At 31.9% G+C, this 144,179-nt stretch overlaps 4 protein-coding genes across 23 annotated transcripts; 2 read left to right on the top strand and 2 right to left on the bottom strand.

Moving 5' to 3' along the window:
* Positions 1 to 7,723: 7,723 nt before the first annotated feature.
* LOC143071745 (uncharacterized) lies at positions 7,724 to 34,141 on the bottom strand. Of its 9 annotated transcripts, none has more exons than XM_076246282.1 (3): positions 34,052 to 34,141; positions 21,636 to 21,742; positions 7,724 to 9,155 (listed from the first exon to the last, which is right to left on the bottom strand). In XM_076246282.1, exons 2-3 carry the CDS (start codon positions 21,663 to 21,665, stop codon positions 7,830 to 7,832), a joined length of 1,356 nt encoding a protein of 451 aa, XP_076102397.1. In that variant the 5' UTR covers positions 21,666 to 21,742; positions 34,052 to 34,141; the 3' UTR covers positions 7,724 to 7,829. The 9 variants fall into 9 exon arrangements, with proteins under 9 accessions (XP_076102397.1, XP_076102401.1, XP_076102400.1 ...); XM_076246286.1 differs by lacking the exon at positions 34,052 to 34,141 and adding an exon at positions 33,349 to 33,369; XM_076246285.1 differs by lacking the exon at positions 34,052 to 34,141 and adding an exon at positions 33,301 to 33,320.
* Positions 30,933 to 45,777, top strand: LOC143071747 (5-formyltetrahydrofolate cyclo-ligase-like). Its single transcript, XM_076246287.1, has 5 exons — positions 30,933 to 31,130; positions 40,549 to 40,665; positions 42,772 to 42,887; positions 44,462 to 44,714; positions 45,533 to 45,777. The coding sequence occupies exons 3-5, from the start codon at positions 42,777 to 42,779 to the stop codon at positions 45,751 to 45,753; spliced, it is 585 nt and encodes a 194-aa protein (XP_076102402.1). The 5' UTR covers positions 30,933 to 31,130; positions 40,549 to 40,665; positions 42,772 to 42,776; the 3' UTR covers positions 45,754 to 45,777.
* A 20,566-nt stretch (positions 45,778 to 66,343) lies between these two features.
* Positions 66,344 to 123,630, bottom strand: LOC143071744 (uncharacterized). 9 transcript variants are annotated; one of them, XM_076246268.1, is made up of 8 exons: positions 123,518 to 123,630; positions 119,410 to 119,540; positions 104,833 to 104,910; positions 98,199 to 98,242; positions 96,911 to 97,046; positions 76,980 to 78,392; positions 74,468 to 74,557; positions 66,344 to 70,997 (listed from the first exon to the last, which is right to left on the bottom strand). In XM_076246268.1, exons 5-8 carry the CDS (start codon positions 96,992 to 96,994, stop codon positions 70,809 to 70,811), a joined length of 1,776 nt encoding a protein of 591 aa, XP_076102383.1. In that variant the 5' UTR covers positions 96,995 to 97,046; positions 98,199 to 98,242; positions 104,833 to 104,910; positions 119,410 to 119,540; positions 123,518 to 123,630; the 3' UTR covers positions 66,344 to 70,808. The 9 variants fall into 9 exon arrangements, with proteins under 9 accessions (XP_076102383.1, XP_076102385.1, XP_076102386.1 ...); XM_076246270.1 differs by lacking the exon at positions 123,518 to 123,630 and having other exon boundaries at positions 104,847 to 104,910; positions 119,410 to 119,696; XM_076246271.1 differs by lacking the exons at positions 119,410 to 119,540; positions 123,518 to 123,630 and adding an exon at positions 119,300 to 119,373.
* Positions 123,631 to 125,404: 1,774 nt separating this feature from the next.
* LOC143071741 (enhancer of mRNA-decapping protein 3-like) lies at positions 125,405 to 140,394 on the top strand. 4 transcript variants are annotated; one of them, XR_012976964.1, is made up of 8 exons: positions 125,962 to 126,099; positions 127,274 to 127,443; positions 127,876 to 128,498; positions 128,758 to 129,081; positions 129,284 to 129,437; positions 129,879 to 130,096; positions 130,599 to 139,308; positions 139,448 to 140,394. XR_012976964.1 is itself a non-coding variant. In XM_076246263.1 (7 exons), exons 2-7 carry the CDS (start codon positions 127,280 to 127,282, stop codon positions 130,928 to 130,930), a joined length of 1,815 nt encoding a protein of 604 aa, XP_076102378.1. In that variant the 5' UTR covers positions 125,405 to 125,508; positions 127,274 to 127,279; the 3' UTR covers positions 130,931 to 140,394. The 4 variants fall into 4 exon arrangements, 3 of the variants coding, with proteins under 3 accessions (XP_076102378.1, XP_076102379.1, XP_076102377.1); XM_076246263.1 differs by lacking the exon at positions 125,962 to 126,099 and adding an exon at positions 125,405 to 125,508 and having other exon boundaries at positions 130,599 to 140,394; XM_076246264.1 differs by lacking the exon at positions 139,448 to 140,394 and having other exon boundaries at positions 125,950 to 126,099; positions 129,879 to 130,158; positions 130,599 to 130,752.
* The last annotated feature ends 3,785 nt before the right edge of the window (positions 140,395 to 144,179 follow it).

Genomic DNA, 144,179 nt, shown 5'->3' with positions numbered 1-144,179 from the left:
ATTTATATTGCATATTTTCAAGTGAACGATAAAACGAAGAGTTCTTTTGAGATTTTGGTGTTTAAGTAACATACAGGAACATAAAATTGAGAATGGAAATTGGGAATGTGCCAAAGAGACAACAACCCGACCATAGAAAAAAACAACAGCAGAAGGTCACCAACAGGTCTTCAATGTAGCGAGAAATTCCCGCACCCGGAGGCGTCCTTCAGTTGGCCCCTAAACAAATATATACTAGTTCAGTGATAATGAACGCCATACTAATTTCCAAATTGTACACAAGAAACTAAAATTAAAATAATACAAGACTAACAAAGGCCAGAGGCTCCTGACTTGGGACAGGCGCAAAAATGCGGCGGGGTTAAACATGCTTGTGAGATCTCAACCCTCCCCCTATACCTCTAGCCAATGTAGAAAAGTAAACGCATAACAATACGCCCATTAAAATTCAGTCCAAGAGATGTCCGAGTCTGATGTCAGAAGATATGACCAAAGAAAATAAACAAAATGACAATAATACATAAATAATAACAGACTACTAGCAGTTAACTGACATGCCAGCTCCAGACTTCAATTAAACTGACTGAAAGATTATGATTTCATCATATGAACATCAGGCACAATCCTTTCCGTTAGGGGTTTAGAATCATACCATCATAACATATATGAGAAGAACATAACCCGTGTCATGCCAACAACTGTTTTTTGAATAAATGTGTTTAGTTCTGATGCAAAGACCCTATAAGTGAATCAATATTAACGCCAAAATATGCAATCTTTAATGACCTGACAACAGTATCGTAACTATATCCCTTCTTAATAAGTCTATTCAAAGGTTTTGTTAGTTTTTAAGGTGAATACTGACACCTTTGTGCTTTATAAAGAATATTTCCATAAAAAATTGGATGTGAAATACAATATAAGAAGTCTGCATGTTGAGCTATATTTACGAATGATGTCCTGATACCGATGATAAAATTTAGTGCAAGGATAAAATAAATGATTATCCTTTTTTAAAAAGCCTGGCATGTTGCTTTAATAATTTCAATAGGAACATGAAAGGATTTATTAAACATCCTTCAATTCATCACTGCATTTGTCGTAAATAAATTTGTTTCAACATATATTTTTGATTTGGACATTTTTTTTTTTAAATTTATTAAAAATAAAGAAATATGCGTGAGATTTTGAGTGATTGTGGACTTTCAATTTCTGTAAAAAAAAAAACACACGAGTATAATCTGAGCACCGTTATAACGGTGTATATATAGAATAAGGATTTCAGATAATGAGCAATGCAAAAAAATTTAGGTCTATATCTCTAAACAGTTTCAGCGTTTTAGTTATATACTTTATGTCAAATAGAGAAATGGGGAAAACCCCAATCCATGTATAAGTAATTTGACATATCAAATTTCCTTTTTTGTTTTATCAAATTGATAAATTGTTATATCAAATAATTATAATCTGTTATATCAAATTGATAATCTGTTACATCAAATACATAATTTGTTATATCAAATTAATAATTTGTTTTATCCAATTTATAATTTATTTATCAAAATAGTAATTTGTTATATCAAATTAACAATTTGTTATATCAATTTGTAAAAAGTAAATTGGCATGGCCCTAAAGGCTTCCGTATTATCACCAACTCAGCTTTTGCACTAACATCATTTATACCACACCCATCATTCATATTATCCGTATATATATATTTAAACATTATTACGAAACAAAGGTTCTAACTCCCTTAACGAAAGTTAACCTTAATATGTAATTTTGACTATTTTAACACAACAGTCATACAAGTTGCAGACTAAGGTAGCTATAAAATGAGTGTAATCGCACCATTTTTATTCGAAAAATGTCTCAAACTTCTTTTTTACATATTTTTTTTTTATGATTAAGATTATAATAATAGGTTGACGATTGTACCACTACTATGATTTTTTAACCTATTATGTCTGTTTGGTTTTTTTCACACATAGTTGTCAATGTAAACGAATTGTATGCGACTTTTATACAAGTGAGAGGTTTAGCTAGCTATATTAGTTATCAAAGGTACCAGGATTATAATTTAGTACGCCATACGCGCGATTCGTCTACATAAGACTCATCAGTGACGATCATATCAGAATATGTATAAAGTCAAACTAGTACAAAGTTGAAGGGCATTGAGGATCCAAAATTCCAAAAAGTTGTGCCAAATACGGTAAACCAGGTTTAATTAAAATAGATATAGGAAGATGTGGTGTGAGTGCCAATGAGACAACTCTCCATACAAATAACAATTTAAAAAGTAAACCATTATAGGTTAAAGTACGGCCTTCAACACGGAGCTTTGGCTCACACCGAACAACAAGCTATAAAGGGCCCCAAAATTACTAGTGTAAAACCATTCAAACGGGAAAACCAACGGTCTAATCTATATAAACAAAACGAGAAACGAGAAACACGTATATATTACATAAACAAACGACAACTACTGTACATCAGATTCCTGACTAAGGACAGGTGCAAACATTTGCAGCGGGATTAAACGTTTTAATGGATCCAAACCTTCTCCCTTTTTCTGAAACAATAGCATAACATCACAACAAAGAAAAACATACGATAAAATATCAATTGGCAGACTTAACTCAATCAAAAAACGTATGATTAATTAGCCCATTTTCTACATAAGAAAATGCCTATACCAAGCAAGTAGGAATACGACAGTTTGTTATCCATTCGTTTGATTTGTTTGAGCTTTTTATTTTGCTATTTGATTAGGAAATCCGTTTTGGATTTTTCTCGGAGTTCTACACATTCTGCCCGGAATATGGCAGCTGTTTTTCATTTGTTCTGTTGAGTGATATAAAATAGATAGCATTTGATTTTGTCAGTTTTTATGGACAAGACATTATTTAATTAGCCTTTGAGTTCAGTATTTTTGTTATACCTTTATACATTCTTGGCTTTCCATGTTTTTTCTGGGTTGCTCGTTCAAGGTTAAGGTTAACACAGATAAGCGAGTCCTTTTCTAAAAAAAATCAGTTTGCTATTACTCGGTCGATACTGCAGGTGGGTTCCGAGAGTAGTCATTGCTTCGGTAACAAAACTTTCTTGAATTCGTTGTACTTAATTGTCGAGACGAAATGAGAGTCTGTTATACACAATTATGAGCCTCGTATCTTTCTTTAATGCATTTGTTTGATAAGTAAAGATTTCAACTCCCTCGGGAAAAATGACAGGCCTTTAAGCTTTCTCGTGCTCATATTCTTTGATATCATTTGCGTAACTAAAACATTTTGGGTTTTAGCGTTTTAATGAGTGCAAATTCAGAAAAGCGCTGACGAACAAAATATAAAAATATAAAAAGATTTTTCTTTTCTTTTCTTTTTAACGTATCAATTAATCTGCAAGCTTGGTTACGATCGTTTAATAAATTTTTTTTTTTATGTTTTGTATGTGAGCATGCAGTTCAACAGCTATGTATTATCGATGTTTATTTGTCTTCTTACTGAGAGCATTACCCACAATCAATTTATGATCCCTCAATATTATTGTCCTATTTTTTTGTAGTCCAAACTTTTAGATTAGTTAAATCCAGAAATTAAATATGTCCAGAAATTAACCACGAATACCCATTCTATTTTTATGTTAGAACGAACTGACCAAAATGTGTCTGTTCTTCGCATTTTTTATCTTTAAGACCCAGAGTTTTGAAGCACTTTGTATAAAGAAAGACAACCCAAATTTGAAATAAAAAGTTTTGTATTTGTGGTCTTGTAATAGAACCTAGTCTTTTTTAAACGGCAACAAGTTTTTGCATTTTTCTTAAAAGTATGTCATCAATCATTATAGATAAAGCACTAATGAACATTGTTTAAAAAAAAATGGGCCTTTTAAACAACAAAAATACAATTCGGCTTTATTAACGTCCTAAGACCCCGAGTCTGTAAAAAGTAAAATAACAAAATACCAAACTCCGAGAAAATTCATTACGGATCGTTCCTAAACAAACGACAAAACAAAAGCTTAATCACATCAAACGAATGGATATTAACTGTCATATTCCCGACTTCGTACAGCCATAAAGGCTGCTAATAATATCATTATTATTTGACGTAAATTTTACTTAGAGTTTCTACAAAAGGAAATCATCAATTTACCAACTTTCTAACTGATTCCATTTTCGGAAAATGACATGTGTAACAAACATAAAATCTAATGTTGATCAGAATTAAATACAAATAAAAAAATATATATGTTCAAACTCTTTCAGGTCATTTTTTTTTTATTTTTTAATAACAACAAACAAAATAACTACGTCAGTTAGACCTGCTTTGATACGATTACTTTTGTTAATTATCATTTTTTAGATATTGTCGTTCCCTTGTCACCATCTTATGGTGTATATCTGTGAATACAACATTGTATTTGATTTTAACGAAAGAAATCTACGCATTACCGGAGAAAAAAACTATAACACTTAATTTTTTTGTCGGTACAAGGACATCATTCGTAAATGTCGACGTTCACCTCAAAACCAGACCAGACTTATTGGAAGGGTATATTATACTGCTGTTTGTTCATTTACGATGACATAATTTGGTTAAATATTGATTCACTAATAGATTCTTTGCATCGAAAATAATAACATTTATTCTAAAACCAGTAGGTGGCACGATACGGGTTATGAGCGTCTCATATATTTTATGATGGTATGATACTAGAAAACTTATAAGAGGGAATGTGCTTGATTTTCATATTATGAAGACATAATCAGTTTAATTGAGATATGGAGCTGGCATGTCAGTAACTGCTAGCAGTCCCTTGTTAATTATGTTTCATTTTCATTTTGCTGAGTTTCTTTTGTTACATTTTCCTACATTGGACTCTAAACTCCTTTTAATCTGAGCTGTGCGGTGCGTATTGATGTGTGTTTGTTTATTCTACATTGTTTAAAGGTATAGGGAGAGGATTGAGATCTCACAAAACATTTTAATTCATTTAAATGTTTCGGAGTTTAGTTTGACGTCCAATTTCACTAACTTTGGCTGTTATCTGCTCTTTTTTCTGGTTGTTGTCTCAATGAAACATTTCATATTTCCATACTTAATTTTACTTTCTGATGTGGAAAATGTTGGACAGAATCTGGCCTCATAGCCAACTAAACCGCTGACGTGTATGGTAATTGCTCAAAACTCCATTATATTGACAACAACGTGTGAAAAAAAAAACAAAGTCAAAATAAGAAAAAAAATGTCATATATAGGGGTGTAGCAGCCAACATTGTGCTATAATCCAAATCACTCTAAAAACAAACACATAAGTATGCCAACATAAAAATACAAAAGGCATATAGACGTAGTGTATAAGCCAAAACTATAGACACGAATACAAAAATTACCATAGAAAGAAAACACAACGACAGGATGTATAGGTACCGAGCCACGTTACAAAATGGACTAACCAGTAAAAGGAATAATTTACATATAAAAGAACACTATGACACATATTTAAGATTATAACCAACGTCAGTACCTATAACCTAAACTTCAAGTCCACGGTGCATTACCTGCGAAGCCGATACGGAATATTTATCAACAAGGTCTCGGCATCCATCGTAATCCATTGTTTGGCGTCGATTGCTGTCCTACATACTTGTTTCTAGTTTCGTTTATTGTTTCAGTATAAATCAGGCCATTATTTTCGAATTTTGAATAGTTCACGTTTTGGTATTCCATGAACATTGAAGCTACAGTATTGGTGGTTTTTTCCGTTGTTGTATGATAACCTGTAGTCAGTGGTTAACATGATTGCCATTATGTCTTTTGTGGAAAGTTGTAAAATCCGTATTCAAATCCATTGTTTAGCTAGCTTTAAAAAAAACAGCATAATTCTTAAGAAAATGTCTGTATCGAGTCAGGAATATGACAGTTGTGTTATTTGGTATGTTTCAGTATTGTGTGAATGTATGTATTTGTCGGTTATAAAAGCTCAAAGAGCTGATGTTATTGTTTTGTGACCTGCCGACTTTGATTACAGCGTTTTGATTTGATCTGATTCGAGTCAATGAATATTGAGCGGTAGTGATACTGTATTACAGGATCGTACAGTAAATGGATATGAATGCGAACTTTCTGAAAAGTGAATATCTGTAAGTGAATTGGCCATATAATAAACATTCAATTTACTCAAGTCAGAAATTCAATTTATCATCCAACATTAAATACAGAGTTGTAGGCATCAATACAGACAATCTTTGTCGTTCTCGGTGGTTCTAAAAACATAAGTGATTTTCTCCAATGATTGAAGTGAGTTATCTATTCTCTCAATGAACAATTCGTGACAACTGAATATTGCTTGATATCAAAAAATGGAAAACAACACGTTTAATAGTTTATTGCGTCCGAAGCGCTTTTCTTCATTAACCTTCATCTGGAACGCTCAACTCTCATAATTCAATTTCAATAATAATAATAAACTCAAATGCGCGTTAAAATTATTACTATTTTTAAATGAAGAACATCCAGTTTATATCAAGCGATACCAAATTTTTAATCGTTTTGAATAGAATTAATAGAGAATGGAAACCGGGAATGTGTCAAAGAGACAATAATCCGACCAAAGAGCAGATAACAGCCAAAGTCAGTGAAATTGGAAGTCAAACTAAACTCTGAAACATAGAAATGAATTAGATCATATACCTCTAGCCAATGTAGACGACACAGTGTTACTAATAGATCTTCAACGCAGATAGAAAATCCCGCATCCCGAGCCGGGCTTCAGCTGGCCCCTGAACAATAATGTTTACAAGATGAAACCTTTAGATAGAATTTGATTCGTCTTGGCGCTTGTATTATAACGAATCGTGTACAATGTAAGAAAAAGTGACATTGGAAAACAATAAGTGTTAGTTATACCTCAAGAAAATATCAATTGAAACCATTTCTAAATATAAACGATGACATTCCGAATGATAACCGGATAATTTTATGAAATCATGGAGGAGTATTCGGATAACAGGGAGTTCATGAGGGAGATATATATATATTAGTCTCTCCTTACATTCGAGTATGATATAAAAATAAGAGAATCTAGTATGATTACAAATGAGACAACTTTCCACCAGAGACCAAACGATGCAAAAAAGCCAGCAACCGATAGTCTTCGAAATTAAGCCGTCAGACATGGGCAAAACCTCGCACAGTAAGCCACTAAGACATGGACACAACAATTGTAAAACAATTCAAACGAGAAAAACAAACGGTCTGATCTATGTACAAAACAAAAATATGCAGAAAATAAAATAAGATGACGCTTGCTTTTGTAAAGATGCTGAAACCACTGCATCTGTACTACCCTTCGGTATCCTGGAGTTTCTCCGTTCTGCTCGGCGTTGTTCTACATCATTGACTCCACTTTTTGTGGCAAGAACATCAACCATATCAAAAAGTTTATTTGTGTTGTGGGAGTGTTTCAGCTTTATAATATCAGAAAAGGACACAATTTGAAAATAAAGAATTGATGAACGTTAAAAATGTTTGTTTTTTTTAAATCGAAAAACAAATGTGAGATATAGCTACAAAAATATACCATCAAATATTAGGCACTCGACAAATACACAGAGCATGGCGACTTCAAACAACAAATAGCAGTGTTTGCCTTTAATTTTTATTCCTGTTATTTCTTTTTATCATTATCATAATGATAAATTACTTTTATTCCAGATATCTTTGAAGAGTTTATTTATTATACACAAATGTAAAAAAAGATGTGTAATTTTAATGACTGCTGAATATAATGATTATATGAAATGAATCATAATAATGATTGATCAGTCTATATTGTGAACAATTTTCAATAATCCGAAAGCTTCTGTCCAAGACACAGAGTTGTTCCGCGAATGATTTGGCGAAGACTTGGAACTGTTAATTGATGGGAGAAGTTTTGAAGATGTAGATCGAGTTGATAAATTCGTATATCTACGCCCTTCTTCAGCAATACCATTCTTAATCATTTCCTCCTTTCGGAATTTCTTTATTTCGTCGTTAAAACCAGAGATACTTTTGTTCCGCTTAAATTTCTTTGACGGAGATGTGCCATTTACCGATGAATTTTTGTCACTTCTATCTGTTAGTTCTGTTTCTAAAGATGTCACATTATTTTCCGTATCAACATTGTTATCGTAAAAATCAAACTTTTCTTCATTGTTTGATGCATGATCGCCATAACCGTATTTCATTGGGTATATAATTGACGCTTGCTTTCGTAAAGATGCTGAAACCACTGCATCTGTACTACCTTTCGGAATCCTGGAGTTTCTCCGTTCTGCTCGGCGTTTTTCTACACTTTCATTGACTCCACTTTTTGTGGCAAGAACATGAACCATATCAAAAAGTTTATTTGTGTTGTGGGAATGTTTCAGCTTTATAATATCAGAAAAGGACACAATTTGTTTTCTAGGCTTCAGTGGTCTAAGTGTCAGTGATAACAAAGGACTTAAATAATTCTCAATAGATTGTGTTGTATCTGATGTTGATGATGGAATAGTTTCGGATGTTGAAGATGAATTAGTTTCGGATGTTGATGGCTTATTCTGAAGTTCTCCATTTTCATTTGTTTCGTGTTCATTTTCGTCTTCAGTAATTGCTGGAAGTACTTCAAATGGATTTAAAGACTGTTCATTTTGCTCGTCTATTTTGCTACTCTTTTTATTTTTAGTTTTATTATTGTCTTCAAAAGTTTCGTTATTATTTTCGTCATTTAGAATACTCGCATTCTCATCATGTTTGTGTTTTAACGTATTTTCAGCTGGATGTTCCATACTGATTCCATTTTCTAAATTCAATAAAGCATGAATCTGTTCCCATTGTGCGATATGTTCACGTTCTCTTTCTTCTCTTTCTAATATCACTTTTTCTCGTTTTTCTTTAACTAGTTTGTGTTGTTTCTTCTTCTTTGAATAACGGACCATAGATTTTCGTAGCATCCTTTGTTCTCGTGATATATTATTAATTGAGATTATCATATCTTTCCTGTACACGTTTGTTTGACGTTTACATTCCACTTCACTGCTAGCCACTCTTGTTACAGTCACTTTGCTTATTTCACTCTGTATTCCGGCTGCGCGAGCATAGGAGGAATTGGCCATAGCCATCTCCTGAAATAGATAAAAAAAAGATATTTGTATTAAGCACAATAATGTTCTTTTTCACTATGTTTTTGTACCAGGCTATTTTTACAAAAGAGAGGGGAAAGATACTAAAGGGACATTCAAAGTCATAAGTCGAAAAATAAACTGACAAAGCCATGGTTAAAAAAGAGAAAATACCAACAGATACTTTACACAAAACACAACATAGAAAACTAAAGACTGTCAAAGATCAACACAAACCCGACCAAAATCTGGGGTAGATCTCAGGTGCTCCGGAAGGGTAAGCAGATCCTACTACACATGTGGTAACCGTCGTTTTGTTTATTTTAGTGTATACACAGTGATAAGTATAATTCGGTAGGTCACATTCGGGGGAAAAGGGAAGGGAATGTAGTAACGACAATTAGAACATATCCGTTGTCAACCAACTCGTGATGTCGTCCGTAAAATTTACGAAGGGATGATTTCAACATCAACACTTGGAAATTAAATAGACGAGTACCAAAATATGCTAACATGATTTACCTACCTAATACAATGTTGTACAACATGTACAGTATTATAATGATTTGAATCGTGTTGTATCAACCATTTTACTTTTGTTTTACTTGTAATGACATCGTGAATAAATTCTGATTGTATAGGTTAAAGAATTAAAATTCCATTGAAAAAAATTTCCACAGACCAAACTTATTTTCAACTTATAAGTTTCACTCCATAAAGAAGAAAACAAGGAGTATATAACCGAACATGAATTAAGATTAGCTGAATTTACATTTTTTAAACGTTAAGAATAGTAAGTATAGATGCAAATATAAAACAAATATTTAAGACGTCATATCAAACAAAAATATGATATATTGATTAATAACTCTGATGTATATAAGATCTTTTAATATTGTACAAATATGAATTATAGATAAATGAAAAATTCTATAATAACAATGATTCGTTAGGGCGACAGAATAAGATATAACAATTTGTCATTTGATGTGTCAAAAAATTCACAGCATTTCGGTTAAAATGTATGGCTTGTGGTACTTTTCCTCACATATACTGTCACTTAGGGTAGAGAGTTCAAAATGGTTAAGCCTTAAACACATATATAATAACAATATAATCTAAATGTAGATGCCTTTTAAACACGTATATTTTGTCAATATCTCTTTGGCCTACTTTTTCTACAAATGTCTTTCAATTACTGGGAGAAATTATGTTTAGTCGTGCTTTCCGTGTCAGCGATTTTTTTCATAGAAAAAACTTCTAACTGGAGCTTTCAATATAAATTCATATATTTTAGTCATATCTAAAAACTTGGACACCATTGATGACGGTTAATTTTTCTATTTCTTTTTCTATGAGAGTCGTCATTCAAGAATGAAGGTTATCGACTATTAGTAGAAAACCATCCTAGTAATGCATTGTTTATATCTAAACATCAGAAACACAATGTCACAAGAGCATACGCGAAAAAAAGACAATTGGTTTTAGATAGTGCCAGATATGTTCTTATCAACGTACTGAAGCAATTTCTTGTAAAAACAATGTCGTTTCAAAATTTCCGATTTATTGATTTTAAATTGATATTTTTTCCCTTCGATAACAATCGATTGCGGAATGAAATTTACCTTGATAACAGCTTTGTAAATTCCATTTTCATACAATCCGTTACAACTACTGTCATTCGAATCATATGCTTTGAATTTTGTCATCATGAATGGGATGGGACTGGTGCAGAACTGACTCAAACCGAAGTCTGTTCATTCTTTTATGGACCAGTTTTAAATTCATTAATATATGTTTTACAGTTATCAACATTTAAATTGTTTTATATTTTCCACGGATATTGGATAGACAATAAAATCAAACGAATTGTACACTAGAAATACGATTGAAGCTATTTGACTGACTTTTATTACGACATTTTTTGTATTGCACTGCTAAATATCACAAGATAAGATAATTAATATATTCAGTAATTGACCTTTTCTGTTCTTAGTATGGTTATTGGCATTAAACTATTGAGCTGAGGGGATGGTATTACTAAAATATTAACATTATAGAAACAATTGAAAACACCCATTGTGGTCTCATAAAGTTTATCCAGCTTTTTTAATGAGTTTAATTTAGTAAATTAAAGGAAACCTATACGTAAGAATGAACACGAGATGTTGCCTCTGTATCAGTCGGCAGACGATCAATAACCCGGATGATGACTTTGGTGACATTTAGAATGACTTATTTGTTTACAAAGGCCAATAAATTACTCATTGATTATCGTGTTTCAGTGATGACAAAGTTGCATCAAGTTACTTTATAGTTCTGCATCATTTACTGATAAAACAACATTGTTGTTCTAGCAAAAATAATTGATGAACTTATTCTAAGGAGACAAATACCTGACATTATCTAATGATATCTAAGAGTTAAAGACTCAAATGTAATTATAGATTTCTGCTGGTCTAAAAGACGCATTGAAATTGTAGAAGCCATTTTCTAAACCAACTTAAAACTTTTGAAACTGACCTAGAATGATCAAACGAGAGTTAACGGGGGATAAGTCATTATTATACTTTCAAGTTTTTGAGTGCTTCATGTCCTTAATTCTTCCTCTTTCAATGTCAACGAGTGGGATAAAGTATGGTACAGAAACATCCTTATATAGTATGCCCGATGACACAGTTATCGTCCTTTGATTTTCGTACAATATAAGTAAATGTGGTGACAAATATCCCTCCAAGTCACTATGTATATAAAGTTAACACTTTAATTTAGGTCAAAGAGAGGCCTTCAACACAGAGCACTGGCTCACACTGAACAGAAAGCTATAAAGTGACCCACTGAATTAACTAGTGTACAACAATTCAAACAGGAAAACCAACGATCTAATTAAACTTAGCCATTCCATCTAAATCTCCGCACCGAAGTGTTGCGATCGGGAAACACAACAGGGGTCCAGAGTTACGGTTTTATCTATATAAAAAAAACGGAAACCTAAGAATCACACAGACAAACGACAACCACTGAAAATGAGTATGATCCCAGAGTTTGGACATTATATAATGTTCACACAAATTTTCCAAAAGAATTTCTTTATATTTTATGCTTAAATTTTCAAGTAGGGGGATGAAATTACATGATTAATTAAAACATTCTGTTTATGGTGTTTATATATCTCAACTTGTACGATTCGCTCGTGTATGTAACAACGTATAAGATTTTAGCGAGAGAAATTTATGTATTACTGAAAAATTATTACACCAGGGTTTTCGATATCACAATCTAGTCAAAACATTTACTAAATTGTATCATCGGTATAAGGAAATTCGTAAATACAACTCAACATGAAGACATCTTATATGTTCAGGTATTGCACATCCAATCTTTTATGGTAATATTCTTTACAAAGCACAAAAATGTCAGTATTCATTTCAAAAGCTTACAACAACCTTTAAACAGACTTATTAAGAAGGGATATAGCTACGATAGTGTTGTCAGATCATTAAAGAATGCATATTTTAGCTTTAATATTGATTCACTTATAGGGTCTTTGCATCGGAACTAAACACATTTATTTTTTAAAAAAAACAGTTGTTGGCATGACACGGGTTATGTTCTTCTCATATATTTTATGATAGTATGATACTAAACTCCTAACGGGAGGGATTGTGCCTGATATTCATATGATGAAGACATAATCTTTCAATCAGTTTAATTGAGGTCTGGAGCTGGCATGTCAGTTAACTGCTAGTAGTCTGTTGTTATTTATGTATTATTGTCATTTTGTTTATTTTCTTTTGTTACATCTTCTGACATCGGACTCGGACTTCTCTAGAACTGAATTTTAATGTGCGTATTGTTATGCATTTACTTTTCTACATTGGCTAGAGGTATGGGGGGGGGGGGGGTTGAGATCTCATAAACATGTTTCACCCCGCCGCAATTTTTGCGCCTGCCCCAAGTCAGGAGCCTCTGGCCCTTGTTAGTCTTGTATAATTTTTAATTTTAGTTTCTTGTGTATAATTCGGAGTTTAGTATGGCCATTATCACTGAACTAGTATACATATTTTTAAGGGGCCAGCTGAAGGACGCCTCCGGGTGCGGGAGTTTCTCGCTACATTGAAGACTCATTGGTGGCCTTCGGCTATTGTCTGCTCTATGGTCGGGTTGTTGTTGCTTTGACGTATTCCCTATTTCCTTTCTCAATTTTATGCGTTGATTTTTTTTATGAAAAGTAGTGAATTTGGTCTAGTTACACAAAAACGTTAGAAAAAAATAGCATTTCTAAAACAGTCAAACTGAATTAAAGACCCCCTTAACATAGAATTGTCCATATTTTGAACTAAAGGTCAATCATAAGTTAATTTTATGTACCATGAAAAGGCAATGTGAGATATACAGACTACGATTTAAATAGTTCTACCATACAAACAAACACACCAAAGTTCTGTAAATGTTAATATAAACTGTGATGTAATACAAACGTTAGTGTCAAAGGGACCAACGAGACTTTAAATGTCTTTATACAAAAACTTTGATTAAGCTATATCTTATGTAAATTAATAGTCAGATTTTATTACATACAAATATTTAGAGAGGAAACTCTATTTACACCTGCATGAAATATGTAAGAAAGTTTTTGACCGATATTTTTCTTTTTATTTGTATCGGTTCACATACTACAAGTGATCAATCATGTTATAATGGCAATGACTGCTGACAATTTTCATTTCTTTTGTGCGGCTTTACGCTTTTTAATATGAAGTCATCATTTCATTAAATCAGAACTTTGATATTCTGTATCGTCTATTGATTTTAATTCGTTCAGGTTGTTTAATGCTTTAAAATGGTTTTTGTGCATTATTCTATTTTAGTTTTTATAAGTCATCAGTGTAACTATCCTGTGTTTTTTTTTATGGCGTAGGAAACCCCTTGAATTTTCTTATCGTCGCTTTTCTTTTGACCTTGTATTTTTTTTCATTACCAACGGGTTTTGATCCACTTCCCTTTTTTTATCATCAACTATTACATTTTGACATTATTAAATTTCTTCAAATACATCTGACCGAGGAGAATAAAATCTCGTTAACAAAATACACCGAACGGACTACAGTAACCATACTTGATCCAATGTAAAAAAAAAATGATACAGTGACACCAATGACTATACAGGGACAACAGTGTACTCAATGATAACAATAAAATACAACCCAACAACACTTGACCCAAGAACTAAAGACAAACTACATTACAATTAAGACTACTGTAAAATTAAGACCGCTTAACTAAAAACCGCAAACACACTATGAAGAAACTACTTAACCAACAGACTACAGAAATGTTATTGTCCAAAAACGGTTGAGAAGACATAGGTGGCTTAATTTTTGAAAGAATTAGGAGAGTTTAAAATTGTATATGCAATAAACTTTTCGGTGTTAAGATGGTCAGTTCTGTTGGAAGTCAAACTAAATTTAAAAAAAAAATCATTTTACGGTTTACAAAATTTGATATTATTGCTCGAATATTTATCGTCTTAAAATATGGAATCGGTGAAAAGTTTATTCTCATGTGTTGTTAACTTTTTTGGTAGAACTAGTATCATATCATACAAATAAATATTCTCATAGTAAAATAAATACGTTACAAAAACAGACTAAAGCAAATATACGTCGCATTACAAGTGAACGTCAAAAACGTCAAATTATCGATGCTGTGACATTTTGGTAGACCACCATGCGACCGCTTCATTTTGTTGATTTTTAGATTTCTATTTACTTTATATACATCAACATGTTCCTTTTGCAAAGGAATTTGGCTTTATAGAGATGTTTTTCGAAACACTTATGTTGTTTTTACTCTTTTTTGAAGATAAGTAACTACTTGTCCTTAATAATTCTAAGAAAAGTTAAAACGCTTTCATTGTGACATTTTGGTAGACACCCTTTCAATGCATCGATATTCGATACTAATCGATACAAATATTATTTAAAGCATCGAATATTTTCTTTTTTATTTGGAATTTATCATGCTGGCTTTATTCTCCGATCTAAAATGCAAAACACATTATTTTTCGTTGCTTTCTATAACCATCACCGGAATTACTAACGTAAAACGTTGGTTAAATTTGTTTGTGACGGTAGACCTTTAAGGTTCATATGCTCAATATTTTTTTGTTTAATGCTATAAATGAGATAACTGTCCGAATAAATGTCGTTCAGATGTAATAAAATATGATGCATGTTATATTTTCTGACAAAATGAAAAGTTTTGCACATTTTTAATCAATGTTGATAATTTCTTTATAGAACAAGTTTTTTAAACGTTGTTGTGACAGTGTACTTAAGGCTAGGTTTTTGGAAATGATGTCGAAGTTTTCACGGGATTCGCTCATTTACATTAGATTTCTTTGCTTTCATAGAATTTTCCAAACTTGTTTTACAAAAGGATATGCGCTATCGTCAATTTGAGAATATAATATTCTCGCTATAAATGCATTCTAAACTGTTAAGCCGTAAGGGAGTGATATTTCTTCTTGGTGTCTACAATCAAAAATGACTTCTTTCAATGCCTACTCGGTCCAAAAATTGCGTTATTTACGTTTTAGACACATGTCACCCCAAAGCCCTAACGCTCCTCTTCCCAATGGTGTAGCAATATTATATTTTACATACCTACAAGTACCCGAAAAAAGAAGGAATACTCGAAGAACAACATTATGATGTTTCTTGTTAGGATTAGGTAAACAGATTGACAAAACTGAATAAAAACCGATAAACTATCTGTAACTTAATTTTTGTAGAGCTTTAAATGTTTTTTACACATAATAACACTTGTCCTTCATATATTTTTTCTTGTTTAAGGACATTTTTAAGTGTCTGGTACGTGAAATCTGAAAACGTCACCAACATTGTGCGTAACGTCTAAGTGTTCGATTATCGTTAAAATATTTATAGAAAATCATATAAAATTGATTTTGTATGAAATTTTTTCAAATTGATTTACTGTTTTAAGATTTAGAAAAAAACAATACCTTGTTATATTCCGTTCTAATATATCGTGAAAATTGTTCATCCTCAGTCCGCAGTTCTAATGGCTTAAGTCTCATTTCAAAAACTATTCTTCTTTGAATACCTTACACTAAACTGATTTAATTTATTCTTGTTTGTAACGCGATTTCAAATCACACAATTCTGCTATTTGTTCACAATGTGTGAACTACGAAATGCAAACAAACTTTTCCTATGTGATTTAATTTAAATTCCACAATTATCTGAACAAATCCGATCGTCGAGTCGCAGGAAATAGATTTTCAGACAAGGATGAAAGATTAATCTTTGAAACAACCATTCAAGATGTCTACATAGCAACTGCATCCGTTCCAATAATGATAAAGCCAACAGACATAATCTTATAGACTTCCACGTGAATAGGTAGCAACAAGGAGCAAGTATAACAAACACTATATTCAAATGAATGGCTGTCAACTGAAGTTTATTAATTGAAAGTATGCACGAAAGATAAAAGTTTGATGTTCTGTACACTTTTCGAGCAAGCAAACATATATTTGACAGAGTCAAGAGATATTAATATTAATATGTTTACATACAATCATTGTGAAGGTAATCATAAACTACTGACTGACAAAAGAATAGTTGGGTATGTCTTTTTAGCTATTTATTACAGGATCTTTATGTTTACATAATTGTAAAACTGCGTCAAAAAGTCCAAATGATCATAAAGGTTTTTTAAATCCTCAAGTATTGAAATTTAGAATACCACTGTAAAATGGGCTTAAGTCTTTTTCACTGTACTCAAATATCTTTTCCCTTTGCGTAGATAAAAGCAAATTAGATTTCAACTAACCGAAGAATGTAAAATGAATGATAACTTTTGATGAGGTAGTTCAATTAACTACATAACATTGTTTTCGCAGCCTTATGTGAATGCACAATACATGTACTGCATGGACAAACTACACCTTGAAATAGATACCCAACAAAGCTAGGACAGTTTCAATCATGTGCTTTTTGTCAGACCTTCTTGATAGTGGCTTGCTAATTACACGGAATCTAATAACCAAAGATTCTTAACTATGACTTTAAATGTTGTTTTTTTTTTCTTTCGGAGGCATTTATGAATTGCCCCTATAGTGAAAGGATTCCTTTATGGCTTGTTAACCCTTATGGAATTCAAGTTCATCAAGGCTACCGACGGTGAATAATTCTGTCTGCTGAATTCGTTTTATTCTTTCGTAATCCATGGACTCGTCACCGAGTAGTACTAATGTACTTATCACTGCAATTGTTCTTGTGATGTACAAAAAAAGTAAAATCACAAAAATACTGAATTCCGTGGAAAATTCAAAACGGAAAGTCCCTAATCAAATGGTAAAATCAAAAGCTCGAAAATTACACGAATGGATAACAACTGTCATATTCCTGATTTGGAACAGGCTTTTTCTCATGTAGAAAATGGTTGATTGAACCAGGTTTTATAGCTAGCTGAACCTCTCACTTGAATGACAGTCGCGTGGATTTAACATAATTCATTAAATGGGACTAAAGATAGTATAATTCGTGAAAATTGCATAAAAAAGAGCTTTGAATTTAAATCAACTTTAAAAAAAAAACATGCAAAGCAATAAGCATTTCACCAAACAACTTCTATATTATCACTTGTTTTTAAACATTTTGATTCAAAAGAACACCCAAGGTAAATATTTAGAAATATTTGATGTTTGAAACATACAAACACTTTAACATTCATATATCTATGTACATTTCATTTAATAATTCAGAGACTTGTTTGTCCCGTCAAACGTTCTGTCTTTATCAAATATTTTAATTGCCATGACACAAACAGGGACCATTTTATGTTTTTCAATAATTCAATGTACTGAACATTGTCTATTTGAAAAACATCATATGTGCAAATGTAGCTATTTGAGTTAAACTGAGCAGCAATCATTCGTGAAATAATTCCTTATATTCCGCCTACTAAAATGCTCTGAAGTTCTTTTGAGCTGCTGGAATAGTGCATTAAACGGTTATCAAAATTTTGCTTTTAATTGTTAACAATATCTTGCGTAAAACGGTTCTTTAAAACGAATTGAACATCGTGTTTTAGTTAAAATAAGATGACGCTTTAAACTGTCCTTATCATAGAACTTTACTTTTCAAAATGTCTAAAACTACTCTCTGTGTATTGTTTTATTGCTGGGGACAAAGTGCTCCAAATACTCAATATAACGCTTTTTATTACTCTCAGTCCAGCCTAGAGTCATTAATTATAAATATTAAAAAAATCATGCTCATTGATGAAGGTCGTACATTAACCTTTAGTTGTTTCCTTCTACGTCAGTTGGTTTCTGTGTGAGAGTTTTCTCATTGGCAATCATACCAAATCTTTCTCATTTTTACAAATAAAAACAAAAGATCACTCAAACTGTCCTCTTTTAAAGTTATGTCCTATTGAGATCTCCTTTATGTGTAAGTTTAAGAGTTTTTATTTCCATTAATTTATAGTGTCTTATATTTGCAATTTACAGAAATCTAAATTTTTATCCTTAAATGTGGTTTCGTTAAATCACTTACCGGATAAAAAGTCAGAATTGCTGGGGGTTTCATGTTCCTTATAGCTAAAAATTTATTATAAACTATATTCAAATGTGGACACACTTTTGTCTTTCGTTAAAGAATCTTACAAACAAATATGTATACTGTGACCAGCTTGTATATATAATACATGAAAATACTTCTTTAGTCGAATGAAAAATTAATAAGTAGATAGAAACTTATACTGCTGTTGTTATGGTAACGCAAAAACAAATAGTAAGAAAATATAAGTCTGATATGTCTTGAAATAAAATAGATTTTTTTTAAAATATGGAATAGTCATGATGGTTTATAATTTTAATTCTATTGCAATTTGTACGAAAAAGTTTGGTTTTTTTTAATTTTGTTTCGTGTCAAAGGAAATTTTCCACAGTCGTGCACTTATAACATTTTGTGTGTGTGTGGAAAACGTTTAATATTTAGGACATCTAGCATTCTGAACGTGAATTTCGATTTTTATACATCAGCCATTAAACTTATGTCGTGGATGAACCTGTTTTCACTATAAAATAACCTTATACAAGAAAATCAAATAAAAAATCAATTACAAGCATAGCTGTTATTTAAAATGTATCGAGTTGCCCTTTTGTTGTCGTGAACAAGACTGCTGAATGGACTCCCGCTATTTTTCTATATTAGGACATCCACACGCTGTGCTGAATGGATCCGTTACCGTAATGCACTTTGATTTCTTTAATAAAAAAATCAAAAGCACTGCAAACAACAGTTATTTATAATCAAATTAAAGATGATTCCATTAGAAATTTTATATTACTTATTAAGCACTAGACAATGACATTCTTCGAATGAAAGACATCTTTAAGAAAGAATAAACAAATCACGGTAAAACGGTCTTGCTTTCCGGTTTCAGTCATTCGTGTCTTAACATTCACAGTTGGAAATACATTTACAAAATACATTTACAAATAAGGTCTACAAGTTTTTTGAAGTAGTAGAAAAAAAGATCCATAACAAATGTATTCGTTCCAACGATTCATTATCCTTAAGTTCAGATATTATCTATAATATTAAACGAGAAGACCTCATTTTGTGTGTCGCTTCTCTTCCTTCCACAATAAATTAATCATCATGTCTCTGTGTCCTATAGGTAACATTTGGTCATCCATTCTTATGACTATTCAGATTGAGTTATTTTGGGAGAAAAACGACAAAAAAAGGAGTCCGGATATGATTCCGTCATCAGACTGAATTTTTGTCACAGATAAGACTTCCGGTTTGAAACGTGCACAAATACAACCAATCGTATGATAGATAACAAAAATGAAAAATAAATAAGCCATTCAGAGCATTTTTCATATCGTGGTGTTTAGATCGCAAGAATCACAACTATTATACCTCCTTAGAAAGGACAATTATTTTTCGCGTTTCATATCATGGTGTTTAGATCGCAAGAACCACAATTATTATACCTCCTTAGATAGGAGAATTATTTTCGGCGTTTATCTACATGTAAACTACGATTATACTACTTTAATATGTAGACTCTCTGTATTCTGCCAGGGACTTTCTATGTTAGTATAGAAAGTCCCTGATTCTGTCTACTGTTTTCTTTGAAATGTTTACTTTTTTAGGGGTCATACCACTTGCATATATATTAATAAGTAAAACATGCTCAACTTCATCTAAAACTACCTCGACCAAAAACTTTAACCTGAAGCGGGACGGACGGACGGACGGTACGACGGACGGACGGACGGACGGACGACCGACCGAACGAACGCACGCACAGATGCACGGACTAGAAACATATTGCCCATAAATGGGGCATAAAAATTTATGGTTGAAAGGGAAAATAGTGATTTGGCAAAAACGAAAGTAAGGTAGAGATTAGAGGGAGGCAGGACCTTTTTAGGGGCGTCGGGATCGGGTGTTTTTAAGCTCGGGATTTGGGGATTGATCCTTACGGAATCCAGGAATATGTTTTTCGATTTCGGGATTTCGGAATATGAATTTCTTCAAATTCTGCATCTCGGGATTTCATGATTTTAAGCCCGGGATTTCGAGATCAGGACCCCTCCGACCACCCCTCAAATTAGCCTAAGTCGGTCTTAGTCATTTATACATGATTCATAACCTACCATTGGTATGTTAATAAGGCTCCCAAAAGAAAAGGCACTGATGGATTGTCCTAGAAGCATATTTTATTAGACTAATAATGGTCTATATATAAGCAGTTACATTTATTTCATGTTTGAAACGGTGCAAATTTTTAATTTTATTTGACTTTTACCAAAAACGCATTGTAGCAAAGGAGAAGAATAATTGTGGTCTGAGGCCAGAAACACGAAAATATTTGAATTTAACAGAAAGGAAACAAATATCGGACTTTTGGAAAAAGAGAGAGGGCTTTTGATACCTTTTGTGAAATTCTTCATACATAATATCTTTTACAAAAAATCATCCTACAACACTTCACAAGCTGTATATGACCGCGATTTCGCGGGTGTGTTCTAGTTCAAATTGTGTTAATTGATAATGATCGTTTAACACGTACAGGTTTCCTTTATATTAAGGGTTGTATAAATGTTGAACACAAATATAATTCGACATACCAAATGCTTTGAAAATAAGGTCAGTTTTGGTGTTGGGTGAAACTTTTTAGGGGTAACAGTTGATAGGGGGCGGGGGGATGGGGCAGGGATTTTCGGAGAAACAAAGTTTGCTTTTGAGAATTGAAACGATGGCAAGGCGTACAGTATCATACAACTAGGGATGTTACTCGATTCTGACAATATTACATTATTTAATAACCCTGGTTGTAAATTCCTGTAAAATTATATTCAATTATAGAATTCCATAAAGTAATTTTTTGAACATTTACAACTAATATTTGATTAGATAATATGCATACCTTATTGATCATTTGTTTAAAGTAGCTCATTGTAATGGACGGATGGTCGCCTCAGAGATCATCAAGTAGTATCTGAATATTGCACAATAGCAAAACTATTCCATTTCCTGCAGAAAAAGATAAAATTAAATATCAAATAAAATTTTGAATATTTTGTTCAGGATATGAACCATTAAATATATATTCATACTAATTGTATCTTTTCAGTGTACTTGGGAGCTGTAATGACAATCAGCAAAAGAAAAGGTTTCATATTAAAAACCAATTTATTTAAGGAAAATAGATATCACGACAAAATGCATTTAAAACGTTGGTGGGAGATATTGAACAAGACATTTAATATTATTGACAATAGGCTGACCTGTGTTTATTTAGAATTATCGAGTTTTCACAATGTTTTACAGAGATTGTTTTTCTCTAGAACACTATCATTGTTCTTTAATATATCAGAAATTGGTGTATGCTATGTTTCAACTATATAGAAAGTAAAGAATTACTGTCACAACTGGATCAAGATAAAGAAAGTCCGGGAGATTTCATTCATCCAATTTCCACAATCCTTCAAAAATATTTTACGTAGAGCATAAAATCATTTATTTAAATACACCCAACAAGATAAACAAAAATTCAAGTAGTTTATTAAAGAAGCCATATTAAGAGGTTATCTAAACACCTCCAGCTTCTTATAACAGATGTCCAGTTTAACTCATAAGTGGTTTATCTCACAAACGGTTTATGAGCTGTGTTTTTGACAAGTACAAGTTGTGTCCAATTTCAGTGTACAAGCTTTAAATGTGAAAAATCCGCAGCAAGACATATAACATGACAGATTTGCTTCACTAACAGGATGCCAATCTAGGTACAAATCACATATAGACAACATACTAAAATGTACTTATAATGGCAAGGTACTCAAATTATTTATCATATATCTAGACAGCTTTGTTGGGTTGGAAAGTTAGGTACATGTTATTGGTACACACATGAATTCAAGGTTGGAAGAAATTAAGTGAGACTGCAATTTCAGTTTCAGAACTCTTTTTGATTGAGTTAAGCCATTCCAATTTATATTTTATAGTGTGTTTTTCTATGTTGTTATAATACATTATTGTTTCAGATAAAGCTGAGGGTTTGGTACTATTAAAACGTTTAATCCCGCTGCAAATGTTTTTACCTGTCCGAAGTCAGGAATCTGATGTTCAGTAGTTGTCGTTTGTCGTTTTTTTTTATACAGATTGGACCGTTGGTTTTTCAGTTTGAAAGGTTTAACACTAGTATTTTTGGGGCCCTTTATAGTTTGTTGTTCGGTGTGAGCCAAGGCTCCGTGTTAAAGAACGAACCTTGACCTATAATGGTTAACTTTATAAATTGTGACTTGGATGGAGAGTTGTCTCATTGGCACTCGTACCACTTCTTCCTATATCTATAATTTTACTCATCATCATGATTTGTACTCGGTGAACTTGTTTCTTTTCCGCGTTTGAACAACTTTCCTACAGTAAGGTGAAACACGTTTGTACTAAAATCTATAAAAACTGCAGTATTAAAAATTTCTCTGAATTGGTGCTAACCAGGCGATATAAAAAAAAATAGAGTGTTGTACAAAATGAAATTGAGAATAGAAATGGGGAATATGTCAGAGAGACACCAACCCGACAAAGAGCAGACAACATCCAAAGGTCACCAATGTGTCTTAGCGCAGGGAGAATTCCCGCACCCGGAGGTCCTAGCTTAAGCATTTAACTATGATGAGTTAAGACTTGTGTAACTACTAAATAGCAGAACTAATCGAAATTTATAATCTTTTGAATTTTCTTCCCAGTAGCTAATCAATCAGGAGTTGTTGACTCGGGAACTTGGTTGGTGGTCGGTTATGAATATATGATATATATAAAGCATTGGTTTTATCTTATTACATTTAAGATATTCTATTAAGAAATAATAATCCATTTACAATAATATATACTTGGTGATTATAGAAACGCAACACTCAATTTATTTTCTATTTACTAAATGAGAAAACTTGTGACCCTGCCTAGAACAGAACTAAATCGATGCTACATTTTGTCCAGTTCTTCTGGTCTTTATTTTCACTATTATGGAGTCGTAATTGTTTTTCCATGGTTTACTATATTAAAGTCTCCGAATTTTCTGAAAATCTATATATTAAACAATACAAAGCACGAATTGACGACGTAAAAGAGAAAGAGCAAACTAGCTTAAAATTATATTAAAAGTTATTTCATGATACACTTTATATAAAAAAAAAAGCATACTATTATGTAAGTGTTGTTACTTAGCTTCAACAGGATTATATATTTTTACATATAACTCGTCTAAACATCAGCCCAACAATGTTAGATCTATGAATTTAATTCGCAATTTTTTGGTTCTTCCCTCGCCGGAATTCGAACCCATGCTACTGAGATATTGTGACACCAAATCGCCTGCACTGTAACCGAAGTGCTAGACCACACGACCACCTGGGCTTCATAAAAATGAAGCTTTTGGTGGCCGGGTGTTACCTTTCCACGTCAGTTTTAATCTAGCGTCGTACTACAGTACATGATGTATAAGGCATGAAGATGTTATTTTTACAGATCAGCTAAATTACCTATAGTAAAGGATCATACAAATTAATGTAAGATACGAGTCTAAATTGAAAACTACGTTCAAACCTATGATTGCGTTGGATAAAAACCACAATTTTTATACGTGTGCATGTAAAACAAATTTCGTTGTAGAAGGGTCTAAAAACAGCACAAACAACATTTTCCAAAAGACCAAAAAAGTGAAAAAAAAGTATATTTAAACAAAACGCATTTGACTAACAGGTCGAACAACTGATGTTCTTTAACCCTGCTGACTGCCATTGGAGATTGCCAAATAAAATTGATCACAAGATGTAACAAAATGGATCTTAATATAAATTTAATACTAAACAGAAAAAAAAATTAACTTGTGGCCACGATGTTATGCCACAAACATACGGTGTCAATATTTTTTAGTACACCAGATCCGGATTTCCAAAATAAATGTCTTCAGTGATGTTAGGGATCGAAACGGTATTTGGAAGGCCATATAAAAAGTACCCTCATTTTTAGAAAAAGTACCCTCATTTTTAGATAGACTCTTGAATTTTAAGAGTCGATATAGGATGAACGGATCATATAAACCGGAGGGAAAATATGATACAAGCCCAAACGAAAAAATGTAAACGAGTCTAAATTGAAAACTAAGTTCAAACCTATGATTGCGTTGGATAAAAACCGCAATTTTTATACGTGGGCATGTAAAACAAATTTCGTTGTATATATTAACTGTTGTTATACTGTTCCCAGGTTTCATCTAAATATACATCAATACAGTCAGTCACACAGAAATACCCATCCGCGCTATTGAAGCTTTCATAATGATAGTGTTTAGCTGAACTTGGGTACCGCTGAAAAAAGTCCAAACAAGTTAAGACTTGGAAATTTAATGTGAATATTAATGTAGATCCGAGATATGAAAATAAGAAGATGCGGCATAATTTCCACTGAGACGACTCTCTACTAAGGACTAAATGACATAAAAATAAACAGCTACAGGTCACCATATGGTCATCAACAACAGACAAAGCCCGTACCGCATGTATTCAGCTATACAACCCAAATGAAAAACAATTCTAACGAGAAAACTAACGACCTGATTTATGTACAGATAAAGAACGAAAAACAAATACGATAGACAGCCACAAACGACAACCACATGCTACTGACTTGTGACAGGCAGATATAGAATGTGGCGGGGTTAAACTAGTTTGAAGACACCAACCGTCCCCATCCCAATGAGCTAATAACCCAAAGACAGTATTACCATATTTATTATTTGTTCACCTTACAGAAAATATTTGACTCCAAAATTACTGACGTTGTATTTCAATGTATGCTGAATTTACATTAGTACCTATATTTTTTTTTCAGTAAAACTCACTCTTTCGTTCAATATCTTATAATGATATTACACGTTACATTTACAATGGATAATGAAATTTAACAAATGTAAGCTTGTGTGAAAAATTGAAATAAATATTTCCTTTTATATTAACGTAGATGTCAGAAATATAATTATATAGTAAATCCAATACAATTCCTACCTACTATTATATGTTATAACTCACTAATTGACTTCTGATTCCTTCATCACAAAAGTAATTTTTCTATCACCTTTCAATTGATTTCCATTTAAAAATCACAGTACCTTCTCGTTCATGTACCTTCTTAATCCTTTATCATATTTTTCTAGTTTTTTTTCTTACATTTCTATTTATTTTCGCTACTTAAAAATTTCGCGTTCAGGTGTTGAGTTATTGTACAACCAGTAATTAAAGATGATTACTAAAACATTAAACTCTCCAACGGACATTTAATAGCACCATGGTCTTCCATTTAAATTCCAATTGGGCCTTGCATATTATTAACCAATTTCGGAGCAATTTATAAATATGATAGCAATGTTAATTTCCAATCTTCAAAGATAGAAAAACAAAGATTTTTAACGCTATTAATTTTGAACTTTTATCACCAAGTGTATACTAATCAAACCCATTAATTTTGAGAAAAACTTTCAGATTACCTTAAGTAGACAATTTCGTGATCTGACGTAGTAAGTATTATGGTGATATATTATGATTTAATAATACTAGATGTCTAACTAATGGAACAAGAGGTCAATAGTTGGAAAATTCAAAAGAAGTTCAAACTATTAGTTTAATATAAACGTACATGTATGACCAAGGGTTAAGTATACAATATTCTTTAATATAGTTCAAGCATGTAAAAAGTTCCAAAATTTCAAGCAAGTGAAAAATTGACTTCTCTTTCTGTAAATTCATTTTACCGTCGTCAAAATAGGGTAATCAGACACATTTTAATTTTTCTAACCTTTTGTTTGACCTGCAAGGAAAATTAAAACTGGGAAGCCCTTTATTAAATGGCAAAAGCAACCCTCAAACACTTCAAACGAATGGCAATGATCTGTAATATCTGATACAGGTATTTCCATATTTAGAATATGCTGGACCATTTGCTATACTGCATGGGATAGACAGGGGCTGGCAATTACTTGACCCCGGAAGTTTAAGAAGTAATCATGTTGTTCTTCGCATTCTTGCTCGAGTAAATTTCACAATTGAGCTTAGGGTGTAACTCTGTTAGGGAGTTGCATAGCAAAAACAAGCTATATACAGTTAAGAAGGTGTGGTATTCGTGTCAATGAGCCTTTTGCATGCTACTACTGAAGAATGAGAAGGTAACGATAGGAAAATTGAAATTAACGTCTTTATCATAGATCTAATTGTCAGTTGTTTACATAAGGAGAAGAAAAAAAAAATTCATATATGAAACTGAATTTCTTGTCCCTGTGTTATTCTTAATTTCTAACTCTCAGGGAAGTTTGAGATGAAAGGAATACAAAAATTTGGAATGAATCTTAACAATCAATATATCAGAGAAAAACGTTTTTGTAACATTAGCTCTATATTTGAAAATCTGAGTTCAGAACGAGTATTAATCAATACAGTGTTCATGGTAAAAATAAAGTTAAATGTTACCCCCTTTCAGGAGAAAACACACAGGAAAATGATCGTATATAGAATTGTCTTTATCTTTATAAGTGATAATGTGCTCCACAACTTTTTAATTCCATTTAAGATAATATTTTTAATATGATATTGTTTTTATACAATTTACATATCTCTGTGCAAATAAAATAAAAATTACGTTCTACTAATTATAATAGATGGTGTGCTATATATTTTTTTCATAACTTTTCTAATATTAATTTTATGAAATCAAACACATTGCTTATGTTTATGTTTTATACTAGTATATATTAATATTTAAGACTGAAAAAACTGTTCATTACAAAATATCTTAAGATAGACCTACCTTTTCAGTGATTGTACTATATCATAGCTTCCGAGATGTTTGTGAATTTTCTACAGATGAATTATGATCCCTTTAAGTTATAGTATATTAGTATTCATTGTCACACGTAGAAATATGTTCATTTATTCTTAAAAAATCCTACTATTTCTTTCACAATTGAAGATGCAAAAAAAAACCTGTTTTTTTTTCAATAGCCTTTATCTCATAGAGAAGAATTAATGTGGATTTTAAAACCTATGTTTGTGCCTGTTTTCACACATTTTGTATTTTTTTTGAATTACAGAGGCAAAGATTCAATTAAAGCCATAAGTTCTATTTAAAGACCTCGAATGTGAAAATATTTTTTAAGCTATAATATTCATTCATTTAAAGTGTGAATTACTGTAATTGTACTTTTTGCCTTGAATTAATGAATGTATGTAAATGAAATTACATAACTATCCTAAGCTTTTCAAACAGAACAATTAAAACTGAATATTTAAGCAAATATTTAAATTATACGAAAGGACACACCCTTTAACTACAAATGTACACGTTCATCATTAAGATCAATTTACAAAAAAACTTTAAGAAAGCCTCATTAGTCTGTAGATTTTGTTGAACGATATATTACTGTTCTTGTAAAAATCCTTGACATTTGCATCAAAGAGTCTATATCACGATCCTCTCACTGTGCCCAACACAAGGCTATGGACTGGACGAAGCTGCGTACTTATACATCTCTCATAGCCAAACGTGCAAACCTTTCTTGGCATGCATGGGTTTTAAACAAGAATGGGAGAAATGCAGATAAAAATATTAGAAGATGCGACATAAAAGCCAACGAGATTATTTTATTTGTATTTCCCAGTCAATCTTTTGTGGTTCATAAAAGAGATTCTGAAGAATTTGTAGACTATTTACAACTTAGTTGTATGCGTTGGTATCATGTTTCATCAATGTTCATTATTTATAAACAATTTGTTTCTCTTGAAAATTTGACAATTCAATCTATAAAAAAAAATGAATATTAATTTTGTTTAATCTAGAATTGATATTAAAAATAAACAATTAAGGAAGATCCAAGTTTGTGTATCCTACCTCTTGTCTTTCGAAAGCTGTGTGGTTGTGACGAAATATTGTCTCTTACTTATTCCTATCGTATTGGTGCTTATCATGATATAACAATATTTATATTAAGTCTTAATAAAAGTAAGTAGTCCCTACCTATTATTAAACAATATATAATACTAACAAAATTTACATTGGTTAGAAAGTCGACTAGATTTTAAACCGACAAAGTATTTGCTTTAATAAATATTTGAAGGACTTTTCTTATGTAAAATAATATTTTGAACTAAAGTTAACCTGTCTATCTGAACTCCATTAAAATTCTCGATGGTGTATAAATATTCGGAGAAAAATATATCATATATCTAAAAACAATAAAGAAAACCAATAATATATCATGCTGTGATGCTGTGGGTCATGAACGTCGACGAAACAAAGAGAATTCAGTTTTTTTAAAAACATAAAGCAACCGAAACTTAATAATGATATTTAGGAGAATACATATTCCATAGGGCGAAAAAGCGGAATCGTGAAGTCGAAAACGCGAAACAGATTTGGAAACGCGAAATCAGTTTCGCGTTTTTGCGTTTTCGACTTCTCGTTTTCGACTTTTCGCACGCTCGCGATTTCGCGTTTTTGCCTTTTTGCGTTTTTACGATATGCATGTTATTATAACATAACATTTTAAATATAACTGGAGACAAGACTTCAAAGTATAAGTCATTCAAATGATTGTCATATAAATTTCATATCTGTGACGTATTTTAAATTTTTTCATAAACTAGAAAATTAGTCGTTTTTGACTTCGCGTTTTCCCGTTTTCGAGTTCGTGATTTCGCGTTTTCGCGTTTTCGTCCTATAGAATATGAAAGTCGAAAACGCGAAATGGCCTTAACCGGCCACCATAGAATATGGAACTACTACAGTTATCTACTGGTCCCATAGTGAATTTTATTTTCAAAAAACACACGTCTTATTCGCACGCAGATCCGTATCTTAGGTTTTGAACAATGAAAGAGGAGTAACTTTACTCGTGAAACATCAATTGCCGATGATATCCAGTTTGTAGCCAGTACTGGCATTCCTTAAGGTGTGACCGAGGCTTTAACTATGTATTCTGTCTGTAATTTTCAATAGATATACCATGTGATTTGAGTGCCAATGAGTCAACTCTCCAGACAAGCCACAATTTATAAAAGTAAACCATTCTATGTCAAATTACGGTCTCCATCACGGAGACTCGGCTCACACCGCACAGCAAGCTATAAACATGATAAAGGGCCCCAAAAATTACTCGTGTAAAACCATTCAAACGGGAAAAACAACGGTCTCATCTATATATATATATAAAAAACGATACATTATACATTTCAGCACGAATCTATAATTACGTTTTATTTTCTTAGCATTTAAAGATTCTTATGTGATTAAAATACTTTCTTGTCTTGTAGGATATGCGTCTTATTTGTATTTAATTCTATCAAACAGTGAAAAGATATATATACACAATTTTAAGATCGAAACATGCAATGGCATATTCTACAAAATCATCTTTTAAACTTTTCTGCAAAAATGAATTAAATTTTAAGACATTTAATTTTTGCCATAAAATGATGAATGTGTCCAAAATCTAGATTGTCCAAAATGAAATGTCCATGATTCCTGAGTCATTCATTACGCGAAACATTAATACCTTACAGAAATAATTTGATTGACGGAAGAATCAAGGACATTTGACATAACTGACCGTTAACTTCAATCATTGTTTTTTAAATATTGTCTCGGGAATTAAAATCCTATTACGTGCATTCATTGTGAGTCAGAAACCTCAGACAGTTCAACCTAATATGGAATGTTCTTAAAAAGAAGGCATAAGTACATACCAAAAAGTCCAAACATAATTTTATTAATGTTCAATGACTTAAAAGACGTCATAGTAGCTTTAAAAAAAATCGCAAGATTAGTCTTTAGAGTATCACATTTATTGGAAAAGCTCTTTTTAACTCTTGTCTCTTTAAAATAAATGCTGTAATAGTATGGTTGACAGCTTTATTCTATACCGCAATTAGCGTTTTAATAAAATGTTTTCAACTATTAAAGGCTCAAATATTACGTGATTTTAATAACATTATTTATGTTTACTGTTCATAGTACGTCAACAAACGACATGCCTTACAGTAAGCTAAAACATAGAACAACTATAAACAAAAAGACTGCAGACTGATCAAACAGTTGCTGAAAGCTAGTTCAAAGCCCAACTTATAAATAAAATTTGTTCCACAGACTAATATATCGATCAGTGAACCGCAAACGGATTTATGATTAATTATTTATTGAAATTACCTCAAATGTGTATAGTTGAAAGCGGAGTGATTAGATAATACTTATAATTGTGCTTACAAACCCTGCCTGTAGTCTCGCCTCGTTCATATAAAAAAGCAAAAAGTGGCACACAGTTGGTTCCCATAAGAAAAGTCGACACTGTGTTGATCAAGTCTACCAAGTTTTATAAAACGTATGTATGAAATCTTCCATATAGTACAGAAATGCATATTGAAGTGTAGGACGGTAAGATTGTAGGAAACCTCGTTTGAAATTGAAAAGGTGATTCAAAACAGAACGTTGATTGTTCTCTTTATAGTATTCTGTAAATACTTATTCTTTGTCAATAGAATAGAGTATGTACATTTTTCTTTTTTATATTATACTAGAACACACCCGTGATATCGCGGGTCCGTGACTGAATTAAAGTATATAACTATGGGCAAGTCTTATCTTAGTATTAGTACTGTCATCTGATAAAGTCATGCCGATTATAAGATACACAATTTTCTCTGCTTTCAAATCTTTCTGTTTGAACCCGTCGAACTGGAACTTATCAATTATTGGTAATATTAATTATTTGGAAAACAAAAGGTGCTGGAATGGAGTATTTTTTAATCAACAGCATTGTCCTATATTAGTTATAAATAAAGTTGAATTCTTTGATTCGCTGTTTTACGTCATGCCCGCTAACAAATTGAAACTTATTTTTAGTCCAGATTTTTAGTATTCGTATTGTTATCTTAGAAAGTCTTACGGATTAAAATACTACAATAGGTAACAATTTGACAATTTAGTAGTGTCAACCCTGTGATTATGACCCGTGTATATAGCATATTAATCCTGAATACACCGTTTGGTGGTGCGCCTGTCAGATGCGGAACGTACAGATAAGGTAATAGGTAACAGGTGATTATACTATTGGTATCGGTATCGGACTCGACCCGGAACTTCCTAATTATTGGCAATATTAATTACGTGGAAAACAAAAGGGCCTGGAGTGGTGTAATTTTTAATCTACACCTTTGTACTATATTAGTTGTATATAAAGTTGAATTCTTTGATTCGTCGTTTTTACGTGATGACGGCTGACAAATTGAACCTCGTAATTTTAGTATTATAGATTGTTCAATATTTTTTTTCTATAAAAAGTGAAAAATCTTAAAACAAGATTTGTTACAAATAATTTATGTTCAGGCAGATCAGACATCATAAACCTGACCCTTGCCCTTAAATCAATCCAAGATAACCCTATACCTGGCCCTAAAATCTATCAAGGAACTATATCCTGATATTTACCTGGCCATAGTACATATACGTATCACCAAGAAACCAGATTGTCCAAATAAAAATGAGGCATTACATTAAATATGAAACTCAATACCCTAAATATAAGAACGATACTTTTATTTTGAAACGTAATTCCCTTATAACTCTGGAACTTTCATAACCTATAGAACTTTGACACTTGCAATCTCGTTAAAACCGGTAAAGAGCAGTTTTCATTCAATCATTTCAACCTAATTCATTCAAATGGACACCGCCAAGTCAAACAACAAACTTTACTCTGAGTGCAAACGTGTGCTCCTGGAAAAGTTTTTACAGCAACACTTGGTCTAAATAAATTATGAATATGTACAGGGAAAAAAATCATAGCAGGAAGAAATAGAGATAGGTTGTATGCACTCTGACTAAAACGCCTTAAAGTTGGTAGTTTAAATAGTAACTTTGAAACCCGCATTTGTTGGCTGACAACAAACAATTGATATTTAAAGTTTACAAAAAGATATTGTGTTGAGAAGATTCAGCAATTAATTTTTGTTAGAAGGTTTTATATCCAGTACAATAAAAGGAGATCGAGTTGTCTCATGTTTTGGTTAATATTTCAACATATAGAACTATCGTTCGGCTTACAAGTTCAGAATTTCTTGTTAGTATCGTTCATGGCAGTACATGTTTAGTTTCTATACACTAAAGTTTATAAAAGCTTCATTTCTTTAAAAACAAAATTAAGAAAAAAAAAAGTTTCGCGTTTCAGTCTTATATTTTCCAAAAACTTTGAACTTAATTTTTGGACAATTTATAGAAATTTCTATAACAGGGACTTATAGCATAATTACAGATTGTATATTATCATACAAATGTATTACACCAAATGCCTAAAATAAAAAAATAATAAAAGTTATATGAAAAGGAAGTGTTGCGGGATAGAAGAAACAGATGCCTTGTGTGATAAAAAAAAACATCTGAAAGTAGACAAATTGACTGCCATGAAAATTAATAGATTTCTCCTTTTACAATTTTTTTATGTTATTTTTTTTAACAATTAAAGGAAACCAACTGTAAAATATAAGATTACTTACCCTTGTAACACTGATGGTATGATATAGAAAAACAAATGTCTTACTTACATATAAATTGAAACATGTGGTCACATTTCAATAAATTTGATTTAAAATCAGTGTACTGTTTAGTTACGGTGAATCAATATATAAAGAAATGACAGTCTTTCCTAATCTTCTATGGATATCCCTGATTTATTTTCAATTCTAAGGTTACAAATGTCAAAGCTCATAAATTTAAGTCAGATTTGTTTTGATAAACTGTATCTTTTCGTACTAACAAACTTTGAAACACATACAATTTGATAAGAAATTAAATTAGACAAAAGTTCGAATTTTAAAGACTCTATGCATATGGCACTTTTGATTTTCAAAATAAACACAAATGTGAATCGGTTTAATTGTACAAACCGAAACCCTCATTTCAGTGAGAAAAAAAACTTCTTTCATGTTTGTTGACTTGGATTTTTAAATTGTTTTTAGTATTGTTAGATTTATTCCGTAGTGTTTTAACTTGTGTCGAGTTGTTTATTTAATCATTTTGAACTGGCAATGATGTTACTTCATTAAAGGTAGTTTGAATCCTGTTTTAGTGTTTATTGTACAATTTACTTACTGGTAATAGTAACTATTAACTGTGGATTTTTTCTCTCTGAAAAGCCAGGTTGGAATAAACAAGATATGATTCCGTAAAATATGTCATTTATCATATTAATTAAAAAGATAAAAAGATGTGTGTAAAGTTTTTATCTTATGTTTATAACTTCCTTACCTTCTAAAAACTCGTGAATACCCCCAAGACTCAGCTATGTCAGTGCAGTGACAGGCAAATTATAATCTTTATGTACAATCACCATATTACTATTTTGTTTGAATCAGGTGTGAAATCTGTGACAACGGAAGAAAGGCAATTAATGAATTGCATGAAGAGACGATTTTAAAGCAGCTTTTGGTGTAATATTGATCGCTTTATAATTATACAATCAAACAGAGCGTGATGCTAATAACCATGGAGGTACTTCAGCTTCTACTTTGGTCGCTTATAGAAATCCTGATACGCAATCCGGAAATATAACTCTTAACGTCTAAGAGTCTAAGAGAATTATAATTATACAGCAGTAAATTTAAAAGGTTTTTGTTTTCGTGGGAGTTATTGCAATAATTGTTGCCGATGTATTTTACTGACTAATTTCTTCTCTGACAATGAGTAGACAAATTGATATCTTATATAACCACTTTTATCCATGCAATATTCACAGACTCATAATTGGAACCATTATAAGTTTTTTTAAAGAGATATATCTCATACAGGGGCTTTTAGAGCATAACGAAAAGAACATCTACAAAGAGAATGCCTTCTTAGGCAGCAACCATTTGATTTTCGAAGGGGGGGGGGCGTTGGATTTTTTGGAAAAAAAGTTTGTTTCCAGTTTTTGGAGAAAAAAAATATTTGTTTGTTTCACGATCAGCTGTCACTGCGTGTAATGCTAGAATTGAAAGAAAAAAAATAATTTCGACTTGTCCCACCCCTCCCCCCCCCCCCCCCGAAAATGAAATGGTTGCTTCCTTACGGAATGATTTAAAATATGTCCACCATCGATCAGAATGAACTTTATGTACACAGTACTGTAACAGATACTTCACATCTTTACTTATTTCAGTTGTGGAATTCGAAAGGTTAACGAGTTTAGTAAGGTTCTATAGGTTGCACTTTGTAAATACAGCTGTTTCTCAAACCACACCTCTTTTTGGGAGAGAATATTCATAGAAAATTAATTTTGTTTACATACTGGTTCCCAGTTATGCTCTCTGTGTTCCATCTAATAGAGACATAACTTGGGAATGTTACCAGTAAATATACATGTGCATATTGTTTACATTGAAATCTGTGGTAACCCTTAATTCGAGGTAGAGGTAGTTAAGAAAATTAGTGTCAGTTTAAATTCTGAAAAGTTCAGGGCATATAAACGTTGAAAATATGCCGCACAGCCCTATATACGCCCAATATATTTCTCAATTCTGCAATTATACGTTTCTTTTTGTTGATCAAATGCTTCCATGATGTCGATAGATGATAGATGATGGAAGTGTTTAACGGCCTTGACTGGCTATACAGCCCTCACACATGTCGATATAGGACGAATACGCCCAATATATTTCCCCTTCTAGAATAGAGCTATGAAACTTTTGTTTGTTATTTTTCTAGATTTTTCTTCATGTTTCACTATTTAATGTTTCGTATTCGTTTCTCAAGTCGACAGTTTTAAGACACGAATTAAAAACGTAAATCTGTGAAAAAATTGTGGGCGTTTTTTGTGTATTGTTCGCTGGTGTTTTTTCTCCCCTTTTTTGTACGTAAACAAGCCTTCTGCGTACATATAACCTTTATATTTTTCCTTTGCACATCTTATAGTACACCTAATAACACGAAAGACATATTGACATGTACTTTAACATATTGTACAAAGATCGTGCCTGATATGAATTCCGAGATCCATAGAACTTTACAAACGTTTAATCCTTGTTTATCTAAAATTTAAAGTATGTCTTTAACCATATGTACATTTCTTATAAACCAAAAATATACATAAACTTCCAATGCCTTTAGTATTAATTGGCTTAATTCAAATATATGTTAATTAAACATTTAGTTCCATGGATAGAAACCATTCATCATGTTTTGTACCAACCAATGAATGCATGTCGAAGTACTTTTATTCAAAATAATTTAATTATATAATGTACACATTTTATGTCGATGACATGCAGTCAATGACTAATATCAGTAAATAGGAATTTATGGAGTACAAATACGGAGAATACGCCAATATGACAGATTTATTGGTTGATTGTTTGTGTTTTAACGCCATTTTTATGCCCCACCTACGATAGTAGAGGGGCATTATGTTTTCTGGTCTGTGCCTCCGTTCGTCCGTGCCTCCGTTCGTCCGTCTGTGCGTCCGTTCGCTTCAGGTTAAAGTTTTTGGTCAAGGTAGTTTTTGAAGAAGTTGAAGTCTAATCAACTTGAAACTTAGTACACATGTTCCCTATGATATGATCTTTCTCATTTTAATTCCAAATTAAAGTTTTGACCCCAATTTCACGGTCCACTGAACATAGAAAATGATAGTGCGAGTGGGGCATCCGTGTACTTGGGACACATTCTTGTTTTGGCTATTTTGTGGCAGTGACTTTTTATGGCAGGAGGAAGCCAAAGTGCTGGGAGAAAACCACTGACCTTTGATAGGAAAACTAACAATCCTAGTCAATTAAGACTGGAGTTCAATGAGACAGAACACCGGTGGACAGAACCACAACAACACAACTTACCATAACACAACTAGGAGGACAACAAATTATCTTCAACAAGAGAAAAATGTCTATTCAATATGCCAAAATCTTACTCGTCTACAGTTAAGTAATGAATTAAACGAAAAATGGCGAATCATCATCGCTAAATTCTCAAAATTCTCTGAATAACAAAGAACAACATAAAGGATACGACAAAAGACAACCACTGATAAGGTTCCTAATTTGGGAGAGCCTCATTAATAAGTAGCTGGTAAAAAAATGGTCTCTGAATCTTTACCCCCGTCCCCCCTTTTTTTAAATTGATCAGTTTACAAGCCTCACATACAGACAATAAGAACAGATTTTTTGTTTTATCTCAAATAACAGTGGATAATGAATAGTTGAATGTATACTGCGTATACTATACTGTCGTAACCTAGTAGATACAAATATTTCTGTTTCTGTTTTTGATTTGACGAGACAAAACATAACAGTTTTGAAGCTCATTATACAGTTGCTCAAGATAAACAAAGCTCATATAACAGATGAAAAAAAAAAACACTGAAGGGTTTATAAAACACAAATTTTGGAACAAATGCTGCACCAAAGCCCGTTGAGTTTATTTGATAACGTTGTAAAAACCAAGCTAGGCGTGTCTGTTATAGTATTCAAATGACTGTATATGTAAAAACGTTTGGACTAAGTTTAATTCCTGTGCAGGCTTTATCGCTCCAAAAAAGATTAGAGAAGGTCTTCATATATAACACTCTTCCACGCAAAGATCAGTAAAAAAAAGCCCCTAAAGTAGAGTCCCCCTCATTGGCTGTCCATGTAATCACATAATCACATTTTGTTTGCCAATATAATCACATATATACTCATTCTTTTTTTAACAAGATAATCAAATGATAAAAAAATACTGTCCTAGATTATCAGAATAAGGGAGATGGATATTTCTAGTTAACTGATTTTTTTAAAATCATTTCATTGTTTCCTTAAAAGTTAATTTAATACAAGAAGTGATAGTATCAATGATCTTGCATGTTAGCATTTGTTATACTTAGCTGGTAAACTGAAAATTCATATAAATACACGCAATGAACATTGACCACCAGGCGTGTAATACCGGTGACTGCATACCATTCCACTGTCAATGTTTTGTTTGTCTCCAACTTGAGTATGCATGGACCAAATACTGTTGAATTTTGAAAATTTTTTTAGGTTTTAGTGAACACAAGTCAAGTTAACATTTTACTAAATATCTGATGTTTTCCTAGTCTAAAGAAAGGATTTGTTTCATTTAATTGAATCTCTTCCTCCGTAGTAATTTCTTAACGGAGTCAGAGCTCTCTTAACGGAGTCAGAGCTCTCGTCTGTTTTTAGGAAGAACTTCATCTTTCATTAAGTCAAATACTTTTAGGCAAACACGAGAGTACATCGAAAATAATAGCATAAATTATATGAATTGAAGTTTGGGAGTATGATTTATGGAACTATTGTTTCCCGTGACCCCTCCCTGTACAAAAAAGTATATATGGAAGACCCATTTGTTGAAAGTTTTAACAATAATAATTTTATAAAAACGAAAGTAACGATAAATGAAAGAATAATGTTTTGAAATTCTTAGAAAATATACCTTGCTTACCTTGTTTAACCCATAGCAACATAGCATGTTTGAAATGTTATTAGCTTCTCAGTCTCAGTCAGTATAGCTATTCTTTACGACAAGTCTTGGAATCTATGTGAAATCAGCATAAATTAATCTACGGCAAACGGAAGTTAGAACAATTAACTGAATGTATCAAACAATTGACTTTAAAATCAGTTTTGATGTAACATTGATCGCCATTACAATAAGTCGAACAGAGTACGTGTACTTGAGAAACGTTGATGAAGACATTTTATTCCATTTGTTTAAGATTGACGTCATGAAATAGGGTAGCTATAAATAAGGAACTTTTGTCTTGTGTTAGGAAAGAAAATTATAATTTATATTGGTCAGTGATTGGACTCGAACATTTCAAAGGACAAGGAACAAGGTTAAGTTAAAATTGTATTTATGTTGAACCTAGTACTTCTTTCACTCTCTGTCTTCTTGGTTTCAAAAATCAAACAAATATATAGCACTGTGTTCACTATCGGTAAAATAAAATCCGACCATTGCAAATAATCTTAAAATCTGACGACCAGAGTTAAACAAAAGCTAAATCTAGTTATGTCATTATAGAACTCCTCAGTCTATACAGGACCGATCGAAACTATTTATAGGAGTAAATTCTCATCGAGTGTTTCTATTGTTGGCATGTAAGACGCTCAAGTACTAAAAACGATGATAACTGAAGCTGGTTATTACTAAAGCAGATAATGGTTATAATAATTTTGTCAATCTATGAAACAAAATATTTAGTGTGTATAGTACTTGCACGCACGCATATTTATATGCAATTCGGATTACTTAAAACCCACTGCCTAATGCAATATTTAAAGTAAAATAACTTAAAATATTTCAATTTGTTTAACACTTGGACATATAACTCCAACACTTGTGACTCTTCACTGGTTACCATTTCAATTCAGATGTCAATATCAAATATTGCTGTACGCAGATTAGGCCTTGCATGGACTTGGTCCTTTGTATCTTAGTGAACTCATACATTTTTACAAACCGGCACGATCCTTGCAATCTGACTTGAAATGCTGCTCTGGTCGAGATGCAATCTAAAAAAACCCTGCAGGGACCAAAATTTGAGGTAAGCGTCGGTTCGATGTGGTGGTCAGGACTCTGTGTGGAATAGTCTTCCAATAAGTCTTAAAAATGAACAGTTACTTGAACCATTTAAAAAAAGGCTTAAGACGCATCTATTAAAATAAAAAAAAATGGTATGTTTGCCAATGAGACAAATCTCCACAAGAGAATACATGACACAGAAACTAACAGCTATATGTCACCGTACGGCCGCATAGTCAGCTTATTCAAAGTTCGTTTGTGGAACGCTTATGAATAGTATAGACCTGGATCAGTGACTGTTTGTGTCGTTTTGACTGACGCAGATTTTTGGTAATAATGTTTTTTAATGTGGTTTGTTGTGTTTCTGTATATTTTGATGATACTTTTTACATGAGATGTGGAGATGATCTATAGTTGGTAAAAATCTTAGGAAGAGAGCACAACAACATTATTTTGAGCACTTTTACTTTTTATATATAGAATAGTCGGATTTTATTTTAGATGCTTTTCTTATTTTTTATATGTCATCTGATCCTGAATACTACAGTACTACAGAAGTCTTAGTTGTCATCAATGGTATCTTTCTATCTGGGAATAGTATATCTCAGTAGATATGTTCCTGCTAACTATGCACTGTTATGTTTAAAAGTGTATTTGACAAAGGTTGTGTTGATATAGTTTTTATACGCCCGTCAAAATGTTGACCTCTTTGAGTTAAGTTACAGGACTTTATAACTAAAACAGGGGTGTGTTTTTTCCCGGCCATGTCGCACCATTTCTCAAAAACGATCTATGATTATTGCTTAAAACTTTACACACTTTTAAGTTATATTGATATGAAGACCTGTATACTTTTTGGTGCTGATTCAAAATCTTATTTAAGAGGTATATTCTATTGAGTACTTTGTAAAAAAAAAAAAAAAAAAGAAGGGGGAGGGTCACATGTTGTGCATTATCTCAAAAACGATTTATGAATCGATTATTGCTTAAAACTGTACACACTTCTTATTTATACTAATCTAAAGATCTGATTACTTTTTGGTGATGATTCAATTTTTTTATTTTTGAGTTATTGAGTTTTTTGTACTAAAGGAGGGGGGTTTCACATGTTCAAAGACAATACGGAAGGCGTATCATGCGCTCGTGGCGCAGCTGTTTATTTAATATTGACTTAAAGGTCTTTAAATAAAACGTTGAATTCATTGAATTGAATAGATGTCTCTGATGGTTTTTCATACATATTCTTTTAGATGATGAAAGGGAACTAACCCAAGTGTATATCATCAAAAGAGTATTTTATTTATGATTTGGCAAAATATCAGTCACTTAGAATAACAGACTTAAAGTTAAAGCAAGAAAAAGAGCAGGTAAAGACTAACAGTTATTTATTTAAGAAAATGCAGTTTTAGAATGTTGGTTTTGAAACGATTTTTTCGAGAATACATTAGGTAAAATGTACGGCTGCCTTTGAGTAACATCATTTGTGATTAGAACTGAAAGTTGGTGATATTAAAACAGATTGTATTTGTAATTATTGGTTTAACCGAAAAACCGAAAATGTTAATGTTTTATTTTCTAAAAGTGGAAAAGGAGTATTTGTCCTTTAGGGTTGTGTTAATACCAATTCATGCAGTTTATTATAAATCTTCTGACAATTGTAATCAATTGTACTCACAGTTTTGCAATTTAACAAATTGGCTTTAGAAATGAGATTTTCTACTGATAATTTTATCTGAATGGAAAAATGCATATGAAGTATCTTAGCTAGTAGAATTATTTTGTTTTTTAAAAATACTAAAACAAATTCTTTAGGGAGCTACCATTTGATTTTTATGGGGGGGCTAGGATGAAATTTGAAAAAAATAGGCAGGACAGGAGTTTTGAGTAAAAAAAAAAAAAGGCCGGATGAGACACTTTGCAACAAAAAAAAAAGGCAGGATGACAATTTAGGTAAAAAAAGTCAGGATAAACTAATAAAAAAAAAGGCACGACCGAATAGAGTGAAAAATAAAAAGGCAGGACAGAGATTACAACTAAAAAAAAATGCAGGACAAAATTTTTCATCCTAGCCCCCCCCCCCCCCCCCCCCATAAAAATCAAATGGTAGCTCCCTTATATAGTTTTGTTTTTAACTTGAGTTTAAAGGGGAGATAATTAAAATGATAAACAAATTTGTTTAGTTTTTTTAAGCTATTGATCAAATTATTTTTTTCAAAGTTGAACACTAAGGCAACAACCATTTTCTTATCTGGGGGGGGGGGCTTGGGATTTTTATTATGTTCATAATTTTTTTTTCAGAACCTTCCTCCGATAAAATTTGTTTTTTCTTATGAGAAGGAAAGCAAAAATTTTTTTCCCATAATGTGGAACAGAAATACATTTTTTTTTCTCAAAACCATAAAATTCATTTTAATTTTTTAATCGATGTAAAATGTAAAGTGCATGGCTCTGTCTGTATCCTGGCATTGGCTGTTGTCTCTGTTGTTTTTTTAGCCCACTTTCTACATTATGATATTCTCTGAGTCCGTCATACAGGTACCACAGTCTTTGAATTTTAATACTGCAATTGAAGTGGCCACCATTGCCATATGTAATGGCAAAGAGTGAGTAGCTCCAAATTATAAACATCCACTGTTTCCAACTATGATAATTGACATTCCATTGAAAAAAGAGGTATAAAGAATGATACAGAATGATACAAAGGAAAATACTACCGGTATACAAGTCTGTGTCATACACAGTCAGGGCTACTTTAAAAGACTGTTTTAATATGATACCATATCTATCCCTTTTATAAAATGACCATATCATGTTTATAATAGTTGCAGTTTTAAGTATGTCTTAATGTAGTAGCATACATGCGGGAGATTTGGAATGCTTTTAAATATTTCTGGATCAAACACTATTACAGGAAAATACAAAAAGTAATAAGGTATAAATATAAATCTTAGCTTAATCTGTAGACTGGACAGATGTTTATAATCTGCTGTTCCACTGTCTCAACTGTTGTTATTTTCACTATTCTCAAATTCAGCAGTGCAAATTTTTTTTTTTTCAAGCAGGTGACAGCATAATTTTTTTTTCAGCTACAGTGCAAAACATAATTTTTTTTTCGTTCAGCTAGGCCATCAAAATATTTTTTTCAAAAAAATCCCAGGAACCCCCCCCACCTGCGATAAGAAAATGGTTGTTGCCTAAAAGTTATGAGGGAAATCTGCAAATCTGCAAACTTTTTGTATCTGCTTGACCCGAATATTTATTTTCATCAAATTGGGGATCAGATTTTTTTTCAAGCAAAACACTTTATATTTGGTTATCTTTACACATTTCTTAAATTAAAATATTCATCAGTATTGTTTTATGTATACATATATATCTGTCCCAGATCAATCCTGTCTTTTCTAATCATTGACAAAATTATTTAGCAATGTTCAGTGTTCTTTTAATTTTATTTATTTCGTATTCTACAACAGATACTATGAATAGTTTAAAAGCAGCAAAAGGTTTGTTAAGGAAAGAAATTAAACAGAGAGCAGCAGGTTTGACAGAAACTGAAAAACAGAGACAGTCAAAAATTGTAACAGAAAAGGTAAATACAAAGTCTAATAAACTTTATAGTTTTGTATACTCCCACTGTGTTGGACTTTTATTAGTTAGGAATAACTTGAAGGGAATATCTAAAAGACATTGCATTTCTTTTTTTTTTTTGTAATTTTATTTAATACAATAGTTGTAATAATTGTAAATGATCTAGTCCTGATATAATGTTTACATTTCTTGTTATAGGATTTGATCAAGGGGGGTGGGGGAGAGGTGCTGCTGTTTTTGTTTTGATTGTAGTTATGGCCAAATGTCCCTCTAGTATCTTTCGCCTCTCTTTTATACAGGTTGTGATTCAGTCCTTTCATTTTTACATTTTGGAAAATTTGACTTTCATTGGTTACTGCTATATTGTAGTGTGAATGTACTAATGATGTACTAGTTATGTAGATTTTTTTTGTTGAAACCTTGAAAAGTAAACCAAACTTCATATGGATAAGACTGAATGTTTTGATGGATAAGACTTATAGTTATAAAGGGGTATTTTTATGCACCCTTAAGAATATATGATTACTTTTATTCTACTCAATTGATATGCCATAATGTGATTGTTTGCTGGTTTTGTTTGTTGATATACAAATCAGATGGATTAAATAAAAATAAAATGCTTCGCTGAGTGCAGCCTGATACAACCCTAGTGGTTGAACCCTGAACAGTGGGGGCAAATTTGGTCACAGTATTCAAGCTTGATACTGTCTGAATTTGGATTGTGATCAAATTTTTTACACAAAATAAATCTGGTCAAAGATCTTACAAATCTATTGCGCAATATTGTGCAGTTGAAGATTTCTTCTTGAAACTTTTCAAAAAATCGAAATTTGAAACTTTTTGAAAAAAATATAAATCTCTTAAAAAAATTGTAAACAAAAAATCCCCCCCCCCCCCACTTATTGAAACTCCCCTTAGAGCAATAACCCAAAAACTCAATCATAGCCTTTCCTTTGTAGTTTGGAACCTTGTACCACAATTTCAGAGAGATCCATACACTTAAACACAAGCTATTGTCTGAAAACTAGAAACATACTTCTTTTTGGCCCTTTCCCCCCCCCTAATTCCTAAACTGTTGGCCCCATAACCCCTTAAATGAATCCCAACCTTCTACTTGTGTTTTTAAATATTGTGGTACAATTTCAGAGCAATTGAAATACTTATACACAAGTTATTATCCTGAAACTAGAAATTGCTTGTTTTGGGTCCCTAATTCCTAAACGGTTGGGACCATCATCCCCAAAATCAATCCCAACCTTCCTTTTGTAGTATTGAACGTTCCAAAAAAATTTCATAAAGATCTATTCATTTTAACTAAAGTTATTGTCTGGAAACCAATGTGTCTTTGGACAATGATGCAGACAACAACACCATACCATTATACGATCCCAAATTGTTTTTTCGGTCGTATAGAAAATGATCTGATAAAAGAGTTCATATGAGCTTTTTGGTTTACATTGTTGTGTCTATTAAACATAGCTCTGGGTTATTTTTTGTCACATTGTTTACACTATAAAATTGAATAAACTGAAATGTTAAATATTAAAATACACAAAATCAATATATTTTTTTTAGTTGTTTTCTCTAGAAAAGTTCCAGGCCAGTAAAAGGGTATCTGTATATCTACACATGTCTGATGAAATCCAGACTGTAGCTATTCTACAACACTTGATAAAGAACAAGGAATGTTTTATACCACAATACATTGGACCTAAAATGAAAATGGTCAAGCTAAACTCATGGCAAGATTATACAGAACTTCCAGAAACAAAATGGAAAATAAAACAGCCAGCAGATGACGATGTCAGACCTGATGCTATTGATACAGGTAAACTATTGACAGTCATCAGGAAGAGAGAGCAATGTTTATCAAATTGATTAATTTGGAAATTATAAGCCCATGTTTTATTTGGGACGGGACTTGTAGTTTAACTAACAGCTATGATTTCCTTCTGCTTTTCAAAATTTTCTGTTATTAAAAAAAAAAAAAAAACAGTTGTTAGCACATCATTGTCATGCTTATGGAAAAATAAATTGTAAGCAGGGAAACTGCCAGGATGGCAAAGCACTAACAGGATTGCTGAAAATGATGGCAATATATGATTGGCTCATAAAATAAACTAATATACCAAATACCAAACTCCAGCAAAAATTCAAAATGGGGATAAGTCCTTTATCAAATTGCAAAATCAGAAGCACATCAAACAAGTGGAAAGCAACTGTCATATTCCTGACTTGGGACATGCAGGTATTTCCTTATGTAGAATATGGTGTATTAAACCTGGCCTTGCAGTGAGCTTAACCTCTCACTTGTAGGACAGTCAAATGTTAAGATTATAAGTTAGAATTCTCATTAAGAAATATGCATGTTTAATATATATGTTTTTATATAGATTAGACAGTTGGTTTTCCCGTTTGAATGGTTTTACATTACTAATTTTTTTGGCCCTTTTATGGCTTGCTGTTTGGTGTGAGCCAAGGCTCTGTGTTAAAGGCTGTACCTTGACCTATTATGGTTTACTTTTCTAAATTGTTATTTGGATGGAGAGTTGTCTCATTGGCACTCATACCACATCTTCCTATATCTATTAATAGCGTTACAAGCAAGTTAACATCGTTTGATACATATTCTTTTTTGTGTTTCAGGAGGTTTAGATTTGATAATTATGCCTGGTTTAGGTTTCTCTTCCGATGGTGATAGACTTGGTCGTGGAAAAGGATATTATGATACATATCTTCAGAAATGTGAAGACATGGGATACAGACCATACACTGTTGCCTTAGCCTTTAAAGAACAGATATGTGAATCTATACCAACAGACACTCATGACAAAAAGTTGGATTTAGTTTTGTTTCCAGATAGCTAATAAATCATTAAAATGAAAAACCTGTGTGATAAATTTATGCATGCTGCCATACAAAGTTACTAGAATTTATTCAGCTGTACATGTGAATTTCATGAAGTCAGATGCATACAAGATATTGTCAATTTTGTCATGAAATAGAAGTTTGGCTGTCCTTAATAATACAAGATCCAAGTGGAAGAAATAGTGATAAATTTATGCATACGACCAAACAAAATGACTAGAATTCGTTCAACTGTGCATTGACTTTAAGTCAGATGGTTATTGTCAATTGCTCATGAAATAGAAGTTTGTGCCCTCAAGTTAATACTACAAGTTCAAAGTGGAAGAATTATTCTGTAATATTTTATTTTTGGTTTTTCTTTAGTTGCTGTATATCATATTTGTTTCGATTGTTTTGTACATAACTTTGGCTAATAGTTAGTTTTCTTGTTTAAGTTAGTCATTTTTGGGCTTTCTATAGCTTACTATGCAATATTAGTTTTGCTCATTGTTAAAGGCAGTATAGTGACCTATAAATGTTTTAACTTCTTTGCTATATGATCTCTGGTGCGGAGTTGTCTCATTGACAATTGTGCTGCATTTTCTGATTTTTATATCAAATGTGTAGGTGTTTAATCTGTAGAAGATTATACTTGTCTGACAAATGAACAAGAGCTGTCAAAATGACAGTAAACCGAATTCTTTAACATTTATTTGTGTTCTGGCATTTATCAATATTACAAGGACCAAAACTCCTAATAGGTAAAATTTATGATTATCAATATCAAACTTGACTTCCATGTTGTCAACAATAACAACATATAAACTAGATAGAAAATGACCCTCTAGCAGGACAAACTGTGTGCCCTTAATGCATAAAGTAAGAAAAAATTACTAAGTCCACCTACCTAGGATTTTGAAAATATCTAAAAAATGAACTTGACCTCCATTTTGTTGTCAGTAACAACATATTAAAATTTTAAAAGGTTTGGTTGAACGGTTCATGAGTAAATGCACGGACACATTTTTTAAACTTTCAAGAACCGTAACTCCTGAACGGTAAAAGTCAAAATCGTCATTATTGAACTTGACCTCCATTTTGTTGTCAGTAACAACATATTAAAATTTTAAAAGGTTTGGTTGACTGGTTCATGAGTAAATGCACGGACACGTCATTTTTTTAGTCCAGCCCTGGCCTCAGTGACTCATTTTTTTTAATTTTTTTTTTTTTTTTTGTTGTCACTGAGTCCAGCTCGCCCTCCATTACCTTCAATGGTGCAAGCTCCCGGGTAGATTACCCGGGGACGATAGAGACAATGCCAGAGCGCTCAAGTACGAAAAATGTATCATAAATGGTAAAACTTGATAAAATAAACAAGTTACATACCTGAAATGCTTGTACACTGTATAGAAACTCATCTTAACAAAAGGAAATCCCTTGCAGTCGGAGCCGTGGACATCTTGTTTACATCAGTAACGCTATATTACGGAACGTGACGTTTCTACGCTATAACGTTAGACGAAACGAATTCAATGTATCGATAAAGATTTTCAACGTTTAAACTCGTAACACGATACCGAATGGCATATCTCCCGATTTCTAAACTTTTTGGCACACTTGTATTTTGAATCTAGTTACATCAGTATAAGTCATTGTATGCATAAAAACTTTGGTCACCATTTTTGGTCTTGTAATTTTATAGGAAAACGTCAATTTTTGCGACAAATTCACATATTGCTTTTTATCCATCAACAGAATTTAAAAGGTTGGTTAATCCGAATCCAGTTCCAAATATCCACCACTCATCATAATATCATGGCTAAAGCTGTAGCCATGTCTGCCAGTCGAGCTCTAAGTTTATTAATTGTTAAATGTAAAGCACATTGTGGTTTCTAGCACAGTACCTTTAAAACATTATTTGATACTCTGGTCTGGTCAGTAATAAGCTACGGTGCATCCATTTGGGGCACTCGTTCTTTTTCTTGTATCAACGCTGTCCAGAACAGAGCTATCAGGTTTTTTTTATAGGTGTTGGTAAGTATACGCCAAATGATGAAATTAACGGGGACATGGGATGGAGATCTCCTAGTGTAAAACAATGGACATGTGTCTTAAGGCATTGGGCAAGATGTAGTGCCATGACCAATGACAGAATAAATTATAAAGTTTTCAAATGGTCACATAAAAATGCTGTAAATAATAAAAAAAAACTAGTGTAATAGAGTCATGAAAAAAACTTAAATATTGTAACTTTGATTTGTATACTAGTATTGATAGTGTGCTGCATAAAGAAAATTGTTCTACAAATTGAAAATGTTTTATTTAATAAATATATTGCAGAATGGCAAACGAAAATTTTGTCACAGAATAATGGTAACATGCTTCGTACTTATAAGCGATATAAATCACAATATTGTACAGAGTTATATTTAAAACAAAATATGTCTATTAAATTTAGAAGTGCTTATGCAAAATTTAGATGTGGCGTTGCGCCAATTAAAATAGAAACAGGACGATATGAGAAAAAGCCAGTAAATGAAAGATGTTGTTTCATGTGTAAAAACGAAATTGAAGATGAGAAACAGGTAGTTACTTTATGTCCTTTATATGCAGACCTTCGAAATATATTGTATAATGAAGCAGTAAAACATAACGATCAATTTTATAACTTGTCTTTTGACGAAAAATTTATATATTTTTACTCAGTAATGAAGGACCTATTAAACTGGTTCCCTGAAAATTATATGGGCGTCAAGTTGGTTACCTATTCCCTATTCCCTATTCGTTACCTATTCCCTATTCCCTATTCGTTGCCTATTCGTTACCTATTCCCTATTCCCTATTCGTTACCTATTCGTTACCTATTCCCTATTCCCTATTCGTTACCTATTCCCTATTCCCTATTCGTTGCCTATTCGTTACCTATTCCCTATTCCCTATTCGTTACCTATTCGTTACCTATTCCCTATTCCCTATTCGTTACCTATTCGTTACTTATTTGATTTTTAATATCCTTCCCCCTTTTTAATTATGGCATGGAATAGTTTAATATGGCTGCCGTTACCATGGAAACGGCACAATTGTGAAAAAAATGAGCTTTTGGTTTTTGGTGAACTGTTTGGATATGCTTCAACTCAGAATCATCATATTTTAAAACAATGTAGGTGCCCACTATATACAGGTGTTGGATGATTTTGGCGATCATTGGAACTACTATGTTGCCATGGAAACTACACCAAAATTTTCAAAATTCTCAAAATGCTCAAAACTTCATGAAACTTCACAGTAATGATGAGCAACATTGGAGTTGGAATTTCCAAAACAGGTCTTGTTACCATGGAAACAATGCAAAAAGGTCAAAAATTTCAATAATAAGAATTTTCCGCAAACTGGAAGAAACTTTACAGGAATGGTAACTGGCATAGGCAGAGTTGGATTTTGAAGTTAGAATTTTCAAAATGGCCGCCGTAACCATGGAAACAGCAAAAATATCAAAAATTCAAAATGTTCAAACTTAATGAAACTTTGCAAAAATGTTACTAGACATCTGTAGATGCTCTCTTTGACTTTGGAATTGTCAAAATGGCTGTCGCTCACCTGGTAATAGGGGGAAGGGGTGCCTTCCGTTATTGCTAGCAATTACAAATCTAGTTGTTAATAGTCTTACATATGGTAATAGTTCTGAATTGCTTGAGGTAAAATGATCTTTTTATGACCTATTTATATGTGTTTGTGCTCAACCGATCCTTTTACTTCATGTTCGATATGCATTTGTTCCTTACTTGTTTTTTATACGTTCTACCTTTTAACTGCTTTATGTCCGTATGTTTGAAGATGGATCTTGGTTCGACGGGATGAAATCACCGTGTTAGCGCTTGCGTAAAAACGAAGATGTGGTATGATTACCAATGAGACAACACTCCACATTAGACCAAAATGACACAGAAATTATCAACTATAGTTCACTGTACGGCCTTCAACAATGAGCATAGCCCAAACCGTGTAGTCACCTATAAAAGGCCCAGACATGACAACCTCATACAATTCAAACAACAAAACTGACGGCCGTATTTCCTATACAAAAAAATAAACGGAAATATGTAACACAAAAACAAACGATAACTACTTAATTTCAGGCTCTTGTCTAGGGACAGGCACATACTTACATAATGTGGTAGAGTTAAACATGTAAGCAGGGTGTACATCGTTTCGGAGCATGCTATTACCTTGTTTAATTCGTTCCATCACTCGCTTATAATTCGCTTATAATACGTGTATCTTACGTTGCACCTTTTAAAACATGATTTTCAATTGTTTTGTTGTCTCTGGTGGAAGATTTGGGCTCTTAGAGATGATATAACTCTATAAGTGCATTTGTATCCGTTCCAGCGGTCGGATAATACCCTGTTAAATATTCGTTACTAATTCGCTTTTAAAAAGTTTGTTGTACGTTGCACCTTTTAGAAAAGGATTTCCAATTGTGTTCATATCTCTGGTGGTAATAATGTGTTCTTATAGATGAAATACCCCTATAAGCGCATATGTACTCGTTCCAGCGATCGGTTAATACCCTGTTACCTATTCGTTACCTATTCACTTATAGTACGTTTGTTGCACCTTTTAGAAAAGGATTTTCAATTAAATTCATATCTCTGATGGTAACAATGTGTTCTTAGAGATGAAATGATCCTATAAGCGCATGTACCCGTTCCAGCGCTCGGTAAATAACCTGTTACCTATTCGTTACCTATTCGCTTTTAATGCGCGGGGTATACGGTGCACCTTGAAATAAATCGTTTTTTAATTGTGTTCAGGTCTCTGGTGGTAAGAATGTGTTCTTAGAGATGAAATGACCCTATTAGCGCGCATGTACCCGTTCCAGCGCTCGGTTAATACCCTGTTACCTATTCGTTACCTATTCGTTACCTATTCGCTTATAATACATTTTTTTATACGTTTCACCTGTTAGAAAAGGATTTTCAATTATGTCCATGTCTCAGGTAATAACAATCTGTTCTTAGAGATGAAATTACCCTATTAGCGCGCATGTACCCGTTCCTGCGCTCGGTAAATAACCTGTTACCTATTCATTACCTATTCGCTTTTAATGCGCGGGGTATACGGTGCACCTTGAAATAAATCGTTTTTTAATTGTGTTCAGGTCTCTGGTGGTACGAATGTGTTCTTAGAGATGAAATGACCCTATTAGCGCGCATGTACCCGTTCCAGCGCTCGGTTAATACCCTGTTATCCATTCGTTACCTATTCGTTACCTATTCGCTTATAATACATTTTTTTATAAGTTTCACCTGTTAGAAAAGGATTTTCAATTATGTCCATGTCTCAGGTGGTAACAATGTGTTCTTAGAGATGAAATTACCGTATTAGCGCTCATGTACCCGTTCCAGTGCTCGGTAAATAATCTTGTTACCTATTCGTTACCTATTCGCTTTTAATGCGCGGGGTATACGCTGCAACTTGAAATAAATCGTGTTTTAATTGTGTTCATGTCTCAGGTGGTAACAATGTGTTCTTAGAGATGAAATGACCCCATTAGAGCGCATGTACCCGTTCCAGCGCTCGGTTAATAACCTGTTACCTATTCGTTACCTATTTGCTTTTAATGAGCGGGGTATACGGTGCACCTTGAAATAAATCGTTTTTTAATTGTGTTCAGGTCTCTGGTGGTAAGAATGTGTTCTTAGAGATGAAATGACCCTATTAGCGCGCATGTACCCGTTCCAGCGCTCGGTTAATACCCTGTTACCTATTCGTTACCTATTCGTTACCTATTCGCTTATAATACATTTTTTTATACGTTTCACCTGTTAGAAAAGGATTTTCAATTATGTCCAGGTCTCAGACGGTAACAATGTGTTCTTAGAGATGAAATGACCCCCATTAGAGCGCATGTACCCGTTCCTGCGCTCGGTAAATAACCTGTTACCTAGTCGCTACCTATTCGCTTTTAATGCGCGGGGTATACGCTGCAACTTGAAATAAATCGTGTTTTAATTGTGTTCATGTCTGGTGGTAACAATGTGTTCTTAGAGATGAAATGACCCCATTAGAGCGCATGTACCCGTTCCAGCGCTCGGTAAATAACCTGTTACCTATTCGTTACCTATTCGCTTTTAATTAGCGGGGTATACGGTGCATCTTGAAATAAATCGTTTTTTAATTGTGTTCAGGTCTCAGGTGGTAACAATGTGTTCTTAGAGATGAAATGACCCCATTAGAGCGCATGTACCCGTTCCAGCGCTCGGTAAATAACCTGTTACCTATTCGTTACCTATTCGCTTTTAATGCGCGGGGTATACGCTGCAACTTGAAATAAATCGTGTTTTAATTGTGTTCATGTCTCAGGTGGTAACAATGTGTTCTTAGAGATGAAATTACCTTATTAGCGCTCATGTACCCGTTCCAGTGCTCGGTAAATAATCTTGTTACCTATTCGTTACCTATTCACTTTTAATGCGCAGGGTATACGCTGCAACTTGAAATAAATCGTGTTTTAATTGTGTTCATGTCTCAGGTGGTAACAATGTGTTCTTAGAGATGAAATGACCCCATTAGAGCGCATGTACCCGTTCCAGCGCTCGGTAAATAACCTGTTACCTATTCGTTACCTATTCGCTTTTAATGCGCGGGGTATACGGTGCACCTTGAAATAAATTGTTTTTTAATTGTGTTCATGTCTGGTGGTAACAATGTGTTCTTAGAGATGAAATTACCCTATAAGCGCGCATGTACCCGTTCCAGCGCTCGGTTAATACCCTGTTACCTATTCGTTACCTATTCGTTACCTATTCGCTTATAATACATTTTTTTATACGTTTCACCTGTTAGAAAAGGATTTTCAATTATGTCCAGGTCTCAGACGGTAACAATGTGTTCTTAGAGATGAAATGACCCCATTAGAGCGCATGTACCCGTTCCAGCGCTCGGTAAATAACCTGTTACCTATTCGTTACCTATTCGCTTTTAATGCGCGGGGTATACGCTGCACCTTGAAATAAATCGTGTTTTAATTGTGTTCATGTCTGGTGGTAACAATGTGTTCTTAGAGATGAAATGACCCCATTAGAGCGCATGTACCCGTTCCAGCGCTCGGTAAATAACCTGTTACCTATTCGTTACCTATTCGCTTTTAATGCGCGGGGTATACGGTGCACCTTGAAATAAATTGTTTTTTAATTGTGTTCATGTCTGGTGGTAACAATGTGTTCTTAGAGATGAAATTACCCTATAAGCGCGCATGTACCCGTTCCAGCGCTCGGTTAATACCCTGTTACCTATTCGTTACCTATTCTCTTATAATACATTTTTTTATACGTTTCACCTGTTAGAAAAGGATTTTCAATTATGTCCAGGTCTCAGACGGTAACAATGTGTTCTTAGAGATGAAATGACCCCATTAGAGCGCATGTACCCGTTCCAGCGCTCGGTAAATAACCTGTTACCTATTCGTTACCTATTCGCTTTTAATGCGCGGGGTATACGCTGCAACTTGAAATAAATCGTGTTTTAATTGTGTTCATGTCTGGTGGTAACAATGTGTTCTTAGAGATGAAATGACCCCATTAGAGCGCAGGTACCCGTTCCAGCGCTCGGTAAATAACCTGTTACCTATTCGTTACTTATTCGCTTTTAATGCGCGGGGTATACGGTGCACCTTGAAATAAATCGTTTTTTAATTGTGTTCAGGTCTCTGGTGGTAAGAATGTGTTCTTAGAAATGAAATTACCCCATCAGCGCGCATGTACCCGTTCCAGCGCTCGGTTAATACCCTGTTACCTATTCGTTACCTATTCGCTTATAATACATTTTTTTATACGTTTCACCTGTTAGAAAAGGATTTTCAATTATGTCCAGGTCTCAGACGGTAACAATGTGTTCTTAGAGATGAAATGACCCCATTAGAGCGCATGTACCCGTTCCAGCGCTCGGTAAATAACCTGTTACCTATTCGTTAACTTTTCGCTTTTAATGCGCGGGGTATACGGTGCACCTTGAAATAAATCGATTTTTAATTGTGTTCAGGTCTCTGGTGGTAAAAATGTGTTCTTAGAGATGAAATGACCCTATTAGCGCGCATGTACCCGTTCCAGCGCTCGGTTAATACCCTGTTACCTATTCGTTACCAATTCGTTACCTATTCGCTTATAATACATTTTTTATACGTTTCACCTGTTAGAAAAGGATTTTCAATTATGTCCAGGTCTCAGACGGTAACAATGTGTTCTTAGAGATGAAATGACCCCATTAGAGCGCATGTACCCGTTCCTTCGCTCGGTAAATAACCTGTTACCTAGTCGCTACCTATTCGCTTTTAATGCGCGGGGTATACGCTGCAACTTGAAATAAATCGTGTTTTAATTGTGTTCATGTCTGGTGGTAACAATGTGTTCTTAGAGATGAAATGACCCCATTAGAGCGCATGTACCCGTTCCAGCGCTCGGTAAATAACCTGTTACCTATTCGTTACCTATTTGCTTTTAATGAGCGGGGTATACGGTGCACCTTGAAATAAATCGTTTTTTAATTGTGTTCAGGTCTCTGGTGGTAAGAATGTGTTCTTAGAGATGAAATGACCCTATTAGCGCGCATGTACCCGTTCCAGCGCTCGGTTAATACCCTGTTACCCATTCGTTACCTATTCGTTACCTATTCGCTTTTAATGCGCGGGGTATACGCTGCAACTTGAAATAAATCGTGTTTTAATTGTGTTCATGTCTCAGGTGGTAACAATGTGTTCTTAGAGATGAAATTACCCTATTAGCGCTCATGTACCCGTTCCAGTGCTCGGTAAATAATCTTGTTACCTATTCGTTACCTATTCGCTTTTAATGCGCAGGGTATACGCTGCAACTTGAAATAAATCGTGTTTTAATTGTGTTCATGTCTCAGGTGGTAACAATGTGTTCTTAGAGATGAAATCACCCCATTAGAGCGCATGTACCCGTTCCAGCGCTCGGTAAATAACCTGTTACCTATTCGTTACCTATTCGCTTTTAATGCGCGGGGTATACGGTGCACCTTGAAATAAATTGTTTTTTAATTGTGTTCATGTCTGGTGGTAACAATGTGTTCTTAGAGATGAAATTACCCTATTAGCGCGCATGTACCCGTTCCAGCGCTCGGTTAATACCCTGTTACCTATTCGTTACCTATTCGCATATAATACATTTTTTTATACGTTTCAACTGTTAGAAAAGGATTTTCAATTATGTCCATGTCTCAGGTGGTAACAATGTGTTCTTAGAGATGAAATTACCCTATTAGCGCTCATGTACCCGTTCCACCAAAGACATGAACACAATTAAAAAACGATTTATTTCAAGGTGCAACGTATACCTCGTGCATTCAAAGCAAATAAGGAACGAATAAGAAGCAGGGTATTAACTGAGCGCTGGAACGAGTACATATGCGCTAATAGGGGTATTTCATCTAAAAGAACACATTATTACCACCAGAGATATGAACTGAATTAAAAATCCTTTTCTAAAAGATGCAACGTACAACAAACGTAATATAAGTGAATATGTAACGAATAGGTAACAGGGTATTTATCGAGCGCTGGAACGGTTACATGCACGCTAATAGGGTCATTTCATCTCTAAGAACACATTGTTACCACCAGAGACATGGAGACAATTAAAAATCCTTTTCTAAAAGGTGCAACATACAACAAAAGTATTATAAGTGAATAGGTAACGAATAGGTAACGAATAGGTAACAGGGTATTCACCGAGCGCTGGAACGGGTACATGCGCGCTAATAGGGTAATTTCATCTCTAAGAACACATTGTTACCACAAGAGACATGGACACAATTAAAAATCCTTTTCTAAAAGGTGCAACATACAACAAACGTATTATAAGTGAATAGGTAACGAATAGGTAACGAATAGGTAACGAATAGGTAATAGGGTATTAAACGAGCGCTGGAACGGGTTCATGCGCTCTAATAGGGTCATTTCATCTCTAAGAACACATTGTTACCACCAGAGACATGAACACAATTAAAAAACGATTTATTTCAAGGTGCAACGTATACCTCGTGCATTAAAAGCAAATAAGGAACGAATAAGAAGCAGGGTATTAACTGAGCGCTGGAACGAGTACATACGCGCTAATAGGGGTATTTCATCTAAAAGAACACATTATTACCACCAGAGATATGAACTGAATTAAAAATCCTTTTCTAAAAGGTGCAACGTACAACAAACGTATTATAAGTGAATATGTAACGAATAGGTAACATGGTATTTATCGAGCGCTGGAACGGGTACATGCGCGCTAATAGGGTCATTTCATCTCTATGAACACATTGTTACCACCAGAGACACGGACACCATTGAAAATCCTTTTCTGAAAGGTGCAACGTACAACAAACGTATCATAAGTGAATAGGTAACGAATAGGTAACAGGGTATTTACCGAGCGCTGGAACGGTTACATGCGCGCTAATAGGGTAATTTCATCTCTAAGAACACATTGTTACCACAAAAGACATGGAGACAATTAAAAATCCTTTTCTAAAAGGTGCAACATACAACAAACGTATTATAAGTGAATAGGTAACGAATCAGTAACAGGGTATTAAACGAGCGCTGGAACGGGTTCATGCGCTCTAATAGGGTCATTTCATCTCTAAGAACACATTGTTACCACCAGAGACCTGGACACAATTAAAAAAACGATTTATTTCAAGGTGCAACGTATACCTCGTGCATTAAAAGCAAATAAGGAACGAATAAGTAGCAGGGTATTAACTGAGCGCTGGAACGAGTACATACGCGCTAATAGGGGTATTTCATCTAAAAGAACACATTATTACCACCAGAGATATGAACTGAATTAAAAATCCTTTTCTAAAAGGTGCAACGTACAACAAACGTATTATAAGTGAATAGGTAACGAATAGGTAACAGGGTATTTATCGAGCGCTGGAACGGGTACATGCGCTCTAATGGGGTCATTTCATCTCTAAGAACACATTGTTACCACCAGAGACACGGACACCATTGAAAATCCTTTTTTGAAAGGTGCAACGTACAACAAACGTATTATAAGTGAATAGGTAACGAATAGGTAACGAATAGGTAACAGGGTATTAACCGAGCGCTGGAACGGGTACATGCGCGCTAATAGGGTAATTTCATCTCTAAGAACACATTGTTACCACAAAAGACATAGAGACAATTAAAAATCCTTTTCTAAAAGGTGCAACATACAACAAACGTATTATAAGTGAATAGGTAACGAATAGGTAACAGGGTATTTATCGAGCGCTGGAACGGGTACATGCGCTTATAGGATCATTTCATCTCTAAGAACACATTGTTACCACCAGAGACACGGACACCATTGAAAATCCTTTTTCTGAAAGGTGCAACGTACAACAAACGTATTATAAGTGAATAGATAACGAATAGGTAACAGGGTATAAAGCGAGCGCTGGAACGGGTACATGCAAGAGCACATTGTTACCACTAGAGACATTGGCACAATTGAAAAACGATTTATTTCAAGGTGCAGCGTATAACCCGCGCATTAAAAGAGAATAGGGAACGAATCAGTAACAGGGTATTATCCGAGCGCTGGAACGAGTGCATACGCGCTAATAGGGGTATTTCATCTAAAAGAACACATTATTACCACCAGAGATATGAACTGAATTAAAAATCCTTTTCTAACAGGTGCAACGTATAAAAAAATGTATTATAAGCGAATAGGTAACGAATAGGTAACAGGGTATTAACCGAGCGCTGGAACAGGTACATGAGCGCTAATAGGGTAATTTCATCTCTAAGAACACATTGTTACCACCTGAGACATGGACATAATTGAAAATCCTTTTCTAAGAGGTGAAACGTATAAAAAAATGTATTATAAGCGAATAGGTAACGAATAGGTAACAGGGTATTAACCGAGCGCTGGAACGGGTACATGCGCGCTAATAGGGTCATTTCATCTCTAAGAACACATTCTTACCACCAGAGACCTGAACACAATTAAAAAACGATTTATTTCAAGGTGCACCGTATACCCCGCGCATTAAAAGCGAATAGGTAATGAATAGGTAACAGGTTATTTACCGAGCGCTGGAACGGGTACATGCGCTCTAATGGGGTCATTTCATCTCTAAGAACACATTGTTACCGTCTGAGACCTGGACATAATTGAAAATCCTTTTCTAACAGGTGCAACGTATAAAAAAATGTATTATAAGCGAATAGGTAACGAATAGGTAACGAATAGGTAACAGGGTATTAACCGAGCGCTGGAACGGGTACATGCGCGCTAATAGGGTCATTTCATCTCTAAGAACACATTCTTACCACCAGAGACCTGAACATAATTAAAAAACGATTTATTTCAAGGTGCACCGTATACCCCGCGCATTAAAAGCGAATAAGTAACGAATAGGTAACAGGTTATTTACCGAGCGCTGGAACGGGTACATGCGCTCTAATGGGATCATTTCATCTCTAAGAACACATTGTTACCATCAGAGATATGAATTTAATTGAAAATCCTTTTCTAAAAGGTGCAACGTACAACAAACGTACTATAAGTGAATAGGTAACGAATAGGTAACAGGGTATTAACCGATCGCTGGAACGAGTACATATGCACTTATAGGGGTATTTCATCTATAAGAACACATTATTACCACCATAGATATGAACACAATTGGAAATCCTTTTCTAAAAGGTGCAACGTACAACAAACTTTTTAAAAGCGAAATAGTAACGAATATTTAACAGGGTATTATCCGACCGCTGGAACGGATACAAATGCACTTATAGAGTTATATCACCTCTAAGAGCCCAAATCTTCCACCAGAGACAACAAAACAATTGAAAATCATGTTTTAAAAGGTGCAACGTAAGATACACGTATTATAAGCGAATTATAAGCGAGTGATGGAACGAATTAAACAAGGTAATAGCATGCTCCGAAACGATGTACACCCTGCTTACATGTTTAACTCTACCACATTATGTAAGTATGTGCCTGTCCCTAGACAAGAGCCTGAAATTAAGTAGTTATCGTTTGTTTTTGTGTTACATATTTCCGTTTATTTTTTTGTATATGAAATACGGCCGTCAGTTTTGTTGTTTGAATTGTATGAGGTTGTCATGTCTGGGCCTTTTATAGGTGACTACACGGTTTGGGCTATGCTCATTGTTGAAGGCCGTACAGTGAACTATAGTTGATAATTTCTGTGTCATTTTGGTCTAATGTGGAGTGTTGTCTCATTGGCAATCATACCATATCTTTGTTTTTACGCAAGCGCTAACACGGTGATTTCATCCCGTCGAACCAAGATCCATCTTCAAACATACGGACATAAAGCAGTTAAAAGGTAGAACGTATAAAAAACAAGTAAGGAACAAATGCGTATCGAACATGCAGTAAAAGGATCGGTTGAGCACAAACACATATAAATAGGTCATAAAAAGATCATTTTACCTCAACCAATTCAGAACTATTACCATATGTAAGACTATTAACAACTAGATTTGTAATTGCTAGCAATAACGGCAGGCACCCCTTCCCCCTATTACCAGGTGAGCGACAGCCATTTTGACAATTCCAAAGTCAAAGAGAGCATCTACAGATGTCTAGTAACATTTTTGCAAAGTTTCATTAAGTTTGAACATTTTGAATTTTTGATATTTTTGCTGTTTCCATGGTTACGGCGGCCATTTTGAAAATTGTATATAGTGGGCACCTACATTGTTTTAAAATATGATGATTCTGAGTTGAAGCATATCCAAACAGTTCACCAAAAACCAAAAGCTCATTTTTTTCACAATTGTGCCGTTTCCATGGTAACGGCAGCCATATTTAACTATTCCATGCCATACTTAAAAAGGGGGAAGGATATTAAAAATCAAATAAGTAACGAATAGGTAACGAATAGGGAATAGGGAATAGGTAACGAATAGGTAACGAATAGGGAATAGGGAATAGGTAACGAATAGGCAACGAATAGGGAATAGGGAATAGGTAACGAATAGGTAACGAATAGGGAATAGGGAAAAGGTAACGAATAGGCAACGAATAGGGAATAGGGAATAGGTAACGAATAGGGAATAGGGAATAGGTAACCAACTTGACGCCCATGAAAATTATTCTAATTTCAACCCATAAATGTATATGTAAACAATAAACCGGTCAATATAAACAAAACAACGATACCAAGATCGACGCTCGTGACACTTTTTACTTCCAATATTCTCTAGTGAAAAACAGATACCCGGAATAAACACACGGTGGAATGAAATTACGCTAACATATGCACCCTCTATATAAGTAAAACACTCCCCGCAAAAATTCCAGTTTGAAATTGTGCATGTACGACATGTAAGCCGGAGTCTGTATTCTGCGTGTTATTTTATATTATGTATCATAATGCCAAATCCAGCAACCTGTCATTTCCAAAAAAAACCCTGACGATATACGCAGCTTTAGTACAAGCATGCAAGCAGGTATACTATTTAAAAGCCGTCCTAATAGATAAGCCGTATATATGAAACCTATATATATATACCCAGTGCAAATTGGACTGCCGAACGGTTAAACAATATGATGGTGCTATTTTATAAGGAATGTGGTGACAATTCATGTATCAGTGAATATGCATGGTAGTGAAATGGTAAACTGGTGTTATCAAATGTAGCAATGTTAGCAATCTATCATGTACGTCAGTTGGTCTTTGGTGGAAAATTGTTTCATTGTCAACTATACCACATCTCCTGATTTCATTATGGTTTGATTTTTCTCCAGAAGTTCAATTAGAAGTTTAAGGACTTAAACAAATATGTACTAGGAAACTGAAAAATGTCTATGGTTTTGATGTCGTTAATTGTATAGCCTTTGCTATCTTATTGTATATCCCATACCTCCATTTATTCACACAAAAAAACACCAACACTAAAAAAAAATCCAGAAACCATTTCGGTTCTATATCGGATTTCTTCTGTACAGAACAATGAATTTCAGAGACTGTTTTTACTTGGAATACAGGGAAAGTTATTCGAACAATAACCATTTTTTTTTCTCATTCCATGCTGACAAACTAATTTTTGTATGATCATGAGTTTCAACGTCTGCTTGTGTTTTGCTTTTTCCTTATTCAATCCGTATTCTTTCAGTCCAATAAATTTCGTTTATCTATTTTTCTATTGGTGTTTTTTGTGATCATATTCAAACGGATGGGATTAACGAAATTGCATTAATAGGGTTACAATTCCCGGATTTTCATACACCAACCTGAGTTTCTATAAATTAAATTCCTACTTCCAAAACAAAATTTCATAGGGATACGGCGTGCATTATAAATGAGAAGTTTTTGCAAGAATATAAATGAGAAGTTATTGCAAGAATAAAAATAAAGTGTTAAAACTCAGTCCGTAATGCATAACTCGGAAGATATCTATAATACTAAAATTACGAGGTCCAATTTGTCAGCCGTCATCACGTAAAAACGACGAATCAAAGAATTCAACTTTATATATAACTAATATTGTACAAAGGTGTAGATTAAAAATTACACCACTCCAGGCCCTTTTGTTTTCCACGTAATTAATATTGCCAATAATTAAGAAGTTCCGGGTCGAGTCCGATACCGATACCAATAGTATATTCACCTGTTACCGATTACCTTATCTGTACGTTCCGCATCTGCCAGGCGCACCACCAAACGGTGTATTCAGGATTAATATGCTATATAGTATTACACGGGTCATAATCACAGGGTTGTCACTACTTAATTGTCAAATTGTTACCTATTGTAGTATTTTAATCAGTTAGACTTTCTAAGATAACAATACGAATACTTAAAATCTGGACTAAAATAAGGCGTATAGGTACAGTTTTCAATTTGTTATCGGGCATGATGTAAAACAGCCAATCAAAGAATTCAACTTTATTTATAACTAATATAGGACAATGCTGTTGATTAAAAAGTACTCCATTCCAGGACCTTTTGTTTTCCAAATAATTGATATTATCAATAATTGATAAGTTCCAGTTCGACGGGTTCAAACAGAAAGATTTGAAAGCAGAGAAAACTGTGTATCTTACAATCGGCATGACTTTATCAGATGACAATACTAATACTAAAATAAGGCTTGCGCATAGTTAAATACTTTAATTCAGTCACGGACCCGCGATATCACGGGTGTGTTCTAGTGTTATATATATATAGATAAATCTTGCAGATGCTTAGGTATCAATAGAATTTTCAAAAATGATATTTTTGAAGGTCAACAATCAGCAGAATATTCCGGGGAAAACGATAAAGCAATCAATGTCAAATAACTGTTACGTTTTGCAACAAATCTGTCGGCACTCTGCATCTAGGGAAATTAACAGTTAAAAATGTCACATAGTTACCAAAACAAAAATAATTTTTATTTTCTAATGATTTTATAATTAAAGAACTTGCTGCATTAACTCGGATGTATGAACGTTTTCTTCGGGTAAAAAAACCCATTCACACCTGTAAAGGAATGACGTTACGCACAATGTTCGTACCTCATTGGAAATTCGGTGTAGTTGGCAAGACGCAAGTCCAAAATATATAATTGTGTGATATCATATGCATTGTTATTGTACGTATTTTAAAAAATAACGATTTTTAAAATAAAAACGAAAAAAATAATTGTTGAAACTATGTTTTATGCTGCATGCGACAAGCTTAATTTTTTTAAAACGGCGATTTTTAGGTTGTCCCGCGTAACATATTTCATTTATTGTAACCACTAAACTATGATTTTCGTCAAAACTATTTAATATTTTGAAAAACGGGTTTTTCCATTATCAAAAAACTAAAATACATCAATTTTCGATAAGTAGTTAAAAAGCATCGTCAATTTTGCCGAGTCTTACAAGAATGTCGCACTTGCTTAAAAACAACGTTTCAGTCGAATTTTCGGTTTGAACGTTACGAAATATTCGCGACGTTGTGTTACGCTTACATGTACGAACATCGCACGTAACGTCAATGTTTTCATAGTAGGCCATATCTTCTAGGACTAAAAAAATAGAATCTAATATAACTCGAACGATTATTCCGTTTCTTCGTAAATTTTCAGTCAATGACAGGACAATATGAAATCTCTTCATCAACTAACCATTACACTAGCTTTTATTTTTTAACAATTTTTCTATCCGAATGTTAACGGAGATGGTCTGGCCCTGATACGATTTTGGAAACTGGACTTGGAAAATGATTTATCGATCACCATCCAAAATACTTTATTTTGGTCCATATGTTAATAGCGGGTATGTGTTTCTTTAATTTGAAAGAAAGAAAAATGTATTAAATTGCATTAAATTACAATGTTAAATTGAATACACTAATAAAAGACTTTAAGTGAAAAACAATTTCAGACTTATCATTCGCTGCTTAAGAAAAAAAAAAAAAAAGACTTACCGCGTTAAAGTATTAACAAGAACTTAAAAAAAATGAGAGAAAATGAAAATCGTCAGTATTAAAGTTGTTCTTCATTTTGTCATAAGTAACAATTAATTCACATTCAAAAAGGTTGATATATTATATGTCATCGCAGGGAAATGGACAGAGCCGCCTGTTGGCCGTACGGCAACCCCAAATTAAATATTCGGGATTTTTGATGGAATTTCGGGATAAAAAAATGTTAAAAAAAATAAAAGTGTGATGATAAATTAATGAAGAAATTTATTATAATAATTGTCCGGTCATTTACTGAAAGAAACCATGATATGTGGAAAGTTAAAACTGATTAATTTGGTTTGAACTTTCTGTCACTTGCCGGGAACTGAAGAAAAAAAAAACACAATCATGAAGTAAACTTCATCCGAACAACAGAAGGTACACATATATAAACATGATTTAAAGTGTCATAATTTACCAGCAGCATTCAGTGCCCTAAGGTCCGCGTTTAAATAGTTTGAGGTGCAAAATAGTTGATTTAACGAGTTAAACGTTGAAAATCTGTATCGATACATTGAATTCGTTTCATCTAACGTTATAGCGTAGAAACGTCACGTTCCGTAATATAGCGTTACTGATGTAAACAAGATGTCCACAGCTCCGACTGCAAGGGATTTCCTTCTGTTAAGATGAGTTTCCATATAGTGTACAAGCATTTCAGGTACTATGTAACTTTACCATTTACCATTTGTGATACATTTTTCGTACTTGAGCTCTCTGGCATTGTCTCTATCGTCCCCGGGTAATCTACCCGGGGGCTTGCACCATTGAAGGTAATGGAGGGCGAGCTGGACTCGGTGACAACAAAAAAAAAAAAAAAAATAAAAAAAAAATGAGTCACTGAGGCCAGGGCTGGACTAGTCATTTTTTAAACTTTCAAGAACCGTAACTCCTGAACGGTAAAAGTAAAAATCGTCATTATTGAACTTGACCTCCGTTATGTTGTCAGTAACAACATATTAAAATTTTAAAAGGTTTGGTTGAACGGTTCATGAGTAAATGCACGGACACAACAGTTTTTAAACTTTCAAGAACCGTAACTCCTGAACGGTAAAAGTCAAAATCGTCATTATTGAACTTGACCTCCATTTTGTTGTCAGTAACAACATATTAAAATTTTAAAAGGTTTGGTTGAATGCTTCATGAGTAAATGCACGGACAACATTTGGTTGCCGCCCGCCTTACATCCCCAAATCAATAACCGACATTTTTGACACAAAAATCCGGTTAAAAAGATAAGGATCTTGTTACAAGTAAAATGAGTATTCATATGTTAACACCCTTTACACCTATCATATTGGAATTGTCATATTTATACAAAATGAATATTCAACACCAAAATATTTCCCTAATTCACTATGTAACAATCCCCAGAACAACAGGTTACCATACCTTAAAACATTTATTTTACTCTGAGCTAACCTATCATTACTCCTATTCTTAAATAGTGCATCATTTGAGGAGAAGCAGCAAATACTAATTTTGAAGTTCTTGGTTTATGACAAGGATAATTTATATGCCATATGGTAGTATACCTCCGACAACAAATTTTAAATGTTAATGTTCTATCGTATATATGGGGCCTCAATGGCCGAGTGGTCTAAGTAGTTAATACTGTAATCCCTAGCCAGTCAACACTGAGATTGTGAGTGACCTTAATTGACTAGGATTGTCATTTTTCCTATCGAAGGTCATGGTTTTCGCCAGGGACTCTGGCTTCCTCTGCCAATATTAAACTGGCTGCCACAAAATAGCATAAAAGCAGTGCTTAAAACTGGCATTTAAATACAGAAAATCAAATCAAATCCTATGGTATATATATACTGAGGAACAATCTTAAACCTGAAAATTTAACTGCATCAGACCATGTAGCTCGATCAATAAAAACACAATTTTTAGGTTTATAAATATTTATTACTTAACTTCATATTTAAACTATGAAATAATAGTTTGTAGGATTTTCTTTATAAATATGGTATTTCTATTGAGCAACAAACATCAACAAAAAATATACACTATCTGTAACAACATAGACATTAAGTTTTGTACCCAGGAGTTATCTCCCATATCACAACCTTATTTAATATCACAAATTTTCCATTTTTCTTTCAGAACATTGACATTGTCCTATTATTTTTCAAAGTATTTCAAGACACATAAATTGCATTGACTTTCAAACTGGTGTTGGGTTAAACTATAAAATGAGATATTTGAAGGAGACAGTATCATTCAGTTTACAGACCACATTTTTTTTTATCTTCAGCATAAGAAGCTAATTGATAAATGATTTAGGATGGTTGTATGAGCCATCAGAAAGGTTGTCATATTGAAGCATCACCAGACCTCATCAATGACAGAGAACAGATCTAAATATATGAAGTTTTATTTCCTATACTCTTTTCACAGCAACATGAATCATCTCTTTTGATGTTTGCTTGCATTGAGTCATTTTTCACAATTCTTATAAGGGATGACTTTAAAATTATGACAGTGGTCTCATTTATTTTCATTGGTTACAATATTCATGGATTGAGGAAAACTTGTATTTTGTGTATACTTGATTTCAGGGTTTTGCCAATCTCTGCATACAAAGCCTATATAAACTTGGACTATACCAACAAAACCCATGAATATCAGTATCTAATGAATAATGATGAATCCACAGTATTTAATTACTGAAAAGGAAAAGAAACATAAGATATCATAATACAAATTGACATATTGGTCTATAACAGATTTGAAATAAGATTTTTAGCATAGAATGGATAACTTTTGATGGTAGCTTTTCTAAAGACTTTCCAATGCCATTACAAATTAAAGAACCTTAGTGAGCACGCTCACATACCCCACGTCCCCACATTGTCATTGGAGAAATTAAATAAGTATAAGAAAAAAAAATTGTATAAGAAAAAATATTGAATAATAATTTCCTGTCAATATACATAGTATGTCCTTATTATCTACAAAATTTCATGAAATTCTGTTGTGTGTTTTCAGAGGAGTTGAGATGACAAACTGTTGCAGAAGTACATTGAGAATAAGTTCAAAGGGGCATAACTCCTAGAAAAAAAATTGAACCGTAATTTCCTGTTGATATGCACATCTACAAAGTTTCATGAAATTCTGTTGTGTGGTTTGAGAGGAGTTGCGATGACAAACTGTTGCAGTAGTACATTAAAGGAAATAAGTTCAAAGGGGCGTAACTCCTAGAAAAAAAATTGAATCGCAATTTCCCGTCGATAGGCACAACTACATAGTATGTCCTTATTATCTGAAAAGGTTTCGTGAAATTCTGTTGTGTGGTTTGAGAGGAGTTGCAATGACAAACTGTTGCAGTAGTACATTAAAGTAAATAAGTTCAAAGGGGCGTAACTCCTAGAAAAAAAATTGAATCGCAATTTCCCGTCGATATGCACAACTACATAGTTTGTCCTTATTATCTGAAAAGGTTTCGTGAAATTCTGTAGTGTGGTTTGAGAGGAGTTGCGATGACAAACTGTTGCAGTAGTACATTAAAGTAAATAAGTTCAAAGGGGCGTAACTCCTAGAAAAAAAATTGAATCGCAATTTCCCGTCGATATGCACAACTACATAACATAGCATGTCCTTATTATCTGAAAAGGTTTCCTGAAATTCTGTTGTGTGGTTTGAGAGGAGTTGCGATGACAAGAAACAGGACTGACGGACTGACGGACGGACGGACGGACGGACGGACGGACGGGTCAAAAACATTATACCCTCCGCAACTTCGTTGCGTGGGGTATAATAATATCATATACTATCATCAACTTGTACATGTGCACTGGTTATAATGTCATTTTAGTTACCAAGGGAGACAACTCTAAATATTATACATTTAACATGGGATTACACAGTAAATTGAAAAAGGCACTAGGGATCTGGTATAAATAACCAATTACAGAAACATATTGAACTCTATACAATGGATGGTGTTTTCTATATTTACAACTTTAATAAAAAAAAAGACACAAATATAATTTACTAGCTGTATATCGGATACCATTAGCACTATCTGTTTTGAAAAGAGCAGAGTATGATAAAATTAAAAGGAATAAAAGGAGATGAGCAGCAAACAACAATGAAAATAAAATGGAACATTTCATTTGACAATAGGGCAAACATTATACCAAGCTTGATGAGTTTTTTTTTGTCAGGTTTGAGTTTTTTATATGCCAACAAGGGTTTTATGCACAAGTAAAGAAGGACAAAACATGTCAAACTCATTCAAAAATTGTTAAGATCTGACTAACTCCCTGAAGCCATTATAAAATTGAGGAAGGAAATGGGGAATGTGTCAAAGCAACAACAACCCGACCATAGAGCAGACAACAGATAACCTGTTTATTTTTGTTTTACTTGTGCTGTAGGGCGTTCCCCATTACATTAACCACACATCTCCTTTTACTCATATTACTTAACCCCCTTCCACAATTTTAATTTTAGGAATGTTTAATGGTTTGGCTTCATGAGGTATCTTTCTGATTTTATATATGTAGTAATTATCATGCTGAATTATTATGAGGCATTGAGTTTAGTACCAGGCTGTAACCAGAATTATAATTTACAAAGAAACAGACTCCATGTATTCAGATGGATAATTAGATGATATAGTTATAATCATTCAATTCTAATAATATAGCACCATTTTGAATATGAATTTTTGACACAGCTATGAGGGATGGAGGTAGTCAAAGTTTATCAAAGTCAAAATTCTTTGTACAGGGTTCCAAAAAAAATGGTTTTCTGATTACATTATTACATAAAAAGAGTCCACCAAGTTAGGTTTCACAGTTAACATCAGTATAAAGAAAGATCCAACCAAGTTAAGTTTCACAGTAGACAAATTCCAGAAAGTTAGGTTTAACAGTTAACTATAATTGACAAGGTTCAGTTTAAATATGGTTTTGATACTTTCATTAACATTAAACAAATATGGGACATTCAAGAAGGCATATTAACAAAAGATATAAAATTCTTAAGTGATTTGAGAGCAATTTTAATGACTGCTCTGTTTAGAGTTGATCATTTTTTGGTGTACAGTAACAAATATTTGAAGAATATGAAACCATGAACAATGTACTACAAAAAACATAAAAAATGAGTTTACAATAAGCTGTAAATACTTTTAGAAAACAAATGAGTAATGATATATATAAACAAGTAAGCAATGAGATTTATGAACGTGATAATTCACTGTATAATAATTCTGATACAATATAAATAAATCAATAAAATATACATAAATATTTGTAAGTTTTTTCTGGCAAGACAAATATACACTGTTATCAATCAAAGAATTTTCATTTTGTGTTTCGGACATCCCTAGAATGTTTTTTTATCTCATCAATGAAGTAGATATTGCATTTGCTAAAAAACACTCAGTCAATATTATAAAATGAATGCATTGTCAGTATAAAACATGTTCCCATCATGTATATAAAATCTTTGCTATATACAGTCAATACTGCATAGGTGGTTTAAACAAGTTTGTCTATGCCACAGTTAAGAGAAACATAGAATTTGATTGGCTGAACACGTATGTCTTCCTTGGACACAGTTCAAAATCGGGAACCATCATATTTTCGTGTAGATTTTCACAAAATCATGTTTTAGAGGGTTTTTCACGATCACGATCGTGCAATCGTGACAAAGGGTCAAAATCGTGTAATACAGGCCTAAATCGTGAAAGTTGGCAGGTATGCAGTTTGGTCTCATGGAGTTGTTTCATTTCAGAAAACAATCATGTTAACATTGCATACAAATTTATGATACATTTATAAAAAAAATATTTTACTTCATATCTTATTTCATGAACTTTTCATCATTGAAAACTGAACTGACCCCTTAGTTTTATACACAAGTATAAAAAGATATGGTATGATTGCCAATGAGACAACTCTCCACAAGAGACCAAATCATGAAATGACACAGAAATTAACAATTGTATATGCAAGTCATAAATTAATCTTATTTCCAACAGATTTTTTAGTAAGTAGTGAATTTAACATTAATATTAAAACTTATAAAGCAAGAAAATCATCCATGTTTTCAAATCAGTCATATTTCAATACAAAAAATATTTTAATGAGAAACATTTTTGGCTCTGCTGTTTATAAATTAATCACATAGCTAACTTTTACCCGTATCACTTACTTCACAAATATTTTCATTCAATTTTTGCAGATTTCGTAATGTAATGTAACGGTGAAAAATGTAATAAAAAAAGAAATTAAAAAAAAAATGATGATGCTATGAAAAATTGTTCAAAGAACTAATGTTTAAAATTAGAATAACAAATTTCTTTAGAATATCAGAATTTAAAAAAGAAGAATTTGTTTTGCAGTGATATGCATATGTATTTAATACAACACTGCAAATGTATTCAGATTTTGTACTATTTTTTACACAGTACCTGACCTGATGGTGTTTTTTATTTATTAAAACATATAGCAGAGGACAAGGTTTACAAAGGGTCAAAATTAGCCTAATCTGGCCATAATACCACTACTATTTATACACTGTAATTTCTTATTTGCACAACACATTATTAACTACAAAGTTATGTCCCCTTACACATGCATTATTTTAGTTAAATGCCAATTTTGGTCCTCTTTTTAATAATTATAACAGTTTATGGAAAATGTTAACTTTGGCCAACATCATTGCTTCCCAAATTTGTTATGTCCAATGATTCAATATAAACATTGGCACCTTTTGGTTACAGAAAACTTTGGATGGCAAGTTGTGGCCAATGTTTTCATGAAGGGTTTTTTTTTTATCACAGAAATACACATAAGCATTATTTTTTTGACATCTTTAAATAATGCTGACTTTGGGACATTATTTATTTATATGAAAGAATTGATTTATCAGGCATTTAGGATTTTAAAATTTATCCCTTTTAAAACCAAGTAGCGATTTTTTTTAATCATTAATGATAATGTTGAAATCCATGGCCATATTTGGGTAAAAGTGAACCTTATCCTATGCTGTAGTTGGAAATTGATTAATGTTTGGTAGCAGAATAAAAAGTATGTGTCCCTTGTTGTAATACAATTGTATGTGCTGAAGTTACGTTAAAAAATAATCAATCAAATTCAATCAATTAAAAACTATAAAAAATAGACAATCATGTGATTTTGTACAAATATCTAAATGCTGTACATTTGTACCAACAAAAATTCTCTCATCCACAACTTTTTAAATTGAAATTCCAAATTTTTAGCTATATAGTAAAATTCATATAAAAGGAACTACATAATGTTATGATAAAATGATTTGAATTTTAATGCAATATCTTTTCTCCAAAATCTTTTACAATAAAAATAATATCTTCATATTCTTTGACCATGAATAGATGACGTACTGACATCAAGAAAATTGTTCTGCCCATTTTTCATCAATGGTAAATATAATTTGTAGGGACATCTTATTAAAATGATCATAAATTCTGTTTGCATCTAATATAATACCCTGCTTTTTTCATCTCCACATTTTGTAATTATGTTTGCTGCTTTATGACTACATAACTGTATATAAAGCCCCATTTTTATTCTAATCATGACTGCTTTTGCCCAACAAATATGACTAAAACCACCACAACTCCAATCACAACACAAAATGTAAATACTGCACATATAAGGCGTAGAATTCGACTTCGTCTCTTTCTTGCTATTGTTTGTTGGATTAGTTTGTCATAGTTGACCGCCCCTTCACTGCCAATACTTTCTATGTCATTGTCTACATCCTGTAATGTTATAAAGTAAATATTTGTGTACTTCAATAAACACAATTCTAAGTAATAAACAATAGTCATCAACATTTGTTTTATTAATAGAAAAATTATTTCCTCTTCTTTTGTCATTTAAAATATGTCATATTTATTTTCATTTCTTGTTTTGTCATTAAGCAAGCCCTTGATTTTATCATGTATACAGTTTTACATTTTGTCATGTTGGGCTCTAGCTAACAATACATTATGGGTTTTGCTCCTTGTTGAAGGCTAAACACTTAACCTGTAGCTGCTTACATCCATATGACATTTGGATTCTTGTGGATAGTTGTCTCCATTTGAAATCATCCCACATCTCCTTATTTTCTCAAGGGGGCTCGGGGTATAAATAATTATTTTTTTTAATTTAGGATTTCGCTATAATTTTTTATAAATGAACTTTATCATATACTTAATAGAAAAATGAAATAAAAAAAAATTGGGTCACCATTCATTTAGGCTCACAATCTGCCTCCGAAAGAAGCATACATTTTTGTTAATGTTTATTTTTTCTGTTGAACTAATAGGAGAAATAGAGGTAATATCGAAATAAAAAACAACCTAATTACAGAAATCTCTTAAATTTTACAATTTTTTAGTTTATGTACAGCTTATTTGAAAACAATAATAAAAAATATAGGTCACTACTGTGTTCAAAAAGATATTTCAATTTTGATGCCAAAAATGGCATTTTTTGCACCAAAGGGAGATAATTTGGAGCTTTTTCAATGATATTAACATTTTAAAAGTCATCTGGGGCCAAACCGAATCGATTCTTTTTGGTTGATTTTTGTATCATATCATAAAGTAATTTCTTATAGTGTAATAAATAAAATTTGTAATGAAAAAAACAAATGTTTAGTTTTTTTGCTGAAATTTTTGTACCCGCGAGCCACACTTTTATATGGACTTATACGGGCGGTCTTAAACTTAAAATGAGAGTTTTTCCTCCTTCATGTTGAAGGCTTCACTGTGACTTTGTGATGAAGAACAGCAATAAAAGCACTGATCCTTTGCACTTTGTATGTGTTTTTTTGTTGTTGTGCATCGACTTGATTTTGTGTCATAGATATAGGAAGATGTGGTATGAGTGCCAATGAGGCAACTCTCCATCCAAATAACAATTTATAAAAGTAAACCATTATAGGTCAATTTATAGCCTTCAACACGGAGCCTTGGCTCACACCGAACAACAAGCTATAAAGGGCCCCAAAATACTAGTAAAACCATTCAAACAAGAAAACCAATGGTCTAATCTATATAAAAAACAAGAAATGAGAAACATGTATAAATTACATAAACAACGTTTTAATGGTACAAAACCTTCTCCCTTTTTCTGAAACAATAGGATGTATAATGCCATAACCTTTGTTTTTCTATTAATTTATCAAGTCGTAAAAAAAATGTCTATATCACTTGATTGCATTTATTCAGGACAAAAGATTAAGATATCTCTTGAGCTAACAATGTAAAACTACTGCACTATGGTTTATGACTGGGTTACACCATGCATGTACTTCTAGTGAAATTAAAGTGTAATTGATGGATTTGTAACAAAAAGGTGCGTGTAGCAATTGATCACAATTTATTCAGGACTGAAGATTAAGATTGTATATTGGTTTGAAGTCAAATGTTAATTTTCATTCTGTCTATCAAAGAAGGTCACAATTATTTCATTGAAATGACAAATTACAATAATTTAGATATCACTCAAGTATTTAACTGTCAAGTCAATCATTTATTACCTCCCTTAGACCAAACTATGCATGTGATGTGTTTGTCTAATATTGTCATCCAGACAATAATTCTAGCATGACCATTTGACACAGAATACAGTTTACCTTACTGAGATGTATTTTATCAATAAATTACTCCTGCCATACTTAGAAAAATAAAAATCCCATTTAATTTTCACTTGAAATTTTACGTCACATCTTTTTCATTAAATCAGCACCAATACAAGAAGAAACATTCATAAAAACTAGATGTGTCAAAGCGACACGAATGGTCCCAGCTCAAAAAGTTGAAAAATCTGCAATTTCAATAACACATGTGGACACAAACATGATGGTAGTCTTACATATAAAAAATTAGCTCAAAATCTGGATGCGTTAGAAAAAAAAGTCTGTAATCTGTGATTTTCAACAATTTTCAAAGTTGTAAACCCTTAATTTTGGCAAAAATTAGTGGAGCGGAACAAGGGTAAAACTATATGGCACCGACAACTTCGTTGTGGGGCCATTAAAATTAACAAGATTTTTACTTTTATACATTATGAAGGTACCCCCATTACTACCTGTAAGTGACAACAAGAGCAAACATTAGTCCAATTAACCTATACAGTTATTAAATTCAAAATAAGTAACATCAGTCCAATTAACCTACAGTTATTAAATCTGTAACATACTTGGTGTAGATAATTAAGTAAATTAATTATTTAGAAATAAGAGATGTAAGTGTTATGACACATTTATAGATGTGAAATAATTACAACAATTAAAGAGGACATCTATCATGTTGACACTGAGAGCAAATTCCTGCATACATTAACTTATTACTTCCAGTTACAAAGGAGGATGCTAACTTAAATTGTTTTAAAATATATATACAGGTAGTGTTTGAAAACCTACATAGGGAAAATTTATTTCAGTATTTGAAAACTGATTTGGACAGGCTAAAACCAGTGCAATAAGCAATCCAAATTAAACAAGTTGTAACTTATTCCTAGGAACTTATTACAAAATATCTAAGTACAAAATGTATTACCAACAATGAAGGATTTTTTTAGTTAGTTATTTTCTACATCTATAAATGTTATAACATCATTTACCTTTAGCTTAGTAGCAATTTACACTTAACATACAAAATAAGTATTTGTTGATTTTTTTGTGTTCTATTCTATATTCAGTTTATTATGTAATAGACATTTTTTATGTAACTTTATTTGATAATAAATCATCATTCTTTAAAGAGATCATAAATGTATCAATTACCTAAAGTTTGGATGCAATCAGCCTTTCCTAAATGCATAGAATTCTTTTACCAATTTTGTTTTTACTACTAATAAAAGGCAGTTGGAGTCGTCAACCATGATTAAACTGTATTGTAAAGATTTTATCTGTTCTATATATGGTGTACAGAAATTTCTATTTTTATATGAGGATGTTTTCTTCACTAAAGTTGCTTTCATGTGGAAACAACCTTTCTGATCAATACAAGTGAAAACATACAATAACAGGACAAGAATCAAATGAAAAAAGACAATTTACTCCATGAAATTTAGAAAATTTCAGAAAGTTACTTAGACTAATTTTTAAATTCTAGAACTCGTAGAAGTGAAATTTTTGTAATAAAAGAAAGTATATTTCATTAATCTGATCTCAATCTTTAAGTAACTGTTTACTGAAACAGGCATAACAAAATAAAGAAATAATAAAAGTAATTACGAGTCCAGCATGTCTGCTTGGTCCCTGTTCTCCACCATGAGAGGTTAAATAATTCTTCATGTAGGCTGGTGTATTCAGGTTATCATCATACTGAAACACAAATCCAAACATATGTAATATTGAAAATAAAAATGGGAATTAAAGCATAGAGACAACAACTTGACCAAAGAGCAGAAAACAGCCAAAGGCCACCAATAGGTCTTCAACACAATTAGAAAATCCTGCACCCAGAGACAGACTTCAAATGGACCCTAAACAAAAATGTATACTAGTTCAGTAAAAATGGACGTCACACTTAACTCTGAAACATATAAATGAACCAAAAATTTAAAAAAACAACCATACAGACTAAACTTATATATATTTACTTTTGTGATGAAATGGCTACATAAAATATCTATAAGTATGGACATCACAGCTTGTCAGGATTAAGATTGATATTTATTTCTGATCTTTAATTGATATTTTTTTTATTTAGTTTTAGTAGTTTACAATGTTATTAAAGATTTTTTTTATTGTTCTACTTTAAAGTTCTTTGGTGAAAGAATCAAAAATTATCCATAGCAGCATCTGATCTTTCAATTTAAAAATAAAGAGAAGTCGTATGAATGAGACAACTATCCATTAAAGACCAAATGACAAGGCCAAACAATTACAGATCATGTGCAGTGTTCAACAATGAGCAAAACCCCACTGTAAACGGCTATGACTTACAAAATCTAAAACAATTCAAAAGAGAAAACCCATAGCCTGATTCTATATTACTACAATGACTCCTATAAGAAGTAGACTGTCTGGTATATTTTTTTCCAATAAGTAGATGATAAGTAGACCTTATAACAACTTTTATACCTCTCAATTTTCTCTTTTTGTAAAGGCTAACACGATAATAGACAATACAATTACACTTGCATTTTATACATATGGTGAACAGTTCTTTTTTCAGCCCTGGCAGCCATGTTGGTTGGCAGGCACATTTTTTTTCAACGAGATACCCTATTAAGGATTATTGTGTCCAAGTTTGGTTTTATTTGGCTAAGTACTTTTTTCGAAATTAGACTTTTGTAAAAGATAACAGAAGATAGATTTAAAAACAGACAAAGGACACAAAATTATAGCAAAAGGTCCCTTTGGCATTAAAATAAAGTCCCATGAAAACTAGAACGAAAGTGTCAAACATTTCTGTGTTGCTGCATTGATGTTTCCATATATATAGAAAACTTTTAGATATTACAGCTCAACAACATTGGTATACCACAACACTGACATTTAATTAAAGTTCAAAAATTTTAGTCATGTATACCATTTTATAATGCTTCAATAACTTTTCATTTTCTGGTTATAAATTATTCTTTTGACTGATTTGACTTGCATATCAAGATGCACTTTATTTTTTTTTTATTGAAAGTGAGTATTTAATTTTATTAGAATTTTATGGTTATCAAGCTGAGTCAGACTACTATATCTAAGGTGATTTTTTGTAATAAAAAAAAATCTAGTTGAAACATTATGTCATTATCCAAAATAGGAAACTGAAAAAATATAAAGTACAACCTAACCACACAGACATCCAAAAGTGCAAGATAATTGGGTGTTTCAGATAGATTTCAAGGCCATTAATTTGTTTGACTGAACTTTCAAAAATTATACTGGGTTTTAAAAAAAATCAAATCTCCTCTCTTTAATCTTTGAGTAGGTGTAACATTATGCTGTCTCCATATTTACATAGTACTTTACTGCTACATTGTCACAAACCAAGTAACTGTAACATTATTAAACAATATTTTAAACAGGTGATTAATATTCTATTGAAATATAAAAAAAAAAAGGCTGAAAACCGTTAAAAGGAAAAAATGCTTAATATCATAAATATGTAAAAGATGTTTTTTTATCATTACTCATATTTATTTTTCCAATAAAACTGAAAGGCAACATTAATCATTTGTGGCTTTTTGATGTGTATGAAAGGGGGTACCAATTACTGAACACTTAAGACTAAAATAGATTCGGCTAATTTTATTTTCACAAAATTTAGAGATTATATAAACTTTGATCTGTTGACTAAAATATAAAAATTTCAAGAAATTTGAACCACATAATTTACAAGAATTATTGCATTGAATCTATATAATATAGAAGTTTGACAAGCACTAAAGTTCATCAGCCTGAAGCTTGAATTCCCTTTACAATTAAAATTGATAATGGAAATGGGGAATATGTCAAAGAGACAACAACCTGTCCAAAGAGCAGAAAATAGCCGAAGGCCACCAGGCAATGAGTCTTCAACACTGAGAAAATCCAGCACCCAAAGGAAGTCCTCATCAATAGTATGTGATTAAAACGTTCAACTAATTTTAAAAAACTCCCTTATGTGTTCTGTACCCTCTTAATATAATAACTAATTTATTACATTTTCAAAATTGAATTTCTATGAAATAATAAAGTGGAAAAAACCCGTCAAATCCTTGACTGTTTTAACATGTCTTAATTATTAGTTATCTAAGTATATTACCTGGTCACCATCTTCTGTGTTCCTGTCTTGTAAAGCCTGATTGTCCTCATCAAGAAACACGGGATTAAGTTTGGCAACAGCATCCTTGCTGGAAATTTTTCCCTTATAAATATCCTTTAAAGTTAATCTTTCTTGTTTGTATTTATTTGGTTTTGTATCATTAAACACAGTGTCATCAGAAAATTTGACTGACTTTTGTTCATTTGAATTGTCCGTTGACCTTGAACGACCTACTGACATAGCACAATCATCCATGACTACAGGGACAAGAATAGGCTTAGATGGTTTCATATTCAATGAGTTTAATATATGATCTGGAAGTGAATTCTTTCTTTGTTTTAATTTTTTCTTCTTTTTCGATTTTCCTTTCTCATTTACATAGCTGTCTTCATCAAGAGAATATGTTGAATTCACAGATCCATTTATTTTTGGTTCTTTGTTAATGGAACCATTTGTCTTTTGGTGATTAGTTTCATTTGTGTTTTCGTTTTGAGCATCACTTTTAGTGTACTTTTTCTCATTTTCGTTGGAATCTTTAGAACTGAGATCACTTGTTGTCATGTGCGCCATGTCACCATTTTCATTTCCTTGTTTTTCAAGGTTATTATCACTTTCATTTACTGTGTTTTCAAGGGTATTTTCACTTTCATTTGGTTGTTTTTCTAAAGTTTCTTTTTCATCCACAGACACAGACATTGATTGAACTTCTAAAACTGTTTGATCTTGAGCCTCAGACTGGATTAACGTTGCCGAGACTGTTTGAACTTCTTCCTTTGTATCTTGTACAACATTTTCATTTACTTTAACCTCAGACTTAACTTTGGCTTCCATGTCCTGACTTATATTAATTTCAATGTCACCAGGATCAATGCCATTTTTGAATTTTGTTTTATTTCTGTTGTAGTCTATCATTTCATAAGCTTCATCATCACTATTCTTTGATTTGTCAATTTCATCATGTGACAGTGGTGGCAGAGCAATATCATCAATATCTGGCCACTCTGACCCTGACATGTTACCTTTCCCCTCCCCTTCCCCAGAGTATTTCACTGTATGCTCCATCACATCAAGTCCTGCCACACTATCAGTATCAGATATAAATGACGGATTTCTGTACCCATTTTCTATAATTATATCGCCCACACAAACATCACCGTTTGTTACTGTTACTTTATCACGCTCTGTTCGTGAATTTTCATTCATCAATTGTTCTTTCATTATCAAATTTTCATGTTTTGATGAATTTTCCAATGATGATTTTGGTATGTTATTATAAACCTGAATTTCTATACCACCCATATCATTTTCCTTGCTAGAGTTACTTCCCTTTTTCATTCCATTTCCATCTTTGTACACTGGATTTGTTTTGATAACATTGATCTTTTTATTACTTATACGTCCACCAAATATTGCCTAAAAATAGAAAAAGAAAAATATGAACTGTCAGTTTACTAGTATCATGGCCTAGAAAACAATTAAGTTCAAAGAAATAGGCTATCAACATTATATTACTCTTATCAATACTGTGGATTCAGTATTATTCGTGGGATACCAATTTTTCATGGATTTTGTGGGTACAGGCAACCACGAAATTAAATGTTCAACGAAAAACAAATTTTCTATATGCTTGTATGCAGTCTTAGGCAAACCACAAAATTAAATATCCATGAACATGCAAGTTTTCCTTAATCCACGAAAATTGGTAACCACGAAAATAAATGAATCCACAGTATTATTTCGGCTTTAAGTACTCAATTTCAGCAGCAAAAACAATTTTGTTTGGGCAACAGGGATAAAAGGGCAGGAATTTCAGACTGCCACAGAAAAGTGAGGGTATGTTGTATAAGGCAGAAATTTGCCTTACAATAAGAGGCTACCTACTGACCATGGAGATAGTTCCATACAAAGATTCTGATTCTTTATTAAGCAGGGTGCATGGAACTCACCTAACATGATGTATACGATTGAAGGTTCCTACTCCAACCTGATGTATAGGAATCAGAAATGAGATACATGTAAAGTAAAATAAAACCTAACAACAGATTAGGTCCAAGATAGCATTATCATTTATGTTTAAACTACACAAAATAAAGTACTTTACGGTAAATGAAATTTGAAATAAGTGAAGCACATCTTCATATCCTGTATCAAGAGTAAGAGAGTTTCACTGATGCAAATAAAGAGATGTGACATGTGACCAAACACATGAACAACCACTATTACAATCATGTTGGTTTTCAATTCAAAAAAATATTAGGAGAGCAGGTTTAAGAAACATTTGATTATTTTTTTTATCAATATGAAGATAGCTGACAAACCTTTTTTAACACCAACTAACTCCCGGAATTGTATATTATATCGGATATAATCTTTTTTAACACCAACTAACTCCCGTAATTGTATATCATATCGGATATTCTGGTTATATTAAGATATGATACTTTTGTGTAGGAAGTGTTAAATGGTATTTTTTGCTGACTGTAATTTCATGCTGCTTAAAAACAACCTAAACAATCCTACTTAACACTTACAATAATTATTGAAAAATATCAATTTCACAATCAACAGGTACAAATTTTATATAAACCATATTCTCCAGAAGTACATTCTAAACATGGATTTCATCAAAGTAATTGAAGAATTATTGTACTATTATTTGTCTGTTTGTTTTTTTCTTTTCTAGCAATGGCGTTTGTCAGTTTATTTTGGATCAATGAGTTTGAATGTCCCTCTGGTGTCTTTGTCCCCTCTTTTATGTACATATGAACATCCTCATCCATTAATTGCACACAAATAGATCTCTGGTATATTTGGACTGTGTAAACAAAGCTGCAAGTCGCATCTTCTAAGAGGATGGGGTAAAAGCTTGAACAAGCAATCATCTATAGATAACATTCTGCTGTATCTGGGCTACACAAGTTATTTGTTTGTCTGACTTACTTTAGTCTGATGTGTTTGTCCAAAGTATCTATCCGTTATAAGAAATAGTGTTTGGTTGTGCTGTTCCAGACGAGGCTGATGCCCTAACGGTTGAAATAATGCACATCTTGTCATCATTATCAGTTTGTCATGTGAGTGCTAGAACAGGTGCCCTCCATTTTAACATTCACCTGTCTAATCTTAATTAGTTACTAATTACAGGTATTTTTGATCCATTACTCAATTTAACCTGTCAATAGTACCTGTTAGTGACCAGAGTATATCTACCATAGTATATAATTATATATAATCACTTCCTTTCTGTCCAAGGCTAGTAGCCTTGTGATTTTATTTCTCTTAGGCCAAAAAAAAAACAATATCAGTTAATTCATTATTAGTCTTGAAGGTTGGTAAGCAAATGGAATATGAAGCATCATTTTATAGAAAAATATGAATTTCTACTAAAAAATATTCCACTGTCTGTTTCTCTTAATCATTTATACATCAAAGATATAAGTTACCTAGATCACTGTCCAAGACTAGCCTTGTGATTTTATTTCACTGAGGCCATAAAAAACAATATCTGACAGTTTATCCATTATTTGAAGGTGGGTTTGCAAATGGAATATGAGGCAATGTTTTATAGAAAATTTCTACAAAAAAAAAATCCTCAGTCTTTTTCTCTTCAAAGATATAAATTAATACAGAGATAACAAAGTCTGTGATTTTATGACTTTGATCATACACTCACAAAATTATATAAAAAAGAATTTTAATATTTCTATCATACAGGAAATAATATGTTTGAAAAGGAAAAATTTTACAATGAGTCTAATATTATTCATTGTACATGTAACTTTATAATATTCTAATTCAAACAAATTATCTTTTCAATCTGGCATGAATATTTTATCATACTGTACTCAGTCAATAACAAGTAACCTTTTCATATGTTGCTTTATATACATACACATGTATATATATATAATAAGTACGTCTGAACCAGTGACAACTCTACGACAGATTTTATCCGTATATATAATCTTTTTCTATAGAATCACTGTACAAAAATCTAATAATCTTATGTATTCCGAAAATTAAAGTTAAAACTGAAAATTCTTACCAGATGGAAATTCCCACACTTATCATACCATCAGGCAATACACAAATATATGCAATTTTATAATAATACAAAAAGCGACTTGATTACATTGAAGTGTTATCCATCACCATTTGACACATCATAGTGTAAGTTTTAATGTGTGGTGACTTTAATGGCAATTATCTGTTAAATCCAAAGGTGTGAAAAATCAACACAAATCTTTGATCCAGAAACATTTCACTTTTCTACTGATGAATTCTCTCCCTGGAGGTGTTTTAAAAAAATATTATCTTTTGAAATTACAAATACGTACAAGATTAACATCTAAACTTATGTTAAATTAAATAACAGGTGTACAAAATGTACAAACAAAAACATGTAAAAGCTTCCTTATTCCTTAATGTGTCTGACAACTTTTTCTATTTTACTAGTAATTGGTTTCCTTATATGGAGACAAATAAAAATATATTAACATGCAGAAAAGAAAATAAATATGTATGTATGTCAGTCGATGAATTGATCATTTGTTTTTCTCATTTCCTGGATCAAAGATTGGATATTTTTTTCAAAGGTTTCAATAAATCTTAAGCCATTTTTCATTAATTTTTTTGTGTGAGTTATATCATACTGGAATTGTTAGATGATAAAAAAAACAAAAATGTAAAAAGTGTAATAAAAAAATCAAAATCCAGAGGACATGTAAGACACTTTATAGGAATTAAGAAGGTGGGAAATACAATCAAGTCCAGACATCAAACAATTAACTGATACTGAGAAGTTTGGGGAAGAAAAACTCCAATAGAACATAAGTGTGCTTTAACAAAAGCTCTGAAAAAGCAAACACATTATTATTTACACCATGAAACCATTCACATTACTGTAATTGGATATCCACATTTATCATGATTTACCATGAAATAAGGCTTAATTGCTGAAATACCTTTATGGGTCTATCTAACATGTCTTACACCACTAATAGTGATGCTTGAGTTCAAAGTGGCTTCAGAATTGAATTTTGTAAGGGTTTAAATCAGCACGTTAAAAGGTGAACCTGAGTGGGTATGTATCTTGATTCTCATCTATGCCACACTCACTATGATCCAGTGATGTATCTTGATGCTCATCTATGCCACACTCACTATGATCCAGTGATGTATCTTGATTCTCATCTATGCCACACTCACTATGATCCAGTGATGTATCTTGATTCTCATCTATGCCACACTCACTATGATCCAGTGATTGTACTAATTCAAATTTGCAGAATTAAGCATCACACTCGTTGGAAACAAAACAACAATGATGATATACACAGTATGCAGGTGATGCAGGCATTAATTCCTAAGAAAAGGGAAATTCACTATTTTGAAAGGACAGAATATTTTTTTTGTCATTTATGTTAGATATGAATACAGATAAAGCTCATCAGAAATGAAAAAAATAATTGCAAAACAGTATTGTTGGATGTATTAATCCTTGAACAGCTGATAAAACACTGGATTAGGGTAAAACATGTCATAGGTATGCCAGCAGTGAGGTTGATATAAGAGGGTTACAGCAAAACATGTCAGATGTATGTCAGCTTTGAGGCTGGATATAACATGATTGGATAAAGCATGTCAGCTGTGAGGCTTGACATAACAGGAACCGATAAATGTGTCATTTGTATCTCAGTTGTGAGGGTGGATATAATAGAACTACAGTAAACCATGTCGGATGTATGTCAGCTGTGGTGCTTGATATAACATCATTACAGTAAAACATGTCATATGTGGTGTTTGATATAAGAGGGTTTCCGTAAAACAATTCATAAGTATGTCAGCTGTGAAGCTGGATATAAAAGGAATACTATGATGTATGTCATCTGTGAAGCTGGATATAACAGGATCACAGTAAAACATGACAGATGCATGTCAGCTGTATGGCAGAACTATGTTTTCGGTGTGTAGGGTGTTTTTTGAAATTTTTCTGATTACAGATAAGTTCGCTTTAAGTTGTACTCCATTTTGTAATGACTTAGATTTGATATTTTCTGTTGAGTATCAATCCAACATAAAGTTGACAAAGTAGCCAATTTAATAGCCTGCCATATTTCCTATGATTTTTCTTTTTATAAATAACATATTATCACCCGCACCTGTGCAAAAGTATAAATTCAGGAGATAAAAAGATGCAAAATTTATAATAGTTGTCTTCGAAATGCACAAGTGTTCTAGGCAGGTTTTAGCATTTGGTTTGGGTTATTTATTTATACCTTTTAAGATTTCCCTTATAATTACCCCAGAGCTACTGGTGAGAACTAAGTATCAAATTTTAACTTGAGTAGATTGAAATTATTTTGAATATTGTTGAAGAAAAAATGCTAATTTGACTCTTTTTTTTGGAGTATGATCAATTCTTTTCAAACTTTCCAATTTTGTATTTAATAAAACATAGATCAGAACTGATCTGAAAAGATTTTTTTTTCAAAAATATCAGACAATTAGCACTATATCTTGTAATACTTTTCAAAAGAAGATTTTCTCTGAATAAAAATATCTAAAATGAGAAAAAAAATCATCCTACCCTAGAGGACCATGGAAATCCAAGTTTTCTCCTATCTTCATATAAAACCTTATTAAATATAGACATAACTATGACAGCATTAAATCATCAGACAAAGTAACAAGGGTGGCGACCAATCTCCACTTCCTAGCATCTTAAATATCTTCCTCTCCATATCTAAACAGTCACCGTACAAACTTCAAAATAACGCTTATCTGTCTCTTGTCACTTTCAGTCTCGTTACTTCACCTTTTAAGGTTAAAAATAATATACCCTTTCATTGTCAAGATCAAAAGTTTACCTTTTTTTTTCTCTTATAAACATCATATAATCCCTAAAAGAACATCATTTGCTTTAAAGGCTTGCCTTTTTAATACAATGACTTATACAAGAAGACCATATACAAATTATTCACATTTCAACCAAAAACATTAATGGTTAAACATTGCAAACCATAGCATCTGCTACCCACTGAAACTATTTCAAATGACTGTCTAAACTACCTTGATATCAAGTAGGTTTTGTCCTAATCTTGACTAAAAATTGTTAATATAAATACACAACTCTTTATGAAAATGGAATTAAAACTCTTTCAGGTCTATTGTATTTTCTTGCAAACCTATGAAATATTATTTTGAGCTTCATTGGGGTTCATTTTCTTACCATGATAAACATACAATAATATATGTAAAAAAAATCAATTTTCATTCTATTTCATTCAAGTGTCGTAACTTCAAAATCAGAAATTTTTATGTGATAAATAGATATTAGAAATCAATTTTTCCCCAGGATCTTTAACCCTAGCGTAAGCATAAAATCAAGTTTTAGTCCTTGGATATATTTTTACTTATTTTCATTCAGAGAAATATCTGATTTCTTTTTATTAATGAAAATTGAAGTTGAAGTATTAAACGGTGATTCATTATTTATTTATTTACTACAGCTTTTCTCAGGTAGTAATGCAGCATCTTCTAATAAGCACAGAGTATCAGATTCATAAGTATACAAAAATCAATACTAAAATCTCGGTAAGATATCAATTTTTTAATGGAGATTAAAACAAATAAAATTGAGTATGGAAATGGGGAATGTGTCAAAGAGACAACAACCTGACCAAAGAACGGAAAACAGTCAAAGGCCAAAGAAAAATGTTTAGGGTTTCATGTGTTTTTAAACTAGGAGTTAGAGATTAAAAAGAAACCTGTAAAGGCAGCCTGTTTTTTTGTAATTGACAGTGTAAATGGTATATTGAAATGTATGTTATTTGTAAAATTTCATAACTTTAATTTTGAGGATTTTTTTTTATGCCTATTTGAAATGTGAAACTACCTAAACTTTGAAATTACAAAAAGACCAAAGTATTTCTCGAAATGTCATCCATCCAGCTCTATAACAGTCAGTAATCTTTGTGGATAATGTTTTATCATTTGGTCCATTTGGTCAAAAACAAAGCTTAATAATGAAATAAAGATTCACGCTATTGAGATTAACTTTAATAAATAGTTTGTGTTTATAAAAAATAAAGTGCATACAAATAGCAGACAGTAACAGGAAATAGAAACAGTTACCTAACATTCAAATTATAAAAAGCATATAAACCACATAGAACAGAAACCACATGTTATAGAGACACAAACAGGAGACATAATGATCTGTTAATCATAAAAATCCCCACTATTTAGTATCAATCTTACAAGGATAAAAACATCCTGTAATACTGCCTACTATTCATCTCATCAGAACTTATATATTTATTAATGACAGATTACGTACATATATGATTTTCAGTGGTGGATCCAGGGGGTGGGGTGGGGTTTCCAGCAGTTTGACCCCACTTTTTTAGACAATCAATGCATTTGAAGAAAACATATGGCTGGAACCCTCCTCCCCTTTTATCCGGGATTGGGGACCCCAATTTTTAAATGGCTGCTATATCTGTAACAGTTTACCTTAATTGAGAGCACAACTTGAATAAGTGTCCTTCATGATTTATACAATTTTGAGATACCCCATATTACGGTAGTGAAGGTAAAGTCAACCAGTCATTGAAGACCAATTATTAAAGAGTGATCTGGGCTGCAATCACTATTTATGGGTACTTAAAACATTGGATTCAGTGCTTTCCTAAGAAGAAATTTGAGAAATGTTATTACATAATATCATCTCAGAATATAAGAGTGTCTCATATATATTTATAGCCTAAAATCTATTGTTAAGAAGCTACAGCAGTTTTTGTCCTTGCTAGTAGCAAACATGGTCTGCATTGACTTTGTAACTTCAAACAAAACTTACACATTTGAAAATTTTAACTTGGTTTAAAGGGTAAACTTCTCATCCAATTAATCATTGTATCATGACTGACAGTACATTTACAAGTCATACTATTATTCTACATGTTCTATACAGTGGATTCAGTTTTATCAAAAACAACAAAATTTGAAAATTCACATTTCATGCTGAACTAAATGCAAGTTTTTCAAATCAGCATTCAGAAGCAACTACTAAGAAAAGCATTTGACTTTGTAATGTCAACAACTTTGACATTTTAGGATCATTAATTGGTAAGCTTCAACCAATAAATTACTGTAAAAACTTGCAATATATCTTTAACTGTAGAAGTACCTTTAATTTGTATGTGTAAATCAGTTTCTGTGGTTTGTGGTATTTAAAATTAATGATGTTAAAATTAACATATTCAAACTAAGCAATATTCATTACATTAGGTACAAAATTTTGTGGTTGAAAGGTATGACAAAATCAGCAAAAATTGGTGTCTCATGATCATTAATAATTTTAAAGTAAATATTTTTTATTGATTGATGAATTACAAAAGTAGCTAATAAGCTACTAGATTTTTAAAAGAAGACGTGGTATGAGTGCTGATGAGAGACTTCTCCATCCATCCAAGTCACAATTTGTAAAACTGAACCATTATAGGTCAAAGTACAGTCTTCAACACAGAGTCTTGGCTCACACGGAACAGCAATCTATAGAAGGCCCCATAAAATATCTAGTGTAAAACCATTCAAACTGGAAAAACAATGGTATAATCTATATAAAAGACCTGAACTATATTTTCCAGTAAAGGATTTTGCAAGGAAAGTACATTTGTATAGCAACACCAATGAGACAACACTCCAGTGACTGGAGAACAAAGATGATAACAACTGTAGATCACCATACCAAGATTTATATGACTGCTGCATGTTTTTGAGTAAATTTGTGGTGTCTTTTGAAAGATGAGAAGCTAGGTACCTTAAATATTGATTCCGCTATATTATATTTAAGGCCTTGAATACAAATATAATAATATGTTCAATATCATACATGCAGCATAGTAAAACAATGATGTTTACTTGGATGATTTGATTTTCATAATAGTACTTCTTCCTTAACAATTAACAGATACACATAAGTGCTTTATTATTTAAACATTTACGGAATTAAAGAATTATTTCAAAATCTAAAACTATTTCCACTTAAGAGTATTTGCCAAAATGGGAGAAATATTCAAATAAATAAATATGACATAGGAAGACCCATTCTAACATTAGTTGTCTTTCATCATTAAGCTTAGATTTACATAATAAATTTAACATGTAGAAGATTAAAAATTTAATTGTCAAATAAATATATGTTCTACCCACCAATATAAAAATATGAATCAAAGGTTGTGATAAGAATAGTTGGACCTACCCATTTTTTCTTGCTCTGTGAAGTAATAATATCCTCCATCCCCCTGAGGTGTGACAAAACATTATGAAAGATGATGGCATATCTCAGATATTGATTTTTCTGACAAGAAACAAAGTTACCTTATTTCTAATTATCTGACAGGTATTATATCTAATTAAAGCTTTGAAATATATCTATTGCACATACTTTTTTGACCAAAATACGTCAACAGATTATTGGGTGTGAAATTCTAATACACAAAAAACCAATGAAGAATTATATATGGTAAACCATTGATAAATGACAAGCTTGTACGATCGTCAGTAAGCTTAATTGAATGTGATAAAGCACATTAGTTTTAGGTCAATCAGCAATACATGTAGGAAGCTTCATAGGAGCAATGGTAAAAGATCAAATTTGGTAATTAATTCTACACAGTAAAAGAAATTGTATCTTTGTTATTTGGGAAGATGTAAACCTCTGCAGCTGCTGGTAACATTACCATACAAAATAAAAATGAGCTGATAATGAAGATTATAAATCTGACATGTAATATATATCACAAGCCGAAGGTTGACAATTATAATACCAAGGATACCAAAAAATCCATTAAATACAAAATATACTGGAGAACTAATTTTGTGAAATGATATCATATATAAAATAAATGGTTGATATTAATAATGGCTATATATTTCCTATATAGTGGAATAACTAAGGAAATCAAGGGGAAATTGGGGTATCAACAAAATAGTATTAAAAATTATTCTTTTATTTAAATTATGTCATTTTCGAAATATGAAAATAAAAGAACCGAGTTTCAATGTCACCAGCATTGCATATTATGCATTTGCTCAAGGTTCTCAACTAAAAAAATTTAAAAAAGCACTTACACAGTAAATTTCAAAATAATTAAATTTTAAATTTCAAAGGAGCATAACTCTTGTAAAAGTAGTTGATCTGCACTGATTTCAAAAATTGTCAGAGACATGATTAACCTTCAATATAAGTTTGATAAAAATCAAGCAAGAACTGTACATTCAATTTTCCATAAAATCAATATTTCAAAGGGGCATAATACATTTGAAAAAAGTTGATCAGCAAGACATTTTAAGAATAAACCTTTGATATGAATTTCATAAATATTTGGCAAGAATTGTACACATGAGAGCTCTAACAAGATTTGACATATGAAATGAAAACCAAATTTCTATGTCCCCAAAAATGCATTGCAATGGTGTCAACTGGGGACGAAAGGTATAGCATTCTTTGCAGAGATTTAAAATTTTTTATTTGATCTGGAAATGTAACAAATGTATGGATAAAGTGAAATTACTTGGACACTAGACATTAGAAGTGTTGGTAACAAATTATCTGCCTGATTGGACTTGTAAATATATTAATGTACATATGTTCTCTATGACTATCTGTTTGTTGTTTTATTGCTACTTTATGTTTGTATGTAAAAGGTTTAAGAACAAATTAAAAGAAAAAGAAAAGGAAAACCACGTTCTATATAAGATTACCATTATTTTAGAAACAAAATGTTAACAAAAGTTTACGACCTATCTATATTTGCATTTATGTACATGTATTCAAGACCATAATAGGATATTTAGTGGTAGAAGAAAGATTGGCTAACAAATAGCATTTAAAACTCATCAATATATGATTGCTTCCTTTGAATCAATAAAGTCAGCAATATATGCCTTAGTCCAAAGACATCACTTGATGAGGAATAAGTGCATGATTTCCTGCAGAGGTCAAGACTATTAAACATACTTCAAATTACATCTTTATAACATTTTCTAGGATAGAAAAATAGAAAATAGAAGTATCACAGTAAGGTTATTCGCTCACCTTGGTCTATGTGCATATTAAACACAGATAAATTCATGACAAATTGTGTTTTGGTGATGGTGATGTGTTTGTAGATCTTACTTTACTGAACATTTTTGTTGCCACAATTATCTATATCCATAATAAACAAGGCCCAGTAATTACAGTGGAAAATATTTTCTAAAAATTTACAAAAATTTACAAAAATTTATGAAAATTGTTAAAAATTGACTATAAAGGGCAATTACTCCTTAAGGGGTCATATGAAAATTTTGGTCATGTTGACTTTATTGTAGATCTTTCTTTGCTGAACATTATTGCTGTTTACAGTTTATCTCTATCTATAATAATATTCAAGATAATAACCAAAGACTGCAAAATTTTATTTAAAATTACTAACTTGGGTCAGAAACCCAACAATGGGTTGTCCGATTCATCTGAAAATTTCAAGGCAGATAGATCTTGACCTGATAAACAATTTTACCTAGTCAGATTTGCTCTAAATGCTTTGATTTCAGAGTTAAAGGGAAATCACACTATTGTTTATACGCATCGCTCTCGGCGCCGCTATAGTGTCGTGACTGTATTATGACGTCGCCGTTTTCGAGTCCGTCGCAAAGGCTGCTAATTTATAAAATAGTGAGCCGCTCAAAGGGACGTTCCACTAAAGCAGGAAAATGATAATGAACATATCATGTTTTTCACAACTGTGATAATTAGATTAAAAATACATTTCCATAAGGAAGGGTCTGATTGTATTGGGGTTTACGGAATACAGAATAATGGTTAATACTGCAGAATAAATTGCAAAAAAAAAGAAGAAAAGATAAGAGAATGATGAGGTGCTAAAATATAAAGAATAAAAAATATTGGTAACACAAACTAAATATTAATAAATGAATGACCCTCTATCCAGACCCTTATGATAAAAAGAACATATCAATTCAAAACACATAATCATCATGCATAATCAACACTAAGAACGTTGGAAATTCATAGCATATTCAATATAATTTAGTACCCTCTCGAACCATTTTCTCGAAAACAAAGTCGGTAACATATACTTTTTTTCGGCAGCGTATCGTCGCGATGCGGTATGTAGGGTTCAGTGTATATTTCCGGGGGGAGGGGGATATTAATAGATCAAAGAGTAACAGCATGTTAGCGTATAGCTTCTGGAATCTGTAGTTTTCTTTTCATCAGAGTGTTGTAAAAAAGAACAATGAGTTTCGACTTTCATTTTTTTTCATATCACATGCCGGAAACGTCATAACTATAGTCTTCTATGCTACATGTATAAATAACTCATCCAAAATCTCATTTCATATTTGTATTTATCAGGCTCAGCCTATCGGGTAAATACAAAGCAGGGTCAAAATTAATATGTTCTAGTTCTGAATATGCATTAAACTTGCCACTGGACGTAAATTATGTTTGAAGTGCTATTTGAAATCGTTATTTATTTCACATGTGACGACAGAAATTATCAAAGTGTCTTCCATCGTTCCCAAATGTTCCTTTGACATCTTACGCCTCTTACTTTTTTTTTCTTCTTTTTTTTTGTGTGGAGGGGGGGGGGGGGAGCATGGAAATGAGTTATTCGTATCTATTAATCATGTCTATTGATATATTAAACGTTAATAAGATAACGCTAGTTGAAAATCATCCAAAACTTTACATCGGTTGCTGGCTGTCGAAGTCAAAGAAAATTTAGCACCGTATTATATTGTACATGTTGCTCAATCTTTCTTTAATGCTTAAAGTTTGTTCAGGCTAACGGCTAACATAATTTTGGCACAAAAATAAATCATATTTTGTTGTATTTCTTTAAACTGTCGTTGACGCACTGTAGGACCAGCAAGTTAAAAATAAGGCCGCTATAGACGTCAAATAATCTGGGAATATCAAACACTATGCCTAGTTTTATATTTTGGTACTATTGATTAACTACAACAACAATAACATGCTTCACTGAGAGCAGACTGATACGCCCGCAGATGTTGAACCATGAACAGTTTGGGCACGTTTGGACACAATATTCAAGCTTGATACTGTCTGAGTTTGGATTGTGATCATCAAATTTTTGACATAATAGAGGTTTCTGACACAAAATATATGTGGTCGAAGGTCATAAAAAACTATTGTGCGAAATATGACACCAAAGTTTCATGATAACTGCTGAAAGCAATATTGAGTTGTTGTCCGAAAACGGAAAATCCCCCTTTTATAATGAATAAAACCCTATAACTCGGAAACATAAAATCTAAAATTCATAAAAAACGAAAGGGAGCTCACGTCAATAGATATAAACAATTCACCAAAGTTTTATGTCAATTGGTTAAAGCGTTCGACATGATGACGACGGACGGGCAGACGGACAACGATATACCATAATATGTCCCGTAAACGAGCGTATAAAAATTTAACACGTACTATACATTTGGCTTTAAAAGTCTTAGACTATATCAATAGAAATATTTAACACACACACACACACACACACACACACACACATGTATTTATGTAGAGTTACACGTCTTAAGAGTACTGCTAAATAGTAACAAACACATTAATGGTCCGTCTGGTGAAAGAATATTCCACTCATATAGACAAATGTTTTGTGCTGATGTTTATGTAATATTTGCAACTGAAAGTTTGGCAAAATTCAAGAAAACAATGGAGAAAAAGAAAAACCCAAAACAAGTAATAATAGTTCAGATGTAGGTTCGTGTTCAGATCACTTGGCTGTAGACAGTGACACAGTGAGATTGTCGGATTCCGACCATGACTGAAAAGGTCAACCAGTTGTTTTAATACAAAGGTAGCTGATTAGCTCTTGATTCTTCGGTTCTTTTGAGAGAAAAAAAATGCCCAATATGATATAGCAGAGAGTGATTAAATTGGCACACAGATTCAATCAGTTATTTTTAAATTAACTATGATTAATCAGTATTGGCAAAAAAAAGTACATATACCGTAATAAAAGATAAATGTAATAAAAGAATATACATTTAAAGAAAAACACGTGCACCCACAGAAAACTAGAAACTGCAATCTTAGTAATTTACTCTTAATTTCATCGGATCTCAAAATTTTAACTCTTACCAGAATTTTTACTCTATCTAACAGTATAACTCGGAAGTTTTTAAGTGTAAGTCGAGCTTTGATTAGAACTCGTACTGGAATAAATGTTCGAAATCAAAATAAAACTCGAACTTTAACTCAAAATTTCACTGAAAGTCGAACTTACGTTGGTGCGATTATGGAGCGTTATGTAATTACGGAAATGTTAACCAATTTTAAATTTCTTCCGAAAATGGTGTCGTTACGGGCTTTTTTTAAAAGTGCCGAGTTTGTGGCTTTTTAATACAGCATTTCAGGTTTTATCTTGTGCGAATGGACAAGTTAGTGAATTTATTCTGTTTGTAGTCTAAATGGAACGTGTTACTTTTCAGCCCGGATACCCTCAGTATTCTGAAGTAGAAGATTCTAAATCTGTAAATCCGGATCCGTAAATTATTTTTAATACGGCATGAGGCAGACATTCGTTTTCCCTATACAACAAATGCAATTAAAAAATTCAGATGACTTCAACTTTGACAATTACTTTATAATAGACTGTATGTAATGTTAAAACGTTTCATTAGATTGATAAAAATATCAATTAATAATCGAAATACCTTGAAAAAATTTTATTATATTTTGTAGTGAAAAGGTTTAAGTCAACCCAATAGTTCCAAGCATTGCAAGAAATGCTCCTATGTTAGCAACGTCGTTCTCTCAGCGTTTGTTATATAGTTCCCGCCAAAAATCGATAATAAGATTATTTCCGTTTTAGCGGATTTAAAACATCGGTGACCCCCCTTTTTTATTTATGCTTTTAAAATCTCCCCTGAAGCTGCAACTTATGCAGAAGTTTGAAGGAAAAAACATTAGTAGATTTTTTTTATTTCAAGAAAAATCTATAATAAATAGAAATTAAAAATGGCGGGAAATGTTCAAAGGCCTTGAAAAATAAGGAAAATGAGAAAAATAAATGTGCATAAGGTAAAAGTTACAATTGAATGTTTTAGTTTTACCAGTTAAAGATCGTTTTTCAATAATTTCGCCTTCAATTAGCAACTTAGAGCGCTATTTCTATATTTCGTTATAACGCGATTCTTTACTTTTTGATGACGTCATATCTCGATAACAACATCGGTGACCCCAAATTTTTTTCCGCCTAAAATGTTGTAATAAGTATGATCTGTCTGCATGCAAAATTTCAATGAATTATTATTAGTAGTATAAATAGTGTGATTTCCCTTTAAAAGCCAAAAACTGTATTTTACCCCTATGTTCTATTTTTAGCCGTTGCGGACATCTTGATTTGATGGCCGGGTCACCCTACACATTTTTAAAACAAGATACCCCAATGATGATTGTGGCCAAGTTTGGTTTAATTTGGCCCAGTAGTTTCAGAGGAGGAGATTTTTGTAATGCCCGCATCACACTGTCCCGATTTTTATATACGATGGACACCCGAATGCGAAAATTGTAAGTTCGTACGAAGTTGGTCCCGATCTCGTTAAAATACCAAAAAGTGACCGAAGCAAGCACGATGAATAACGAAGTCTATACGATGGTGCCGAAATTATATACGATAGCAAAAGATGGACATACGAAGGTTAACCGAAGACGGGTATTTAAGCTTCATATCTCAGCCGAAACCTACACGATGGATCACGAAGGCTACACGATGGATTACAAAGGCTACGCGATGGATTACGATGATGGCGTGATGGCCATACGATGTCTAAACGATACGAACAGAATTTCGACAACATATCGTTTCTGTACAAGTCTGCCATGCATGGCAGGAAATCGATCTTTTTGTCTAATTCTTATAAAACTTAGTTTATTATCCCCTCGCATACTACATGTAAGTTGCGTGTAGATAAAATTATTATGGACACTCTAGAACCAAAATGCTCAAAACTTGGTATGGTGTTACTCGTTAGGAATATCTTAAGCGCTATTGACTTTAAAGTTCAAATGTCAAGGTTACAGTGGCAGTTGTAATGCAAGGCAATATCACCCTTGTGGACACTCTAAAACCAATATGCTTCAAAAGATTTTAACCACATTTGGTATATTGTTCCTCCTTGTAATGATCTGACATTTTTTACGTTCAAGGCCAAAGGTTAAGGTCATGCAGATGGACTTGTTTTTTCTCCTTGAAATAGCATAATACACAGGAAATTGGTTGCTCATTTTTTACCTGCTGGTTCTAAAGACAATATTAAAGGTATTTCCAGTTACTGAATGTTTTGATTGATTTCTAAATAGTTTATGTATCAAATATGCATATTCAATTTACCATTTTCTGCATGTGTCATATACAAATATAGGGTCCATATTTGTCCCCAATATGTTACATACGAGGGGATGCCACGTTCGGCATTGCCTTGTTTGAACTGTAAAATGTATGCACTAGTCTGAATAATCACCCACAATTAGGCCCATGTTTACTGATCTATCTTAAAGGTAAGGTAATGGGTTCGTTAATCCCTTTTATTCAAAAAAAGCTCTTTCCAGGAGAATATCATAATAATATAGACAAAAGGAAGGATGTGGGGAAAGCAACAAATGCGGCAAAATATGTCATATACTAAACAAAATGGTTATGGAGTAAACATTCGTGTGACAACAACTCAGACGATACATAAAAAATCAGAATAATGAAGACAAAGTTGGTTTCCCTATATACGTGTACCTGCAGTGTTGGTGTACGAGGCGCGTTTATGATTTTCATTATGTTACTTGATATGAAAAATTGACAAAAAATAATATTTTACTTGTAAAAGTAAATCCCGAGCCTGTAATAGCTGCTCTTCTTGTTCCATTTGAATTAATAGAAACAACGCTGTCGCCTTTCTTGTTCTCATAGAATCATATGATATGAGCTCCATGTTTTGTGAACGTCTTTCTTAACTGTCGTATTAGACTGACCAGTGCATATCGCGCATAGAACTTTAAATGTATTTTAGCGCGAAAATTAACTTACATTTAGCTGGATTTATTGCCGTCGTAGTTCCATCTTGTCGCCTTCGTACTTTTATTGGATGGCAACACGACGGGATTACGAGGTCTTCACGAAGTCGTGTTGCCATCGTAAGACCTTCGGGTATCTTCGTGATTCATTCGTGTAGACATCGTAATGTCAAAACTGCCCGATGGAAACGATGGAAACACGAATGCAATACGATGTGCAAAGATGTATGCCCGGTGACATTACGATGGTGAAGATGGTGATACGAACTCAATACGAACCCTCAACATCGGACGCACCTTCGGGGATTTTTTAACATGTTAAAAAATTTAGAACCCTTCCCGAAGTTGTCCCCGAAGCCTAGAAAAAGTGGCCGATGGTTCTACGATGGTTAAAGATGGCACTACGAATAGCCCGATCTAGATACGATCAGTCCCGATTTTGAAAATTTCCATTATCGTGTTGCCATCGGCGTAAAAATCGGGACAGTGTGACGCGGGCATAAAAGTTAACAATGACGGACGACGACGGATGATGGACGATGACGGACGCAAAGTGATGGGAAAAGCTCACTTGGCCCTTCGGGCAGGTGAGCTCACAAGAAAATTAGAACCCCATGAATAAAGGTACTGTGAAGGTTCCTTGTTCCTTCACAGCACTTCAAATCAGGCATTTCAATTCTATTGAAAATACACTGGACAGCTCATGGGAATCAAGAAAACATCATACATTAAAACTGTAAAAATAGCAAGAAATGTGGAGTACACCTCATGATTTGATTCAAGGTATGCGAAGTTTAGTAAAGAATAGTAGCTCCTCCCCCTTTCCAACCATCTGAGCCTACTACCAGGCCAGAAACAAAATCAAGAATTCACTTCTATTAAAACCTACATATGCTACTAATAAAAAAAAATAGTTTTCCAGTTAGCTAAGCTTGAAAATGACATACTTTTATCAATTGGACTTAGCTTGAGAGTTGTCTTATTAACAAACATACCACATCTTCTTATTTTCTTATTGAATTGAAATCTCAATTTTAAATACAACTTAACAATTTACTGATTGTGGATTTCTCTTTATGCTTTAATAATACAGTCATATCAATTTTGTTGAAATAACATTATGGCTGAGTTTTTATCTCATAAAAATGAGGGAATTATAACCAAGTCTGAAGATTTATATTACATTTAATTTTTCTGCCAAAATTTAGAAAAAATAAGAAAAAAGTGAAAACCTGCAACGGTTTCAACAAATCTGCCAGTTTCAATTGTACAGATATTAACATAAAAATGCATTACCTTTACTTTACCTTATATTTTTCTCATTCTCATTGTTGTCCATAAAGTTCTCATATTCACCATGGATTAATATACATTCCCATTATAGACATATAGTCATCATTCTGATTCATCAAAAATAGATCAGCATATGACTGAATGTAATAAATTCTATAGACCAAAATGTAAATTTTCCTTGTTTAGAAAAAAAATGTTCCTGTAGCCCTTCATATAGATAACCATTTATAAAAATGCAACAAATAGCCAATTTTATAAAACAGGTAATGATAGGTATTGTTAGAAATATTTACAATCTATTGCCTCCATTAACCTTGTATCAATTAACACCATGAAACATTTTCCCCAGGTACCCAGTAACGACATATTCATGTATCTAATTCCAATAGATATCGTAGACGACCATATAGACCTTGATACCTTTTATCCCCCTTATTTTCCATTATTAATTAGGTAATAATTAGGTAATAAGTAGGCCATAAAATCACGATCTATCCACAATTGATTGATTTACCTATATACATACCTCTAAATCAATATCTGATCCTTTCCTGAAGAGGCAGATCTTACTAACACTAATCTTAGTTGGAACTTCATCTATCTCTTTCATCCTTAACCAATCAATTCTCTTTCATCAAACCAACATGTGCATCTTTTCATTACTGCAGATTAAAATGTTATAATGAATATGACCTTTTCTATAAAACTTCCACCTGTTCAAAGCGAGTTAATTTCAGTGCAATTTTGATTTGGTTAAATCCATTGATTGTTTTTTACTTCTGTCAATGTGTTTGTTTACTTTCCTAACCTAGATGTACATCATACAACTAAATTTTAAATGTAATGTCTTTTTGCAGCTTAAAGTCTAACAGTTGAAAATTGATTTTAGACTTTCTGTAATAGGCTAACTACTTTTGACAAGGACCATACTTTAAAACTACCCAGATAAGACATGAATTCCATAGCGGTGCGATCTTGTTCAAAATGAATGTCACACATATACAAATCCTTTTTACATTATTCATTTACAGTAAATCAAGATAAATGTGGCTAATTACATATCAGCAATTTCCTGTAAAATTTCTAACCTTATATATTTTAATCTTCTGAAGACCTGAAGATGTTGACCAATTGTCAAGTTGATGATTGGACAAAGATGTGATGCCTTTGTTATATTCTAATTTGCACATTGATTCTTCATTCTTGACAAGCCTTTGAAGATTTTTTTTTTTTCAAATATTTGCTTTGACATGTAATACAATCTTCCAAGCTTTTACTTAAGGAATATATTGGTAAATTGAATCTGAAAGCACATTATGAGTATAACTTAATACTGATTTACCTATACTTATACCAACTACTACCTTTTTCAATAGAGTATACAAAACTAGGGGAAACATTAATATCTTAAAAAAAAAATCTGAAAATAGAACACATCCAAAGACAGAAATAAAGTATTAAAGGATTTCTTTATTAGTTTGTTGCTTGTACATTTTAACTGTGTCTTCATTGTTCTTATATTTTGTTTTTTTAATGAACAAGATTGTTTTCATCATTGCTAGCTCAATGTAATGGCTCTTTACAAGCTTTCTATGTTATATGAGTTGATGAAATCTTATTCATGGTTTTGCCATGCCTGCATACTACCTTACAGAAAATGTGTAACAATTAAATGGTTTATCTGTACCCACAAAAACCACAAAAGTGGTACCCAATGAATAATAATGAAAACACTGTAGCAAAAATATTTATATTCTGTTGTATGATTTAACACTGTGGTTATTTTGTGCTTTTCTCAATAATTATAAATTTACCTTTGGCTACCAATGATGCCTTTAAAACTTCTTTAATTCATTATCTGAAATTAACAAATGCTCTTTTAATCATTAGATCAGTTAATATTATCCAATAAGCAACTACAGTATAGTTGGACGTAACATGTGTAAGGCTGTGCATACAATATACCAGGTGATCTTATAAATTCTGAAACTAGCACAATACAAATTAGGCATATTAGACTGGATAAGACTTATTGTATCAGATTGGATAAATACATATTGGCCCAGTTACTGTCAAGATCTCATTTACAGGCATGAGTAAATACATATTGGCCCAGTTACTGTCAAGATCTCATTTACAGGCAGGATAAATACATATTGGCCCAGTTACTGTCAAGATCTCATTTACAGGCATGAATAAATACATATTGGCCCAGTTACTGTCAAGATCTCATTTACATGCATGAGTAAATACATATTGGCCCAGTTACTGTCAAGATCTCATTTACAGGCAGGATAAATACATATTGGCCCAGTTACTGTCAAGATCTCATTTACAGGCATGGATAAATACATATTGGCCCAGTTACTGTCAAGATCTCATTTACAGGCATGAATAAATACATTTTGCCCCAGTTACTGTCAAGATCTCATTTACAGGCATGGATAAATACATATTGGCTCAGTTACTGTCAAGATCTCATTTACATGCATGAGTAATTACATATTGTTCCAGTTACTGTCAAGATCTCATTTACAGGCAGGATAAATACATATTTTATGGCCCAGTTACTGTCAAGATCTAATTTACAGGCATGAATAAATACATTTTGGCCCAGTTACTGCCAATATCTTATTTACAGGCATGGATAAATACATATTCGCCCCTTACTGTCAAGATCTCATTTACAGGCATGAATAAATACATATTGGCCCAGTTGCTGTCAAGACTGGATAAATCTATATTAACCCTGTTAATGTCCAGACCTTTATTTAACAGAACTAATCCATATTGACTTTTTTACATCAACAAATATACTTTAATTATGTTTACTGTAAAATCTTTATTCATCCCTGGTTATATATATGTATAACCCATTATTGCTGGAAAAAAGACACATTCACATGAAAACAAAAATGTTTTGCCACTAATAATGATAAGATGTACAGAAATATAATGTTTTCTCCTGAACCAAAAAGGATCTATTATATAGAATCTCCTATACATCGTTCTTGCCAAGCATGGTTAAAAGTTAGTGAAAAAGATGAAATTTATGAAAGTTTACAGATGGACAGCCATGTAATAGCAATAGATCAAATGATCTTTCAGACTAGGTAAGCTTAAGAAAGAAATCTAGAGGTCATCATGCAACCTTCAACAATGTGTGAACCCAAGCAGGATAACAACCTTTATACAACAATGTACTCAGGTATCAAATATTCAAATCCAATATCAAATATTACAAGAATTATAGTCAAGCAATTCCTTATTATAATCAGACACCTTATAGTAATGTTAACATAGTAATGCAAAGATTCCTTTTTTGAATTAAAAAAATGCCAATATCAAAAATGACTAATAGCGATTGTTGTGAACATTCAAGCAACTATACTGCTAGATGACACTTTTGACTTTAGGGAAAAGTAACGGATGAAAAAGGCAACTTCTTTGCCCAAGACACTATATCATTCTATTAGTGAAAGAATTGTTTTCAAAGAAAAAAAAACTATGTACAGGATTATTTTGTTTGATGTTACTTTTAAACATATAAATGTAGTACAATTTTAAATCAAAGATTTCTTAATGAGCTATTCAAACAGGGATCAATCATAAATTTAGTATCTTGGTCATCAACCAAATTATTTGCTTGGGTAGAAAGTTTATTGCACGTGTGCAACATTCTCTTTTGTTGATTCCTAATTAAATCAAGGCTTAAAACGTCATGTGGAATGACTTTGTCTCTTCATCTGAAAATTATAATACTGGTTCTTTTCTTTGAATTACATGTACTTTGTTTGTTTTCCTATTTTTGGGAATCAATTTCAAGAAAACTGGTATCATGAGGAATTACTAATGAAGTCTCATTACCGTTAATTAAGTGAACAACCGTTTAGAGGACAGACATTCTCAAACATAAATATAGCATATCTGGTAACTATTTATACATTTAGATTAACTTTAATGAAGGTTGAGAAACCAGTTCATTAACTATTTGATATTTAATTTCCAAAATTTGTGGTTTTGGTCTGTTATTAAAAAGAATGATGAAATATTGCTTAACAAGTGCTGAACACACAACAGAAAACTAACAGAAAAACACGTACTCAGACTTGTGATTAACTTGTCTAAAGGTAAACACTTTAGGCTAACAGTGACTGGCACCAAGTATACTATTTAAACTTTCAATTTAAACAAAAAAATAGATCAAGATTTTCTTTAATCTAATTTACATGCTAATTTAAAGTTCCCCACATCATGTAAACATTAAGTTAAAAAGACTGGGACAGTGGCATTTAGGAATAAAAAATAACCTAAGAAATATATTAAAGCAATTTAATTAATCATTTAAAGTATAATGAAGCTGTCTTTGCATTAAAGCAGTTATACTTTTATATCAATTATTATAAAGAAACAATTTGTATAAAAAATAAGGAGATGTGGTATGATTGCCAGTGATACAACTATCAGACTAAATGACACAGAAATTAACAGCTATAGATCTCCATGCAGCCTTTAACAATGAGCAAAGCCCATACAGCATAGTCAGCTATAAAAGGCCTCAAATCACAAATGTTAATATTTTAAACGAGAAAACTAACAGCCTAATTAATGTACAAAAATATGAGCGAAAAACAAATATGATATGCATACTCTGGTTTAATAGTTGTCTCATTGCAATCATAACACATGTCTTTATTGGAAAATAGTTATATATTTTTTTTGCCAATAATTATTTGTTACATATATATATTATTCAACTATAATATCAATATGAAAATGTGGTATGAGTTCCAACTAGACAGCTCTTCATCCAAGTTACAATGTATAAAAGGTAAACAATTATAGGTTAAAGTATGGCTTTCAACACAGAGCCTTTGCACACACAGAACAGCAAGCTATAAAAGTCTTTAAAAATGACTAGCGTAAAACAATCCAAACAAGAAATAAATGGGAAATGAGAAACACTTATGAACCACACCAACAAACGATGACCACTGCACAACAGACTCCTGACATAGGATAGGTGCATACAAATATTTTTTTTGTCTAATATTTTTTCTTTTCTTCTGGTTCTTGCCTATCATTCAAGGTCCTATAGTGACCTCTAAATATCTATTTTCATAACCTTATATTGTCTGGGTGCTGTTTACCTCACATTTTCATTATTTAATTAAATACATGTAGTTTATAAAACTATTGCTATAGCAACATGCTTTAGAAAATATGAGATCTGTAATACCAATACCATTTAACATTCAATAATTCATGGTATTTAGGATCAAATAACAGTTTGCAGACACTTATATATTTTGTTTAGAGATAACTAAGGGACGACATCAAAAAATCAAAGAAGGATAAAAATCTTAATTCAAATAGTTTGTGGGTGGGGGTCAAAATAGTTGCAAGTTTTGGTTAAATAAAATCGATTTTTATATATATCCTTATTGGTCAATCAATTTTTCCCAAATTAAGTTAAGAGGGGGGTAGGGGGTCAGTGAAAAAACTATATGAATTAAGTTTGTTATCCTACATTGAACTTTTGATGTCGTCCCTAAATGATCTACGAACTGTCTTTTGGCACAAAAAGGATAATTTGTTTCATTATACCTGACTTATAAATTGTGACAATAAAACACCAGTGTTGATAATGGAAATTAAGATGGCACAACACAATTGAGACTTTTAAAATGTAGGAATATAGTTGAAGAACAATATCTAACTTATATCTCATGACAAAAGAACTTACTATATGGACCAAAACAAACCTCAGAGGTGGATACACTTTCTTTTAAATGAGAACATACGATATTTGTGTACTGATATATGCATTAAACTGTGAACTTTCATAAACCTTACTTTCATAACCTGAAACTTTACTTATAATAAACCAAAATCTTTACAATAATAGGTTAACTGCAAATTAAACCAATCAATGAATTATTGGTCACTTGATCCTTTCAGGATAAATTCTATCCATCATTGAGGATGCTATTTCATTTTGTTAGCAGCAAACTGCCTTAAACCTATACTTCACATCAACAAAAATTCTAATATGAAAGGAAATGAAACTCACAGATCAAAGCCTGAAACCCTCTTAAATTCCAATCTCCCTTAGAAATAAAATTATTCAACAATTAATTCTACATAATTCTACAACACATATATTTTATTATCAATTAACAGTATATTTGTTTTAACTGTCAAGACTTGCTTCTGAACCTTTGATTTATGTCTAGGCTTATTTAGTCAACAGAAAAGGGGTTGGGGGGAGAAATTTATAAAAGTGAAAATACATTTGTTTTTCAATCCTAAGGGAACAACCATTTAACCTCAAAAAGGGGGAGGGGTGTCCTTTAAAGATATTCTGATCCCCAGTTTTCTGTAACGTTTATGTAATTATTTTCACAATAAAATATTGCTTACACTAACAGAAGGGGGTTCAATAGGAATTCTTTCTCTTTTACTAAATTATTGATTGTTTCTTTGAATTTATAACAAAATATTGACCACTCCTTGACATGTGACATTGTCATTACTTATGTCATTGATTTTTGTATCCTATCAGGTGCATTGTTATTGAATAGTCTCTACTGTTCATTTTCCTTTCATATAACATTATAAACTGAGAGTTAAAATATGATAAAAGTCAGACAATAGCTATTCTTAATGAACACAGCAGCCTATTCAAAACACATCACATCCTATTGATATACAGACTCCATAATTAATTATTAATTCTTTTTGTCTTTTTATGTACTTTAGATGACATTTAATCACATAAAAATATGATATTATGGATTTCATGCTTATCACAAACTTCTGATGAACATTATAAAAACTACTGTTGAGTACATAGCTTAGTTAGTGATTAAGGTTCAAATAAAGGTAAAAACAAACTCTAATAGTTTCATCAATGAATGTCACCATCATATCTATTAGAAGGTATTCATACATCACAATAAAACTTCTAACAAGAATCTGTGCATTAAATCTAAACATTAATTCATGTATACATTAGACAGGAAAGCTGCAATAAACAAGGAACCAGAGAGTGACTGAAATGCCTGATTCAAGAAAATCTTTTAATTGAATTCATGTTTGGAATCTGATGTTCAGTAGTTGTCATTTGTTAATGTTTGTTCATAAGTGTTTCTGGTTTCTCTTTTTTTATATAGATTAGACCATTGGTTTTCGTTTTTGAATGGTTTTGCACATGTCATTTTTGGGGCCCTTCATAGCTTGCTGTTCAGTGTGAGCCAAAGCAACATGTTGAAGACCGTACTTTGACCTTTAATGGTTTACTTTTACAAATTGTGACTTGGATGAGAAAGTTGTCTCATTGGCACACATACCACATATTCTTATATCTTTTGATATTTTATGTTTGTTAGGTACAACTTTCCAATGATTTTAATTGATGTTTGATACTTTATGTTTGTTACTTAGGTACATGTTTGTTACTTAGGTACAACTTTTCAAGGATTTTGTGGTTTACTGTACCATGAAATTCAGTACCAATGACTGCAGCTTTTGTGCTGTAACAATGGAAAGTTAAAAGATTGGTAATGGAAAGATTGCCTTCTTATGGTAACTTCTGGTGTATAGGAAGATGTTTCAGAAAAACATGTATATGATCAGTTCAAAACATATTTTTATTTCTTTTCTGCAATTTGTGTGGAACAACAATTTACAATCAGTGAATTCCCAGTTGCCTTTTTACCATAGCCTAAACTATTGAGTATACTAAATCCTGTTGAGAAATATTACAAGTTTGTAATGAAAAGGTTTATTTTGACTTATGATAACAACTTCTCTGTTGTCAATATCAACAGAAACAGCAATTTATTCATAAAATATCACACCTTACTGTTAACTAAGGTTAAGTATGAAGGGTGCAATATGTGACGCAGAAGTCAAATACACCATTCACAAGATTTTTTTTAAGTTCATTTCTATTTGCGTTTCTTATTCATTCACAGTTAGAATTGATTATTGCTTAAGACGAACTGGTTTACTTTTAATCATTAATGTCTACTAAAAAAAGTAAATTTGTATAATACTTTTGTTCTCTAGGACAGCTTTATTTAGTGCAGATAAGTGTTTTTACTATAGTTTTACCTTCTGATGTTGTAAATAAATCATCATGGATACCAGGATTGAAATTTTGTATTTGCACTAAACAGGTGTTTTGTCAACAAAAGCCTCATCAGTGATGTTCAAATAAAAAAAGGTAAAAAGGCTACAATTATAAGTACAAAGTTGAAGAGCATTGAGGACCAAAATTCCTAAAAGTTTTGACAATACAATCTCTTCCTGAGGTAGAAAAGCGTTAGTATTTCAAAAATTCAAAATTTTGTATAAACAGTTAATTTATAATTATGACCATATCAATGATAATTCATTTCAATACAGAAGTGTTGACTACTGGGCTGGTAAATAAATTTTTACCTTGTTTTCTTTACCTGTAAAATCTGTCAGCTGATTCCCAATTAGCATCCCTTAACATCACCTTCTATCTGGTAAGACCTACAAATATACAGGTATCATCAATGTTATTACACAACAAAACATCCTAAGGAAGCAAATATACTTTTTTCCTAATTTTTAAAATAGTATCAGACAATCTTGATCTAGATATCTAAAGAACAGTGTTGTCCATTAACAACATTGCTGCAAGGGGTATTTTTCAGTCAAGAATTAGTCCTAGGAGATATTGAATACCTATAGGGAAGGACAATATAATTATGTTCTCACTTCATGAATTTCAATTTCTTCCACAGTAATCAGACCACATCTGATAGCGCTGTACTGTTGACAAAACAAAGAAATCAGCAAAATAAATTAAAATTAAAAAATAAATTAAATATCTTAACAATTCTTCAAATGTGGATCACTGCCTCAATTGAGCTAATAATTTGATAGCACTGAACAATATTGTTTTTAGCCTAGTTTTTTTTACTTAAAACTACACACATCTTAAGAAATAAGGACAATTTTCTTTCAGAACTATCATTATAACTTGGGTTAGCATCTTATTTTTCAAAGTTTTCATCAGCTTAATGTTACCACTCTGGAAATTAGTTTATAAAATATAGCCAATCAGTGTGAATGCTTGATAGAAGTATACTATACAATGTTGACACCATGAGTAACTAAAGTAGTAAATGAATGGGGAATATGCCCATGGGACACAGATGATGGTCCCCCTTGCATATAACAATATAAAGGGGCATAACTTAAGAACTGTAAAAGTTACCCTTGCCAAAGTTGTGGGTGCAATCAACAGTTTTTTCTATAACTTCATATTTTGAGGGACCATGTATAAGTGACCCTTAGTGGTGGACTGATTAATAAAGATACGTGTATAAAACTAGATATCACTGGAATCAGAATGTTCTCTAGTTTATAATGGAATAAAAAAAAAGTGTACTTTTAATGGTATAAAAAAGTTTTATCCAGAGAAACTGGGAAAAACATTGCCTAAAAAACCTGAAATCAGGTCATGTGCACACCCCTGAAGACATGATACCTGTACTTTTTTCATAATCAAAATTGTATGAATTTCATAGATTTTTACCTGGTCTTTCAAAAAATTCATGCTTCAGGGTACGTTCGCCTGCTCCGAAAAGAGCTACAGTGGCTGCAAATAAGTTTTCAATTTTCACTGCCAAAAAAAACTGACTGTTTACAGTGTTGTCTCCCCTCAAAACATGTATATTTAATCTAATTTTTAAATTAGTTTAATCATTCAACCTGCTTTAATTGAAGTTAATTAACATATCTTTACAACCAAATACAAAAAATACTTTTTCACCAATTATGTTGATAAAAAGGGACTTCCCTCCATATCTATTTTTAGTTGGGGAATAACCCCATGTTTTTTATACAAAACTGTTTATAGCACCCTGTACTTGATCTGTGTTTTGTGGTAATAAGCATTGTGTATAAGTTTGATAACATTTGGTTGTGGCAAACTTAAGTTAGGGAACAGAAAAAAAAACAAGTTTCATAACATTTGGTTGAGGAAACTAATGTTAGAGAACAGAAAAAAGGAAAAATCAGCAATTTTTCTGTTTGTAAAGGGCATAACTGAAGAACAATAAAAGTGACACCAGCAAAATTCAAACTTGATCTGTGTTCTGTGGTAAAAGGCATTGTGTATAAGTTTCACAAAATTAGGTTGAGGCAAACTAAAGTTAGAGAACCAAAACCAATTTTTGGATATACAGACATACATACATACAGAAGTCTATACGTACACAGGGACAATGGTAAAACTTGAAGTCTCCTCCACAGTTGCATAAAAAGCTGTTGAGGTTAATTGAATACAAAATCAAGATTATAAATGTATAACATTTTTAAAATATTTGAATTTTAAATTATAACTTACCAGAAAAAACCTACAAATAGGTGGTGAACTTGAACAGGATAACAATAGCATAGAAATTATCTAAACAAATGTGAGACGGGTGCAGATGTTACTGGGAAAAATGGGTCTTTTCACCTTAAGGTCATGTCAAAACTGACGGGGTAATCATGATTAAATAAAAGTGATTCACAATGTCCATTCAATATTTTTAAAAACAATTGGTGACAGCTTTTCTCATTTGTTTATGACAGAAAAGTTTTAACATGTGAAATGTCAATACTTTTAATGTTTTCCATAACTTTAATAGTAAACATCAAAGATTTTGCTACATCAACATGATCAATGAAATAAGAAATGTCTATGTTTCACAGGAAGTCTATATTGATTTTAATACTTTAATACATAGAGAGAAAGAAATAAAATCTTAATTAAATTGATATAATTATAAACCAAAAGGCTGGCTAGTTCCTCAATAAAATGTATGTAAGGAAAACATCTTTCAATCTCAAGGTCGTTACACATCATCAAAGAAATGTCATTCCAATTTTCATCAAAAATCAAAGTATCAATAACAACAAGTGGATGTTTAACCTTGTCATGCTTTCCTATTGACTTGATGACCACATGGAATGAAAACATAATAGCTTTGATGTATACATATCATTGTCTGTAAACCAACTTGCTTTTTTGTCGGTCTTATCTTTTTGTCTAACCATCATAGGTTTAGTCTATCCATCATAGTTTTAAACAGTAAAGGCAAAATTTAAAACTTCGGGTTAAAGTTATGATTTTGTGGTAACAAGTCCTGTGTGTTGGTTAACAATTTTAATGGATCTCATTTGTTAATTTTTTTTCTATTACTGTTCTGCTTATCTACTATGGTTTCCAACAAAACACAAAATTTGGGTAAAATCATCATTGAAGGCAAAGTACACTGTAGAATTCACCCATATAAAAAAGAAGATGTGGTATAATTGCCAATGAGACAACTCTCCACAAGAGGCCAAATGACACAGAAATTAACAGTCAAGGTCATCATATGGCCTTCAACAATGAGCAAAGCCCATACCGCATAGTCAGCTATAAAAGGCCCAAAACCACATTGAGCAGATCATATTTTAATTTGTTGTTTGTTTGTCTTTTTCATTTTTGGCCATGGCGTTGTCAGTTTGTTTTGGATTTATGAGTTTGACTGTCCCTTTGGTATCTTTCGTCCCTCTTTTACTGATAATCTTATTGTCTATAGTTTCTCCTTATCTACTTTAACCTTCAGCCAAAACACAACATATGGGACAAAATCATCATTAAAGGGCAATAACTCCTACAAGGGAACAACTGATATCATGATTTATGTTGCTTATACCTACTTCTTGATCTTTAAAATATTATAGCCAAAAATGCAACAAACAGATAAAAATGGTTATTGAACTACAATAACTCCTACAGTATTATATAATACAGTATTTTTAGCAGCACATTATGTAATATGAATATTACCCTAAGCGTTTTATAACACAGTATTATTTCACAGATACAAATATTTACAATAAACCATGAATGCCCAGAATACGAATTTTAAATATGAGAATTGGTTAACAAAATGACAAAAGACTGAAATTATCAGTTACTTGCAGTTACTGAAAGCTAGTTCAAAGTCCAATAATAAAATGATCATGTTTTCTCAGACTACGAATTTCATTCAGGACACCTCCAAATGGTTCAATGTAAGTTGATTATAATTTCTGGGAAGGAATGACCTTGTGCAATGCTGAAATAGAAGTATTGTCAGGATGCAGGACCATAAGTGTTAATGACTGTATAGCATAACTATTTTAGGTATGTAATAAACTATACAAAAAAAATCAATATAAAAATTGAAAAAGACAATATTTAAAGACCTTACTACAATATCAAATTAATTAGTTGATTAAGGTAACAAAAACCTTCTTCATGATTTACCAGTTATAAATATATGTCTTTAATTAAAATCATCACTTCTTTCTACAGGCATATTGAACACATTGGGAAACTTACATTGCATAAAATAGGACCGAAAGGAAAATCAGTGTTAATAAAAGACAGAACCAAGAAAAGTAATTGATTCTGGGTATACATGTCAATATGCATCAATGCTAATGAGGTCAGAACAAATACTCTAACCAATGTTCATCATTTATGATAATGCTTTGTGTCATAAGTCCATTTCTTGATTTACTTCCTATAAAGTAGTAGTTTTAATGTGGTACCATGCAGAAAAAGACCTTTTTATAATACAAATGTTAGACCACAAGTATTCCTGATGTTGAAGTGTTAGTTACCACATGTCTCAAGATTGATTAATTGTATTGATTTTTATAGTTCATTCTTATGTTGTACTGGTATACCACTTTGCCAGGTTAGGGGGAGGGTTGGGATCCTGCTAACATGTTTAACCCCGCCACATTATTTATGTATGTGCCTGTCCCAAGTCAGGAGCCTGTAATTCAGTGGTTGTCGTTTGTTTATGTGTTACATATTTGTTTTTCGTTCTTTTTTTACATAAATAAGGCCGTTAGTTTTCTCGTTTGAATTGTTTTACATTGTCTTATCGGGGCTTTTTATAGCTGACTATGCGGTATGGGCTTTGCTCATTGTTGAAGGCCGTACGGTGAGCTATAGTTGTTAATGTCTGTGTCATTTTGGTCTTTTGTGGATAGTTGTCTCATTGGCAATAATACCACATCTTCTTTTTTATATTGGTAACTATTAGCACCATTTTCACTATTAATGTGGGCATAAGGGCCAAGTAAAAGGAATAGCTCTTTGTTTTAAAATAGAAATACAAAGTATTATTAAATTCATTTAAGGTAATGTAGTAGTTAAGATCATAATATTTTAAAAGAAAATGAACGGACAAATATTATAGACATAAGGACAAATATTATAGACATAAAATAACAAATTTGGAAGATGGTTTCAAGACTTTGATCAAAATGGCTCATAAATCTTTGACTTTTCATTTGGTTATGCACAGCCGGATTAAATCCTAACTTTTTTCATCACATTCGGAATTTGAGATCTTTATTATAATGATAACATTTTTTCTTGGAGGATGAGCAAAAAAAAATTTTTTTTCTTTACATTCAACAGTATTTCAGTTTATAAATTCTTACATACTAGAAGTAGCTGCGAAATCAAGGCAAGTATTGAAATAAACTCATCATAGATACCAGGACTAAATTTTATATATACGCCAGATGCGCGTTTCGTCTACAAAAGACTCATCAGTGGCGCTCGAATCCAAAAAAGTTTAAAAAAGAGACAAAAAGTTTTTAAATTTCTCTGGCATCAGCCAAAAGCATTTAAGACATGAATTGATAAAGGTCCAGTTTGGGTTATTTTCATAAAAAATGGAGTTTTCTGTGGAAAAAAGATTGTTTCAATGACAAATTTAGTAAGTATAAATACACATATATGTCATGTCACAAATATTTTTCTGACTTTGTATTATTTCAGAGGAAATGTGACACAATGAAATCAGTCACTAATTTCTTTAGTAGTATAGATGATTGTTATAATCACTGATTGTTAAAGGAGCCAATAGAGGGGGGAAAAAAATTCAGATTGCTATATTTCAATTTAAAATCACGCTTTCAAATATCAATATGACTGTGGTTAATTTCAGATAATGTGTCCACTAACTATTCAAAGTCAATGCAATATTAGTTCAGATGAATTGTTTGTCATTTCTATAACTTTAACAAGTATCTCTTTACCGAAAGGTTTCAAAAAAAGTAAGTGAAGAATATTCATTTCTATGTACTGTTTAAGTGCCATACCTAAAGTCATACAAGGATTTACCACTGTTAATATTTACTCTTTAATATTATTACAATACATTTTACATTCAAAACAAACACTTGGTCTAATGCTATCTAATCTAGAACAAATAACATACTAATATGTACATAAATAAGGTCAAAAGCCTTTTGACAGAAAGTCAAAGTGAATTTTTTTTTTAATGTATACAAAGTGTCATATTGTGGCCATACATGTCATGATACCACAAAATACTATAGTAAAACTGAATTGATTTTCAGTCCTTATAAAAATAAAATCCTTTTTATATACTACTGTATAATTTATTAGTTTAAATGGTGTGAAAATTGTTACTTAAGAACTGTCAATGAAAAAAGTCATAAAAATGCTAAGGGCCTATAGTATAAATTGAAACCCCTATAATTATACTCTACTTTTATCTGTGTAAACTTCAGTTGAACTATATAGCCCTACGGGAACTAATTTGATTACTTTTTATTAGTATAACCTTCCACATTTAGAATTAATACTTCTTTGTGAGAAAATAGTTGTAAAAAAATAATGACAACTTTTTAGTGTCATCCGGCCAAGTTGTGTCCTTCATTTGAACATTGTTATGGTACTAGTGATACTTTCATCCAATTTACAATATTTCTAAATGGTTTAATTGCATCAAAAACTCCACTCACATCGTGTATCATCGTACAGCGGATATAGGTACTAACCAAGCAGTCATGAGCGATTTTGATTTTACACAGTAACGAAAATCTTTGTTTTGTTCACATAATATCAATGTGTACTTCAATCTAAACATAACTGCTGTTTTAAGAAATGATTTGGTCGTAGGTTGATGATTAGAGATGTGTCATTATTTTCCCAAAACAAGAACGATTACTAAAAACATGTGCAAATACTTGTCAAAGAAGTTGGCCCTCGTCTCATCTGATATAATTCTATATCCATTGCAACTCTTTTTTCTGATAGAAGGCCACTGTGTGTGTGTAATAAATATAGCTGTTTCAATAATTGGCATTGAAATCTTTCATACATATGTTATTTTTCTATATTTTATCTCGAAAGAAGCGTTGTGTACGGTGTTTAGCTGACTACATAATCCTTATGTACGGTGCATAGTTAAGTTGTACACCGTACACAAAAACTCTAGTTTCATACTCGTTTATTTCCCCAAAAATTTCAAGGAATGAGTAATCACAGGTAGGTTTATGATTGGTAACTATTACTTTTGCCCTGTATTAGGTTTTTTTTTTCAGATAAAACATGTAAATGTCTCAACAACTGTATCGAAATTGAAAGTCGGTGTTGACATTCACAACTATTTGCGCATGTACAAGTTAATTGTTCTTATTAGAATATCAAAGTTGTTTTATGAATAGGAAAAATCGATGCGAAAATTATTTGGGAGCAGGAATTTCAAATGTTGAGAAATGTACATTGAATATTTATAAAGCAAAACAAAGATTTTCGTTACTGTGTAAGGTCAAAATCGATAATGCCCGCTTGGTTGGTACCTATATCCGCTGTACTGATGATACACAGTAATTCATAGACATATAAGACACTTCTCGTTAAATGTAATGCTAATCATAAATTAACTATTTTTGTTATTTTAGAAAAAAAAAGAGAATGCAATAAATTTATTTCTTGGATAGTGCATTTTAACATAGCTTTCTCTTTTGTTCAACAAAAACAATCAATTTTAATCTAAAGTCATTTGCAAGAGGCAATTAATCAAGAAATAACATTACAATGAAACTTTTTGTTTTTACAACTGTAAATGATTTTTTGCCCATTTAAGTACAATTACTGGGTATTCTCTTAAGTCATTTGTTTATATAATTTTCATCACATGGTCCAAAAACAGTTTTTATCTGCAATTCAATGGAAAAAAAAGAAAAAAGAAGAAATCAGACTCTCTCTAGCATTGTTCTATTATAAAGCTAAAAAAAACTAAAAAAAAAAAACTACTGGTATAATATCAAATATGAAATAAATAATATTAACAGCCTCCTAATGTACACACAATACCAACACATCTTATTGCTATTTGTCCACCATTACTGGACAGTTTCCCATAAAATTTTGATGTCATGATACAAAATATCTGATGCCACAATGGAAAAGTGATTGTTGTATGACATCAATAGTTAAAGAGGGACAGATTCTAGGGTCAGCAGGGAATAGCGATAAGGTGTATGAGAATACAACAAGCCATGCATAACAATAAGATTTATTATTAGATAAATTATAAAATATTTTGCAGGATTACATTTCTATGGAAGAAATTGCCATCTGAGAACACTATAATAATAGTCTGTCAAAAAGCAACCATTAATATTATCTTAAGGAGATACTACATCATATTTACAAGGGTAATATATGTTTTATGGAATGTCTGGGTGATAATTGGTGGTTAATACATTGTAGTATGTAAATTATTTCTTTTTAATAATCATTTAAGCAACATTAAAAGCTATATCAAGTTAACTTCTATCTAGATTACATTTGCGGTAAAATACATAAAAATTTCATATTCAATTCAAAATCCATTTGTTAAAAGTAATATGCAGTGGATAGAACACACTATTGTTAGCTTTATTGAGTTATTTAAGTAATAAGCAGTGGATAGAACACACTATTGTTACCTTTATTGAGTTGTAATAAGCAGTGGATAGAACACACTATTGTTACCTTTATTGAGTTGTAATATGCAGTGGATAGAACACACTATTGTTACCTTTATTGAGTTGTAATAAGCAGTGGATAGAACACACTAGTGTTACCTTTATTGAGTTGTAATAAGCAGTGGATAGAACACACTATTGTTAGCGTTATTGAGTTATTTAAGTAATATGCAGTGGATAGAACACACTGTTACCTTTATTGAGTTGTAATAAGCAGTGGATAGAACACACTATTGTTACCTTTATTGAGTTGTAATAAGCAGTGGATAGAACACACTAGTGTTACCTTTATTGAGTTGTAATAAGCAGTGGATAGAACACACTATTGTTAGCTTTATTGAGTTAATTAAGTAATAAGCAGTGGATAGAACACACTATTGTTAGCTTTATTGAGTTATTTAAGTAATAAGCAGTGGATAGAACACACTATTGTTAGCGTTATTGAGTTATTTAAGTAATATGCAGTGGATAGAACACACTGTTACCATTATTGAGTTGTAATAAGCAGTGGATAGAACACACTATTGTTACCTTTATTGAGTTGTAATAAGCAGTGGATAGAACACACTAGTGTTACCTTTATTGAGTTGTAATAAGCAGTGGATAGAACACACTATTGTTAGCTTTATTGAGTTAATTAAGTAATAAGCAGTGGATAGAACACACTATTGTTAGCTTTATTGAGTTATTTAAGTAATAAGCAGTGGATAGAACACACTATTGTTAGCGTTATTGAGTTATTTAAGTAATATGCAGTGGATAGAACACACTGTTACCTTTATTGAGTTGTAATAAGCAGTGGATAGAACACACTATTGTTAGCGTTATTGAGTTATGGCAGATTTTACAATAAGAAGGAATTATTGTTTTTTGTATCCATCAAAAAAGCAATTGCTGAAACTGTGAAACAGACTGTGTAATGGAGTAATGCATTATGTTATTGAATAAAATGTGTCTTTCTGAGTAAATAAAAATAAAAATTACTCTGTGTTTGTGTTTTATGTTAGAATTAGAGGGTTTTCAATTTCAAAATATTGGACATGGAATAGACATCATGACCTACTTTACTGACATCCAGCTTATTTGGAGTGGAATTTTGAAGTATTATTTATAAGTGGAGCCTAATAACATGGACTTATATTTTAATAAAAAGTCTTCTTTTGTGTTTTAATCATAACTTTAAGGCAGATTTTTATTGGTAAAGGCTAAAAAAGGTAATTTAATAATATTGTTGCTAACGTCACGTCTTTTCCGTCCATTGTGGTATGTCACGATCGCAATTTTCTTGTTAGTTCTCAGACAGCCCATTGTAGTTATTTTTATCCCGGGTTTTATAAATAATTGAAAATAGCAATCATATAAAATTTGGATGACATAAGGGGGTCAAAGGACTTGAGGAATCAATATCATTGGCTGTTTTATTTTTTGCGAACGTTACTGTTCGAGGTTTCCGTCCAAATCAGTGTCACGTGAGCAACATATATTTATATCTGTAACTCTCCTGTATAGGAGTTACGATATCGCCCTTTGCAGAAATAGATTCGGAGTCAGTTCCTTCACATGATGGGGAAGCAAAGAAGGTAAGTTGTATGTAATATCGTTACAAGAGGACCTTAAATGTATTCCGTCCATCAAAAAGACGTTCGCAACAAAACATAATGTCATGATAGTAGATGTTGCTAATGTTACTATTACGAATTGGTTTCTTGTGTATTCATTTGATATAAAGTACACCTGCAAATGACATTCTGTATATTTAGAAATTCTAAACCAGACTGTACAATTTTATTACTCCAGGCATATTTTAAACATCACTGTGTGCATACATTTTAACTTTTAAAGATGTTGTTGCTCATGTGACATGTCCAAATGTCGCTAACGTTACTAATTTTTTGGTTTCTTGTGTATTCATTTGATATAAAGTACACCTGCAAATGACATTCTGTATATTTAGAAATTCTAAACCAGACTGTACAATTTTATTACTCCAGGCATATATTAAACATCACTGTGTGCATACATTTTAACTTTTAAAGATGTTGTTGCTCATGTGACATGTCCAAATGTCGCTAACATTACTCATTTTTGTCTCCGTCACATAAGCAACATGAAAGTAGGAGACAGAACACAATACTGTAAAATCTGCCTTATTTAAGTAATATGCAGTGGATAGAACACACTGTTACCTTTATTGAGTTGTAATAAGCAGTGGATAGAACACACTATTGTTACCTTTATTGAGTTGTAATAAGCAGTGGATAGAACACACTAGTGTTACCTTTATTGAGTTGTAATAAGCAGTGGATAGAACACACTATTGTTACCTTTATTGAGTTATTTAGATATTTTTTCTGATCTTTTAAACAAACTTTTTAAAATAGTTTCTCTCCTTTTTACATAATTTCATCCATCAATAGTGTAGATGATACAATTCAATGATGATTCTATCAACATAATATATAAAATAAAAAAATACACATTGGCTAGATGGAGACTGTGAAATGGACATCCAAATGAACTGCCTTGTACACGTATATTTTCTAAGCTTTTAAAAAAATTAAATTAATATATCCTATAATAAACGGATCATTCCCGTAACTTATAACATATAAAAATTGATAATTTTAGCTTAGTTATCATCATCATAACAACCAGGTATATATGTATATAGATGAATTATTTTGCATTTCAACATGTAAATCAATATAACATTTTTCAATCTACACACCTTTAAAAATATAGAAATTCTATGCAGCAGGTATTCAAATAAAACTAATCATTTGAATAGCACTAATACTGATGCATAGTTAATACATACTTATAATAATGATAATAACATGGTATAGAATAAAAAATCACATAAGAAAAATGTCATACCATAATGGTATTAACAAATTTGAAGAAGAAAAAATGTCATTGGATGGATGGCACAAAATTGATAAGACACAGGACAGAAGGACACAAAATAAAGAAGATAAAAATTAACAGGACAGAATGGCACAAAATTGATAAGACAAAATATCACAGGACAGAAGGGCACAAAATTAATAAGATAAAAATAAACACCACAGAAGGGCACAAAATTGATTAGACAACATGTAACAAAACAGAAGGGCACAAAATTGATTAGACAAAATGTAACAAGACAGAAGGGCATAAAATTGATAAGACAAAAAAAGTCACAGTGCAAAGTGTATCAAAATTAATAAGATTGAATATCACAAGTTTTAGAGAACCACAAGTCACATGACAAAAGCTCACAAAATTGATAGGACAAAAAGTAACAAAATTAACAGCACACTCTGTCACTAAGTCACAACAAATTAGTTTACCATGGTTTGAATATATAAGACAAAAATTTGCAATGTTAAATGATGATTTATCAAATTATAATTATACATTTCTTGTACCGGTATATTTCTTGGCACCATGAGCCTAGTCAACAAACCAGCCACTTGGACAGCTTATTTACTCAAATAAGATATGATTACCTCCTAATAATTTTTGTACAAAACTGTTCAATATATAATTGTTAAACAAAAACACATAAAAAACCTTTAGTAAATAATAGTTAATAATTTCTGAAATCTGACTTGACTTTTTGTCCTGTGATTTTCTTTCCTACATTCTACAACTACATGTTTGTAATAAATTAAGGTATACTATAAGTCTATATCAGATAGGAAACTTGATCTTTTATTTAGAAAAATATACGATAGTATATCAAACTTTGTCACACTGTTTACTGAAGCCAAAAATAACTAGGTCTGTGAATTCCAGTTTTTGTTGCTGTGACAAGCCATGTTTTAGTCAGTTCAATCACTCTCGCATGGGTTATTTCTTCTTCTGTGATAAGCAATGTTATAAGTTATGCTCAATGAAAGTCTTAGATCTTAATTCAGGATATTCATGTTTTCTATCCATGTTGTGTGTTGGTTACTGTCCAGTTTGCCTTTTACACAAATCTCACATATTCCCATCTATGTATGTAAAGGTCTATTGTATTCAACAGTTACAGCCAATTGCATTGAGTGTGTAATATCTTTGGTTAGCTTGCTTGCTAGTAGAACCGTGAAGTCATTATTAGGTAAGGTATACTACCCTCCTTTTAGAGTAGCCTAGTCCTACAGACAGATAGATTGGTCTGACTAGACTATTCTTAATAGTGGTAGCTTTACCTAACATAATAATGACTTCATGGTTCAGCTAGCAAGCAAGCTAACCAAAGATATTAACTTTACCTACACTCAATGCAATCGGCTGTAAGTGACAAAAGTATATCACACCAAGAAAATTGCTCAGGACAAAAGTACTCTTTTAGTATACTTTGGTACTAACATGATTTATAAATAACTATTTAAAATTGTCCATTTATGAATTATAACGTTTCAACTCCCTCAGGCAAAGTTGACCTAAGACATGTAAGACGGATTTGGCTATTATTCTAAAGTTCATTTAGGTTGCACTTTGTAAATACTTTCATAAACCACAACTCCAATGGGGAGATATATTATTATCATAGATATTTTGTTTTGTTTACATACTGGTTCACAGATATAGAGACATAACTTTGGAATGTTACCAGTATAAATAATAGTGATCGCCTTGAATTCTGAGAAAGACCCAAAGTGAAGATAGGGGTTTCAGTATAAGTTTAAACTTTCAGAAGTTCAGGGCTGCAATACAAGTGTTGAAAATATGCTGCACAGTATTTTGACTTAAAATAGTAGTGCATGTGAACTTTCCATTCTAGAATATAATTTTAGAAGTTCCTATGGGTTTATATAAAAATACAACCTTTAAGGTTATTTAAAGCAGGGTTTATGTCACTTTATATTCAATTATCAATATCACATTATAATTTTTTTGTCACAAGTATGCATTTGATACTTGCCACTGGACATTAAGTGTAAATCTATCATCGATAACCATGGTGATCAATCCAGATAAGTTTGATATAAAGTTGGTTTTTACATTTACAAACTAGAAAATTCTTGTTTTTTTATCATGAATTTCAGACAAACAAACGCAGTCTGAATAATTTATCACAAATACTTTTTACACATTTTAAATTGGCAAAAACTAAATGTACTTTAATACGCCTCCTTGAAATATCGTTAATTTGATTTCAAATTATGGGATAAAGTCTTAAGTAAACACAGACAAACATATCATATCTTTTTTTGCATTTAAATGGCTTGCATTACTTATTTCCTTAGTTTAAAAGAAAATGGTAAAATTAATCAGTTATGAAACTAAATGAATATAGATAAAAATATAGAAATGTTTTACTAGTAAAATATGATTTATTCAAGTAAATATATTTCTCTTAAACTATGTAAAATATGAGAGGGTTTGCTGCAGATGGGAAAATATTTACTCTTGCATCTTTTTGATATTGGTTGATATTTGTCAAACTTGCAATCATACAGAAACTCTTTATTTCTTTAGAGTAATTAACAAAAATTGACACTTAACAGCCTATCATTTCAACTTGGAATTGTTTTTAATTATGCAATTTGCATAATTTCTTGTGCTTGAAATTTTTAATGAATTTTATGTTATCTGTGCCATGCACAACACTTTCTATTACAAAGAAGATAGAACATTTTCAATAGAATGTACTGACTGCCTCGCACAATACTATCTATACAAAATACATTGGATGGAAAATTTTATTCGCCACTCAAAACTTTTTACTACAGAATAAACATGAAATTAATTTAAAATTTCAAGCACAAGAAATTACACAAATTCCATAATTAAAAATAATTCCAAGTTTAAATTATAGTCTGTTACTTGCTCTCTGAAATTGTATAACCTTAAAAAGTTTGGGGCCAGTTCTAACATACCTGTAAAATCTGCTTTGGAATGACAGCAGTTAAAGCAAGATGCTGCACATATCAATCCTATATTTTATCATATGTGCAGAAATAATGTCAATATTTTGATTATATAAGGATCGGTCTATTATGAATTGGCATTATTTTCGACATTATATTAGCTTTTATAAAATTATGACATTTATACAGTATTTTCAACTTACGTTGATATTCCATTAGGAACAATAATCCCAGTTCTACCACAGGGAATAACAACAATTATATGTACTGTCCGATTAATGAATGATCAATAAAGTATTAATTGTTTACTTACAAATATGACAAATATTTCCACTTCACTAATTACATCTCCATTCATCAAATGTGCGTTCAGGTGGGACTGTGTGGGTGGGGACGTGAAGCAAAGTTGACAGAATAATTGTGGTGTATATTCCAACTGTCCTCCTGTGTCAATAAAAAACAACTTAAAGCCAAGATTATCACCACTCAATAAATTATATATGATGTTCTGTCTGTTATTAAGAATGTGAAAACACAAAAAAGTTTGTAATAACATTCAATGTTGCTCAGTCAAGTGTAAAACATCAGAGAAAATACATTTCCTAGGTAAAATTACAGGTAAATAAGTTCTCAGGTAAAAATTGATGGGGGATTCTTACAATGTTATCATCAATATTCGGGAAATTTTCCAAAAACAATTTTTGATAACTTTCACTGTCAAGTTTATTAAATGTCTGATATTTAGATCCTCATTTAATATTAAGATATATAACTAGAAGCTAGGGTGTTATGTAATATTCCATTCATTCATTCAATGCCTACAACTAACTATGTTTAAATTTAATTAAATACATCATAGGAAACATTTTCATCTTCTCATTTCTGACAGCTGGTAATTCTATGTAACAGTACCAATTTAGGTATAAATACATCATAATACATGACCTTGTCATTTTCATCAAAACTGACACTTTTCTAATAGAGCTTAATACTTAATTTATCTTAAAAGTAACAAACTTAATAATATAACTAATTTCTATCTTTTACAAACTGCCAATTAAATATTCCATCACAATTTTCATCAAAATTACAAAAAAATATAAACATGTATTTTGACATTTAAGCATACTTCAGATATAAAGAAAATTCATAATTTATAAAAAAAAAATTGAAGATAATTAAGTCATTCAAATAAGTACAAAAGTCTATAATCTAGTCCTCAATATAATATTCAAGTTACTCTCAAACCCACACTTGCAATGAAGGGAGTATCATATTGATGGTGTCTGTCCGTCTGTGCTTCAGTCTATCAACATTATTAACTCTTTCTTCAAACCAGTAAATGAAATGTCAGTCTTAAAATGGTGTTTTGTATATACTTTTTTCAATTTTATGTGTCTATTATTGAGAGTGAGGTTAGACTAAAGGATCAGAGAGGAGCACGGAGGGGTCCGTAACACATTCAAGCTGTGCTTATAATGCATCTAGTTATCCATCATATTCTTATGCTTTAAACAGAAGATTACTTTCATAGGGATTTCTTTTTCAACAAACAAAACGTAATAAAAACCATAAAACAAATATAATATATCTGAATTTTACTAATACTAATTCTGGCAAGGGTACATGTAGAAGTCAAGTACAGTCATTAATTTACATGTGTTGTTACCTAGTTAATTTTCTGACTGACAAGCATTCAACAAACTTTTACTATTCAAATAAGTCATACGGTTAGTGAAAAAATATCTAAAATCTTATCTACCCATAAAAAGGATTTTAATTTTAAATTACTTATCAGTAGTATTTCTTTGTATTAAAGTATTGGCCGTGTAATTCATCAGGGGTGGAGAGACACATACTATAAAACCTCATACTGGAAAAGTTAATGCTCCCCTACTATCTTTATAGAAAGGGCATAAAAATAATGTTGTTTCATGAATTAAAATCAAAAGGAGCCTCTTGGTATTGTTTTTTTTTTAAATATAAATACCTTTGCTTCTGTCATTTCAAAGATTAACAATCACTAGACTGTAGACGGTAAGTGATTGATTATTTGACAACATGGAAGTCTTTGGAATTTTGGCTAATCAGATCTTAATGCTTGTTATTTTCCTTCATACAATCTCAGGTGCTAAGTCTCATTTTTCTTTATTGATTTATCTACGTTTAGAAGACAGATTAAATCATTTATATTCTTGACTGCTGATAAAATCCTTTGTATATATGAAATACATTTATGTTAAAATTCCATTTCTACTGAGAGTAAAGCATTTAATTAAAAGGTTTATCAAGGTATCAGTGACAAGTTTGTTTGCTTGATTCCTGTCATACATATGTATCTTAGGATAGGGGGAGATAATCCTGGACTGAAAACCTCTACCATACATATGTATCTTAGGTGGAGTGGAGGGGAATAACATCTACCTTGATACAGAATTAACTTGGAGAGATAACCTCCAGGCAGATAACCTCTATTATACAAAAGTATCTTAGGTAGCATGGAGGGGAATACCATCTACAATGATACAGAATCAACATGGGGAGATAACCTCTGGACTGAAAACCTCTATCATACATATGAATCTTAGGTGGCGTGGAGGGGAATAACATCTACTATGATACAGAATCAACTAGGGGGAGATAACCTCAGGACTGAAAACCTCTGTCATACATATGTATCTTAAGTGGTGTGGAGGGGAATAACATTTACTATGATACAGAATCAACTAGGGGGAGATAACCTCTGGAGAGATAACCTCTATCATACATATGTATCTCAGGTGGTGTGGTTTTGAATAGTGTACAATTACTGTCTACTGATGAGGTAAATATGTAGTTTAGCGACTTTTAAAAAACTGATATTCACTGAGGCCAATGGCCGAAGTGAATATCTGTTTTTTTTAAATCAATTAAACAATATATTTACCCAAACAAAGGACAATAATTGTTTTATTTCATCTTCCGAGAGAAATGTATGTAATAGCAATTATTTACCAAAACCAATTATACATCAAATGGTTTTTACCAAAATCAAAGCTTGTGTTGTTTTGCGCAGTGAATTTCCTTTTTCAGCAGGTGAATATGCTTATTTATTCAAAATCCCATTCTTAAAGAAAAACCTACTAAAATCATATCAATAAGGAATAACATCTACTATGAACCAGAATCAACTAAGGGGAGATAACCTCTGGACAGATGACCTTGATCATACTTAAGTATCTTAGGTGGCATGGAAGGATTAGATGAAGGGGAATAACATCTACCATGATACATAATCAACTAGGGGGAGATGGCCTCTGAGAAGATAATCTCTATTGACATTTTGTCAGAGAATACATTTCCTTTATTTCTTATGTCCACAAATAAAGCAATATTTGTTGAGTGTTTTTCAAGATGTTATCAAGATTTTTAATTTATTTTCTACCAGTAGAGTAAATAGGTAAAAAATTTACAAATATTTTAAAGGATTAGATTCCACATTCTACCAGTCTGTAGCCAAGAAAAAGGCCACCATTTTGAAAGTCAGATTTTTTTTCTTCATACTGATGTTTACTTTCTGGCCCATGCCTGGTATATGTTTCCAAATTTATTATTTATTAAGAATTTAATATAAAGGGTATATTAACAAAATTATATAGTTTTTTATAATCAATATTTTGATATGTCATATATTTTCTATTATCAAATTTTCCATCTTTCTTTGTTTCAAGATTATTTATTTTTATTTAATTTTTCTATATATATTTTTTTTATTATTTTTTTTCAATAGTATTGCTATAAATCATGCAGGCTGTTATTTTTCTCTTTTGAATTGTTTTACCTTTATCATGCCTTTTATAGCCGACTATTCAGTATGAGTTTTTCTCATAGTTGAAGGTTGTATGGTTACCTATTATTGCTTACATCCACTTTATTTGGAACTCTGTCGGAGGATTGTAGTCTGATTGGCAGTTAAACCACATGTCCTTTATTTTTATATTGAAGAATGAATTGCAGGTCAAGGTGATTATTTGTTGGATAATGTTCTACTAAAAGTACTGTTATGGTTGAACAGTAATCAGAGAAATAGACTTGCAAAATTACATGCAACCAACTTTAAGACAGACACACCCCTGCCCTGTTAAAAAATATTCAAGGAATATTATTAGAAATTATTAAGAACTGTTTGCTGTCCACCTTAAAGAAGTTTGTTGGTATTGATAGTTATATCAAAAATATTTGTTTAAAATTTGTTTTATAAAATTCTTTTTGGAACATCACATAATAAATTCATTATATAGTATTTGTGTTAAAACTGATAGATTCATTGAAGAACCAAGTTTCACACATTTAGAAGTTATGTTAAATTTGAAATTCAAGCGAATGGCAAATGTGAACTCTGTTGTCCTTTGGTATTTTTATCATATAGAATATTCTAGTACCTGAAAGCTGTAGATTGAACATTCTTTGTCTCCCTTTAAACTGTTTCCAGTTTCTTTTACTTTTGTTTTCATATAAGTTAAACCCTGTCATTATTTCCTGAAATAGAAACAAATTGTTGAACTAATTAAAGTAATACTAAAACTAAAATACTCTGTTGTTTGGGTTTTCATGCTCCCAATTTTGATTTTGGTTTCTTCAAATTTTGGTGTTAATTATCTTGATTAGGCCGCCCGAGCCTTAACAGTTGTTGTAGGTAGGTCATATCTTGAATTATGTTTTATGTAATTTTTTTTCAGCTTTAGTACAGGTTGATTGTTTATCCTACATGGACTAGTGAAGAAGCTAGGCATATTGTATAGACACCTGTCTATTGTTAGTGTCTATGTGATCCTCTAAATATGTCTCTTGTTATTTTTGTTGTTAGTTTGCTGTCTCAACATATCTTTGTATTCATATTGAATGGTGAAGGCTTTTTGTGAGACATAAGTTATATGTGTGCTGTAATTCACAGTATCATATGTTCATATTAATCACAACATGTTAAGATCATGACATAGTAGTAGTTGTTAAGTTTTATGTTAGTGTTAACCTTCCTGGCTATTATTTGTATTTATAAAGTGTAACCCATTTAATTTAGTGATCATTAATGGTAACTTTTAATTTGCAAATCAGGACCCTGATTTTTTCAGGAAAAACTTCACAAATCTTTTAATACATGTAATACAATTAATAAATATTAATTTTACTAGAAATGTCTGAAAATGGGTTTCATTTAACTTGAGGTATATATTGTCTCAGGAACATTTACCTCTCTTTTATAACAGGGTCATAATTACATTTAGGCAAATGCCTCATGTACAATGTAGGAAATTTCAAAAACAAAAGCTTGTCTTCACATCAAATTGCTTTAACTGTGAGTGACTTGCAAGATGCAGCCCCTTTTTTAGGGATTCATGTATCTCGTTTATATTTAGTTTTCAGTGTTATTTGACAAAAACACATGAAATGAAAATTGCAAAAACAATTTGCACATAAATATAAAGAAAAAAAAGTACTAAAAGTACATGCAGTCATTATTAATGGACATGAACACCTATAGTCACGTTTTAGCACCCGCTAGAGGCATCTGAATATATAAAATTTTTTTTTTAGTAATTTGATGGACTTAAATATTATATAACATTTTATGTCATTTACCATACAGTATACAATTAGAATTGCATTAATACATATAAATTAACAAAAACATCTAGACTGACTTAATAAGTCCCAGATTACTTTTTAATCAATGCTAGACAACCACTAGCTAGAAATTAGGAGATCTTACCAACATGAAACACAGAAAATAAATAAGGGGAAACATAAAGCACGAACATCGACCAAAATACCGGAAAATGAGAAATAAAACGACAAAACATGAAAACATGTTAAAAAAGGCACAAAACATTGCGAAAAATAACCCTTTAACACCCTCTTAGTACTAGAACTAGTAGCATGCAAGTAACTTTAATATTATAAATAAAACAACTTCTTTAGCAACATAAACTATAAAGCTGACACTAAAACATGAAGTAGTGTTTAAGAAAATTGATATCTGAATATTTCATGTGAAAAAGAGATAACGAAAATTTTAGAAAAAGGTCGTCACCAGAGGTCCTATCCTACAACGATACAGGACAAAACAACAGACGACCTGACATCTGTCAGCATACTTAAGTCGCTTGTATCACTCAAGGTCGTTTAAATAAATTATTTTCATGATAGTTACAACCATTTTTTTTTCTCATAACCTGTTCGAATTTGACTGTTAATTATTTTTATTATTAAGATGGTACTGATTTCTTAATGATATTTGTTGTACTTCAAAAAAAATACAATAGCCTTGGTTTTCAATGTTGTATGCGGTTTTGGAAGACATGTTGAAAAACAGTGGAAAGTTGTGAAATATTCTTTGAAAAACAACGTAAATAGTAAAGAGGTGACACTAAAGGTAAGATAAACACACTTGATAGCAAAAAAGACATCATATGTAACTATTCTGGAAATATAATTTAGCATTTCAAATACAAAATTGATAGGTAAAGTTCTCAACTGACTGTGACCTAGTTTCGTTTGTTTGGGTCCTTTGTTTACTATTTCTACAGCTGATTTGATTTGTGGTCAGCACCGTTAATAGCAAGATTATGATAGTCTTTGTATTGTCTTATTACATGTTAATCAGTAGAAATACTTTGAGATTGATTGTACAATATCAATATGTTCTAATATCACAGAAAAGTTGTGTTCCTGTTACAGAACCGTTACAATAGTCAATATGTGTTATTGTTACTGTTATTAACACTAAGTCTAAAGACGTTAACCAAGGCCAAACATTTATTTAATGTCGAATTTTTACAAAAATATGGTTTATTATGTACATTTTAAGTTTCAGTGTAAAGAACAGACAAATATGGTTGTCTTCACACCTCAAAAATCTACTTTGTACAATTGTAGACAAACCTTTCCTGTGCATCTGAAAAGTACAGAAAGAAAAATACATAATTTGAGCAAAATGATCCGAGGAGAAAATCTGCACTTGGCGGTTGAGTATAAGTCAAATCCCAATCACGAGTTAGACATGCTTGTTGGTAAACAATGCTTGCATTTTGTCTTAAATTCTTTGAGCCTTGAAAAATTAACATCTACATAAAATGTATCATGTCAATGTACATTTGTGATTTCTACAAAGTAAACTGCATGTAATGAGTAATTTGCTTGATCCAGAGTTCTGTTATTTGTGTACGAATCCGGGTCCGTCCGCCCTGATTTCGGTTCACCCTAGTTACTGTTCGCCCTAGTTCCGTTTCGCCCTGAGACCGTTCGCCCTGATTTTTATTTTTTATTATAGTGTACGTTGTGTGTATTTAATTTGAATATATTGAAGTCAGTCTACAATTTCGCCGAATATTTACGAACTATTGAGAACTAAGTTAGTATCTGTATGTAATTACGTTACTAGGAAATCACTATCACACATCCTTTTACTTTACATTTCCACACATGATTTTATCAATAAAAATGATACATTAGGAGCACTAAAGTTATACATAAGAAAGTGTTCAAAGTTCAAAGTGTTAATTGATCTAAAATTCTTTACTGCAGCGTCTGAACGTTGTCTAGTGGGCAATAACTTTGTAAAAATTTTATTTGAGAAAATGTTATTTTCATTATTAATCCATCAAAGACAATTCACATAACAATCAGTGATATCAAAGATTTCAAATTATCAGCAATCAAAATTCAATCAACAGTAATTAACAGTAATTATAAAATAAAGTGTAACAATGCAGCCAAGAATTTTATTTCATTAATATTCTGTATTTAACTTTTAATAGATATATATACATAAATTTTAATATATATAAATATATATTTCTTTCATTAATGTAACGTATACATTGTACATATCATAAATGAAAATAGGGCGAACGAACCCAGGGCGAACGGATTACCAGGGCGAACAAACTCAGTGTGAACGAACCTAGGGCGAACATGTAATTAGGGCGAACGATCCCGATACCTTTGTGTACGACCAGGAAATACAAGTTTTCCTGTCACTGCAACCATTCAGCATTTCAGGATGATAATATGTCAAGAACAGTTGGATGTTAATATGCTCTATACAAGACTCACTTCTGATACTGAATGAAAACAATATAAAGTCACAGTATTCATCATAATCACCATGATCCATTTTGCATTTTATTTTTTCACAGGTTAAAATGTGTACTGGTTTTGTTGGAAGTATAGTGTCTTTGGACTGTGGTGAGACCCTGGGTACTTACCAAGGTCTGGTGTCTAAGATTGATGAATCAACGCAGATGGTTTCAATCACTCAGGCCTACAGAAATGGTGTAAAGTGTGATGTACAAGGCATTACAATCAGGTAAGAATAAAATAGAAATATGGAGGCAAAAATTAACCAGGTTTTCAATTTTGTCATTAATCATGACATTATTTAATGTTTTAATTCATCTGCATTGTAATGTTTTAACAAATTAACATGCTTAATCTGAATCATGAAATTTTGCAAATTCAAAAATGATTTACAAATAAACATATTTGACAGAACTGTGTTGAAATTTGAAGCTGATATGACTTTTTTTTAAAGTGTTTAAAGAAAATATTTTAAAAGAAAGTACATTTATAAGGCAAATCTGATCTTATGGTCGGTTTCAGTGGAAAAGAGTGCAAAACCTGACAATGTAGCCTCTTCCTGATATTTTTTCATTATTTAACTTACGTTACATGAAAATACTGCTCAATTAATGTCCTGATGAAAATTCAAACCTATGATTTTATTTTACTCTTTTCACAGTGGCAGTGATATAAAGGAGTTAAAAATCATCAAAAACAAGGAAGAGGCAGTTTTAAAAGAAGCCACACCTTCCAAGCTTCTAACAGTTAGTTATAACTCAGAATGTCCTTCTCCTGTTAAAGTATGCAGTTTGGAAACATTCATATTTCCACAAGACAATGGTCCCAATGTACAAAATAGTGCTCCAAGAAATGGACAAAGAAAAAATGGCTATAAACAAACATCAAACGGACAGAGAATATCTCCTTCAAATGGACAAAGAATATCTCCTTCGAATGGACTAAGAGTTTCTCCTCCAAATGGCCAAAGAATTTCTCCTCCAAATGGACAGAGAATTTCTCCTCTAAATACTCAAAGACTATCTCCCCCTAATGTTGGTTACAATAATAGACAATCACCAGCAAATGGTCAATATCAGCAAAGATATTCTCCCAATGAATTTATTAATGGTAATGGCAACAGGAAGTCTCCTCCTAATGCTAATGGTAAATACAAAGCCAGATATTCACCAAATAACATCCTTCAGGAGAGAAATCATACACCCACATATGATAATGGAAGAAATGCTGATAGTTACACACCTACAAAAGAGGACCAAACAATGAGACCTCGTCTCAATTCTGGTAAGTTATATACTGAATTAAAAATGTCTATCATTTATACAGTACTGTGTTAAAATTTTATTTTATTAATTCAGTTGTTGATTGATGTTTTTAGCACTGTATTCTTGAAATGTTGCTGACGTAAGAACAAGTCAGGTTAATATGATTATTAATAGAGGGATTTGTGTTTAATGTCCAGTGGCAAATATTGCAGAATATGTCTCGCTTTGGAGTTGAGATACCCTGAGTCAATTTAACTCAAATTATTCTTTAATTTTAGCCACTGAAAATCGGAACAAGAAACAATCAACTCCAAGAAAGATAGACTTCCGTAAAAGATCACAGTCCAGGGACGATTGTTGCTTTAGTGCTCCAACACAGTCTTGCATGGATGAATTTGATTTTGAAAAAAATTTGGCTTTGTTTGACAAAAAAGCTGTATTTCAAGAAATAGAAAACTCTGGACCAGAAATAACCCGGGCCAATGAACCAAAAAAGCCTCTGAAGTACAGACATGATGAAAATGTGCTTGAAACCAAAAAGTCAGTTCTCCAGCAGATCAAAGTACCAAATGGACATGGCATGTCTCAGTTATTTGTTACAGGTAAATAAAAACAAGCGTGTCTCAGTTATTTGTTACAGGTAATTAAAGAGGGATGTCTTAGTAATGATGCAGGTGAATAGATAGGGAAGTCGATTAAAATCCCTTCTTTGGTTTATACAACATGCATATCTGTAGTTTATATTTTTTGTAAACGATCAAGAACTCAACAGAACTGATAAGAATAATGCACTTATCCTTTCAGATACAGGGCTAGTTGTTCCTAGTATTTCACCAGACTTAAGAAGTCGTTTATTTTCTACTGCTGAGAAGTTTGGGTTTACTCAAGAAAGACAGATAGAAATGGTTGGACGTTCAGCTAGTGAAATGGTTCTTCAGCTTCTTGGAGGCCCACACAGGTAAATATTTCCTGAGGATGCTTTAATTGCTCAGTTGCAAAATCATTTAATCCTTTAATTACCTCCATTAAAACACCATTATATTTTACTTAATGATGAAATGATTTTTTAACAATTTCTCAAGGTAAGATAGAGTTTTGCTGATATTGAAAGGATAGTAACCATAACTCTAGATCTTTAGCTATCTTTATATTTTATTTATTCAAATGTTAAAAATATCATTTTCTGAGTTTTCGACTATTCTTTGTAATCCTCCAAATATTGCAGAATTGCTTAATTTATGAATAAAGGGCTAAAAGAACCAGCAGACTTACAAGGAAAAAAGATAAACTCATAAGATTATTTATTTAACTTGATGAAGAATCTACTATAAGGTTTTTTATGCACTGTTTGTTGATCTTAAAAATTACATAGTAGTAAAAAAAATGGTAATAATTTCAGATTAAATCCCAACAATGGGCATCAGGTGCCTACAGTAGTGCTATTATGTGGTCCTCACCTTCAGGGAACTCAGGCCATTAACTGTGCCAGACATCTGTCCAACCATAACGTCAATGTCTATCTAGTCCTGCCAAACTTTATCAAAATGAACAAATATATGGAGGAGGAACTTAAACTGTTTGCTTTCTGTGATGGCAACAGGATCTCAAATCTCAAAGGTAAGAACAGTGACATCACAATAGAGCTTTCCCGGATGGGAAAAAGATCTCAAATCTCAAAGGTAAGAATTGCATTGCAATAGAACATTTCATGATGACAACAGGATCTCAAATCTTACAGAGACATCACATTTGTATATCTATAAAGATATGCACTTCACTCTGTACACATTTAGTTTTATTCTTGAAGATAGTTTTTCTCTTGAAAACATAACAATCATAGCCTATTTGTCAGACAAAATTAACAATTAAGGAGAAATGCAACTGTCTTGTTAGAAAACCAGATTATTTCACATTAAAGGAATGGGTAAAAGTTGTTTGCAGGAAAAAAATCAACAGTATGCGATTAAGTGTAGTCTACTGTATATGGCCTTGCAAATTACAAAAATCTATAAACCATTAAGTATTGCACTCTGCTCATTTGTATCTTTGACCAAGATTTGCTAAATGCAAACAAGACAATAAGATTGAATCCACTTGACTTTAATTTTTTTTTTTTCAGATCTCCCATTAGGATCAGTTGACATTATCATAAATGCATTAGACAATCAGGAAACACCAAATCTCAAAGATCAAGTCTGGTACAAGACCTTAGTTGAATGGGCTAACCAAAACAGAGCTCCTGTGTTAGCTATGGACCCACCAGTAGAATCCAATTCAGTCAGAGCTAAATGGTGTCTAAGTATTGGACTTCCTTTAAACATGGTGATGCAGTCATCACAATTATACTTATGTGATCTTGGCTTCTCAAAGAAAGTCTTCGCAGAAGTTGGAATCAAATACTTGTCACCATTCTCACACAAGTTCACTATTCCTCTCCATCCTAAAGAGTAGCTTCCTAGCTTTACATCATTCATCGTGTAAAAACCATTATATTTTACATTATAATGTCATTGTGCTGTATTAAACATTCCTAACACTTTGATGCCAAAAAAGTGTCTCTTTGATTTCATTAGAGACATAGCCAGAAAACAGATTGCAAGCAGCAATTAATGGTGTTCTATTGAATTGTATTTTATTTTTTGGTGTTTACTAAAGTGCTTTCATAATGTTGTTTATTTCTACTATACTGTGGTGCTGTATCCACTTTTGACATTAGTATATTCTATGACAGATTTGTTCAATGAATTCCAAATCAAGTGTTTTTACTGACATTCTTGGTATTGGAAGTGTTTTAACTTTACAATTTTTGGTGAAACATATTTATTGTGTGCCAATATTGAGACACTGACCTTACTTGCAGTATGATGTGAGAAATGGATAATCATTTATATTTTTTATCCAAAAATAGATATGTTTAGACATATACTGGTTTCACAGATATGCTAATAACTTGTATAGAATGGAATAAGAAATTATCAATGGTTCAATTGTCATACTAGACAAAATTGATGTTCTTCATTTCAGGTACTTTTGTTATTGTGCTAAATTATGCCTTTATGAAATTGCAGAAATGAATAGTTGAATGAACAATTTTAAAAGAAAGATAAACTAAATAATGAGAAAATGAGTAAGAAGAAAGAAAAAACTGCAACGAAAAACTGTGATGAAAATACTGAAGAATGATGAAAGATTTGGAAGAAGCAAAAAATAAGAATATAAAGAATGCAAAAAAGATCAGTTTTATAAAGAACAGTAAACAGATGAATAGAATATATGAGAAATAAACATACAAGATTTAATTCTTCAGTGATATGGACATTAGAAGAATCAAAACAAAGGAAATGGACCTTATATTTGTGTGCTTTTTTTTGGTGCTCAGTGGACTGTGCCCACTTGTTTTGTGTTCCTTAGGTTTTTATCATTTTGTCATGCATTGTTGATCTCAATGTGATAGCTAGGGTGTGCAATATCATGACAAAAATGGCAGCTAGCCTTGGGAACTGCAGATTTTATCACACATATCTCCATCATAATTACTTTGTTTATTTTTATGAATTGTTTATGTCCGAATGTGTGCCAGTATTATTTGTGATATTTTGTTTGTAAATATGCTTTCATTTCTTTTTAAACATTGATTAGGTTTGAACATTTATTTTAATGAAGAGAAAATGTATATAGGGTTATCTACTTAACCATTTGATTGATTAGGAATCTTTTAAAATAAACAAATCAAGTGATTTTGCAGAATTTTGGTTTCAATTGTCATTTTCAATTTTTACTTTTTATATCCAGGAATTATTTGGAAAAATTGAAAAATTTGGTTCACTAACTTATTTAAACTGATTAGTTCAGTAGTGTGAACAGACAAAATAATGATCATCTTGGAGTTCAATTCCAACAAGAAACCTAGACAATAAAATGACTTTCAGAAGTTCATATTTTTTGTTTGATTGGATTAATATTTTGAACCTCAGAATAACTTTTGCTAGTAAAGCACTAAAATTATCAGCATTTTATTTTATGATAAGTTGATTAATGAATGTTTGTATGTCAGTGTTTGTGTGTTGTGCTTCATTTGTATATAATCATACTCATTATACATTGATTCATTACTGTGTGTATTTGATGGAATGAATCTTCGGACATTATTTTGTTGTAAATAGTGGTTATGGTGAGTGTATGTAAATACAGTTCTAATATTATTTTCAAAATAGTCAAATATTGCATTCAAGGTTGACAATGTTGTATTGGAATTCTGTTGTTGTATGATCACATTACATAATTTACAAGGATTCTTAAAAAGGTTCGGTAACTCCATTTCTTGAGGGATTGGGAAATTTTAAGTCTGACCTGGTCAGTAAAAGTTAAGCTAAAGAATATGAAAATATTATCAAGTTAATTGACCAGTAAACTAATTTACACCAGACATACGTAAGCATTGGGCAGTTGATGTTTTAATTTTATTCTGCAATATACATCTGAAGTATTTTCATGTAGAAAAGCTATGAGTTAATTTTTTCACAAATAAAAGAATATATTGCATTGAAATTAAAAATTGAATTTATTTGACTTTTTTGTAGATATATCACCAGTTTATTAATTTGATGTACATATACATATATATATATCTTGAAGTATTTTTTTATCATTTTGTGTTGATCCATTAGTTTGTATATTGTTGTTGAACATGCTCAAGGGACATAACCACTGCTAGTCAAGTGTCAAACCTTTGATGCATGGACACTGCCATTTTGTGTAAGAGTATTGTGAGGAATACAACAAATCCACCTCAGTTGTCATTACAATTGAATTATGTATAGTTCATGCCAACACACCATTATGTACTTTGTTTTCTCAATAAGATGATCTTCATTTAGCTATTCTGTTGTAGTACAAAGCAAGTGAATATTTTTGATCTAGTTTCGGATAGTCAAGGTGATGTTATCTATTTATCAAGTTGTTTAAAAGTTGCTTGTGTGACTGAAATCTGAGTAGTTATCAATTATTCTCATGAGACTAGGAACTTAAGGAAAATGTGTCAATTAAAGAGAATATTTATCAAAAATATTAGATAGGAATTGGGCCTATGACAGGAAGAGAGAGGTCCATAACTTTATGATGGAAACACCCAGCAGTTCTTACTATGTTGCTTTGGGTCTTTTCTAAACAGGTCTGACTTATGTCTTTCATTAGTGTTATGTATGTAATATGGATCTTGCAATTTGAAATCACTGCAATGTTTAACTTCTGGAATGGGAATACCTACCATTGGAAGCCAACAAAAGGAATAGGATCTTTTTCTAGTCCGGGCATTAAGTTGCATCAACAGTTTAAAGGTTTATAATTTTTCCGAGATTAAATTAAATAGTCATGATATTACATTATATTGCCTGAGGTTGTGTTTTTTGGTATAAATGAGGTGTATTAGTCTGTCAGTATTCAGTACTTACAAATGGCATATTTTTATATTCAGCAACCAATTTGTTGACTATTTGTGTTATATATTACCAATGTTTGACCTATTATTGATAATGAGTGCTTTATGAATCAACATTCGTCATAGTGATATGTGATATTGTGTATACATGTATTTCATTGCATTAAAGGCCACACGAAATATATTAAAAGAGACAAATTTTGTCTTTTATATTTTAAAGTTTATTTATAATGAAATTGAAGTATCAAGTTTGGTTGAATTTAAATAGTCATATTTAGACAGTTTACCATACATGTTGAAAATTTTATCATATTTGTGTTTCAAAAATCAAATTAGCATCATTATTGGCTAACCCAATTTTATATACTTATTAAATGCACATTGATTATATTTTAACACTTGTGGACTATATATGTGAATATGTTGCCTTTGCTGGTATAGAAACATGAGCTTGGAACAATTGCTTTGAATGAATATCAACAATTTATTCATTATTGAAACTAGTTTAACGTAGGAAGGAATATAAGGCATTTCATACAAAATAATTGAGATTTTTTTCTTAATTGATAAAACATGTGCTATCATTTGATATTTTGACCAAACTTGATACTTCATTGGACCAATACATAGGTGTGTTACTACATTCTTGATGTGTATCAGGGTCATATATTATATGCTGTGTGTCATGTAGTTTTAATCTGTATTTTTTGTCTCAACTACCAAAAAAATGTGAAAAAAAATAAACCAAAAAAAATTGTTGAGATTTTAAGTACAGTTGAAAATTATCAAGGCAATTACTTTGTTAAAATTATTTATTGTTAAGTATGAATGAAAAGAGTCCCGTAAATTATGTTTACAAAAGAATTTTATTGTGTAAATGTAATTACATTTTGATAACATGTTGAATTTTTGGTGCAAATGGTTCTTTTACATTTTAACAAAAAAAACATAAACAGTCATGAGATTTTGTTGACTTTTTGTCCCTCAATATTTTCCAATGAAAAGCTAGTTATTATTGCTATATGTAAATGTGGGAGTACAGTATTTAAAACATTTTTTATTTCTTTAGATAGTCCCTTAAATGTTTTAGTGCCTTTATTATGGGAAACATTGGGTATTATTCTCACTGACTGTTAAAGATGCAAAATGTAAGTCTAGACTTGATTTGAGGAGAAAATACGAAATAGTTCAGTTTACATCATCTTTTAAAAAAATCAAAACATAAACATGATAGTCAATTTCTAAGACTTTCAAAATAAACTCCCACATCTAACAAAAATGTCTGGAGCTGCAGGCATTTAAAATATTGGGACATAGATTATTTGTTGAATATATTTTTATTATTTATGATATTGTATGTATGTTCATAAATGAGTGAAAGTGCAGCTATTATAAAATGCATGGCCTTGCAAAGGTTTCTATGTTAACAAGTGAATGTAAGAGTTGGTAGTATAGCCATGTTCTGAGTACAGAAAAATGTCGAATTTAAGACTTGATTTATTGTCTGATTACTCAAAAAGAAGATTCCTTCTTATGTATCTAAATCTCATATCATACTTATTTTATAGCAGAAAAGATAGTTTTGTTTATGCTGACAGTAAAAATCAAATGAAGGGAAAGAAATCTTGGAAAAAATAAGTGAATTTTTAAAATGTTCATACTATACAATATACAGCTTGATGATATGAGATTGTTAATGAGAGAAAGCTTTCTGTGAAGATAATTGACCAACTCAGGGGTAAAACAATCAGCTCAGTGAAATAATATTGAAAGCCAAGTTAATTTGAGATTTTTGAAAGTATATTATTGTTTGTTATGAATGGGAAAAGTTATTTTTTATTTTATATTTTAAATCATTATTTGAGGGGCATTTTTATGAAATAATCATGAGTTAAAACTATCAGTGCATTTGACAGTCATCATATAGTCTAGTCATAAACATTTTGAAACATTTTTTATTTGTCTGCCAGCCATTCTTAACCCTTAAAATGTTTGTGTTTTCAAAATTCTTGCAAAAGTGTATTGGTTAAGAAAACAAAGTTTACTTATTTGACAGTGGTTGCTCAGTTTTAGCAGAAATCAGTTCCAATATGTTATGATATTTTAAGACTATGTAATGAACAATTCGGAGTATTGTTAATTTTAAATTTGATAAATATGAGACTCCAGATCACTTTCCATAAAGATATTGGGCATACTATAAAATTCCTTTTAGCTTATCATGCACTTTTGTCATTAACCATAAAAAGATAGAAAAAAAGTAATTATTTTATGTGATGGGTCCACAGATGTGTCAGAAATCATAGCATGACAGATTTTTTTTATCAAAGACAAAATTCACATGTAAATTTTAGAATATGAGAAAATGATGCAAAATTTGAATCTCCATTGACCACATGTTCTTTTAAAGCCATCTTCTGATTCATCTGGTATCTACGTTTTTATAGGATAAAAAGTAGAGATTGAAACTTGATTTGACAGCAGGCTTGAAATTGAGTAGAAATAACTTCAATGTTTATAAATACCAGGAATTATAGGTGGGTTTGATACAAAATTGGTTTGTTACAGATTACTGGATTAAAAATGCTTTAGACATGTTCTAGTGTGACCTTTGAAAATATCATAGAACCAGACAAAGTTTATATTAGGTTTCACTGTTATTATGCAAAAGATATTTTGGAAATGCTTTGACAAAATGTGAGACATCATTTTAGGAGGAATTGGGACAAGGTGTGTATGGGGGGATGAAATGGGACAAATTGGATTTTGATTTTAAGTGTCTTTACCATCTTAATTTACAAACAGCTATTGTTAAAAGGCACTTCTTAAATTTGAAGGGGGAAATCATTTGGAAAAAAGAGTGAAAAAATAGCACACAGAATAATTTTAAATAAAACCACAGCAAAAGGTTTTCTTTTTTTAAATTATAAATATGAATAATTTTGATTTTAAACAACCTGTTTGCTAATGGTGAGGGTAGGAAGGGGGACTGATATGTTTCTTATTCAGAAATAATGACAATAGCTCTATTAGAACTTTGTGATTTTATATTTAATTATTTAATTTTGGAAGGTATGGCTTTTATTTTTATGCCCCACCTACGATAGTAGAGGGGCATTATGTTTTCTGGTCTGTGCCTCCGTTCGTCTGTTCGTTCGTTCGTCCCGCTTCAGGTTAAAGTTTTTGGTCAAGGTAGTTTTTGATGAAGTTGAAGTCCAATCAATTTGAAACTTAGTACACATGTTCCCTATGATATGATCTTTCTAATTTTAATGTCAAATTAAAGTATTGACCCCAATTTCATGGTCCACTGAACAAAGAAAAAGATAGTGTGAAGCTCAGGTTAAAGTTTTTGGTCAAGGTAGTTTTTGATGAAGTTGAAGTCCAATCAACTTGAAACTTAGTACACATATTAACTATGATATGATCTTTCTAACTTTAATGCCAAATTAAAGTATTGACCCCAATTTCACGGTCCAGCGAACATGTTAAATGATAGTGCGAGGGGGCATCCGTGTACTATGGACACATTCTTGTTTAGATAAGAGTTGAAAAATAGTCAGCCTTTAAATAATTTTAAATTTGTATCTTCAACAATAGATGTTTAGAAACATTTTGATCCATTAGTAAAATATTAAGAAAATAACAAATTTAATGAAGGAAAATTGATGCATTAGAGAAAAGTGAACTAATTAATAAGTAAAAAGAGTACTTGGTGTTTTGTGGAAGTTAAAAATTATGTAGAAGTTCCTGCATTCTTTTGAAATAAAGATCCTTGTTTTTTATACTAATAAGTATGCAAACATTATTGGAATAATTAAAACATTTTTTATACTATTATTAAATGCACTGATTATGGTGCTTTGTATCCATAGAGAATTTGTTGTTGTATCTGTACTTTTCTTTTATTCTGATTTATCATATAATTTTCTTTGTAAATAAACTAGTTAAAAAAAATTCAGATAATAATAAAAATGAAAAAATACTTGTGAAGAACATTGTAAAATTTAAAAGGAATTACTATTTTTATTTACATTTAGAACAGTATTTTCTGAACTATGATTTGTGGGTGAAATTTTCCAGGTAGTTTTAAAAATAAAAGTTGATAATCTGAAGAGTATATAATTTATTTTGTTCTTAATTTCTCGAAGCTTTTATACTTTTATTTTATTGTCATATTTTAAAGAAATTTTAATATAACATTTTACTTGATATAAAGTTGTTAAAATATGTTGTTTGTTAGTATTATTCTTATAAGTAATAATTGTTTTGAGACCTGTGTGTTTCATTTTTATGTATTTAAATTTGTCATTGGTCTCAATGCTATAACAGGTGTTAACGTAATACATATAAAAATAATTAGCAAATGTCATCAATATGCTGGGTTCACACATAAATACTGGTGTTCATTGAATATGTATCAAATGAGTATATAAAAATGCTATGTCCACTCATTCCAGCCAGTCACTCAGTATATATATTGTATTACATAATGCACATTATAAAAGACATATTACTGAAAATAATTGTATATTTCTGGGTTCACACACAATACACATTTGACACATTTTCGACCAAATTGCTTTTCGACAATGGACATTTATTGTGTGTTATGTGTGAACGCAGCATTTGTATCTCCTCTTGGGAGAAGACCAAAAAAAGTTGAAGAAGAATTGTAACACATCAAGATTGACATGCTTTGTAGAATTTAAAACATCAATGCAGTGTACTCAATTCAGTCTTATTAAACTGGTGTAAATTGAGAAATTTTTGTTATGTTTTATTGGTGTTTTTATTGTAACAGGATAGGTTTGCAAAAATAAAAATTTGCAGTAAGAATTTTCTGAAATTTCAATGATTAATCTCACATTGCTGTCCAATTTTCAACAATTGCAATTATACATGTATGCAAAATTTCTGAATTTACTGTTACTTTGAATAATAGATTTTTCAGTCCTAATATTTATCTGCAATAAAACTTGTTTTGTATCTGTTAAGTACTTCTAGCTTTCTTGGCATGTTTTATATGATTTTATGTCTTAAACCTTAAACTACAATATTATTCAGCCTTTTTTAATGTGAGAAAGAATGTTTATTCTGTATTATGAGGAAAATTTGACAGCTTTTTAAGCATTGTATCTTTGAAATTTGTTTGATTGTAGATTACTGTACTTAATGCATATGTGTTTGGTATTTATGATTTGATAGCAGAAAATATGTGATAAAAACAAAACATTACCATACTATCAGGTAGACCTTTGAATAGAATTAAGCAGAAAATATGTGATAAAAACAAAAATTACGAATACCATACTATCAGGTAGACCACCTTTGAATAGAATTAAGCAGAAAATATGTGATAAAAACAAAAATACAAATACCATACTATCAGGTAGATCTTTGAATAGAATTAAGCAGAAAATATGTGATAAAAACAAAAATACAAATACCATACTATCAGGAAGATCTTTGAATAGAATTAAGCAGAAAATATATGATAAAAACAAAAATTACAAATACCATACTATCAGGTAGACCTTTGAATAGAATTTATTAAAAAAAAAATGTGATAAAAACAAAAATTTCAGATACCATTCTAACAGGAAGAATAGAAGTATTTTATAGATGTTGGTTGTAATATGTATGTTTCTTTTTAAACAAAACATTGTTAAAATCCATTCCTATTTATAGACGATTGCAGATAAGACTGAATTTTCTTCCTATTGTCAGTGATATGATAAGTGGTGCATTATATCTGTACTTCAGATGGAAGTAATATTCGTTATGATTTACACAAAACTTGTTATAACATTCAAGTATTTTAACAATTTTATGCAAGTATAATTTATTTTATTGCTTTTACCTATTTTTCTTATGTTATTTGTTTTAGTATATTATTGCACGGAGATGTGTTAACACCACCATATGCTGTTGACAATAGTTTGTTATGATCAGTTAAATTTGATTCTTATTATATATACCATTAAGTCTTAAAAATTTAAGTTTCAAGTAATTATAGAATGAGATATTATTTAAAGATAAATGTAACATTTTTGACTGTAAGCAAGAACTGGCGTAAACAATTTATGATTTTTAAATGAACAAATATTGTCAACATGATTTGGGTTTGAGGCATTGAATTTTCTCGTTATTAACTTTCTTGAGCACTGAGTATTTGATTTTTTCGAATATAATGTAACATAGTTGATGTAAAAATTCAGAGTCACCTTTGTCTTTCAAAATAGTAACTTTATAAATCTGATATTTTGGAAAAAATCCTTCTTTATCTCTAGGTTTTTTAAAACACAAAAAAAACTCTCAAAATTAATTATAGTCAGATGATATTTATTGATTTCAGTGCCCTATTAATTACATAATGAGAAAACGAGCCTCATATGCTAGTGTTTGTACTTCTCTGGAAATATTTAATGTTTTGTAGTGATAAAAGACGTAGAGAAATAAATAAAATTAAATGAAAGTTGTTGTTTCTTTTAAAAACAATTTTTTTGTTTTGCTCGAGTCAAAAGTCAATTAGATGCTTATCTGACAGCTGCAGTAAAAACATCTTATACTATTTGTATATAGCTTTATGTTTTGTAATGCTTCAATTTTAGAATATTGATGCTTTATTATTAGATGTTTCTGTCTAGTTAGTGTATTGTCCTTGATCTCATTTTCTTGGTTTAGTGACTGCTTGAAATTTTTTAAACAGTTGCACTCTACTTAAAAGATATATAGGATACTATATTTGTTATATGTCTTCCTTGTAAGATCTATAATTTCATTTTACCTGACCTCATTTCATTGATCAGTGGTTAATGTTAAGGTTTAGTCATAATGTCAGAAACTCAGATACTATAAGCAATAGGTAAACTATATTTGGTGTATGGAATGATTGTAAGATGTTCTTGTCACACTAGCAGGTTTCACATGACCGTGACTTCAATTTTTATTGTCGAGCCTGCAACTTTTGTTGCAGAAAGCTCGACATAGGGATAGTGATCCGGCGGCGGCGTTAGCTCACTTCTTAAAAGGTTTATATTTTAGAAGGTGAAAGACATGGAAGCTTCATACTTTGTATCTAGATGCTTCATGTTACGAAGTTTCCGTCAGTCACATGTCCAATGTCCTTGACCTCATTTTCATGGTTCAGTGACCACTTGAAAAAAAAGTTTAGAATTTTTGTAATGTTGAATTCTCTCTTATTATAAGTAATAGGATAACTATATTTGGTATGTGCGTACCTTGCAAGGTCCTCATACCCGTCAGACAGTTTTCACTTGACCTCGACCTCATTTCATAGATCAGTGAACTAGGTTAAGATTTGGTGGTCAAGTCCATATCTCAGATACTATAAGCAATAGGTCTAGTATATTCGGTGTATGGAAGGACTGTAAGGTGTATATGTCCAACTTGCAGATGTCCTCTGACTTTGACCTCATTTTCATGGTTCAGTGGTTACAGTTAAGTTTTTGTGTTTTGGTCTGTTTTTCTCATACTTTATGCAATAGGTCTACTATATTTGTTGTATCGAATGATTGTACATGTGTACATGTCTAGCGGGCAGATGTCATTTGACCTTGACCTCATTTTCATGGTTCAGTGTTCAAAGTTAAGTTTTTAAGTTTTGGTCTTTTTATCTAATAACATATGCCAAAAGTAAACTGTATTTGGTGTATGGAAATATATTATGATCTATTTGTCAGTCCCGCAGGTTTAATTTGACCATGACCACAATTGTACGGTTCATTACACAGTGTTAAGTTTTTGTGTTCTGGTCTTTTTTTTCTTTAACTATAAGTAATAGGTCAACTATATTTGTTGTATGGAAGCATTGTTAGCTGTACATGTCTGCCTGGTATGGTTCATCTGACCTTGACCTCATTTTCATGGTTCATTGGTCTTTGTTTAGCTATCTTGGTTAATGTTAAGTTTATGTGACAGTTGTAATAAGCTTTATACTTAGGACTATCAACATAATATCAATGATTAGTAAAGAAGGCGAGACATTTCAGTGTGTGCACTCTTGTGGTTCATTAAACAATATTTGAAATTAGGAGATGTTTAAAATTGCCAATGAATCCACTATCCAACAGAGTCCAAATGACAATAGGTCAGGGTGTGAACCTTAAACAATGAGCAAAACCAATACTGAATAGTAAGCTACAAAATGCCACAAAATTAGCCATACTGAATTTTAGGCTTTTCCTTGGGATTTGGTTTGTTAAACGCTCAACCATCCATAGTGCAATTTAAATATTAAAAACTGATAATTACTGAAGGCTAGTCACAACTAATAATAATGCTTTCTCAGACATTAGTATATTAGTGTTAAGATGTTGTAAACAATCCAGAATGAAGCATGACCTTATACAATACCAATATATAAATATAAATATTAAATAGCATCTGGGTCAATTATATTTGGTTTAGAATATCGTCAGGTGAAAAACATGTCTTGGTCATATTTCATTTCACCATGACCTCATTAAATGGTTCAGCAGGAAATGTTATGTTACATAGTTTTTGCCAAGCCTGTGATTTTTGTCGCAGAATGCTTGACATATGGATAGTGATCCGGTAGCAGCATCGTTGGCTAATTCTTGAAAGCTTTATATTTTAGAAGGTGGAAGACCTGTATGCTTCATACTTTGTATATGGATGCCTCATGTTAAGAAGTTTCTGTAAGTCACATGTCCAATGTCCTTGACCTCATTTCTATGGTTCAGTGACTACTTGAAAAAAAAAGTCAAGATTTATTTTAATGTAAAATTCTCTCTTATAAGTAATAGGATAACTTTATTTGGTATGTGCGTACCTTGCAAGGTCCTCGTGCCCGTTAGACAGTTTTCATTTGACCTCAACCTCATTTTACAGATCAGTGAACAAGGTTAAGTTTTGGTGGTCAAGTCCATGTCTCAGATACTATAAGCAATTGGTCTAGTATATTCGGTGTATGGAAGGACTGTAAGGTGTATATGTCCAACTGCAGATGTCATCTAACTTTAACCTCATTTTCATGGTTCAGTGGTTATAGTTAAGTTTTTTGGTTATGGTCTTTTTGTCGATCCTTCGACTTTAGTCGAAAAAGCAAGACATAGCAATCCTACATTCCGTCGGCGTCGGCGGCGTCCACAAATATTCACTCTGTGGTTTAAGTTTTTAAAATTTTAATAACTTTCTTAAGCTATCCTGGAAATGTACAAAACTTGGCCAGAAGCTTGTTTATGATCAGGAGATAGTATCCAGAAGTAAATTTTGTAAAAATAAAATTCCATTTTTTCCGTATTTTACTTATAAATGGACTTAGTTTTTCTGCCAGGAAACATTATATTCACTCTGTGGTTAAAGTTTTTAAAATTTTTATAACTTTCTTAAACTATCCTGGAATTGTAAGAAACTTGGCCAGAAGCTTGTTTATGATCAGAAGATAGTATCCAGATGTAAATTTTGTAAAAATAAAATTCCATTTTTCCCGTATTTTACTTATAAATGGACTTAGTTTTTCTTCTAGTTAACATTACATACAGTCTGCAGTTAAAGTATTTAAAACATTTTTAAGATTCTTAAACTAGCCTGGATTTTTACCAAACTTTGACAGAAGCTTCTGACAATCAAAAGATAGTATCGAGAGGAATAATTTTATTGATTTTTTTCATCATTTTTGATGAGTGTGTGATTAACAGCAAAAGTAGGCGAGACACTGGGTTCCGCGGAACCCTTACAAATTTTTTTATAATACTATATATATGCAATATCTCAACTATATTTGGTGTATGGAAATATTTTATGATCTATATGTCAGTCGCGCAGGTTTTATTTGACCTTGACCTCATTTCACGGTTCATTGCTCAATGTTAACTTATTTTGTTTTGATTTGTTTTTCTTAAACTATTAGCAGTAGGTCAACTATAATTGTTGTATGGAAGAATTGTTAGCTGTACATGCCTGTCTGGCATGGTTCATCTGACCTTGACTTCATTTTCATGGTTCATTGGTCAATGTTTAATTTTCTTGGTTAATGTTAAGTTTAAGTGACAGTTGTAATAAAGCTTTATATTTAGAACTATCAACATAATATCAATGATGAGTAAAGAAGGCAAGACATTTCAGCATATGCACTCTTGTCATAAAGTCAGTTTCTCTGAAACTTCAGTGTAACCTGTGTTTTCTCACACACTTGGGGACTAGAAAAAAATGGCGGATTAAGCAGGGTGTTGGAATATTAAAGTTTTTTTCTACAAGAATAGGCAAATTTTTGGA

The sequence above is a fragment of the Mytilus galloprovincialis genome, chromosome 4 (assembly GCF_965363235.1).
Source record: "Mytilus galloprovincialis chromosome 4, xbMytGall1.hap1.1, whole genome shotgun sequence".
NCBI lineage: Eukaryota > Metazoa > Mollusca > Bivalvia > Mytilida > Mytilidae > Mytilus > Mytilus galloprovincialis.
The sequence above is the reverse complement of the archived record's forward strand: the minus strand, read 5'-3'. Positions and strand labels throughout refer to the sequence as shown.

What these genes read in the sequence shown, in the direction of transcription:
- LOC143071747 (XM_076246287.1), top strand. Translation starts at nt 42,777, where the DNA reads ATGAATAGTTTAAAAGCAGCAAAAGGTTTGTTAAGGAAAGAAATTAAA. An exon ending in CAAAAATTGTAACAGAAAAG is followed by an intron (nt 42,888 to 44,461) that starts GTAAATACAAAG and finishes TATTTTTTTTAG; the next exon opens with TTGTTTTCTCTAGAAAAGTT. An exon ending in ACCTGATGCTATTGATACAG is followed by an intron (nt 44,715 to 45,532) that starts GTAAACTATTGA and finishes TTTGTGTTTCAG; the next exon opens with GAGGTTTAGATTTGATAATT.
- LOC143071741 (XM_076246262.1), top strand. Translation starts at nt 125,968, where the DNA reads ATGGTTGTCTTCACACCTCAAAAATCTACTTTGTACAATTGTAGACAA. An exon ending in GTACAAGGCATTACAATCAG is followed by an intron (nt 127,444 to 127,875) that starts GTAAGAATAAAA and finishes CTCTTTTCACAG; the next exon opens with TGGCAGTGATATAAAGGAGT. An exon ending in CAGGATCTCAAATCTCAAAG is followed by an intron (nt 130,097 to 130,598) that starts GTAAGAACAGTG and finishes TTTTTTTTTCAG; the next exon opens with ATCTCCCATTAGGATCAGTT.
- LOC143071745 (XM_076246277.1), bottom strand. Translation starts at nt 10,864, where the DNA reads ATGATGACAAAATTCAAAGCATATGATTCGAATGACAGTAGTTGTAAC. An exon ending in TTTACAAAGCTGTTATCAAG is followed by an intron (nt 9,156 to 10,777) that starts GTAAATTTCATT and finishes TATCTATTTCAG; the next exon opens with GAGATGGCTATGGCCAATTC.
- LOC143071744 (XM_076246267.1), bottom strand. Translation starts at nt 80,036, where the DNA reads ATGATGACAAGATGTGCATTATTTCAACCGTTAGGGCATCAGCCTCGT. An exon ending in GACAAACACATCAGACTAAA is followed by an intron (nt 78,393 to 79,919) that starts GTAAGTCAGACA and finishes TTCTATTTTTAG; the next exon opens with GCAATATTTGGTGGACGTAT. An exon ending in ACACAGAAGATGGTGACCAG is followed by an intron (nt 74,558 to 76,979) that starts GTAATATACTTA and finishes TTTGTGTTTCAG; the next exon opens with TATGATGATAACCTGAATAC.